This window comes from Pristiophorus japonicus, chromosome 2 (genome assembly GCF_044704955.1).
Source record: "Pristiophorus japonicus isolate sPriJap1 chromosome 2, sPriJap1.hap1, whole genome shotgun sequence".
NCBI classification, from domain to species: Eukaryota; Metazoa; Chordata; class Chondrichthyes; family Pristiophoridae; genus Pristiophorus; species Pristiophorus japonicus.
This window is the reverse complement of record NC_091978.1, coordinates 232972523-233116701: the sequence shown is the minus strand read 5'-3', so window position 1 is coordinate 233116701 and position 144179 is coordinate 232972523. Positions and strand designations below refer to the sequence as shown.

The following is a 144179-nucleotide window of genomic DNA, read 5'->3' as shown; positions in this document are numbered from 1 at the left end:
CTTGCAATCTTTACCCCAATCTGATTCGCTGCTCAGCATCACGTGTTGCTCCCTCAACGCTGCCCCTCGTGGTCTGGTCGTGGCCATCTTGATTTCAGGCACTTCGCCCCGTGGTGCGGGCACCATCTTTTCCTTCTCCTCGAGGTAGGCTGCTGTGATTCTTCTCTCCCCAAGGTCTGCCACTGAAGCTGGGGAAATACCTTCTGCATCAATCTGCTCCCTTCTGAGTCCTGCCATGGTCCAGAGGGTGTGTTCTGTCCGTTCGGGTTGGATCATCTTTTCACTCTCCTCGAGGTAGGCTGTGGTGATCCTTCTCTCCCCAGGTTTTGCCACTGAAGCCAGGGAAATACCTTCTGCGTCGATCTTCTCCCTTCGGAGTCCTGCCACAGTCCGGAAGGTGTGCTCTGTCTGTTCGGGTTGGATCATCTCGCCGTTGGTTAGTGCGGTCTGTGTCGTCGCTGCACAGTCGAGCTGGACAGTAGGATCTTCAGGTGCTGCAATGGATCCAAATTTGGGGCCACACAGGACATCAATCGCCGGGGCCTGGAGGCTTTCCCAGCTCCAACAGATTCGGATTTGCTTCATCCAACTTCTTCCTAGCAGCAACGATCCACAAAGGAAGCTTGTGCATCACACCGTTGTAGGACACCTGGATATCCACGCTGCCAACGACTGGGATGGGGTGATTTGTGTAGGTGAGCAGCTTCGCCTGGACTGGTAGCATTTTAAGTTGTTCGATAGGGTTGTCCCAGAGTTTTTTGAAGGCCGCCTGGTTCAACAGCGATTGGCTCGCCCCTGTGTTGACCTCCATCGAGACTGGAACACCGTTGATTTCAACTTCTTTCTTCAACGGTGAACTCTCGGTGGAGCAGGTAAACACTCATTTTACCTCTTCCTGGGGCTGAGCTGCTTCCTGGACTCTCTCTTCACCTTCATCAGCGCTGGAGTCCGGGTGATCGGCCAATTCTTCAGCGACTCGGTGAGTAAAATTTATTTTACACATTCGCTGTAGATGGCCTTTAGTGTTACAGCCCTTGCAAGTATAGTCTCTGTATCTGCATTGGTGGGCTCTGTGACTCCCTCCACAGTGCCAGCATGGGGCTGGCCGGTTGGCCCCCTGCGGCTGACTCAGGGTTGCGGGCCTCGGGGTTACTGTCTTGCCTCTGAAAGGCGCCATTCGGTTCACTGCACTTTCTGTGTTGGAGTCCTGGGGTTGAGTCATCATCCTTCTGGAATCGCAGGCCGAGGCCATGAGCACTTGGCTCATGTTAATTGCTTTCTGCAGGGTGACGGTGGTGTCCGCAGAGAGCAGCCTGTGGAGGAGGCCTTCGTGGCCGATTCTGCTAACAAAGATGTCCCTCAGTGCATCGGTGAGGTGGTCGCCAAAATCACATGGTGCAGCCAATCGCCTCAGGTCTGCAGCGTATTTTGTGCTTTCTTGGCCTTCGGGCCGCCGGTGTGTGTAGAACCCGTGTCTGGCTGTTAGGATGCTCTCTTTTGGCTTAAGCTGTTCCTGTATCAGGGTTACGCGCTCTGCAAAAGTTTTCATTGTCGCCTTCTCTGGGGCTGGCAAGTCCCTGACCAGGCCATGAACGGTGGGCCTACAACTGCTGAGCAGGATGGCTCGGCGCTTATCAGCCAGGTTGTTCGCAATGAAGTAGTGTTCTAGCCTTTCCACAAAGGCATCCCAATCTTCTCCATCAGCGAATTGTTGAAAGTTGCTAAGGTTAGCCATTTTTCGTGTGGAATTCGTATTCTCATCGCCAATTGTGATGTTTGCAGGCACTTTAGTAATGACTCCATGAGGTAAGGTATTGCACTTGAACTGTTGTGACCTTAGTCTATTTATTGCAGCTCCTGAATGAGGTTACAGTAAGGTGGGCTCCCTTTTATACCTGGTTACCTGTAGTGTACAGGTGACCTCTAGGTCTCCACCTGTTGCACCCTCTGGTGGTACAGGCATATTGTATACAGTGTAAAGATACATTCATTGGTCTTATGTAACTGTACATTGAGTGTTCAGGGTACATACATACACAACACCTGGTCTGCCCTCAAGGCCTCCATAATTAGCACCTGTGAAGAGACACTCAGTCACTTGGCAAGGAAACACCAAGATCGGTTCGACGAGAATGACCAAGAGATCCAGGAGCTAATAAGCCGCAAGCGCAAGGCATTCTTGGACTGGAAACAGCAACACAATTCGAGAGCAAGAAAGTAGCTCTACAGACATCTGAAGATCGAGGTCTAACAAAAAACCCGCAACCTGAAGAACAAATGGTGGGTGGAGAAAGCGCAGAAGATTCAGCAACTAGCCGACAACCAAGACATGTATGGGTTCTTCAGTGCAGTCAAGACCACATATGGCCCAAGCACCCAAGGCCCTACCCCACTGCTGGCCAAGAACAGAGAGGTACTCATCAAGGACAGACAGGCAGTCAGTGCCCACTGGAAGGAGCACTTTGAAGACCTCCTCAACCGAGACTCTGTCTTCGACGCGAGTGTCCTCGACTCCATCCCGCAGCAAGCTACTCACCACCATCTCAGCACAACCCCAGCCTGGCATGAGGTAGAAAAGGCCATCTGACAACTGAAAAACAACAAGGCTTCAGGAGCAGAAGGAATCCCCGCCGAAGCAGTTCAACATAAGAACATAAGAATATAAGAAATAGGAGCAGGAGTAAGACATTTGGCCCCTCAAGCTTGCTCCGTCATTCAATAAGATCATGGCTGATCTGCTCATGGGCTCAACTCCACTTCCCTGCCCACTCCACATAACCCTTTTCATAACATGGTGGAGAAACACTATTGGCGCAAATACACAATCTCATTTCTCTCATCTGGAAAGAGGAGAGCATGCCAGGGGATCTCAGAGGCGTGGTAATCGTGACCATCTTCAAGAAAGGCGACAAGTCCGATTGCGATAACTACAGAGGAGATTCCCTGCTGTCTGCCACAGGGAAAGTCATCACAAGAATCCTCAATCGCCTTCTCCCAGTGGCTGAAGAGCTCTTCCCAGAGTCAAAATGCAGATTCCGCCCACTAAAGGGCACGATGGACATGATCTTCGCGCGGCAAATCCCAGAGAAATGCAGGGAACAGCACCAACTTCTGTATGTGGCCTTCTTTGACCTCACAAATGTCTTTGACACTGTCAAACATGAAGGATTATGGAGCGTCCTCCTTAAATTCGGATGCCTCCAAAAGTTTGTCACCATCCTCCGCCTACTACACGATGACATGCAAGCTGTGAGTCTGACCAACGGATCCACCACAGACCCAATTCACGTTCGGACCGGGGTCAAGCAAGGCTGTGTCATTCCTTGCTGCAATGCTCCATCTCACCCTCAATAAGCTCCCCGCTGAAGTGGAGCTAATCTACAGAACAAACCGGAAACTGTTCAACCTCCACCACCTCCAGGCCAGATCAAAGGTTGTCCCATCCTCTAGCATTGAATTACAGTAAGCAGACAACGCCTGCATCTGTACACACTCAGAGGCCGAAATCCAAGCCATCGTCAATATCTTCACCGAAGGTACGAGAGCATTGGCCTTACACTAAACATCTGAAAGACAAAGGTCCTCCACCAGACTGACCCCACCACGCAGCACTGCTCCCCGATTATCAAAATCCACAATGAGGCCTTGGACAATGTGGACCATTTTCCATACCTTGGGAGCCTACTGTCAACAAGGGCAAATGTCAATGACAAAGACCAACACCGCCTTCAGTGTGCCAGTGCAGCCTTCGGTCGCCTGAGGAAGAGAGTGTTTGAAGACCAGGACCTCAAACCAGGCACCAAGCTCATGGTCTACAGAGCAGTAGTGATACCCGCCCTCCTGTAAGCCTCAGAGACATGGACTATGTTCAGCAGGCACCTCAAAGCACTGGAGAAGTACCACCAACGCTGCCTCCGCAAGATCCTGCAAATCCGTTGGCAGGATAGGCGCACCAACATCAGCGTTCTCGCTCAGGCCAACATCCCCAGCATCGAATACGCTCGATCAGCTCCATTGGTTGGGCCACATCGTCTGCATGCTCGATAAGAGACTCCCAAAACAAGTGCTCTACTCGGAGCTCCAACATGGCAAGCAGTCCCCAGGTGGGAAGAGGAAACACTTCAAGGACACCCTCAAAACCTCCTTGACAAAATGCAACATCCCCACCGACACCTGGGAATCCATGACCCAAGACCGCACAAAGTGGAGGATAAACATCCAGGAAGGCGCCGAACACCGAGTCTTTACGCCGAGAGCAACCTGAAACCAAACATAAACAGCAAAAGGAGCGCATGGCATCCCAAGCACCCCACCCACCCATTCCTTCAACCACCATCTGCCCAACCTGTGACAGAGACTGTAGGTCCCGCATAGGACTCATTAATCACGAGAACTCATTTTTAGCGTGGAAGCAAGTCATCCTCGACTCCGAGGGGCTGTCTAAGAAGAAGGACCACAAGCACAGATTTGAAAATTGTAGCATCACACCCACAATTTTCTGATATGTGCTTGAAGTGGACCAGATAATTTAGAAATATAGGAACAGCCCCTTGAGCTTGCCATTCAATTAGATCATGGCTGATCTGTACCTCCACTCCATTTATCCACCTTTGCTCCATACACCTGGACAACTTTACCTAACAAAAATCTATTGATCTCAGACTTGAATTTGCTGCAGTAAGAACTTGGAAAATCTACTTTGTTCAGTCACAGTAAATCAGTGGCCCTGGCTGTGGAGTTTTGTTCAGGTTACTTACTCCTTGATGAACATGGAAGAGAACTTCTCAGATTATTGGCATGTTATTCAGAGGCTCAAAAATGTAATGATCCAACTGAATATTTCTCTGAGAACATCAGGAACAACTATAATTGTTGTATCCATTTTTTTTGCCTTGATGTGATTAATTTGTTTCTTCGTTCATGGGATGTGGGCGTTGCTGGCAAGGCCTGCATTTATTGCCCATCCCTAATTGCCCTTGAGAAAGTGGTGGTGAGCCGCCTGCTTGAACTGCCGCAGTCCTTGTGGTGAAGATACTCCCATAGCACTCTTAGGGAGGGAGGTTGAAAATTTTGACCCAGCGACTATGAAGGAACGGCGATATACTTCCAATTCAGAATGGTGTGTGACTTGGAGGGGAAGTTGCAGGTGATGGTGTTACCATGCACCTGCTGTCCTTGTCCTTCTAGGTGGTAGAGGTCACGGGTTTAGAAACATAGAAAAACATAGAACAATAGATGCAGGAGTAGGCCATTCGGCCCTTCGAGCCTGCACCGCCATTCAATAAGATCATGGCTGATCATTCCTTCAGTACCCCTTTCCTGCTTTCTCTCCATACCCCTTGATCCCCTTAACCATAAGAGCCATATCTAACTCCCTCTTGAATATATCCAGTGAACTGACATCAACAACTCCCTGTGGCAGGAAATTCCACAGGTTAACAACTCAGTGAAGAAGTTTCTCCTCATCTCAGTCCTAAATGGCCTACCACTTATCCTAAGACTACGTCCCCTGGTTCTGGACTTCCCCAACATCGGGAACATTCTTCCCGCATCTAACCTGTCCAATCCCGTCAGAATCTTACATGTTTCTATGAGATCCCCTCTCATCCTTCTAAACTCCAGTGAATAAAGGCCCAGTTGATGCAGTCTCTCCTCATATGACAGCCCAGCCATCCCTGGAATCACTCTGGTGAACCTTCACTGCACTCCCTCAATAGCAAGAACGTCCTTCCTCAGACTAAGAGACCAAAACTGAACACAATATTCCAGGTGAGGCCTCACTAAGGCCCTGTATAACTGCAGCAAGACCTCCCTGCTTCTATATTCAAACCCCCTAGCTATGAAGGCCAACATGCCATTTTCCTTCTTTACCGCCTGCTGTACCTGCGTGCCCACTTTCAGTAATTGATGAACCATGATATCCAGGTCTCGTTGCACCTCCCCTTTTCCTAGTCTGCCGCCATTCAGATAATTTTCTGCCTTCGTGTTTTTGCCCCCAAGATGGATAACCTCACATTTATCCACATTATACTGCATCTGCCATGCATTTGCCCACTCACCTAACCTGTCCAAGTCACCCTGCAGCCTCTTCGCATCCCCCTCACATCTCACACCGCCACCCAGTTTAGTGTCATCTGCAAACTTGGAGATATTACACACTATTCCTTCATCCAAATCGTTAATGTATATTGTAAAGAGCTGGGGTCCCAGCATTGAGCCCTGCGGCACTCCACTGGTACACTGCCTGCCATTCTGAAAAGGACCCGTTTATTCCGACTCTCTGCTTCCTGTCTGCCAACCAGTTCCCTATCCACGTCAGTATATTACCCCCAATACCATGTGCTTTGATTTTGCACAACAATCTCTTGTCAAAAACCTTCTGAACGTCCAAATACACCACATCCACTGGTTCTCCCTTGTCCACTCTACTAGTTACATCCTCAAAAAATTCCAGAAGATTCGTCAAGCATGATTTCCCTTTCATAAATCCATGCTGACTTGGTCCGATCCTGTCACCGCTTTCTAAATGTGCTGCTATTTCGTCCTTCATGATCGATTCCAACATTTTCCCCACCACTGATGTCAAGCTAACCGGTCTATAATTACCCGTTTTCTCTCTCCCTCCTTTTTTAAAAAGTGGTATTACATTAGCTACCCTCCAGTCCATAGTAACTGATCCAGAGTAGATAGACTGTTGGAAAATGATTACCAATGCATCCACTATTTCTAGGGCCACTTCCTTAAGTACTCTGGGATGCAGACTATCAGGCCCTGGGGATTTATCGGCCTTCAATCCCATCAATTTCCCTAACACAATTTCCCGCCTAATAAGGATATCCTTCAGTTCCTCCTTCTCACTGGACCCACTGTCCCCTAGTACCTTTGGAATGTTATTTGTATCTTCCTTAGTGAAGACAGAACCAAAGTATTGGTTCAATTGGTCTGCCATTTCTTTGTTCCCCATTATAATTTCACCTGAATCCGACTGCAAGGGAAAAGTCAGACTAAACACTGTGAGCTCAAAGTAAAGTGTGACCTTTTATTGCAGGTCTCTAGAGTGCCTCTCCAACCTGTGAAGCCTCCTTAAATACCGATGCTCCCAAGGAATTATGGGATCGCTTGGGACTCCAGGGGATGAGCCCTCTGGTGGCTGTACAGAGTAAATACAAGTATACATATATAACAACTACCACCTAGAAGGACGAGGGCAGCAAGCACATGGGAGCACCACCGTCTCCACGTTCCCCTCCAAGTCACACACCATCCTGGTTTGGAAGCATATCGCCGTTCCTTCAATATCGCTGGGTCAAAATTCTGGAACTCCCTCTATAACAGCACTCTCGGAGTACCATCACCACACAGACTGCAGCGGTTCAGGAAGGTGGCTCACTACCATCTTCTCAAGGGCAATTAGGGATGGGCAATAAATGCTGCCTTTGCCAGCAAAGCCCTCATCCTGTGAATAAATTTTAAAAGAAGGCCCTAACAGGGGTGGGCTTCTTAGCAAGGGTACCAAGACAGGGCAAATTAATTGGGCCCAGAAATTTGTGTGCACTTATACCTCAGTGGGGGTTGTAACTACCTGGCAGGGGCATGGGAGGAGAATTGGTTGCAATATCTGTAACATGCAGATGGACCTCATCCAAGACATAACACAAAAGGCTACTTTGTTTCTTAAACAAATGTAATATATATTTGTTTGGGAGATGCTGTCGAAGAAGACTTGGTGAGATGCTGCAGTGCATCTTGTAGATGGTACGTGCCGCAGACACGGTGCGCCAGTGATGGAGGGAGTGAATGTTTAGCGTGGTGAATGGGGTGCCAATAAAGTGGGCTGCTTTGTCCTGGTGTCGAGCTTCTTGAGCGTTGTTGGAGCTCTATTTATCCAGGCAAATGGAGAGTATTCCATCACATTCTTGACTTGTGCCTTGAAGATGGTGGAAAGGCTTTGGGGTCAGGAGGTGAGACACTTGCCGCAGAATACCCAGCCTCTGACCTGCTCTTGCAGTCACAGTATTTATGTGGCTCATTCAGTTAAGTATCTGGTCAATGGTAACCGCCAGGATGTTGATGGTGGGGGATTCATCAATGGTAATGCCGTTGAATGGCAAGGGATGGTGGTTAGACTCTCTCTTGTTGGAAATAGTCATTGCTTGGCACTTGTGTGGTCATGTCTAACAAATCTAATAGATTTTTTTGAGAAAGTAACTAACGTAATAGACAGGGGAATGTCTGTGGATTAAGTTTATGTAGTCTTCCAAAAGGCATTCAATAAGGTTCCATATAAGCAGTTGTTTGTTAAGAGGAAGATCTTAACAACAACAACTTGAATTTATATAGCGCTTTTAACGTAGTAACCTGTCCAAAGGCATTTCATAGAAGTGTTATAAGACAAAAAATTTGACACCAAGTCAAATGGTGTGTGACTTGGAGAAATTAGGGCAAACGACCAAAAGCTTGGTCAAAGAGGTAGGTTTTAAGGAGTGTTTTGAAGGAGGAAAGAGAGATAGGGGGGCCAAGAGATTTAGGGAGAGAATTCCAGAGCTTAAGGCCTAGGCAGCTGAAGGACTGGCCACCAATGGTTGAGCGATTATAATCAGGGATGTTCAAGAGGGCAGAATTAGAAAAGCGTACATATATCTGGGGATTCTGGGGCTGGAGGAGACTAAAAAGATAGGGAAGGGCAAGGCCATGGAGGGATTTGAAAACAAAGATGAGAATTTTAAAATCAAAGCTTTGCTTAACTGGAAGCCAATGTGGGACTTCTGGACAAGATGAGTGTGGAGAGGTCACGAAGGGAGATCAGAGAGAAGCTGGAGAAGGATGCAAGTTCAGGGCTAGGGCAGGGGAGAACCTTAGAGGAAGTTTGGCCCGGTGGGCTAGAGGAAGGAAGGGAAGTGGCAGAGCCGGCTGATCAGAAGGTCTTAATCTTAGAGACAAAGAAGTCCATGAGCTCCTCATACTTGTTGTCAGAGGTGAGAGTGGAGGAGACAGAGCAGCGGGGTTTAAGAAGACAGTTAGCAGGAAAGAATAGAAGCCAGGGGCTATCTTTGTATTGCAGAATGATCCTGGAATAGAGCAGTTTTGGCAGACAATAGTAGGACCTGATAATGTGGTCCAGCCAAATCTGGCGGTGAATGACGAAACCAGTTGTCCGCCATATCCGTTCAAGTCTGCGTCCTTTGGACTTAAGGGAGCGAAGATGAGGGCTGTGCCGGGGAAATGGCCAGAGTGAGGGTATCAAAGGTGCTGGTGAGGGTGTGGTTGAGCTGATCGCCAGCTGCAGAAATATCGTAGTCAATGGTGGGCCAAAGACTGGACAGTTGGGATTTCGTAAGTGCAGTTGCAAAAGAATTGGGGAAGAATTTTTTATCCAGGGGTGGACACAGTAGGAAATAGGTTTGGGGCGTGCCAAATTTAAAAGTTGAAAAGTTGAGGCGCTAATGGTTTTCAACTTTAAAAAAATTTGAGGTTTGCGCTCCAGGAAGGATGGGGAGCGCTAAATCAAGCGCTCCCTTTCCTTCCTGGAGAGCAACAGGACGCAGGCGGGATGGTAGATGTGCAGCACAATGGGCCATGCAGTGCTGCCGCGTTCAGGGGCTCCTTCCCTACCTTAAAGGGAAAGGCCATTGCTGCAGGCTCTGCATTGGAACTACTTACCTGGTCCCCGACGGCAACTGCGATCCAGCCCGATCAGTCCGATGCACTACAGCAGAGTGCCAGGCTGATCAATCACAGCCAAAGAGGAATCTAAAGAAATGATAAACACCACTTTTGACATTTTTTTACTTACTTCGGCCACCTCGCCTTTAAATTTCGCCCCCGAAGTGCCCGGCTTCCCGATCAACACCTCCTGTAGCTACCGATGTTTTCATCTGGAGATGCTGCAACCGAAGTTTGGGTCCAGGGCACTACCGGGCCGGTGGGCACCAGCACGGCAATGGCCTCACGATCTCCGCCGCCGCAAACCTCCAGCCGGTTAGTGGGTGTTGTTCATCTCACCCCGCCCGGTCGGTAAGTGCTTAACGCCCCATTATCGCTCCCCAGAGGCGATAATGGGGGGGGGGGGGCGCTAAGGAGACCAATTTCTAGGCCAAAATGCCTCTGCTTACCTGTAGACACATATGTGTATGCACTGTATCATGTACATGCCTGCTCATGCCCAGTATTCCCCAAATTTCAGAGCAAATCAGAACATCCAACTGTGTGCTAACCATTATCACCTAGTTGGCACAGCTGAGGGTGAATTAAATGTGCTTCATTCCTGCTGGTAGGTTAAAGTAAGGCCCTGTACAACTGAGGTAAGACCTCCCTGCTCCTATACTCAAATCCCCTAGCTATCAAGGCCAACATACCTAATCTGAGGAAGGACGGTCTTGCTATTGAGGGAATGCAGCGAAGGTTCACCAGACTGATTCCCGGGATGGCAGGACTGACATATGAGGAGAGACTGGATCGACTGGGCCTGTATTCACTGGAGTTGAGAAGGATGAGAGGGAATCTCAGAAACATATAAAATTCTGACAGGATTGGACAAGTTAGACAGGAAGAATGTTCCCGATGTTGGGGAAGTCCAAAACCAGGGGACATAATCTAAGGATAAGGGGTAAGCCATTTAGGACTGAAATGAGGAGAAACTTCTTCACTCAGAGAGTTGTTAAACTGTGGAATTCCCTACTGGAGAGAGTTGTTGATGCCAGTTCATTGGATATATTCAAGAGGGAATTAGATACGGCCCTTACGGCTAAAGGGATCAAGGGATATGGAGAGAAAGCGGGAAAGGGGTACTGAGGTGAATGATCAGCCATGATCTTATTGAATGGTGGTGCAGGCTCGAAGGGTCAAATGGCCTACTCCTGCACCTATTTTCTATGTTTCTATCAAGGGTTGGCTCAAAGATGGCAGCCCTAGCGTGGTCCGGGCCGCCATCATGCAGCCTAGCACTCCGTCTTGGGTGCCGGATTGCAGTCCCCGTATCCAGTGTAGGCCATCAGAGTGCACAGCGGCCCTCCCCTTTAATCAGTTCCTTTGAGGGGCGTTAAGGGAAATTCCGCGGTGGAGGCGGGACTTCTGCGCTGGGCGCAGAATGTCCCGGCCCCAGAAGGTCACCACCTTCAATTGGGGTGCAGAGCAATTTCGCCCCCCAAAACTTTTTCTAAAATGCAATAAAATGTTTTTTGTACTTGCCTTTTCCATAGATTTTTTTCTGTAACTATATTCCTTAAACTTTCAAATATTTGTTACAGTAAAACATAATGGGCCGAAAATTGCGGCCCCACTGGGTGCATACGATGTGCGCTCGCACTGGGCGAAGCCTCACAAATGCCAGTTCCCAGCGCGCGTGAACCTGCTTTTCTGATCTGTCAAAATTTATTTTGACAGATCGAAAGCATCCCCGTAGGAAGAACATCCGCGGGGCAGAGATTGGGCTATTTGCCCAACTCTTGCCCAGCGAAAGTCCTTCAAACTCTTACACCTGATAAAAGCAGGCATATAGTCTACTTTTACCAGCGTAAGAGTTTTAATACATGGAAAAATTTAATTTAATCACTCATTTTTATATTAAAAACCACGTCCATTAAGGTAAGTTTATTTTTAACCCTATTAAAACACATTAAAAAAAAAATCAAAAAAATATTTTTTTTCTAAAACATTTAATTACATTCAATTTAAATTCATTTTTAATATGTGAGGTGTTTTTTTTATTTATTGTGTTGTGTTTCTTGTTTTAGGGAGGTTATTCTCATACCTGAACCTAATACAGGTTTGACATCCCGAATCCGGCAACCTCGGGACCGAGGCCAAACCAGTTTTCGTGTTTTTCCGGACTTCGGAACGTCTTTCTGACACCACGAATCCAGAAACACCCGAGCCCAGGTTTGTGTATTTCCGGATTACAGAATGTCAGAAAGGAGGGTGGGGGGGTTGGGGGTTGCTCGCCGAGGAGCTGTTCGGGTCGCCGGCCCCGTCGATGAGGTCATCGGGCAGGGCCCCGCCGCCGAGGACCTGATCGGGTGGGGTCCCGCCGCCGAGGAAATGTTCAGGTGGGGCCCCGCCGCTGAGGAGGAGTTCCTTGTCTGGCCCGAGGTAGGTGGGATCGGTAGCCGAGGGAAAGGGGAGGGAGGGGGGCCGGGGTGAAGTCGGGGCGGGCGAGGTCAGGCCGCGTGAAGTTGGGGCGGGCGAAGTCGTGGCGCAGTCGGGGCGGGCGAAGTCGGGCCTGGGCGATGTCGATTCACCAAGACGTGGGGAGTCCGGATATCGGAACATTTTCCGGTTTCCGGATGACCCCGCCATGGATCGATCCATGTCCGGATTCCAGAACATTCTGAATTCCGGAACTCTGGATTTTGGAGGTCGAACCTGTAATGGGAGCTCGTATGAGCCATATGAAAATACTAGATAGTGATTAGTTGTCCAGGCCCACGTGATTCAAGGTATACAACAGTGACTACACTTCAAACATAATTGGCTGTAAAGCAGTTTGGGACATCCTCAGGTTGTGAACGGTACTACATAAATGTAGGTTCTTTTCTCAGCCTATGATACTGGCCCTGAAATTCCAGTCGGAGGCTTCCTTTGGACGAATGCCTCCAACCGAAATTTTTTCCCGAAAGTACCTGGTGGTCCCGGAGGCGCCTTGGATTGCCGTGGGAGGCCTTCTTTTCCCGCACATTGGAGCACTCCTCCGTCCTCTAGGTTCGCACGTAGAAGCTGGAGCTGGAGAAGCTAGAGCTGGAGTCACCAGGGCCTGGACAACCAATCACGGTACAGTATTCTCATCGATAGCAATGGGAAATCCGTAACTCCAAGTTCCTATTACTATCAATTACTTACAATACAGCAATCAAAAAAAACACTTCACAATTCCAAAACCAATTGAAATTAAAGTTAATCAAATTAAAGTTAATCAAATGTTTTATAAAAAAATATTTTTTTTTTGGATTTCTTTTTCATGTCTTTTAATCGGGTCCAAAATAATGGACAGGGCCCCCACTCCAAACATGTGTGTTTAAGTGTTATTTTTATGTATTTTAAAATTCTTACGCTGGTAAAAGTAGGCTATGCGCCTGCTTTTACCAGGCATAAAAGTTTGAAGGACATTTGCTGGGCAAGAAATGGGTCAATAGTCCAATCTCGCCCACGCGAATGTCCTTTTCCCGGGGATGCGGAGGATCTGTCAAGAGAAATCTTGACCGATTGGAAAAGCCTGTTTTCGGCGCGTGCGTACTGTGCGCCGAAAACCGGCTTTTGCGAGGCCTCGCCGGGTCCGACAACACTCCGCACGGACCCAGCAAGGCCAGGATTTTACTTCCACTATCTCAAATCCTCATTATATTGAGTCTATGCAATATGCAATATGTAATGTAGGCAGTAAACCTCTCAAGATGTTGCATTCTAGATGAAGCAGTTAGTGGAGGGATAAATTGGGAATTTATGCCACTTGTCAACAAAAATCATGCCAGTTTTTGGAAATATACATAATTTTAGATCATACGTTGGGTTTGTGCTATTAGGATACCATGTACGTGAGGTACTTTTGATCAAGAAAGTGTGTACGAAGAAACCCTTTCTCCTTCATCTGCATTAAGAAAGTACTCCATAGAATTTAGTATGCGCATGTTAAGTATTCTTATGGGAAACAATGCCAGTCAGAAAATATGCCCCTATATTTAAAAGCACAAAGAAAAGGAAAATTGAGGGATTATGACTTAAACGGTCTTGATTCAGCCTATGCAATCAGCCACCACAGCAATAGTATAATTGGCCTGTAAAGCAATGTTGCTATTTCTCTACTATACCATGAATTTAAGTAATCCCCTGAAATAAGAATGTAACCAACTGGATCTAACTGCACTCAATGAACCAAATGCCAGCATCATTGCTGTTGATAAACTTTATCCACTGGTACATAAAATATATTACTATGGCAACCATTCCATAATCGTAGTGAAGCAGAGAATTACCAATTTGGCTTTAATGATCACACACTCTGTTTTGTGGATGCATGAAGCATCTCAAAGGCATTATAGTGCAATAGATAGCAGTCAAATGTGTAGGGAGTGGTGTTTTGGTCAGGTTTCTCTGATCCCTTGGCGTTTGAGGTGCCCCACACCATGGATTCTAGACTGTGGACTGATTTGGGGGTTGAGAGAAACTGAGACAGAGTCAGTTGGGTAGGATACAAAACTGGTTTTATTGTGTTCAAACAGAGTAAAAAGGCATGTTTTTAATAATCACAGTAATCAGGTACAAATAGGAAGAAATGGCAACTCAAATGCTCTATATTTGGGAAGAACACATAACACATATAACAGATTAAAAGAACACAGTCCTCCCACCTCCCAAAATACTTATGCACTAAACCTGGGAGGGGAAAACACACCAGAACATCAACAGGTAGGAACAGTAAGAAAAACCCAACCTCCCAGACCCACTATCTAGCTAGGTTAGAACTCTGGGGTTTCAGGGACCATGCTCACCAATTCCCTTTTGACAGTTCCAACTCCGGGATTCGCCTTAGTTGTCCTGGTCCTGTTCCAAACTCTGGGGTTCACCTTAGTTGTCCAGGTTCTGTAGTCTGTACCCCTTGGTAGCGTAGGACCAGCTTGTAGAGTGGAACAATCTTCGGTTTTTCTTCAGTTTTGTCGGGTTGGCTCCAGTTGACTGTTTGATTGGTCGCGATGGTCCGAAATTTTCCGATAGTCGTTTTGAAAGCCTGTTTGCTGTCATGGTGCTGTCCTTGTGGGTTTTAGAGATTCCTTTCGCCGATGTTTCAGGGTCCCACTTTTCGAGGCTGGTGTTAACCTTATGCAACGAGACTGCTACCTCAATAGTGTCTCTAGAAGCACCCCTAACTGCCAGAACAGGCCTTCAATTATACTAAAACAGGCTTCCTTATCTTCACCCCAAATCAGTTCTTGGGCTTTGTTTAAACTGTTCTGTCCATTAATTTTCAAATGTCTCATTTGTCAGTGTTTTTGGTGGGCTAGTCAGCAGTAACTCGATTAGGGTGTGATAATGTGCTGTCCCTGGTTTTGCATTGTTTTAGGATTGTCCAGTTTCCTAGCCATGTAGTTGAGCCCATGATTTCCATAGTGGTTGATTAGGTAATTGGCTTCTTACATATTTTGGATGAGTTCTGTAGTTTAGATAATGGCTGGTAAATTCAATTATCTCTTAGGGGGTGAATTGGTGCTGCATAGTTCCCCCAGACAGTCTGGGATCCTTAATATATGAATTTACTTCACAGAGGTTAGCCCCACCTCCTGTATTCGGCAACTCTTTTTCGCAGTCAAAATGTTGCAGAATCTTAAAATTGATATGCTCCTTCCCATAGATGTTTAGGGGATCTCAGGCTTCTGTAATTTAGGTCCATTTTGAATTCTCTTTTCAAAAAGTCCAAACACTGGGGGGGTTTCCATGAGGTTGGCCCCCTTTTGCCTTTTTCCTTGTAACACTCACATCTCCACTTGAAAAATCCAAGGCTCATTTTTAAGAGTCCAAAAGGAGCTTTTCTTCAATTTTCAGGGAGAGGGATTCATGCGAATTTTTGGGAACCCTTCAAATGCGGAACATTAACACACACACACCAGTGTTTAAGGGTCAAATCACAATAATTATTGGGTGAAATAGTTTCATGTTTTAAAATGAAAGAAGTTTTCCCACATATCTTTCATAATTCACTCCCCACTGTTTGCCCGCTATATGCGATGGCTGGTATAACGTTATTTCAGTAATCAAGAAGGATGTTCCTTTGTGTAACATCACTTTTACAAACTGTATTCCCACATCACTTAGCGGAGATTCAAAGGATTAAAATACACTATTAAGGCTGGATTTTCAGCTTTCGGGTTTTCTAGGCGAAAACGGTAGCGATATGTGAAACTTACCGTTTTCGCTGCGCTACCATTTTTACGCCGAACTTTTGTGTTTTACGTTGGAAAGGGGGACGTTGCACAAGGATTCGCACCGTAAAAACGCAAGTTTCACCAAATTTAGTCTGAGGCTGGGAACGCTGTGAGAGAGGCCTTGGGAGGGCGAAAATAATTTGTAAAAAACATTCACGAAACGTTTACAAGACACTTATCTATCGAATCGCTGAAAAAAATTTAAAAATAAAAACTTTAACTTGCCTTTTTTGCAGGTTTTCATACTTACCACTGCTGGCAGGGTTGCACCGACAGATTTGACCTGTCGGTTTTCTGGGCGTGGCGTACAACCGACAACTTTGAAATTAACGTTAGTGCAAATGGATAATGGTTGTCGTTTCTTGGCTGACATCCGCAACTGCCTGTTTTAAATGTGGATATTTTAAGTGGTGGGGATTGTATATATAAATGCAAGTCTCTTTTATGTTGGTAGAATAACCTGAAGAATTATGTCAGAAAAGCTTGGATCTTATTAACGTACATTTTGCGCATAACAATCAATAATATTTATTTTTCCATCTTTGGTATTTTAAATCGCAGGCTTCATGTAAATCCCACCAGCCATCTTCACACACATTCCGGGCAGGAACTCGGCAAGAAATGGTTGAAAATCGCAAGTACCAGTGGCACTTACAAGTACCAGAGGCATTTACACCAGATAGGTGTAAGGTACGGTTACTGGGGTCGTCTTGTGAAAGTTTTGAGATCGGAAAGGCAGTTGAATCTATGGCAAGTGAGGCCTAAGCTTTTCATCTGGCCCCATAAGGAAAGGTAAAAACAATTATCTCTTTGGGCTTCATCTGGCCCTCATCTTCTTCCCCGCTGTCTTCACCTGACAGGAAAGTCTTTCCGCCCAGCCCGTTAACCCTTTGAGAACTCTGCATTGCTCCACTTCTGGCCTCTTGCAACCTTGATTTCCTTTGCCCCTCCATTGGTGGCCGTGCCTTTAGCTGCCTAAGCCCTAAGCTCTGGAATCCCCTCCCTAAACCTCTCTGCCTCTCAATCTCTCTCTCCTCCATTAATATACTACTTAAAATCTACTGCTTTGACCAAGCTGTCCTAATATCGCCTCGTGTGGCTCACTATCAAATTTTGTCTGATAATGCTCCTGAGAAGCGCCTTGAGACATTTTACTACTTTAAAAGGTGCTATATAAATGCAAGTTGTTGTTGGGATCTGATGAAAAGTCATCAACCTCAAACCTGACCTACAGAGTGTTTTCCAGAATTTTCTGCTTTTATTTCAGATTTTCAGCATCCACAATATTTTGTTTTTGTTGTTGTCCAGTTCAAATTGTAGTTGGATCCCAGTGATGCCAGCTCCCGGTGACTCCAGGGGAGGTTGGAATCTGGGCGATTATAGCTGCTCACCTACCCAGTTTGCACCGAGCAGGTAGGATTAAAGCAGCACCCATAGTATCTACTTTGTTAGTATAAAATATAATCTACATTCGGACACAGCATTAGCACTTTGTTGAAAGTGGCTCTATTGCCAATATGAACATTTTTGCATGAATATTGTTTCATGGATTTAATTTGTTCTGTGTGCTATTTTTAGCCTACAGCATGAGCAATTTGTTTTCTTAGCTTATTGCTTGACTATGAAGTCGAGTGTTTTAGAATTATGGGACTAAAAATTCGATAACAGACAAGGGTATCATGATGCGCAATTAACCTGCGCCCGTTGAAAGTAATGCGGTAGCACACAAACTTTGCGCTGCCTGCTAATTTAAATGAGAGTGGCAGCAGCCCAGCACTAAGGGCTCAGGTTTCGGACCCTCGCTAGAACGGCACACATCGGAGAGGCCCGCCTAATTTGTGGAAGAGAAATTGCGCCGGATACTTACCTCGTGATTCTCGGGAGCTGGAACTGCGGGGGGCGGAGCTACAGCCCTGCGCCAAAAAGAGTGCTGGCAGCTGCGCACGTGCGCAGTGGAGGCTGTGTGCGTACGCAGTAGCTCCTGGCCCTCCCAGCATGTTCTGTCTCCAGGCAATGACCCTATCCCTGGCCGAAGGGACATCGCCCCTATCTCGGGCCGACTGGCCTGACTGCTCTTACCTCTTCCGCGGCGGGCCCACCCTGCATCTCCTGGGGGTGGGCCCCACCCGAACTCCTCATCGGCGGCGAGGCCCACCCGTCAGCGATCTCGCTGGGGGCGGGCTCCGTCCAAACTCCTCATTGGCGACGGGGCCCGCCCGACCGGCATCTCCTGGGGGCGAGCCCCGCCTGAAGTCCTCGTCGGCGCGGGGCCCGCCCAACCGGCGTTTCCTGGGGGCGGGCCTCGCCCGAGCAGCTCTTCAGCAGGTTGTTGGAGGGCGCCTGGTGCTGCAGGTGAGTAAAAACGTTAAATTTTTTATTTATTGATTGATTTTTTATTATTTTTTTTATTTTTTATTTTTTTTTGATGATTTATTGATTTATTTATCATTTATTATTGTTGATGGCTCTTTATTGATAAAAGTGAGGAGTTTAATGCTTTGTAAAATCCCCTAACTTCCCTTCCCCTCCCCCCCCCCCATCTCTAGCTATTTGCGCCTAATTTATAAAGTGTAAGCAAGGTTTTTCTGAGCGTACAAAAATCGACACTTACTCCGTTCTAAGTTAGTTTGGAGTAACTTTTCGCTGCCTAAACTTGCAAAACAGGCGTAAGTGGCTGGTAACGCCCTCTTTTGAAAAAAAAACTGTACTAAAACGAAACTATTCTAACTAACTAGAATTGGAGCAAACTAAATGCCGAGAATTGCGATTTCTAAGATACTCCATACCAAATTAGTTGCTCAAAAAAAATAGGAGCAACTCGAGCCAAAACTTGCACCTTAAATGTGCTGCTGAGTGGCTGCACGTTCAGGTGCAGTTTGACGACACCAGGTGTTGAATGTAATTGCAGAAGGGAGTTTCACCTGGGAAACATACAGGAATGGCACAACAGGCCAGAGCGATGGCTCCAAGGTTCTCAGATGCAGAACTGGAGGCCTTAGTACAGGAGGTGGAGAGGAGGAGAGAGTCCACCAGACAGAGACTGCGAAGGCAGGAGGAGCAGAGAGCCACGGAGGTCAATGCCAACAGAGTTGCCCCAAGCATCTGGATATAGTGCCGTCGGAAATTAATTACCTCACACAAAGTGGTCAAGGTCTGTGAATTTATCTTCAAAAGCCATATTCCACAAACTGCATCACTAGCCTAATAGACTGCTCTATTCACCATACCCCTATTACTCACCTACCAACAATCTCTATCAATCATTACTCATACCTCACATTCATATGCACCATCTCACACTTACCACTGCTGCAAGCCTCACACCCACATCTCACAGCTTGCACATGCTATTCAACCATGGCAGCAACATCAGCCAAACACGTTGAATGACACTCACTGACACACTTCCCTCTCTCTTGCAGGACAAGGTGGCACACAACCGTAGACAGCAGCAGCTAATCAGAAGGGACAGGCATGCCTCCATATCCTAACCATGCTTGAGGAGACGGTGCTTGGCATAACTGCAGTGGCTGTGATGAGGCCGTGGCCAGCGGCAGTGCTGAAACCATTGAACAAGATGATATGCTCATAACAAATCCTCCTTCTCATATACCACTTCGCCTTCATCCCACAATCTCTTTTGATTTACAAGCTGTAGATGGTGTAAGTAGCACCTATCACTATCATTATCACTAATGAAGTAGTACGTGGTAAAATAATGGGACTAAAGGCGGACAAGTCCCCTGGACCTGATGGCTTACATCTTAGGGTATTAAGAGATATGCCTGCAGAGATAGTGGATGCATTGGTTGTAATCTACCAAAATTCCCGGATTCTGGGGTGGTCCCACCAGATTGGAAAACCACAAATGTAACGCCCTATTTAAAAAAGGAAGCAGACAAAAATCAGGAAACTATAGACCAGTTAGCCGAACATCTGTCGTTGTGAAAATGCTGGTCCATTATTAAGGAAGCAGTAGCGGGACATTTGGAAAAGCATGATTCAATCAAGCAGAGTCAGCATGGTTTTATGAAAGGGAAATCATGTTTGACAAATTTGCTGGAGTTCTTTGAGGATGTAACGAGCAAGGTGGATAAGGGGGAAACCAGTGGATGTGATGTATTTGGATTTCTAGAAGACATTCGATAAGGTGCCACATGAGAGGTTACTGCACAAGATAAAAGCTCACGGGGTTGGGGGTAGCATATTAGCATGGATAGAGGATTGGCTAACTAATAGAAAACAGAGAGTTGGGATAAATGGGCCATTTTCCAGTTGGCAAACAGTTTTACAATCTATATTAATGACTTGGATGAAGGGACCGAGTGTAATGTAGCCAAGTTTGCTTATGATACAAAGATGGGTGGGAAAGAAAACTGCAAAGGGATATAGACAGGTTAAGTGAGTGGGCAAAAATTTGCCAGATGGAATATAATGTGGGAAAATGTGAGGTTATTTACTTTGGCAGAAATAATAGCAAAGCAAATTATAATTTAAATGGAGAAAAATTACAAAGTCCTGCAGTACAGAGAGACCTGGGGGTCCTTGTGCATGAAACACAAAATGCTTGTATGCAGGTACAGTAAGTAATCAGGAAGGCAAATAGAATGTTGGCCTTTATTGCAAGGGGGATTGAGTATAAAAGCAGAGAAGTCCTGCTACAACTGTACAGGTATTGGTGAGACCACACCTAGAGTAATACGTACAGTTTTGGTTTCCGTATTTAAGGAAGGATATACTTGCATTGGAGGCTGTTCAGAGAAGGTTCACTAGGTTGATTCTGGAGATGAGGAGGTTGACTTATGAGGATAGGTTGAGTAGGTTGGGCTTATACAGATTGGAGTTCAGAAGAATGAGAGGTGATCTTATTGAAACTTATAAGATAATGAGGAGGCTCAACAAGGTGGATGCAGAGAGGATATTTCCACTCGTAAGGGAAACTAAAACCAGGGGACATAGTCTTAGAATAAGGGACCACCCATTTAAAACTGAGAGGAGGAGAAATTTCTCCTCTGAGGGTTGTAAATTTATGGAATTCTCTGCTCCAGAGAGCTGTGGAGGCTGGTCATTGAATATATTTAAGGCGGAGATAAACAGATTTTTGAATGATAAAGGAATATAGGGTTATGGGGAGCGATCAGGGAAGTGGAGCCGAATCCATAACCAGATCAGCCATGGTCTTATTGAATGGCAGAGCAGGCTTGAGGGGCCAAATGGCCTACTCTTGCTCCTATTTCTTATGTTCTTATATTCTTATTCCTATATTCTTATTCTTGCTTTCCCTGCCCCCTTCCCTAATAACAGCCCTCACCTTGTCTTTTCTCATTTGAGAGACACAAAAAATTCAACCTGGCCAGACAGTAGTGCAAGAAGAGGAAGAGGAGAGTGATGAAGAAGAAGAAATACCGTCACTCGATCTGACAGTTGTAGCCACAAGCTCAGATTCTAACACTGCGTGGGCTTTAGAAAGTAGCTTAGAGGCGGGATCTGCACATGGTAGCCGCGATTTCACCACACACGGCGGGATCGATGCGGCCGGGGTTGGTGGCGTGTGGTAAGCTCTCTCCCGACTCGAGCTTGCTAGATCTCGAATCTTCCGATGATGGGACTTGTTAAGCCCGCACTGTTAAGCCCAGCCAATTAAGAGGAAGCCGGTCTGATGACGTCATTTGATGATGCGTCATCAGCCGGTTTCCTTAAAAGGGATCATGCTCACATTTCTTTTGACAGTTTTTTTGTCAGAGTTCTGCAGCATTGAGGTCCTATAAACACTGACAATGACTGCACAGAGGTGCACGGCTGGACCTAGGCTCTCCCATAACTCCCTCCAGATGCTTATGGAGGAAGTCACAGCACGCAGGGAGGTCCTCTTCCCTTCCAATGGATGGAAGTGACCTCCCCAGGACATCAACGCAGCCTGGTTGCATATTACACAGGGCACAAGCAGGGGTGTCGTCAGGAGGAGCAGATTGCAGTGGTGCAAACCTTTCAATAACCTCAGTAGATCATGAAACTTTACTGCAAAGCCACACTCAACCTCATCCTGTTGTGCCACTCATTACATCCCCATCACTCTGCCTTCCCTACTCTACCCCTGCACATCCTTACTCACACCAACTTACCTTGCACCTCCACCCATCCCTCTCTCTCTCTATCTTTAGTTAATGTTCATGTATAGTTAATGGTGATGTGTTGTCAAACATTGAAATCTTTATTTTCAACACTTTGTGTTCTTGAACAGATTTGTTGGCACCTTTGGAAGTGGCTTAGTGAGTTGTAGTGAATGGTGAGATATAAGTGTACCCCCCACAATGGTGATGAGTGTGAAAGGATTGGCTTGGACATTAGAGGGATGCTTTATGGACCTCGTGTGGGGTGGTGCTAACCTGCCGCATCATGTGGCAGTCAGAGTGTTAGCGTGCAGTGAAGTAAATGTGGCCATGGTGAGGCCATCACTGGCCTCCCGGGCAGCAATGTGGTCGGGTGCTGATCTCCTGTGTACTGTGCAACATCAGGAGATTGCAGAGAAGGTAGGTGTTGTTGGTAATGATGCTGGTGTGTTTAGTGATGTTGGTATTGGGGCTGATTGTGGTGGGATTCTAAGGACCAAGGTGAGATTCCTTTAACGGTGCCGATGCTGCTGGAATAGATGGCAGGTAAGGTTGAAATGACAGAAGCGCCCTGTCAATGCTGAGAGAGGTTGCTCCAAGGAGGTGACAGTGAATAGAGAGTTCACTGCAAACACTTCCAAAGTGCATACAGCTCAAAAGTCTCTTCCAAATCCTGAAGGTTTCAGCTTTTGACATTGGAAAGTGAAGAGCTGTGAAATGGTAGCTTTTATACCACTTCTGCAGCTGTCAAATATTCAAAGCAATAGAGAGTCACTGAGAACCAGACTCCACTTACCTGGCACATTCTCTGAGGCACGGCAAACCCGTCAAAAGGTTGGTAAAATTGTAAGCATCTGCTTTTAAGCCTCTTAACTAGCATTGAGTGGCTAAACTAAATGTTGGCCCTTAGAAGACGAGACTGGGGAATTAGTAATGGGGAACATGGAGATGGCAGAAACTCTGAACAAATATTTTGTATCAGTCTTTACGGCAGAGGACACTAACAATATTGCAACAGTGAATAGTCAAGGAGCTATAGGAGGGGAGGAACTTAACACAATCACAATCACTAAGGAGGTGGTACTAAGATAATGGAACTAAAGGCAGATAAATCCCCTGGACCTGTTGGCTTGCATCCTAGGGTCTTAAGAGAAGTAGCGGCGGGGATTGTGGATGCATTCGTTGTAATTTACCAAAATTCCCTGGTTTCTGGGGAGATCCCAGCAGATTGGAAAACTGCAAATGTAATGCCTCTATTTAAAAAAGGAGGCAGACAAAAAGCAGGAAACTATAGACCAGTTAGCCTAACATCTGTAGTTGGGAAAATGTTGGAGTCCATTATTAAATAAGCAGTATCAGGACATTTGGAAAAGCAAAATTCAGTCAGGCAGAGTGTCCTCTGTAGCTGGTCGCTGTATGCCTGGTGGCGAGGTTGTGAAGCATGCCACAGACCACAACAAACCTTAAGACGCGTTCTGGTGAGTATTGTAGGGCTCCTCCAAAGCGGTCCAGGTAGCGGAATCATTGTTTAAGGATGACAATGGTCTGCTCTACTGGATTCCGTGTGTCAGCATAACTTTTGTTATATGTATGCTGCCCACGTGTCCATGGGTTGTGCAGCGGCATCATGAGTGAGTGTAGGCAGAAGATGCGGGTATGATTCTTAATGAATGCTTTGCATTTGTTTTCACAAAAGAGAGGGGCGATGCAGACTTTGCAATGAAGGAGGAGGAATGTGAAATATTATACGAGATAAATATAGTGAGAGAGGAAGGGCTTAGCAGCTTTGAAAGTGGATAAATCCCCAGGCCTGGATGAAATGTATCCCAGGCTGTTAAGAGAAGTAAAAGAGGAAATAGCAGAGATTATGACCATCATTTTCCAGTCCTCTCTGGCTACAGGTGTAGTACCAGAGGACTGGAGGACGACTAATGTTGCACCTTTGTTTAAAAAGGGAGTCAGGGATAGACCGAGTAATTACAGGCCAGTCAGCCTAACCTCAGTGATGGCAAAATTATTGGAAAATATCCTGAGGGACAGAATAAGTCTTCATTTGGAAAGACATGGATTAATCAAGGACAGTTAGCACGGATTTGATAAGGGAAAGTCGTGTCTCACTAACTTGATTTAATTGTTCAAGACGGTAACCAGGCGGGTCGATGAAGGCAGTGCATATGGTGTAGTGTATATGGATTTTTGCACAGTTCTTGATAAGGTCCCACATGGCAGACTGGTCACGAATGTAACAGCCCATGGGATCCAGGGCAAAGTGGCAAGTTGGATCCAAAATTGGCTCGGAGGCAAAAAGAAAAGGGTAATGGTTGATGGGTGTTTTTGTGACTGGAAGGCTGTATCCAGTGGGGCTCCGCAGGGCTCAGTGCTAGGTCCCTTGCTTTTTGTGGTGTATATCAATGACTTGGACTTGAATTAGCATTCTCGACCAGGCCAACATCCCCAGCATTGAAGCACTGACCACACTTGATCAGCTCCGCTGGGCAGGCCACATAGTTCGTATGCCAGACACGAGACTCCCAAAGCAAGCGCTCTACTCGGAACTCCTTCATGGTAAACGAGCCAAAGGTGGGCAGAGGAAATGTTACAAGGACACCTTCAAAGTCTCCCTGATAAAGTGCAACATCACCACTGACACCTGGGAGTCCCTGACCAAAGACCGCCCTAAGTGGAGGAAGTGCATCCGGAAGGGCTCTGAGTACCTCGAGTCTCATTGCCGAGAGCATGCAGAAATCAAGCGCAGATGTGGAAAGAGCTTGCGGCAAACCAATCCCACCCATCCTTTCCCTCAACAATTATCTGTCCCACCTGTGACAGAGACTGTGGTTCTCGTACTGGACTGTTCAGTCACCTAAGAACTCATTTTTAAGAGTGGAAGCAAGTCTTCCTTGATTCCGAGGGATTGCCTATGATGATGATGGACTTGAATGTTGGGGGTATGATTAAGAAGTTTGCAGATGACACTAAAATACGCTTGTGTGGTTGATAATGAAGAAGAAAACTGCGGACTGCAGGAAGATATCAATGTACTAGTCAGGTGGGCAGAACAGTGGCTAATGTTCTTCCTTACTATTGCGTTAATCTCCTCTTTAACCAGCAATGCTACCCCACCTCCTTTTATTTCTGTCTATCCTGCCTGAATATTGAATACTCCTGGATGTTGAGTTCCCAGCCTTGGTCACCCTGGGGCCATGTCTCTGTAATCTCAATTACATCATATCCGTTAACAGCTGTCTGCACAGTTAATTCATCCACCATATTATGAATGCTCCTCGCATTGAGGCAGAGCCTTCAGGCTTAGTTTTTTTTTTAACACTCTTTGTCCTTTTAGAATTATGTTGTAACATGGCCCTTTTTGATTTTTGCCTTTGATTTCTCTGCCCTTCACTTTTACTTATTTCCTTTCTACCTTTTGCTTCTGCCCTCATTTTACTTCCCTCTGTCTCCCTGCATAGATTCCCATCTCCCTGCCATATTAGTTTAAACCCTCCCCATCAGCACTAGCAAACACTCCCCCGAGGATATCAGTTCCGGTCCTGCCTGGGTGCAGACCATCCGGTTTGTACTGGTCCCACCTCCCCAGAACTGGTTCTAATGACCCAGGAATTTGAATTCCTCCCTCTTGCACCATTCCTCAAGCCACGTATTCATCCTAACTATCCTGAGATTACTACCTTTGAGATCCTACTTTATAGACTATATAGTCACTGAAGCACCATTTGGTTGCTGAGGCATGTATATCTACGTGTGCATACTCACAATGGAGGGTCCCTTTCATGTAAGAGTTACACCTGCATGTAATGGACCCACACTTGCACTAATTGCCGAGTCCTCATGACACTGCTATTCAGCAACCCTTCTTTGCTTTGCAGGCCAAGGTCTCTCACAGCTGCTTGGAGCAACAGAGGACTGGTGCGGGGGAGCCAGATATCCAGCAGCTGACTGATCTAGAAGAGAGGGTGCAGCGGCTAGTGGGCCTACATGTTGCCTTCCCTTTGGGCCCGGTCGTGTGGATCCCTCTGGAGGCAACATGGGCAAATGAAGGCCTTCCTTTAATGCCATCTCTCCCTGAAAGTCCAAGTGCCTACTAACCATTTGCTTATGATTGTGTGCAAGTTGCTTGCTGCATGGTAAAATGCCCTACCACTCTGACGGCACCCCATGTGCCATTTATGATTGCAGATGAGACCCCGAGTGTAAGCCAGAGTGAGACCGTGACCCTTGAGACAACTGCGAGCCAGAGTCAGGACAAGACCCTTCAGGCGAGTGGGGGCCACAGTCAGGCGGACACCCTTGAGGTGAATGGGAGCAATCATCAGGACGAGACCCTTGAGCTGTGTGCAGATATTACTGGCACGTCTGATGAGGACGAGGAAGAGTGGGAACAGTGCTGCCAGCACCGGGTCACTGCTTCTTACATTCGCACGCGCCAGCTCAGGTACTGGGAGTACACGGTCGGGACAGTTAGAATTAGCAGAGGGGTACGCATTGGGTGATGCACTGGGGCCTAGCCGGCTGCAGCAAGATCAAGAGCAAAGGCAACCTCAGGTGCCATTTCTCCATGGTCAAGTTCACACGCGTGTTCTGTCTGCTGCAGATGACTCTGACGAGCCCATCGATGTTGGGACTTATGAAAGAAGGGTGGGGCGATACATTCGCAGATGTTGGGGGGGGCAATGGCAAGGGTGTTCGAGAGCCTGTCGCAAGTGGTCAGGAGCAATGAGGAGTCTGCCTCCCGCATTGTGGACAGCTCTGCGCACACCATGGAGCCCATCATTGCCAGTGTGCAGACGATGGTGGACTCCCAGAGTGACCGTGTGGATCCAGCTGTGATGCCACGTATCATGGACAGTGTGGCAGCTGCCATTTCAACATAGATGCAAGGGAACAAATGTCAGTGTTGCTTTGGAGAGGATGGCCGCTGCCCTGGAAGCTCAGAATGCTCTCATGCACTCTCAGCAACAGACCACGGAGTGTCTTACTGCTGTCGTCTCTGGTGGCATTGAGACTGTGTCTGCTCTCATGTAGTCTCAGCTGGATGCCACGCGAGATCAGACTGCTGCCATCATGGCTAGGTCCATCATGCCAGTCTACCAACCTGTGCTGCCCCAGGGGAGTGTCGCAGGCTCCTCGGACCAGGATCCTGATGTGCTATCTCAGGATTACAGCAGTCCTGAGCCGAGACCTGCCACTCTGCCATTGCTACAAATCGCCCCAGCCAATTCCGTCTGAAGGAGCCGAAGAGGATGTAGCCCAGTCTGCAGCTGGCCCTTCCAGAACTGATAATATGTAGGTTTTGCACATCCATTATTTCTGGTGTAATAAATCTTTATTTTGTGTTTCAATATCTGTACAGGTCTTTCATTTCACTGTGTGAAAGGGCTCATTGGTTTGCCCATGGAGATGCACAGATGAAGGGTAAAGTGCGCATGAACTCAGGGGAAACGAGCAGCAATGAGACGGTTTAGGACTTTCCGTGCAGGGGCGAGATGGTAACACCGCCTCCTGCGTGGCCGCTGACCCACATCCTGCTCCGCCTCCTGCGCGTCGTGCTCCTGTGCCTCCTCCTCCTGGTCCTCCTCCTCAGGTGGTACAGCTGCCTCGTCCTCCAATGGTTGTGCCCTCATGATTGCCAGGTTGTGAAGCATGCAGCAGACAACCACGAATAGGGAGATCTGCTCAGGCGAGTATTGCAACATTTCTCCTGAGCGATTCAGGCAATGGAACCTCTGTTTAAAGATTCGGATGGTCTGCTCAATGATGCATCTGGTGGCTGAATGAGAGTCATTGTAGGATTGCTGGGGTTGCGACGGGGAGTCAGCAGCCAAGTGTAGAGTGGGTACCCCTTGTCTCCAAGGATCCAGCCGCAATCTTCGTTTGGCCCAGCAAAGACGCCTGGCACACCGGTCTGCCGCAGGATGAAAACATCGTGGCTGCCGCCCGGATACCAGGCATCAACTGCCATGGTTTTGCGGTTGCGGTCGCACACCAGCTGTGTCATGTATCTTACATTATTATATATAACTGTATCCTAACATGCTATACATGACTGTAATAAGATATGACCTGTAACCACCAGCATACCTTACCACCACGGGTGCACTTGCAAGAGACAGGTATATAAGGGCTGGTCTCAGGCAAGTGCAGCATTCCAGAGCTGTGAAATAAAGGTGCAGGTCCAGAGTGACCTTGACTTCACTACATGCCTCGTGTGAATCTGTACTGAGGGGACAGAACTTTACAGTGGCGACGGGTTACGGGATTACAGAATCCACAGAATGGCGAACAACGGATCAGATGAAAAGTACAATGCGGGAGACAATTGGGAGGACTTTATAGAAAGGCTCCAGCAAAGCTTTGTAACCAAAGACTGGTTAGGCGACGATAAGGCAGACAAAAGAGCCCATCTCTTGACCAGCTGTGGCTCGAAAACATACGCTTTAATGAAGGATCTGTTGGCACCTGAGAAACCAGCAAGCAAGTCGTTTGAAGAATTGAGCACACTGGTAAGAGACCACCTGAAGCCAGCGAGCAGCCTACACATGGCCAGACACAGGTTCTACAACTGCAGACGCTGTGTGGGCCAGAGCATACCCGACTTCGTGGTGGAACTTCGGAGGTTGGCTAGTTTATTTGAGTTCTCCGATGAACTGAGGAGAGAAATGCTGAGAGACTTTTTCATTGAAGGAATAGGCCACGCAGGCATATTCCAAAAGCTCATAGACACCAAGAATCTGACCTTAGAGGCAGCAGCACTGGTTGCAGACATTCTTGGTAGGGGATGAAGAAACGAGGTTGATTTACAATGCAGGTATGACAACTAACGAAATAATGGAACAAGGAGTTCACAGCATTAGACAAGCTGCTACCCCCACACACAGACAAAACCGGGAGAACAGGCTCTCGACAGCAGGCAGTGGTGCCAGAAGCCATCAAGGGCCACAGGAACGGCTGTTCACATCTCATCAACCCACAATGTGAGCAATCAACTACAAACTGAGAGAAGCTCAAGAGAGATCAGCCAGACGCAGCTCATTCTTTGGGAACAATAAAAGCAGTCTGTGCTGGAGGTGTGGGGGTGGACACTCGTCAAGGGGATGTCGATTTCAGCAGGCGGTTTGCAGGAACTGTGAATATACAGGGCATTTGGCTCGCATGGTATACGAATCGGATGGGTCAGAAAGCGGACCAGAAGATGGTGGGGTCAGTACCTGGGCCACCGGTGTACAGCGGGTCAACACGATCAATGGCCGCTATTCCAACAACAGGACGCCTCCTATAATGATGAGGGTCCTACTCAACGGGATATCTGTCAATATGGAGCTGGATACGGGAGCGAGTCAATCTCTCATGGGCGCTCAACAATTTGAACAACTGTGGCCGCATAAAAGAGACAGACCAAAACTCACAAGGGTCGACACCACACTAAGGATCTATACCAAATAAATCGTATCAGTCCTCGGCAGGGCCATGCTCTCTGTCACACATAAAGGGACAGTGAACTGACTTCCCCTGTGGATTGTCCCCGGAGACCCCCCAGCACTACTGGGGAGAAGCTGGCTGGCAAAACTAAACTGGAAATGGGATGATGTCCATGCCATTTCATTAGAGGAACGGACCTCCTGCTCAACAGTTATAAAGCGATTTGAACATCTCTTTCAGTCAGGTGTGGGCACTTTCAAAGGGGCCAAAGTCAAAATCTACATCACACAGGATGCTAGACGGTTCCATCACAAGGCCAGAGCTGTACCCTATGTGATGAGGGAAAAGATTGAACACGAACTAGACAGGCTTCTGCGGGAAGGCATTATATCACCTGTGGAATTTAGTGACTGGGCAAGTCCCATCGTCCCAGTCATGAAGCCTGATGGATCCGTACGAATCTGTGGGGACTACAAATCTACCATAAACAGAGTCTCCCTACAGGACCAGTGCCCGCTGCCCAGAGCGGAGGATTTATTTGCCACATTGGCTGGAGGTAAACTTTTCTCAAAATTAGACCTCACATCTGCGTATATGACGCAAGAATTGACCGAGGAATCCAAGCTACTCACCACCATCAACACACATCGAGGCCTTTTCATGTACAATCAATGCCCATTCGGCATCAGGTCGGCACCTGCCATATTCCAGCGCAACATGGAGAGTCTGCTCAAGTCCACCCCAGGGACGGTTGTATTTCAAGACAACATACTTATCATGGGCAGGGACACCGACTCCCATCTCCGTAATTTGGAGGAAGTACTAAAGCGGTTGGATCGGGTAGGCCTACGAGTCACGAAATCCAAGTGCCTGTTTCTCGCACCCGAGGTTGAATTTTTGGGCAGAAGGATTGTCACTGATGGAATCCGCCAACAGAGTCCAAAACAGAAGCAATTCGCCTGGCACCCAGGCCCTGGAATGTCTCAGAACTGCGCGCCTTTCTCGGGCTACTCAATTACTTTGGGAACTTTATGCAGAACTTAAGCACGCTGCTGGAGCCTCTCCACGTGCTACTCAGAAAGGGGTGCGATTGGTTTTGGGGGGACGCCAGGGAACGTGCCTTCAATAAGGCACACAACCTTCTGTGTTCCAACAGTGTTTTGACTTTCTTTGACCCAGGTAAAAAGCTAGTTCTCACATGTGATGCGTCAGGGTATGGGGTCGGGTGCGTTTTGCAACATGTCAATAGTTCGGGCAAATTACAACCCATAGCTTATGCCTCCAGGTCACTTTCGCGGACGGAGCGCGGGTACGGAGTGGTAGAGAAGGAGGCGCTCGCATGCGTGTAAGGTGTCAAAAAGATGCACCAATACCTTTTTGGGGCCAAGTTCGTGTTAGAAACCGACCACAAGCCCCTCACGTCCCTCCCAAGCAAGAGCAAGGCAATAAACGCCAACACCTCGGCGCGAATGCAACAGTGGGCACTCATGCTGGCGTCCTACGACTATACCATAAGGCACAGACCAGGCACAGACAACTGTACCGACGCGCTCAGCAGGCTACCCCTGGCGACCACGGAAGGGTCTGACGAACAGGACTGTGAGATAGTCATAGCAATCAATGCCTTTGAGTCCACAGGTTCGCCCATGACGGCTCGCCAAATCAGAGCCTGGATGGCCAGCGACCCCATGTTATCCTTAGTAAAAAGATGTGTCCTAACCGGTGACTGGGCAGAGGATTGCGATGCCTGCCCAGAGGAATTAAAACCCTTTCACAGGCGCATGCATGAGCTATCACTTCAAGCAGACTGCCTGATGTGGGGCAGCCGAATAGTCATGCCTCTGCGAGGCAGAGATGCATTTGTCCGGGAGCTCCACCGCGAGCACCCGGGGATCGTTCTCATGAAGGCCATAGCCAAATCCCACGTCTGGTGGTCTGGTATTGACGCGGACCTGGAGCTCTGCGTCCGAAAGTGCACCATTTGTGCCCAACTCAGCAATGCCCCCAGGGAGGCTCCACTGAGCCCCTGGCCCTGATCTACCAAACCGTGGTCGCAGGTGCACGTAGACTTTGCGGGCCCATTCATGGACAAAATGTTCCTCATAGTTGTAGATGCATTTTCAAAGTGGGTTGAATGCACCATTTTAAACTCGAGCACAACCGACACCACTGTGGAGAGCCTTGCAACCATGTTTGCAACGCACGGAATCCCTGACATATTGGTCAGTGACAATGGTCCGTGCTTCACCAGCTCAGAATTCCAAGACTTTATAATTGACCACGGCATAAATCACGTCAAGACGGCACCATTCAAGCCGGCCTCCAACGGCCAGGCGGAGAGAGCAGTGCAAATCATTAAACAAGGCATGCTTAAAATCCAAGGTCCCACGCTGCAAGGTCGCCTGTCGCGACTGCTGCTGGCATACAGATCTCGTCCGCACTCATTGACTGGGATCCCCCCCGCGCAACTGTTGATGAAAAGGACTTTAAAAACAAGGCTCTCATTAATCCTCCCAGACATGCACGAAATCGTTGAGGCAAAGCGCCATAAGCTGACTGAGTACCATGACAGAAATTCGAGGGGGAGATGGAATGAGATAGGGGACAAAGTGTTTGTACTAAACAATGGCAGGGATCCCAAATGGCTTGCAGGGACAGTAATGGGCAAGGAAGGAAATAGATTACTGGTAGTACAAATGGACAATGGCAAAACCTGCCGGAGGCATGTAGACCAAGTCAAAAGCAGATTTACCAACAACACTGCGGAACCAGAGGCAAACTACAATGTGGAACTCGCATCACACTTGGTGGACAGACAGAGGGAACAACCTGAGGAAATGGCAATCCCAACAGACAGCCCAGGCGAGTCAACAACAATCACACCAATCGAAACAGACAGTCCAGGCATGATACCAGCAACCACACCCAAAGAAAAACAGACACCAAGGCAAACAACTGAACCACAACTCAGACGCTCCACGCGTGAGCATAGACCACCTGAGAGACTGAACCTATAAAGACAATAAGACCTTGGGGGAGGGTGATGTCATGTATCTTACATTATTATACATAACTGTATCCTAACATGCTATACATGACTGTAATAAGATATGACCTGTAACCACCAGCATACCTTACCACCAGGGGTGCACTTGCAAGAGACAGGTATATAAGGGCAGGTCTCAGGCAAGTGCAGCATTCCAGAGCTGTGAAATAAAGGTGCAGGTCCAGAGTGACCTTGACTTCACGACATGCCTCGTGTGAATCTGTACTGAGGGGACAGGACTTTACAAGCTGGACATTGAGGGAGTGGAATTCCTTGCGTGGAACATCTCGGGATTGTTCTGTGGTGCCATCAATACGATGTGGGTGGAGTCTATGGTGCCCTGAACTCTGGGGAAGCCTGCAATCCTCATGAATCCCGCCTGCCACTCCAATTGCTTCTTCCTGCTCAGAGGGAAGGAGATGTAGACCCTCCTCCTCTTATACAGAGCATCTGTCACCTGACGAATGGAGCTATGCACGGCAAACTGGGAGCTTTTGGAGATGTCTGCTGTTGCAGTTTGAAAAGATCCAGTTGCATAGAAATTGAGTGCGATGGTGACCTTGGATGCGATGGTCAGAGCTGTACTTGTGATATCACTAAAGCACACACACTCAAGATGGATTCAATCTGGAACTTGCTTTTATTGTAAACATCAGTGGCTGCATCACCACAGTAGTCCACTAGCAGGAACAGTAGTCCACTAGGTGGAGCTATATATTACAGTACTCAACATTGTTTGAAGCTGCAGGAGATTGCACAGCTCCGTCATGATGTCCTTGTGGTATCGCAGTCTCCGGAGACACTGGTCATCCATCAGGTCCATGTATGAGAACTGCTGTCCATTGACCCTTTGACAATAAGGCCTTTTGCCCCCACATCTATGTTCGCGTCTTCCTTTGACAGTGGCCTCATTACCTTTTCCCTCCTGCTCTTGTTGGTCCTCATCGTCTGCAGCCTGCTGCTGGCAAGCATCTGCCTCCTGTACATGCTGCCTCCTGTCCATCTCACCCACTATGTGGTGCAGGGGTCTGCGTACCTGAACCTCCTCCTGACGGCAGGCCCTACCCGAGGTCCTTCCTCATGCACCTCTCTGGGTTTAGCTCTGTTGCCATCTCCATGGCCTTCTGCATGTTCGGCAGCCATGTGATGCTGCGACCCTTGCCCGCTGCCTATCCAGCCGTTGGAGTCAGCACCGCCTTCTCTTGCATGCCTCCCTGTCGCGCACAATGTGCAGGAGGCGCTCCGCTGCCAGCACTGACCCCATTTAGTTCTCCGCCGCAAGCCCAGCCTCCTCAATCACGGCTCTCTGTTGTAGAGTATGAAAGGCCAGGACCACTATAACTCAATCCAGCTGTCAACAAGGCTACTCGCAATGATTGAAAAAGCCCGAAAAAAATCTCCCCGACAAGAATGTTGCTAGACGCAGTCTTGAACAAGCACTGTGTACCGACCCAAAAACCTGTCGTTAGCACCGACAGGCGGCCGGAATCAGATTTGAGGTGAATTTTGCATCCGGGGTAGCTCTGAAGCGGTGCACAATCTGATGTCATCGTTAACAACGCATCTGCAGGAGCAGGGCGGATATCCTCACCGCCGGGAAAACCCATGAGGGCAATGCCGCGAATGTCAGCCAGTCCGCCGCTACTCAGCCGCCATTGTGCACTGGCCTGTGGCTGCCACTTTCAGGCTGCCAGAGGCCTTATAGAAAAGGGCAATTTCGGCCCCAAACAGTATTTTGTTATAAGTATTTTTAGAGTAGATTATTATTAAGATTAAGGCAATAAAACCATCATTACCAATTTCTAATAATCTGTGCAATGACAAGCCCTAGTTCAAGGCTCCTATCTCATTTCATTTTCAATGCAGCTTTTTTTTTAATTAAGCATTTCAAAAGTGCTCCATGTAGTTATTTGTCAAAATTCTTATTCCTTGCTGTAACATTTTTTTATGATTTTAATTTCTTACTCTGTAAGTCACTCCAACGCAATAAGAAAAGCCCTGCAATGAACAAATTTCTCAGAAGAAGTATGAAAAATAATGCATATGTTTTGTGAGATTGTCAGCAATTTGAATAAGTGCCTTGAATACTGGAAATCCTGAAGATCAGGTAATCTTGATTCCCAGTGGATAACGTGTTAAATAAAAGACTTTTTTTTAGATATGAGCGCGCTGGGGTAATGTGCTTAAGTCCCAGGGATACCCAAGAGTTGTTTCTGTATAGTCCTGTCCCCTCAGTACAGATTCACACGAGGTATAGTCGTAGGACGCCAACATGAGTGCCGCTGAATTCGCGCCGAGGTGTTGGCGTTTATTGCCTTGCTCTTGGATAGGAGGGACGTGAGGGGCTTGTGGTCGGTTTCTAACACGAACTTGGCCCCAAAACGGTATTGGTGCATCTTTTTGACACCTTACACGCACGCGAGCGCCTCCTTCTCTACCATTCCGTACCCGCGCTCCGCCCGCGAAAGTGACCTGGAGGCATAAGCTATGGGTTGTCAATAGTGCGGGCAAATTACATGTTGTAAAGAGCACCCGACCCCATACGCTGACGCATCGCATGTGAGAACTAGCTTTTTACCTGGATCAAAGAAAGTCAAAACACTGTTGGAACACAGAAGGTTGCGTGCCTTATTGAAGGCACGTTCCTGGGCGTCCTCCCACAACCAATCGCACCCCTTCCTGAGTAGCACGTGGCGAGGCTCCAGCAGCGTGCTTAAGTTCTGCATAAAGTTCCCAAAGTAATTGAGTAGCCCGAGAAAGGCGCGCAGCTCCGAGACATTCCGGGGCCTGGGTGCCAGGCGAATTGCTTTTAGTTTTGGACTCTGTTGGGCGGATTCCATCAGCAGCAATCCTTCTGCCCAAAAATTCAAACTCGGGTGCGAAAACAGGCACTTGGATTTCTTGACTCGCAGGCCTACCCGATCCAACCGCTTTAGTACTTCCTCCAAATTACGGAGATGGGAGTCGGTGTTCCTGCCCCATGATAAGTATGTAGTCTTGAAATACCACCGTCCCCGGGATGGACTTGAGCAGAAAGAGATGTTCAAATCGCTTTATAACTGTTGAGTAGGAGGCCCGTTCCTCTAATGACATGACATGGCATGGACATCATCCCATTTCCAGTTTAGTTTTGCCAGCCAGCTTCTCCCCAGCAGTGCTGGGGGGTCTCCGGGGACAATCCACAGGGGAAGTCGGTTCACTGTCCCTTTGTGTGTGACAGAGAGCATGGCGCTGCCGAGGACTGGTATGATTTCTTTGGTATAGGTCCTTAGTTTGCTGTCAACCCTTGTGAGTTTTGGTCTGTCTCTTTTATGCAGCCACAGTTGTACAAATTGTTGAGCGCCCATGAGAGATTGACTCGCTCCTGTATCCAGCTCCATGTTGACAGGTATCCCGTCGCGTATGACCCTCATCATTATAGGAGGCATCCTGTTGTGGGAGCAGCGGCCATTGATCGTGTTGACCCGCTGTACATCGGTGTCCCGGGTACTGTCCCCACCGTCTTCTGGTCCGCTTTCCGACCCATCCGATTCGTATATCAGCCGATCCGAGCTGCCGTTTTTTTGCACATGCGAGCCAAATGCCCTGTATATTCACAGTTCCTGCAAACCGCCTGCTGAAATCGACATCCCCTTGACGAGTGTCCACCCCCACACCTCCAGCACAGACTGTTTTCATTGTTCCCAAAGAATGAGCTGCGTCTGGCTGATCTCTCTTGAGCTTCTCTCAGTTTGTAGTTGATTGCTCGCATTGTGGGTTGATGAGGTATGAACAGCCGTTCCTGTGGCCCTTGATGGCTTCTGGTGCCACTGTCTGCTGTCGAGAGCCTGTTCTCCCGGTTTTGTCTGTGTGTGGGGGTAGCAGCTTGTCTAATGCTGTGAACTCCTTGTTCCATTATTTCGTTAGTTGTCATACCTGCATTGTAAATCAACCTCGTTTCTTTTCCCCCTACCAAGAATGTCTGTGCAACCAGTGCTGCTGTCTCTGAGGTCAGGTTCTTGGTGTCTATGAGCTTTTGGAATATGCATCCGTGGCCTATTCCTTCAATGAAAAAGTCTCTCAGCATTTCTCTCCTCAGTTCATCGGAGAACTCACATAAACTAGCCAACCTCCGAAGTTCCACCACAAAGTCGGGTATGCTCTGGCCCACACAACGTCTGTTGTTGTAGAACCTGTGTCTGGCCATGTGTAGGCTGCTCACTGGCTTCAGGTGGTCTCTTACCAGTGTGCTCAATTCTTCAAACGACTTGCTTGCTGGTTTCTCGGGTGCCAGCAGATCCTTCATTAAAGCGTATGTTTTCGAGCCACAGCTGGTCAAGAGATGGGCTCTTCTCTTGTCTACTATGTCGTCTCCTAACCAGTCTTTGGTTACAAAGCTTTGCTGGAGCCTTTCTATAAAGTCCTCCCAATTGTTTCCAGCATTGTACTTTTCATCTGATCTGTTGTTCACCATTCTGTGGATTCTGTAATCCGGTAACTCGTCGCCACTGTATAGTCCTGTCCCCTCAGTACAGATTCACACGAGGCATGTAGTGAAGTCAAGGTCACTCTGGACCTGCACCTTTATTTCACAGCTCTGGAATGCTGCATTTGCCTGAGATCTGTCCTTATATACCTGTCTCTTGCAAGTGCACCCCTGGTGGTAAGGTATGCTGGTGGTTACAGATCATATCTTATTACAGTCATGTATAGCACGTTAGGATACAGTTATATATAATAATGTAAGATACATGACAGTTTCTACTTTTAAGTTTCAGCTTGCCATATAAAAGTAAGGTGGAAGAAAGAAGTCAGATTGCCCCTCTTAACTGACTTGAAGGAAATATATGGCACTGATTGTCACCCCTTCCAAAGGAGGCTGTATGGTGGGAAAGACAAACAGGAAAGATGAAAATAGATGAAAAGCCCCTCCCTATCTCTAATCTTCTTCAGCCCTATAACCCTCTGAGAAATGTGTGTTCCTCAAGTTCTAGCCACGTGTGCATCCCAAAATCCATTTGTTTTACAATTGGAAGCTATCAGTCATCTAGACCCTAAACTCTGGAATTCTCTCAGCTTTGGGTGTTTTCTACATTACAGGCACCATATAAATTGAAGTTGTTATTGTTGGTACTATATGTGTGTGTTTCAGAATTATCCTACATTTTAACATTGTGTTAAGTAATAAAATTAATATTCTAACAGTTACTTTAGGAACACTAAGGATACTGTTTGAATTGTTTTAATGGCATTATTTTTCTTTATCTACATTATCATTGGTACATTACTTTTTGTTGATATTTAGACCAATTTGCTTGCATTGTAAGGCTTTTATTTACCGTTCCTTTCTCTACAACAGTCTTGCTTCCAGATGTAATTTCACTTGCAGCAAGCAAAATGGCAGAATGGGATTTTCTTGGGGTTTCCAAACATGTTCCCAGATTTGGAGGAGGAAGAACAGATCATGAATTGAACAAGAGAGCTGGGGTTAGAAATTGCCCTCCACCGGAAATGGAGTGCTCCTACCGGTTTTAAAGTGTTCTGACCGCCACAATAGATGCGACGGCCTATCTGGCGAAATTCAGCTCTTCGGGGTTTTTTTTCCAGCGGTTGGGGCGGGGGGTGGTGGAGTGGATCATCATGGGGGAAAGTGGGAGCAGAGTAGACTGGGCATCAATGGCAGGGTGGAATGGAGTGTCCGCAGCTGTCAGTCATCAGCACCGCACTGATAACGTCATCCCGTTGGCGTGTCACACCGTCACAATGGAGGATTTTGGCCGGGCCAGTGGCCTGGTACCCAATAGAGGATGCAAAAACTGTCGGGGGCACCGGCCAGTGCCAGCGCCGCTCCAGTGGGGCAATTTCGGGTGAGGGGCAATTTTGTGAGGGGAGGTCCCCGCCAGACGGTAAGGGGTCGGTGCATGCACACCGCGGCGGGAAAATGGCCGGAGCGGTCCCAGACACTGCTCCGTTCCTGAGGAAAGGCAATTTCTAAAATGCTGGCCCCTCCACGGAGAGTCGGCGGCCATTCTACGACGCCCCGTGGCTGCCGCTTGCTGTCGGTCAGAGGCCTTATCGAAAGGGACAATTTCGGCCCCCTGGTGTATACACATTTGTCCTTACTCCAAAAGTTTCATTTACAAACCCAGACAGTCCGACCTGAGCCTTTGACTAAACTTGTCATTGCCTCCTCTGCTTCACAAAGGAAGTTGTCACAGATCTATGTCACCTCCTCAAGATAACCTCTTCCGCACAGACGTATTAAACTTTCACATCATTGGATCCTTCCAAGTCACTGGTGACAAATGCCAAACCAATCAATAAGCTGTCCACAGGGAAAGCAGTGAATGTGTTTGCAAGGGGAAGCACATTCATTACTTTCCCTGTGGAAAGGTGGCATCACCACAACAGGCCTGGCATTTTATCATAATTCTATTTTTTGCCAGAGGGTAGCATGTCAGAAGTGCATTTAAATGAATGAGGCATTAAAAAAAAAATCATAATTTCCATTACTCTGGCTAAAGTATTCTTGCTTACCATTTTGCTCCAAAATTATTCTTGACAAAATAGATAGGGGAAGAAATTCAGTCATGTCTCTGTTGTGAAATTGTCTCGGGCGGAGCAGTACATTTTGCACTGACAAATGGTTTGTGTCTGCCGCCACAAAATTCATCAGCTGGGCCTGGAGTTTGGGAGGCTCTTTTTGGGCGCTGGGCCGGCTGAGCCACTAAAAATCCAGAGCTAAACAGCTGGCCTGGGCATGCCCTAACAGAGGCTTCCGTGGAGAAAAAAATACACCAAAAACATTCCCAATTCATTACTGACACGACCCTAACATAAATCGCAAAAATAAAAAAATTAAAACTAATCACACTTACCTGAGGTAGACATTTCTTCAATCTCTTCGGCCGGTGTAGTTTGGAATACCAGCTTTCACCGACAGTCCCACTAGGGCGCGCTACGGAATGCTATGGAGCGGGCACGATCTAAATATCGAGCCGGTGTCACAATCAAAAGCATTGCACACCGGCTCACGTCTCCCGGGCGGTACTGCTCCGCACCTTCGCAAACCCGGCACCAAATGTGCCGGCGGGGCGCTGGAAGCTGGCCCCCCGCACGCAAATGCCTTCCGCCGCCATTGCTGCCCCTCCAGAGTGCTCAAATATTCAGCCCATTGTTCTTTACATACTATATGCTTCATCTGCTTAGCAGTACCTGAAAAGGCAACAACTCTCTCACTTTCATCCCACTGCCAAGGCTTTTTGGCAGATAGCAACAGTTCATGAGCTCTGAGATCTTGGTTTTACTTAACCATCTCAGGTAGACTTTCTGTGGGGCAGGGGTGAGGGAGGCAGATATCTTGATCCCCCACAATAATTTTGGAACTATAGAAATTCTACATCCATGTGACTTCAGCAACCATTCAGTAAAGGTTCTGATACCATCAGAGGAACACAGTGATCTAGAATGCAGAGCAATCTGTTTTACATTTCTAAATGTTATGGTGAGATTATCTGTTCATAGAGGCTGGTTTCTGATTAAATATTTTCTAAGGAACTGATCAGCATACTGGATCATGGCCTGGGATTTCCTTGGATTTTTTTCCAGGCTCACCACTGTAGCTTCGCCTGCAATGCAGCAGAAATCCTGCATAAATGGGAATTTTCAGGCCTATGTCTTTTGACTTCTGGGACCAGAGTCCAAGAGATGTGATAGGGTACTTTGTGAAATGGAGTTTGGAGAGTTTAAATTCAGTTCGAATTAGACACGGGTCTGTGGCATAAAACTGACCATGATTGAGCAATAGTTTGTACTAAATTGCCAGTGTTATTCAAAAGGGCAAAAGAGTACTTGGCACAGAAAATGAAAAAAAGTCATACTAGTGCACTGCAAGGTTCTCTTCCCAGGAATTGGATTACTGGGGCAGAGTGGAGGGAGTTTTATTCTGGATTTGGATATGCTGGCCCAGTAATGACATTTTTGGTCATGCGTGGAGTGGGGAGTGCAGGAAACAATCCCTGCGCCTGGATGGTGAGGCCCAAAGCACCCCTGATATTGGGTTTTGGGCCTCATTTACATTGAGCTGGTGAGCTGCCGAGAGCAACAGGCAGCTCATATGCAAATTGCAATTGTCGATCGGACGGCTGCTGGCGTAACAGTGGACCTCAGGTGGTGGTGGGACGGGGGGGTGGGAGGTGCGTAGCTGTTGTGACTGGTGGGAGGGGAGGAAATAGGTGGCAAAATAGGAGGGGCATAATGGCACCCGACACTGGTCCACATTCTTTGAAATAAATCTAGCCTCTTATTTGTATATGCAATGATATGGCTCCAAAATTGCCCATTTCGATAAGGCCTCTGACCGCCGTAATGCGGCGGCTACGGGGCAGCGTGGAATGGCTGCCGACTCTCCGTGGAGGGGATGCCATTTTAGAAACTGCTCTTTCTCAGGAGCGGAGTGGTGTCCAGGACCACTCCGGCCATTTTCCCGCCGTGATGTGCATGCGCTGACCCCTTACCATCTGGCGGGGACCCCCTCGCGAAATTGCCCTGCCAGAGCGGCGCCACCACAGGCTGGTGCCCTGACAGCTTTTGCTGTTGGTGCACTCTGTGTGAAATGGCAGCATGGCCACGATATTATTTTTTTTTGTCAGCCGGCTGCCAGTTGTGGCCAACAATTATGCCCCAGGTTCGGCCGGGCCACCAACAGGTAACCTGGCACCCCGTCTTGGGTGCCAATCGCTGGCCTGGCCACAACCCTCCCTGGTGGCCCAGTGAGCTAACTAAAATGAATGCAGAGTTCGCAGCAGCCCTCCCCTTTAACTGAAGGGGAGAGACGTTGTGATGCACCAGCGCGGCACTGTTGACTGACAGCTGTGGACTCTGTCCCGCTCCCACTTCCGCCCTGCTAGTGATGCCCAGCCCACTCCACTCCCACTTCCCCCCCCATGATGATCCATTTCCACGCCGCTGAAAAAACCCTGAGGAGCTGAATTTCGCCAGATCGGCCACCACATCCATTTTGCGGTGGCCAGAACACTTCAAAAATGGCAGGTGCACCCAGTTTCCGGCAGAGCGCAATTTCTGCCCCAATAACTTGTGTTTCTTGCATGGATGCAGTACGCCAATATTTTCTTCTTTACCAATATGGTGGGTGGCGCACTTCCAGCTTGTGATGAGTGTGTGCTTCCCGTCTGGTATATCGGAGATTTAGGTGGCTATTTAGCACCCAAGAAATGAGCACTGCACAGCCAAATTTCTAGGCCCTTATACGTAACCTGGGAGTGATTGATACCAGGTGCTAAAAAGGTGGGTATATTTTCCACTACCTGGGATTGATATTTCTTACTTTGGCGATTTAAATCAAAAATACGCCCATTCCTCTGCAGAAGAACAGAGAAAGGCATGCAGTACACATAGGGGAGGATTGAAATTTCATGGCATTCCTCTGGTCTACCATCGTAACTCCAGGGTGGAGACTGGCAGAATCTCCAGGAAAAAAACCATTGGAACCCCCCATGGAATTTCAACCCTCAGTTGTCTGACGCTTTGACAGAGCTGCCAGTGGGTTTCCTGCACAAAACCGCTCTGACAACTTACATTTCTGCCCACCTGTGACAGAATGAGATCATGCCAGTTTTAACAGTCAAGAGTCATTTAAATCCTGCCGGCCGACTTCCCACCTGTTTTAGGAGGGAAGTAGAGGAAAATCGCTGGAATCCGTCTTCTGACACCAGGTAGGTGGCGGGATCAGCTGCCAGGCTGTCTTGCGATTGGGTAGGGGGGCGACACTGTGGATGTTCTTGCCAGCTACTCAGTATAGCAGGTTAAAATCGGAAACAGTCAGCTCCCGCCAGCTCCAGGGCGCATCGGTAACTTGGACGAATTTAACTGCTCACCATCTTGTTTCTGCCAGGCAGGTAGGATGAAAATCGTCCCCATAAAATTAATTTTACATTCTGGTGGAATCTGTTAAAGTCTATAGTAAAGTATTAATAAGTTATAGCCATATTGCATCATGGTTTGTTGTATCATTTTGAAATACAACTTTCACACTGAGAGAAACCTCACTATTTTATGATGCCACATGGATTGCCTCAGCAGGTTGAGTTAAATAAAATACTGGGCCCAATTTTGGCCATGACTTGCATCAATTTTTTTGGAGTAAGTTTTTTTTCTGACCTAAGTTAAAAAATGCCATTTTCCCGCTAAAATTTGCTCCAGAGTCAGTCAGTTAGGTACGATTTTTTTGAGTTCAGTTTTTTTTTCAAAAGGGGGCATTCCCAGACACTTACGCCAATTTTGGCCATTCATGTCACTTTGGCCAGCTAAAACTTACTCCAAATCGACTTAGGTCAGCGTATGTGGCCAGCTCTGAAAAACATTGCGGGCAGTTAAGAATTCGTCGCAGGTTAGTACGTTTAAAGCACCAACACTTACAAAGCACTAAACAAAGCACAAAAATAAGCGTTCAATAACAAATTAAAAAATAGAAGGAAGCTGAGGACCTGCACCAAGACTTACAAAGCACTAAACATCCACAAAAAGTAATAAACAATCAATCAATAACAAATTAAAAATAGAAGTCCTACCTTTATGCCAGAATCAAGTTTTTTTTTAAGTTCCGCCCCCCGCATCAAAACACTCTTTCTCCCCCCCCCAAAACTCTCCATCTCCCCCCCCACAACACTCTTTCCCCCCTCCCCCAAAGAACATTCTTTATCTCCCCCCACCCCAAAACTCTCCTTCTCCCCTCCGCCCAATCAAAACTCTCAAGCACAACCATCAATACATAAAAAATAAAACTGAAGTCCTACCTCGACCCGGGAACTCAGCGGGCCGGCCGGCTGGTGCGTGCAGGAGGCCACTCAGTCGGGGATAGGGTGTGGCGAAGATCGGGGTGTCCCTTCGGTCGGCGATAGGGGCTACGGGCATCGGGTCCTGCTCACAGCCCGCAGGACATGCTGGGAGGGCAGGAGCATGCGCGCAGACGTCACTGTGCATGCGCGCAGCTGCCAGCAGTGCTTTCTGCGCTGGCCTGTTGCTCCGCCCCCCCCCCCCCACTTCACTAGCTGCACCACGCTGGGACACCAGAGAGTCGGCAGAGCGGGCAGGATGGGGCCCCTCTTTTTCGGCGGCGTTTCCAGCACGCAAAGTCGGTGCATTTAAGCCAAGTGCGCCGAAAAAAGGGTTTGGGGAAAATTGGGCCCATAATTCTGTCAACATTTAAAAAAATAAATAGGTGCCTATCAAACAGGTACTCAAAAGCTATACAAGTACATGCTGACAGACAAAGATGGTAACTCAGCAGTACAGAACAAACACAGCTCTTCCTACCAAATACTATACACTGGTGCATTGCATTGAATATTTAAAAATTCCATGTTAGATTACTGCAGCATTAGGAATAAAAATGTTTTTGAGAGTCTCTTGCATGCTGCTCTAATTCATAACAGAAGTGATTAATTGAAATAATTCTGCTCTGTAGAGAGTGGGTTTCTACTGGATACACACATCCATATGTTAGCTAATTTTACAACCTTACACTAAACTGACTCCAGGAATTCACTAGGACTTTGAAAAGTTAAGTCCAGTGATGGATTCCTCATTTATATCAATATCAGGTCAGAATTTGGCATCCAAAATTTGTTTTAGCTTATATGGGGCAGAGCCCTTTACAGTGAAACTCTCAGCAGGACTCCTCCTCTGCTGATACCATCACTGAAATGTTGCTTTATTATTTTTTGTTTCCCTTTCATCTCGTATTTTCTGTCTAGTTTTCGCATGTTATTGTAAGTTACATTAGAGAAATAGATTATATTTTTTTAATATAATTTTCTTCTTGCAGTCTCTTCCTCCCTTGTTATCTGTTATCTTCCACATTATTAAAGTGTGCTTCAGAATGCTGCACTTAGCAAACTACAGAGGATATTAAACAGTAAAACTGATATGCATATGGCACAAATACACTAAATGTTAAATCTCATTCAAAGTGATAATTTAACCTTTTCTGAACACATAAACCATTTCCTCAGCAAATACAACCAAGAAAATTAATAGTAAACCTTTTGTACTATGAGTAATTATAACATAGTAATCTAATTTAATTGAATCTATTAACAGCACACAGACTGCAATTTTCTTGACCTCGGTGGGTCCGTGGCAGGCGACATCGGTGGTGGGTCCCGACTCAGTTGCTGACTCCATCCCACTGTCTGAAATGAATTTCCCTTGATTGGGCTTGAATTTCTCCAATTGGAGGAAATGGGTCTGGTGACGTCATTTGATCTCGTGACATCAACTGGTTTCCTTAAAGGGACCAAGGCCAAATTAATTTTGACATTTGTGCTGGCATTGAGGTGCTGGTAAACTGAGAATCATTGAACAAAGGTGCAGGGCTGCACCCAGGCTCGCCTATTACTCCCTCCATTAGCTTATGCCTTGAAGCAGATCCAAAACTGTACAAACTTTATGGACTTAAAAATAATTAAACTCACTATATTTTTATGTACAGATCATGAAAATACATACAAAATATTTCTCACTTTGATTGGGCTTGCATCCATAACCATCAAAGGAAGTAGCTTGGAACCCAGATAGGCTACTATTTGCCTCAAGCCAATGTTTCTGAAGTTTAACATCACCTTTAAACCAGTGTTGACCAGAGCATTAGCCACTAGCCGCGTGTGGTTAATTGAGAATCCAGAAAGTAAGCTGTGGGGAGGATACAAAAAGAGCCTGCAAAGGGATATAGAGAGTATATATAATATGTATATAGCTCCACCCAGTGGACTACTGTGGTAATGCAGCCTCTGCTGTTTACAACAATAAAGAGGGAACAGGTCACCTGACAGGTTCCTGAAGTTATCAGCCATCTTAGAGCCTGTGTGTTTGTGAGGTCATACAGAAGATCTCACATTGGCGATGAAGGATAGGATTTCTGAATAACCGAGCTGAAATTTTTGTTGGTGGATGATTCAGCCAACCGACAGAGAGACTTTGAGAGCATCTTTGTTTTGATTAACAGCTAAAAATTCAAGGTAAATTACAAGCACACTTGACTGAACTGTCAGAGTCCAGATGGCCGCACTTATGGGAATAATAGGGTGCTTGGGGGAGTTTCAATGCGACTGCGAGACTTTCGGAGCGTAGTGGAGCGGCTAGAAACGTTTTTCACCGCCAATAGTATAATCGAAGTCCCCAATGATGAAAACCGTAATCGTGTGGTTTTGGAAAGAAAGCAGGCTATTTTCTTAACTGAAGCAGGGCCCGAAGTGTATGAAACCCTAAAAAATGTGCTTGTGCCTGTCAAGCCGAAGGAAACATTACTTAAGCAGATTGCACTACAGTCCTGAGCCCCTGGAAATTGCTGAAAGTTATCGTTTCGGAATAAGAGATCAATTTATTGATGAAAATATCAGTGAGTACATCGTAGTATTAAATAAGCTATCTATTCACTGTCATTTCAGACACTTTCAGGACCGAGCATTGCTTGACCGTTTTGTTTGTGGGATGAAAAATAATGTGATCAGAAGACAACTCCTAACTTGACTTTTGATTTAGCTTGTCAGACAGCTATGTCAATGGACATGGCCGACCAATATTCCCGAGAATTTCGTACCATTTCCAGTCGTCAGGCAACCGAGGTGAATTGCATGCAAGTTAAAAGTAAAAGGTAGTTTTGTCCCAAGGTCTCAGCAACTGCCAATGGTAACAGAACATTGAAGTCATGGTATCGGTGCCTGGGACAACACATTGCTCAAAGTTGTCCATATGTGAAGGCAGAGTGTTTCTTCTGCAGGAAAACTGGGCATCTTGCGAAGCCATGCCAACTGAAGAGTAAACCAACTTTCAAGACTGTAAGTAGAAATCCCAGGGACTGCATAGTGTGGAAGAAAAGCAACAGGATGAAGAGATACACATCATCAGGAGCACAAGAGTATCTAACAGCGATTCAAAAAGTATCATCCATGTCGACGTTACAGGAACTATGGAAATCGACACTGGTGAATCCGTGAGCATAGTACCAGAATCATTATATCTTGACAAATTGCATGATTTCCCATTGGAGAAATCCAAGATCGAACTGTGAGGCTACTCAGGAGAGAACATTCCTGTGGTAGGTCGTATCACTGTATCAGTGAAATACAAGGATCAATTGCAGAGCTTACCTCTCTTGGTAGTGGCAAGAGACAAGTCTGCCTTACTGGGAAGAAATTGGTTGGGATCACTGAAGCTGGATTGGAGTGAGATTTCTCGTGTTGAAACGAGATTTGCATCGAAGGATGATGTCATCGAGAAGTATCCGAAGGTGTTCTGTGAAACAGGCAGTCCGATCTAAGGCTCAAGACAAGTGTCAAGGTACAGAAGGATGCTAGACAGTTTACTACAAGCCATTCCCATACCATATGCACTCAAGGAGAAAGTTGTGCAAGAATTCAAAAGACTAGAGACTGGGAACATTATCTCTAAGATAGAGCTATGTAATTGGGCTACACTCATTGTTGTTGTACCTAAGTCCGATGGTGAGGTACAGTTGTGTGGTGATTATAAAGTAACTGTAAATCCGGTTCTAGAAGGTAATCTCCCTAATACATTGTCAAATATATAAGATTTGTTCACAAAACTGACAGGTGGTCAGATCTTCTCAAAATTAGATCTCACAAATGCCTGCTTACAACTTGAACTAGATGAGGAGTCCAAGTCATGCTTGACTATAAATACTCATCTAGGCCTATATCAATTTAATAGGCTACCATATAATGGGGAACAAGGAAATGGCAGACCAACTGAACAAATACTTTGGTTCTGTCTTCACGAAGGCAGACACGAATAACCTCCTAAAAAAACTAGGGGACAGAGAGTCTAGCGAGAAGGGGGAACTGAGGGAAAACCTTATTATTCAGGAAATGGTGTTAGGGAAATTGAAGGGACTGAAGGCCGATAAATCCCCAGGGCCTGATAATCTGCATCCCAGAGTACTAGAAATAGTGGATGCATTGGTAGTCATTTTCCAACATTCTATACACTCTGGATCAGTTCCAATGGATTGGAGGGTAGCTAATGTAACCCCACTTTTTAAAAAAGGAGGGAGAGAGAGAAAACAGGGAATTATAGACCGGTTAGCCGGACATCGGTAGTGAGGAAAATGTTGGAATCAATTATTAAAGATATAATAGCAGCGCATTTGGAAAGCAGTGACAGGATAGGTCCAAGTCAGCATGGATTTATGAAAGGGAAATCATGCTCGACAAATCTTCTAGAATTTTTTGAGGATGTAACTAGTAGAGTGGATAAGGGAGAACCAGTGGATGTGGTGTATTTGGACTTTCAAAAGGCTTTTGACAAGGTCCCACACAAGAAATTAGTGTGCAAAATTAAGGCACATGGTATTGGGGGTAATGTATTGATGTGGATAGAGAACTGGTTGGCAGACAGGAAGCAAAGAGTGGGAATAAACAGGTCCTTTTCAGAATGGCAGGCAGTGACTCGTGGGGTGCCGCAGGGTTCAGTGCTGGGACCCAGCTATTTACAATATACATTAATGATTTAGACGAAGGAATTGAATGTAATATCTCCAAGTTTGCAGATGACACTAAGCTGGGTGACAGTGCAAGCTGTGAGGAGGCTGCTAGATGGCTGCAGGGGGACTTAGACAGGTTAGGTGAATGGGCAAATGCATGGCAGATGCAGTATAATGTGGATAAATGTGAGGTTATCCACCTTGGTTGCAAAAGCAGGAAGGCAGATTATTATCTGAATGGTGACAGATTAGTAAAAGGGGAGGTGCAATGAGTCCTGGGTGTCATGGTACATCAGTCATTGAAGGTAGGCATGCAGGTACAGCAGGCAGTAAAGAAGGCAAATGGCATCCTGGACTTCATAGCGAGGGGATTTGAGTATAGGAGCAGGGAGATCTAACTGCAGTTGTACAGGGCCTTGGTGAGACCACACCTTGAGTATTGTGTGCAGTTTTGGTCTCTTAATCTGAGGAAGGACATTCTTGCTATTGAGGGAGTGCAGCGAAGATTCACCAGAGTGATTCCCGGGATGGCAGGACTGACATATGAAGAAAGACTGGATCGACTAGGCTTATATTCACTGGAATTTAGAAGAATGAGAGGGGATCTCATAGAAACATATAAAATTCTGACGGGATTGGACAGGTTAGATGCAGGAAGAATGTTCCCAATGTTGGAGAAGTCCAGAACCAGGGGTCACAGTCTCAGGATAAAAGGTAAGCCATTTAGGACCGAGATGAGGAGAAACCTCTTCACTCAGAGAATTGTGAACTTGTGGAATTCTCTACCACAGAAAGTTGTTGAGGCCAGTTCGTTAGATATATTCAAAAGGGAGTTAGATGTGGCCCTTACGGTTAAAAGGATCAAGGGATATGGAGAGAAAGCAAGAATGGGGTACTGAAGTTGCATGATCAGCCATGATCATATTGAATGCTGGTGCAGGCTCAACGGGCAGAATGGCCTACACCTGCACCTACTTTCTATGTTTGTATGTTTCTATGTTTAACATTTGGAGTGTCTTCCGCCCCCACCATATTTGGAGTATCTTCCGCCCCCGCCATATTCCAAGGGTGATGAACCAGATTTTGCTAGCTATTGAAGGGGTAGCACGTTATTTAGATGACATACTAATTTCAGCCCCAAACAAGCAAATTCATAATAATATATTGAATGAAGTGCTCAAACGGCTAGAGAAGCACAGAGTACAAGTGACTGCTCGCAAGTATGAGTTATTTCAAAATTCAGTGGAGTACTTAGGGCATAGAGTAGACAAAGATGGTTTACATCCAACCAAGGGAAAGCTGGATGCAATCAGAAATGCACCTACTCCCAAGAATGTCACTGAACTTCGATCATTTTTGGGTCTTTTGAACTATTATGGGAAGTTCCTACCAAATTTGGCTACAGTGTTGCATCCACTGAATGAGCTGTTGAAAAAAAACAGGTCCCTCGTAAGTGGTCAGAAGAATGCGACGCAGCATTCAAGGAGTGTAAAAGCCAATTGGTAGAGAGTACCATGTTAGTTCACTATGACGTATCTAAGGAGATCAAACTAGCATGTGACGCCTCTCTGTATGGAGTTGGGGCAGTAATCTCTCATGTACGACATAGTGGGGAGGAGAGACCAATTGCTTTTGCTTCATGTACTCTCAGTGCCAGTGATGCGTAATTATGCGCAAATCGAAAGGGAAGCTTTGGCATTAATTTTTGGGGTCAAGAAGTTCCACAAATACTTGTATGTTCATAAGTTTACCATTGGTGTAGACCACAAGCCCCTGACAGCAATCCTCCATCCAAAATCCCCAGTTCCAAAATTAGCTGCAGCCCGAGTTCAGAGATTGGCTTTGATTTTGTCAGCATATACATATGATATTGATTACAGATGATCAGCTGATCACAGTAATGCTGATGCTATGTCTCGATTGCCTTTCCTATCACAAGTTACACCCAATCGGGAAGAAGTGTTCTATTTTCATACATTGATGAACTGCCAGTCACAGCTGGAAAGATTGATAGAGCAACCAAGCATGACCCAGTTATGTCAAAGGTGTATGATTGCATAGCTAATGGCTGGCCAAACCAGGTATCAGAGTAAGATTTCATCCATAACTTTGTTCGTAGGAATTAATTATCAGTGGATAAAGATTGCATCATTTGGGTTGCAAGAATAGTTATTCCAAATAAGTTCAGGTCTAAATTGTTGGGAGATCTTCATGAGCAGCACTTGGGAATGTGCTTGACCAAGAGTTTTGCATGCAGTTACTTATGGTGGCCAAGTTTAGATAAAGATTAGGGGCCGAAATTGGTGAAGGCCAAGGCCCGCCCAAGTGTTGCCCAAAGGACCGCCCTTGGCCGCCATGAGACTGGGTGGTACTTTGCCTGTAAGGTTCATCGAAAAGAGGTGGCAGTACTAGAAACTGAGAACATTATCTCAAAATAGATATAAGTAATTGGGCTACACCCATTGTTGTTATACCCAAGTTAGATAGTCATGCTGATGCTATATCCAGGTTGCCATCCCCAAGTTACACCCAAGAGGGAAGAAGTGTTCTATTTTTCATACATTGATGAACTGCCAGTCACAGCTGAAGAGATTGGTAGAGCAATCAAATGTGACCCAGTTCGGACAAAGGTGTATGATTGCATCGCAAATGGCTGGCCAAACCAGGTATGAGAGAAAGATATTCATCCATTCTTCATTCGTAGGAATAAATTATCAGTCGATAAAGGTTGTATCATGTGGGGTGCAAGAATAGTTATCCCAAATAAGTTCAGGTCTAAGTTGTTTGGAGATCGTCACGACCAGCACCTGGGAACGTGCTTGACCAAGAGTTTTGCATGCAGTTACTTATGGTGGCCAGGTCTAGATAAAGATATAGAGTACATCGTTAGTCAGTGTACTACATGTCAATCGGTGAGCAAGAAACCACCATCAGTGCCATTGCAGCAATGGAAATGGCTTTCCAGGGTGTGGGAAAGGTTACATATCAATTTTGCTGAGCTAGACAGACAGCAATTGCTCATTGTGATTGATAGCCATTCAAAGTGAGTAGAGGTGTTTCCAATGCAGAAAATAAAAAGTAAAATATTACACATTTTGCGTAGATTATTTTCTCCATATGGCCTCCCAGATGGTGCAACAGAACGCACAGTACAAATTATAAAATGTGCCCTCATCAAACAGATGTTGCATCCAAATCCAAAAAAACGACTGTTGTCATTGGATCACAAATTGGCTAATTTTCTAATTACGTATCGTAATACTCCTCATACAACTACTGGTAGAACACCAGCAAATTTGTTTCTCAAATGACAGCCACGAGCCAGATTCTCGTTGTTAAATCCAAACTTGGCACAGTGTGTGGAAGAGAAACAATCAAGACAGAAAGAGAATCGTGATAGAGGTAGAGTAAAAGAGCGAAGTGTGAAATTAAATCAGAAGGTGAGAGTGAAGAACCATCACCATAAATGGTTAAAGTGGTTACTAGGAAGAGTGGTGAAGATATATGGTCCTCGCATATTTGGTCAAGATATTTGATCATGGACAGGTTAGGTTTGTTCATATCGATCATATTTTACCTACAGATGTGGAATGATTCAATTATTTCTGACTCAGATAGTTTTGATACAAGTAGAGTACCAGTAGCATATTCTACATCAAATGTACTGGAAACAAGTCCAAGAGAAAGTCAGAATTTAAGTCTGAGTCCGAGTCAGGCAGACAAACAGCCTGAAGTTATAGAGAGTTCAAATGTAGATCAAGGGCAACAAAACTTTCCTTAGGGTCAGCCTAGAATGAGTCTAAGTTCGACACCATGTTTGGAAAGTTCTGTTTGAGGGCAAAGGTATCCTCTCTGAAACAGAAAACAAGTGGTTAAGCTTGACTTGTAAATATGGCAAAATGAGTCCATATCCTTTGTTATGTATAACCATGCAAGTTATGTAAGATGATTGTTGTTATAATTGCTTCTTCATTAAGGAGGGAGAAGTATTTTATATATATAGCTCTTCCTAGTGGACTACTGTGGTAATGCAGCCATTGCTGTTTACAACAATAAAGAGGGAACAGGTCACCTGACAGGTTCCTGAAGTTATCAGCTATTCTAGAGCCTATGTGTTTGTGAGGTCGTACAGAAGATATCACAGACAGGTTAAGTGAGTGGGCAATAAGGATGAAGTATACTGTGGGGAAATGTGAGGTTGTTCACTTTGGTAGGAAAAATAGAAAAATAGAATATTTTTAAAATGGTGAAAAACAATTAAATGTTGGTATTTAGGTGTCCTCGTACAGGTAACACAGAAAGTTAGCTTGCAGGATTATTTTTATTTGTTCTGAGATGTGGGCATTGCTGGCAAGGCCAGCATTTATTGCCCATCCATAATTGGCCTTGAGAAGGCAAGCAATTAGGAAGGCAAATTACATGTTGGCCTTTTTTTTTGCAGGGGTTGGAGTACAAGAGTATGGAAATCTTACTACAATTGTGCAGTGCTTTGGTGAGACCACACCTGGAGTACTGTACACGGTTTTGCTCTCCTTATCTGAGGAAGGATATACATGCCTTAGAAGCGGTGCAACGAAGGCTCACTAGATTGATCTCTGGGATGAGTGTGTTGTTCTATGACGAGAAATTGAGTAGATTTTTGTTTATTGTTCATTCCTGGGATGTGAGCGTCACTGGAAAAATCCAGCATTTATTGCTCATCCTTAATTGCCCTTGAGACTTTGGACTTGCCTTCTTGGACCACTGCAGTCCATGTAGTGAAGCTACTCTCATAGTTTGGGAGGGAGTTCGCAGATTTTGACCCAGCAACTTTGAAGGAATGCCGATATATTTCAAAGCCAGGATGGTGTGTAACTTGGAGGAGAACTTGCAGGTGCTGGTGTTCCCATGTACCTGCTGCCCTTGTTCTTCTAGGTGGTAGAGGCCGTGGGCTTTGGAGGTGTTGTTGAAGAAGCTTTGGCGAGTTACTGCAATGCATTTCATAGATGGTACACACTGCAGCCACGGTGCATCGCTGGTGGAGGGAATGATGTTAAAGGTAGTGGATAGGGTGCCAATTAAGCCGCTTCCTTGTCTAAGACGGTATCGAACTTCGAGTGTTATTGGAGCTGCACTCATCCAGTCGAATGGAGAGTAATCCATCACACTCTTGACTTGTGCCTTGTAGATGGTGGAAAGGCTTTGGGGAGTCAGGAGGTGAGACACTCACCACAGAATACCCAGCCTCTGACTTACTCTTGTAGCCACAGTATTTATTTGGCTGGTCCGATCAATGGTGACCCCCAGGATGTTGATGGTAGGGGATTTGGCGATGGTAATGCGATTGAATGTCAAGGTGCAGTGGTTAGACTCTTGCTTGTTGGAGATAGTCATTGCCTGGCACTTGTGTGGTGCGAATGTTACTTGCCACTTATCAGCCCAAGCCTGAATGACGTCCAAGTCTTGTTGCATGTGGGCACGGACTGCTTCATTGTCTGAGGAGTTGGAAATGGCACTGAACACTGTTTAATCAATGGACATCCCCACTTCTGACCTTATGGTAGAGGGTAACTCATTGATGAAGCAGATGAAGACACTGAGGACACTGCCCTAAGGAACTCCTGCAGTGATGTCCTGGGGCTGAGATGATAGTCCTCCAACAACCACAACTATCTTCCTTTGTGCTAGGTATGACTTCTGCCAGTGGAGAGTTTATCACTGATTCTCATTGATTTAAATTTTACTACGGCTCCTTGATGCCACACTCAGTCAAATGCTGCCTTGATGTCAAGAGCAGTCACTCTCACCTCACCTCTGGAATTCAGCTCTTTTGTCCATGTTTGGACCAAGGTTGTAATGAGGTCTGCAGCCACGTGGTCCTGGTGGAACCCAAACTGAGCATCGGTGAGCAATTGCCACTTGATAGTACTGTCGACGACACCTTCCATCATTTTGCTGATGATTGAGAGTAGACTGATGACATGGTAATTGGCTGGATTGGATTTATCCTGCTTTTTGTGGCCAGGAAATATCTGGACAGTTTTTCACATTGTTGGATAGATGCCAGTGTTGTAGCTGTACTGGAACAGCTTGGCTAGAAGCACAGCTAGTTCTGGAGCACAAGTCTTCATCACGACAGCTGGGATGTTGTCGGGGCCCATAGCCTTTGCTGTATCCTGGGCGCTCAGCCATTTCTTACTATCACGTGGAATGAAACAAATTGGTTGAAGACAGGCTTCTGTAATGATGGGGACCTCAGGAGGAGGCTGAGATGGATCATCCACTCAGCACTTCTGGCTGAAGATGGTTGCAAACACTTCAGCCTTGTCTTTCCCACTCGTGCTGGGCTCCGCCATCATTGAGGATGGGAATATTTATGGAGCTACCTCCTCCCATTAGTTGTTTAATTGTCCATCACCATTCACGACTGGATGTAGCTTTGATCTGATCTGTTGATTGTGGTATCTCTTAGCCCTGTCTATAGCATGCTGCTTCTGCTGTTTAGCATGCATGTAGTCCTGTGTTGCAGCTTTCCCAGGTTGGCACCTCATTTTTAGGTACACCATTCACGACTGGACGTGGCAGTACTGCAGAGTTGTACATTGTAGCATGTTGGTTGTGGGGTCACTTAGCTCAGTCTATAGCTTACTGTTTTCACCATTTAGCATCTTTAGGTACACCTGGTGCTGCACCTGCATGCTCTTCTGCACTCCTCATTGAACCAGGGTTAGTACCCTGGTTCATGGTAATGGTAGAGTAAAGAATATACTGGGCCATGAGGTTACAGATTGTGGTGGAATACAATTCTGCTGCTGCTGATGGCCCACAGAGCCTCATGAATGCCCAGTTTTGAGCTACGAGATCTGTTCTGAATCTATCCCATTTATCACGGTGATAGTGCCACACAACACGATGGAGGGTGCCCTCAGTGTAAAGACGGGACTTCATCTTCACCGTGCGGTGGTCACGGCTACCAATATGGACAGATGCACCTGCGACAGGTATATTGGTGAGGACGAGGTCAAGTAGGTTTTCTCACCACCTGCTGCAGGCACAGTCTGGCAGCTGTGTCTTTCAGGACTCGGCCAGCTCAGTCAATAGTGGTGCTACCGAGCTACTCTTGGTGATGGATATTGCAGTCCCCAACCCAGAGTACATTCTTGGTACCCTTGCTACCCTCAGTGCTTCTTCCAAGTGCTGTTCAACATGGAGGAGTAACTGATTCATCAGCTGAGGGAGAGCAGGAGGTGATAATCAGCAGGAGGGTTCCTTGCTCATGTTTGACCTGAAGCCATGAGACTTCATGGGGTCCGGAGTCAATGTTGAGGACTCCCAGGGTCACTCCCTTCCAACTATATACCACTGTCACACCACCTCTGGTGCATCTGTCGTGCCAGTGGGACAGGACATACCAAGGGATGCTGATAGAAACATAGAAACATAGAAAATAGGTGCAGGAGTAGGCCATTCGGCCCTTCTAGCCTGCACCGCCATTCAATGAGTTCATGGCTGAACGTGCAACTTCAGTACCCCATTCCTGTTTTCTCGCCATACCCCTTGATCCCCCTAGTAGTAAGGACTTCATCTCACTCCTTTTTGAATATATTTAGTGAATTCGCCTCAACAACTTTCTGTGGTAGAGAATTCCACAGGTTCACTACTCTCTGGGTGAAGAAGTTTCTCCTCATCTCAGTCCTAAATGGCTTACCCCTTATCCTTAGACTGTGTCTCCTGGATCTGGACTTCCCCAACATTGGGAACATTCTTCCTGCATTTAGCCTGTCTAACCTTGTCAGAATTTTAAAGGTTTCTATGAGGTCCCCTCTCATTCTTCTGAACTCCAGTGAATACAAGCCCAGTTGATCCAGTCTTTCTTGATAGGTCAGTCCCGCCATCCCGGGAATCAGTCTGGTGAATCTTCGCTGCACTCCCTCAATAGCAAGAATGTCCTTCCTCAGGTTAGGAGACCAAAACTGTACACAATACTCCAGGTGTGGCCTCACCAAGGCCCTGTACAACTGTAGCAACACCTCCCTGCCCCTGTACTCAAATCCCCTTGCTATGAAGGCCAACATGCCATTTGCTTTCTTAACCGCCTGCTGTACCTGCATGCCAACCTTCAATGACTGATGTACCATGACACCCAGGTCTCGTTGCACCTCCCCTTTTCCTAATCTGTCACCATTCAGATAATAGTCTGTCTCTCTGTTTTTACCACCAAAGTGGATAACCTCACATTTATCCACATTATACTTCATCTGCCATGCATTTGCCCACTCACCTAACCTATCCAAGTCACTCTGCAGCCTCATAGCATCCTCCTCGCAGCTCACATTGCCACCCAACTTAGTGCCATCCGCAAATTTGGAGATACTACATTTAATCCCCTCGTCTAAATCATTAATGTACAGTGTAAACAGCTGGGGCCCCAGCACAGAACCTTGCGGTACCCCACTAGTCACTGCCTGCCATTCTGAAAAGTTCCCATTTACTCCTACTCTTTGCTTTCTGTCTGACAACCAGTTCTCAATCCATGTCAGCACACTACCCCCAATCCCATGTGCTTTAACTTTGCACATTAATCTCTTGTGTGGGACCTTGTCGAAAGCCTTCTGAAAGTCCAAATATACCACATCAACTGGTTCTCTCTTGTCCACTCTACTTGAAACATCCTCAAAAAATTCCAGAAGATTTGTCAAGCATGATTTCCCTTTCACAAATCCATGCTGACTTGGACCTATCATGTCACCTCTTTCCAAATGCACTGCTATGACATCCTTAATAATTGATTCCATCATTTTACCCACTACCGAGGTCAGGCTGACCGGTCTATCATTCCCTGTTATCTCTCTCCCTCCTTTTTTAAAAAGTGGGGTTACATTGGCTACCCTCCACTCTATAGGAACTGATCCAGAGTCAATGGAATGTTGGAAAATGACTGTCAATGCATCCGCTATTTCCAAGGCCACCTCCTTAAGTACTCTGGGATGCAGTCCATCAGGACCTGGGGATTTATCGGCCTTCAATCCCATCAATTTCCCCAACACAATTTCCCGACCAATAAGGATTTGCCTCAGTTCCTCCGACCCCTTTTATATCCGGAAGGTTGTTTGTGTCCTCCTTCGTGAATACCAAACCAAAGTACTTGTTCAATTGGTCCGCCATTTCTTTGTTCCCCGTTATGACTTCCCCTGATTCTGACTGCAGGGGACCTATGTTTGTCTTTACTAACCTTTTTCTCTTTACATATCTATAGAAACTTTTGCAATCCATCTTAATGTTCCCTGAAAGCTTCTTCTCGTACTCCATTTTCCCTGCCCTAATCAAACCCTTTGTCCTCCTCTGCTGAGTTCTAAATTTCTCCCAGTCCCCGGGTTCACTGCTATTTCTGGCCAATTTGTATGCCACTTCCTTGGCTTTAATACTATCCCTGATTTCCCTTGATAACCACGATTGAGCCACCTTCCCTTTTTTATTTTTACGCCAGACAGGAATGTACCATTGTTGTAGTTCATCCATGCAGTCTCTAAATGTCTGCCATTGCCCATCCACAGTCAACCCCTTAAGTATCATTCGCCAATCTATCCTAGCTAATTCACGCCTGGAACCTTCAAAGTTAGCCTTCTTTAAGTTCTGGACCATGGTCTCTTAATTAACTGTTTCATTCTCCATCCTAATGCAGAATTCCACCATATTATGGTCACTCTTCCCCAAGGGGCCTCGCACAACGAGATTGCTAATTAATCCTCTCTCATTACACAACACCCAGTCTAAGATGGCCTCCCCCCTAGTTGGTTCCTCGACATATTGGTCTAGAAAACCATCCCTTATGCACTCCAGGAAATCCTCCTCCACCGTATTGCTTCCAGTTTGGTTAGCCCAATCTATGTGCATATTAAAGTCACCCATTATAACTGCTGCACCTTTATTGCATGCACCCCTAATTTCCTGTTTGATGCCCTCCCCAACATCACTATTACTGTTTGGAGGTCTGTACACAACTCACACTAACGTTTTTTGCCCTTTGGTGTTCTGCAGCTCTACCCATATAGATTCCACATCATCCAAGCTAATGTCCTTCCTAACTATTGCATTAATCTCCTCCTTAACCAGCAATACTACCCCCCACCTCTTTTTCCTTTTATTCTATCCTTCCTGAATGTTGAATACCCATGGATGTTGAGTTCCCTGATCATCCTGGAGCCACGTCTCCGTAATCCCAATCACATCATATCCGTTAACATCTATTTGCACAGTTAATTCATCCACCTTATTACGGATACTCCTTACATTAAGACACAATGCCTTCAGGCTTGTTTTTTTAACACCCTTTGTCCTTTTAGAATTTTGGTGTCCAGTGGCCCTTTTTGTTCTTTGCCTTGTGTTTCTCTGCCCTCCACTGGAGGAGGAGTCTGGTATGATTCTGTGAATATGATTATGTCAAGCTGTTGCTTGACTAGTTTGTGGGACAGTTCTCCCAATTTTGGCACAAGTCCCCAGATGTTCGTGAGGATCGACTGGGCTGGGTGTGCTGATGTTGTGTCCGAAGCCAGTACCGAGGTCAATGTTGGGTGGCCCGTCCAGTTTTATTTTTGTTTTTCACAGCGGTTTTGTACAACTGAGAGGCATGCTAGGCCATTTTGATGATCTTTTATGTGTCTTGCTCCTTCCAGGCTGGAGATGGAGATATTTGCAACACCTCACAGTTTGGTATCCCTTGTTGCGTAATGGATGTCACTGAGGCCCTCTGTTCAAAGAGGACTGACTACATTTCATTCTTTTTTGCCAGAGACAAGCAGGCAGAGCAAGCACGCAGCTTCACTTGGATTACAGTCTTTCCCATGGTGCAGAGTGCCATTGACTCCATACACACCACTTTGTGTACACTGCATGTCAACTCTGCCATATACCAGAACCGAAAGGGATTCCACTCCCTCAACGTCCAGCTGGTGTGCAACCATAGGCAGCAAATCATGCAGGTCTATGCTCGGTATCCTGGCAGCAGTCATAATGCCTTCATTCTGTGACAATCTGCTGTGCCAGCTGCACTTCAGCCACCACAGCAAACCAAAGGGTGGATATTGGGCAACAAGGCCTTCCTGCTTACAACATAGCTCTTGACTCCGGTGCGCAACCCACACACATGTGGGCAGCATGCATAAAATGAAAGCCATGCTAGAGTAGACCATTGGCAGGCTAAAGCAACGCTTCTGCTGCCTGGACTGCTCTGGAGGAGCCCTGCTGTACTTGGTGTCAAGTGCAGTTGTCAAGATTCATGGTGGTCTGCTGCATGTTGATTAACCTCACCATTATGAGCGGACAGTGCTTGCCACCAGCTATGAGCTGAGGCTCAGGAGCATGAAGAGGTGCAGGAGGAGGAGAAGAAAGAGGAAGAGGAGGGGGAAGGGAGGAAGCAACATAGACAACCCTGTTCTACCCGGGCTGACCGTGAAAAACTCATCCAAGAGTGATACTAGTAACCGCAACCCCAATTCCCCATTCACCAACCGTCCCACAGCTTACTTTCTCTCTGTCACTGACCATCACAATGTCCGCTTGGCCATAATGCAAAAATAAAAGCCACCACAAAACAAACATTCCAGACCAAATTTATAAATGAAATCATGTCATATTGCATACAAAAGTGAACTAATCACCCTTGTGCATTCCCTTAGTGCCGGTCTTCAGTGTGCCTTTGCCTGGCCTGGTGTTCCTACACCCACTGGCTGCAACATGGCTGGTGGAAGGCTGCTGACTTTCAGTGGAGGAGAATACAGATGTCCTTGGAGGATGACTTTGAGCAGATCTGGGCCTAGTCAGCCCAGCTATGGACTGCACCATCTCAGCATGGGCAGCAGCAGTTTGAGCTGACTGGCAGGCAGGCAACAGCAAGGGCACTGGAGGAGTGGCAGTGGTAGGAGAACGAATGCTATCTTTGAGAGTATTCAGCAGGTGCATGCTCCATGGAGCCACTGCCCCTCCCCTGGGGCGACACCTCAGCAATCTTAGTAATCTATTGGAGGGAAGATTGCTGGACTGCTGTGACACCCTGTCAGCCCCTTTGCACACTAATCCACAGCCATGTTGGCAGCAGTGTGAGCTTGTATGGCAGCAAGCTGACCTGCAGCACTCAGACGTTCTGTTTATGCTGCAATGGAAGCTACGACATTGGCAATAAGATGCTGCATCATGGTTGGGTCCACAAGTGTGCAAATGGAGTTGGCCACCATTTCCATGCTGGAAAGGAAGAACTCCAAGTTCTGCGCAAAGCCCTGTGCCAAGATGGTGCTGGATTCCTCCATGTGCGTTGACATTGCACGCAGGCTTTCTGGCAGGCCTACCAATGCACCAAGCATTTGTTATGTGTACCCTTCTTTGCCTTCTTCTGTAGCCTTCCTCATCGAAGTCCTCATCCGAGTCCTCTGGAGCAGAACCCGTGTGCTGTCCTTGCCCCCTACCTAGCTGCAGTCCACTCGTGCCCGGTGTCTCACCAAATGCAGATCCTGCCTCAATGCTATCCTCTAAATTATGCACAGTATTTGAGCTGGTGGCTGCGAGTGTGAAATCGAGTGATGGTGCATCTTCATCTTCATCGCCTTCTTGCTGTTCCTTCACTGCCTGGCCGGGTTGTGCTTCTTGGATATCTGAAAAGAGAAAAGCACAAGGATAGGTTGTGATGAAGGGTGGGGGCGGGGATGGTGGGGGCGGAGGGCAAGTAAAAGATGCATGCTTACAGCATCTACAGCTTTTAAGTCTGATTGTGGGATGAGGAGGAAGTGGGATGCGACGAGGATTAGGTATGAGGATACCATCATCTTCAATTGATTCAGTTCCGCCGCTGGCCACGGACTCAGCAATTGCCGTTCCAATAAGGTCCAGCACCAGCTCCTCGATAGGGGTTAGAACATGTAGGCACACCTGCCCCCCAACGGGTAGCCCCTGATGCCCCCGGTTGTGCGCCACTTTGTCCTGCAAGAGAGCGGGAAATGTGTCAGTGAGTGTTGTGCAATCTGTTTGGGTGATGTGGCTGTTATGGTTGAATAGCTGGCAGTGTGTACAAGCTGTGAGATGTGAATGTGAGGCTTGCAGCAGTGCTAAATGTGTGAGGGTGAGGTGAAGCAAATGACTGTTAGGTTTCAGTTGTGATTGATCGAGAGTGATAGGGGTGTATTGAATTGAGTAGTGTCTGAAGCTAGTGGTGCAGTTGGTAGGATATGGCATTGAAGATGCATTTACTGAACTTGACCACTCGTGTGAGGTCATTGAACTTCTTGCAGCACTGCATCCAGGTCCCAGGGCTTGACTCCTAGCATTGACCTCCACTGCTATCTACTCCCACTATCTTTTCAGCGTGTGTTTGGATGGCCTCCTGCGGATACAGGACATCTCTCCAACTTGCCTGAAGGCTCTGTGCCTCAATGCGATGAGTATTCATAATAAGGTGGACGAATTAACTGCGCAGGCAGCTATTAACGAATATGATATAATTGGGATTACAGAGACATGGCTCCAGGGTGACCAAGACTGGGAACTCAACATCCAGGGGTATTCAACATTTAGGAAGGAGAGACAGAAAGGAAAAGGAGGTGGGGTAACGTTGCTGGTTAAAGAGGAAATTAACGCAATAGTAAGGAAGGACATTAGCTTGGATGATGTGGAATCTGTATGGGTAGAGCTGGAATACCAAAGGGCAGAAAACGATAGTGGGAGTTGTGTACACACCACCAAATAGTAGTAGTGAGGTTGGGGACAACATCAAACAAGAAATTAGGGATGCGTGCAATAAAGGTAAAGCAGTTATCATGGGCGACTTTAATCTACATGTAGATTGAGCTAACCAAACTGGTAGCAATGCAGTAGAGGAGGATTTCCTGGAGTGTATCAGGGATGGTTTTCCAGACCATTATGTTGAGGAACCAACTAGATGGCTGGCCATCCTAGACTGGGTGATGTGTAATGAGAAAGGACTAATTAGCAATCTTGTTGTACGAGGCCCCTTGGGGAAGAGTGACCATAATATGGTAGAATTCTTCATTAAGATGGAGAGTGACACAGTTAATTCAGAGACTAGGGTCCTGAACTTAAGGAAAGGTAACTTCAATGGTATGAGACGTGAATTGGCCAGAATAGACTGGCGAATGATACTTAAAGGGTTGACGGTGGATAGGCAATGGCAAACATTTAAAGATCACATGGATGAACTTCAACAATTGTATATCCCTGTCTGGAGTAAAAATAAAACGGAGAAGCTGGCTCAACTGTGGCTAACAAGGGAAATTAGGGATAGTATTAAATCCAAGGAAGAGGCATATAAATTGGCCAGAAAAAAGAGCAAACCAGAGGACTGGGAGAAATTTAGAATTCAGCAGAGGAGGACAAAGGGTTTAATTAGGAGGGGGAAAATAGATTATGAGAGGAAGCTTGCTGGGAACATAAAAATTGACTGCAAAAGCTTCTATAGATATGTGAAGAGAAAAAGATTAGTGAAGACAAACATAGGTTCCTTACAGTCAGAATCAGGTGAATTTATAATGGGGAACAAAGAAATGGCAGACAAGGTCCCGCAGAAGAGATTGGTGTGCAAAATCAAAGCACATGGTATTGAGGTTAATGTACTGACATGGATAGAGAACTGATTGGCAGACAGGAAGCAAAGAGTCAGGATAAACGGGTCCTTCTCAGAATGGCAGGCAGTGACTAGTGGGGTGCCGCAGGGCTCAGTGCTGGGACCCCAGCTATTTACAATATACATCAATGATTTAGATGAAGGAATTGAGTGTAAGATCTCCAAGTTTGCAGATGACACTAAGCTGGGTGGCAGTGTGAGCTGTGAGGAGGATGCTAAGAGGCTGCAGGGTGACTTGGACAGGTTAGGTGAGTGGGCAAATGCATGGCAGATGCAGTATAATGTGGATAAATGTGAGGTCATTCACTTTGGTAACAAAAACATGAAGGCAGAATATTATCTGAATGGCGGCAGATTAGGAAAAGGGGAGGTGCATCGAAACCTGGGTGTCATGGTACATCAGTCATTGAAAGCTGGCATGCAGGTATAACAGGCAGTGAAGAAGGCAAATGGCATGTTGGCCTTCATAGCTGGGGGATTTGAGTATGGGAGCAGGGAGGTCTTAATGCAGTTGCACAGAGCCTTGGTGAGGCCTCACCCAGAATATTGTGAACAGTTTTGATCTCCTAATCTGAGGAAGGACATTCTTGCTATTGAGGGAGTGCAGCGAAGGTTCACCAGACTGATTCCCGGGCTGGCAGGACTGGCATATGAGGAGAGACTGGATCGACTGGGCCTGTATTCACTGGAGTTTAGAAGAATGAGAGGGGATCTCATAGAAACATAAAATTCTGACGGGACTGGACAGATTAGATGCAGGAAGAATGTTCCCGATGTTGGGGAAGTCGAGAACCAGGGGTCACAGTCTAAGGATAAGGGGTAAGCCCTTTAGGACAGAGATGAGGGGAACTTCTTCACTCAGAGTTGTTAACCTGTGGAATTCTCTACCGCAGAGAGTTGTTGAGGCCAGTTCGTTAGATATATTCAAGAGGGAGTTAGATGTGGCCCTGACGGCTAAAGGGATCAAGCGTATGGAGAGAAAGCAGGAAAGGGGTACTGAGGTGAATGATCAGCCATGATCTTATTGAATGGTGGTCCAGGCTCGAAGTGCCGTACGGCCTGCTCCTGCACTTATTTTGTATGTTTCTATGTTTCCTCCTGCTCCACCAAGGCCTCCAGTGCAGTGTCTGAAAGCCTTCGAGCCCACACTCTCCCATATTGTGCCATTGCTCACTATTTCCCAGGTCAGATTCACTTCCCACATGACTCCCAACACCTGCTCCGGCCACAATGCACCTTCCCTTTAACAGGTGCAGGCTAGCATTAAGCAGTGCAAGCTAGCTTTAACTGGTGCTGCTAGCAAGTTATGATATTGGCCCCCTGCTGATGCGCCCAGCCAATGAAAAGTGTGGTTAGCACTGGCTGGATGCTGAAATCATGTTAATGAGCAGGCAGCACGAATTTGGCAAGCTGCCTGCATTACCCAGGAACGGGTAGAACGCATATCATGAGTCGCATGCCCATTTTTGGAGGCTATCTAATTTAGCCCCCTGTATTTGACATCACAGCCAAGGGGGTAAGTGATTTGCTGTTGATTGGTAAGTAGCTTTTCTTTTTTCTCTTCTATAACAGTGAGTAAACTTTAGCATTGTTGTTGCCAATTTAAGTTAATTTAAGTCATGACAGGAGAGCTTGGTCACGTATTATGCTCCTCCTGTACCATGTGGGAACTCAGGGACACTTCCGGTGTCCCTGATGACTACGTGTGCGGGAAGTGGATCCGCCTCCAGCTCCTGACAGACCGCATTGCGGAGTTGGAGCTGAGGGTGGATTCACTCTGGAGTATCCACGATGCTGAGAATGACGTGAGTAGCACGTGTAGCGAGTTGGTCTTACCGCAGGTGAAGGGTCCACAGCCAGCTAGGGAGTGGAAGACCAGCAGGAAGAGCAGTGCAAGGAAGGTAGTGCAGGGTCCCCTGCGGTCATCCCCCTGCAAAACAGATACACCGCTTTGGGTACTGTTGAGGAGGATGACTCATCAGGGGAGGGCAGCAGCAGCCACGTTCATGGCACCATGGCTGGCTCTGCAGCACAGAAGGGTGGGAAAAAGAGTGGGAGAGCTATAGTGATAGGGGACTCTATTGTAAGGGGAATAGATAGGAGTTTCTGCGGCCGCAACCAAGACTCCAGGATGGTATGTTGCCTCCCTGGTGCAAGGGTCAAGGATGTCTCAGAGCAGCTGCAGAGCATTCTGGAGAGGGAGGGTGAACAGCCAGTTGTCGTGGTACATTTGGTACCAACGATATAGGTAAGAAGCAGGAAGAGGTCCTACAAGCTGAATTTAGGGAGCTAGGAGTTAAATTAAAAAGTAGGACCTCAAAGGTAGTAATGTCTGGATTGCGACCAGTGCCACGTGCTAATCAGAGTAGAGGGAGCAGGATAGTTAGAATAAATACGTGGCTTGAGCAGTGGTGCAAGAGGGAGGGATTCAAATTTCTGGGACATTGGAACCAGTTCTGGGGGAAGTGGGACCTGTACAAAAGGGACGGTCTACACTTGGGCAGGACTGGAACTGATGTCCTAGGGGTAACATTTGCTAATGCAGTTTGGGAGTGTTTAAACTAATATGGCAGGGGGATGGGAACCTATGCAGCGAGATAGGGCGAAGTAATATGGAGTCAGAAACAGATGGTAGAAAGGTAAAAAGCAATAGTGGAAGGCCGAGTAAACAAAGGCAAGAAACAAAAAGGGCCACACTACATCATCATTCTAAAAGGACAAAGGGTGTTAAAAAAACAAGCCTGAAGGCTTTGTGTCTTAATGCAAGGAGTATCCGTAATAAGGTGGATGAATTAACTGTGCAAATAGATGTTAACGGATATGATGTGATTCGGATTACGGAGACGTGGCTCCAGGATGATCAGGGCTGGGAACTCAACATCCATGGGTATTCAACATTCAGGAAGGATAGAATAAAAGGAAAAGGAGGTGGGGTAGCATTGCTGGTTAAAGAGGAGATTAATGCAATAGTTAGGAAGGACATTAGCTTGGATGATGTGGAATCTATATGGGTAGAGCTGCAGAACACCAAAGGGCAAAAAAGGTTAGTGGGAGTTGTGTACAGACCTCCAAACAGTAGTAGTGATGTTGGGGAAGGCATCAAACAGGAAATTAGGGGTGCATGCAATAAAGGTGCAGCAGTTATAATGGGTGACTTTAATATGCATATAGATTGGGCTAACCAAACTGGAAGCAATACGGTGGAGGAGGATTTCCTGGAGTGCATAAGGGATGGTTTTCTAGACCAATATGTTGAGGAACCAACTATGGGGGAGGCCATCTTAGACTGGGTGCTGTGTAATGAGAGAGGATTAATTAGTAATCTCGTTGTGCGAGGCCCCTTGGGGCAGAGTGACAATAATATGGTGGAATTCTGCATTAGGATGGAGAATGAAACAGTTAATTCAGAGACCATGGTCCAGAACTTAAAGAAGGGTAACTTTGAAGGTATGAGGCGTGAATTGGCTAGGATAGATTGGCGAATGATACTTAAGGCGTTGACAGTGGATGGGCAATGGCAGACATTTAGAGACCGCATGGATGAACTACAACAATTATACATCCCTGTCTGGCGTAAAAATAAAAAAGGGAAGATGGCTCAACCGTGGCTATCAAGGGAAATCAGGGATAGTATTAAAGCCAAGGAAGTGGCATACAAATTGGTCAGAAATAGCAGTGAACCTGGGGACTGGGAGAAACTTAGAACTCAGCAGAGGAGGACAAAGGTTTTAATTAGGGCAGGGAAAATAGAGTACGAGAGGAAGCTTGCAGGGAACATTAAGACGGATTGCAAAAGTTTCTATAGATATGTAAAGAGAAAAAGTTTAGTAAAGACAAACGTAGGTCCCCTGCAGTCAGAATCAGGGGAAGTCATAAAGGGGAACAAAAAAATGGCAGACCAATTGAACAAGTACTTTGGTTCGGTATTCACTAAGGAGGACACAAACAACCTTCCGGATATAAAAGGGGTCAGAGGGTCTCGTAAGAGGGAGGAACGGAGGGAAATCCTTATTAGTCAGGAAATTGTGTTGGGGAAATTGATGGGATTGAAGGCCGATAATTCCCCAGGGCCTGATGGACTGCATCCCAGAGTACTTGAGGTGGCCTTGGAAATAGCGGATGCATTGACAGTCATTTTCCAACATTCCATAGACTCTGGATCAGTTCCTATAGAGTGGAGGGTAGCCAATGTAACCCCACTTTTAAAAAAAGGAGGGAGAGAGAAAACAGGGAATTATTGACCGGTCAGCCTGACATCAGTAGTGGGTAAAATGATGGAATCAATTATTAAGGATGTCATAGCAGCGCATTTGGAAAGAGGTGACATGATAGGTCCAAGTCAGCATGGATTTGTGAAAGGGAAATCATGCTTGACAAATCTTCTGGAATTTTTTGAGGATGTTTCCAGTAGAGTGGACAAGGGAGAACCAGTTGATGTGGTATATTTGGACTTTCAGAAGGCTTTTGACAAGGTCCCACACAAGAGATTAATGTGCAAAGTTAAAGCACATGGGATTGGGGGTAGTGTACTGACATGGATTGAGAACTGGTTGGCAGACAGAAAGCAAAGAGTAGGAGTAAATGGGTACTTTTCAGAATGGCAGGCAGTGACTAGTGGGGTACCGCAAGGTTCTGTGCTGGGGCCCCAGCTGTTTACATTGTACATTAATGATTTGGACGAGGGGATTAAATGTAGTATCTCCAAATTTGCGGATAACACTAAGTTGAGTGGCAGTGTGAGCTGCGAGGAGGATGCTATGAGGCTACAGAGTGACTTGGATCGGTTAGGTGAGTGGGCAAATGCATGGCAGATGAAGTATAATGTGGATAAATGTGAGGTTATCCACTTTGGTGGTAAAAACAGAGAGACAGACTATTATCTGAATGGTGACAGATTAGGAAAAGGGGAGATGCAACGAGACCTGGGTGTCATGGTACATCAGTCATTGAAGGTTGGCATGCAGGTACAACAAGCAGTTAAGAAAGCAAATATCATGTTGGCCTTCATAGCGAGGGGATTTGAGTACAGGGGCAGGGAGGTATTGCTACAGTTGTACAGGGCCTTGGTGTGGCCACACCTGGAGTATTGTGTACAGTTTTGGTCTCCTAACTTGAGGAAGGACATTCTTGCTATTGAGGGAGTGCAGCAAACGTTCACCAGACTGATTCCCGGGATGGCGGGACTGACATATCAAGAAAGACTGGATTAACTGGGCTTGTATTCACTGGAGTTCAAAGGATGAGAGGGGATCTCATAGAAACGTTTAAAATTCTGACGGGTTTAGACAGGTTAGATGCAGGAAGAATGTTCTCAATGTTGGGGAAATCCAGAACCAGGGGTCACAGTCTAAGGATAAGGGGTAAGCCATTTAGGACTGAGATGAGGAGAAACTTCTTCACCCAGAGAGTGGTGAACCTGTGGAATTCTCTACCACAGAAAGTTGTTGAGGCCAATTCACTAAATATATTCAAAAAGGAGTTCGATATAGTCCTTACTACTAGGGGGATCAAGGGGTATGGCGAGAAAGCAGGAATGGGGTACTGAGGTTGCATGTTCAGCCATGAACTCATTGAATGGCGGTGCAGGCTCGAAGGGCCGAATGGCCTACTCCTGCACCTATTTTCTATGTTTCTATGTTTCTATTTCTGTATAATCAGTGCTATTCTTTACAATATAAAATGCAGTCTCATGACATAAATACAATAGTGCTGGACTCAACATTAATGGATGCTCCATCACTCATTCATATTGGTTTTAACAAAAACAAAGTGCAAATTCATTTCACCTATTAGCACTGGATTGTTGTAATTCAGCAGAACAATTTTATATCGATTTCTTTACTTTCTTGAGAAAACATGGTTAAAGAAAGGTGTTTAGATTTCTCAACGGTATATCTACTGAAGGTAGCTATTGTGCACTTACTGCAAACTGAGTTGATTTTTCTCCAATTCTTTCCCCTGTAAAACACCAAAATAGACAAGTCTCAGTAAAGTAGGGTTAACGTACATCGTCACCTGCAGTAATATAAGTGTCATATCATGTAGTATTGTATTTAATAAAACAGCCACTCAATAATTCTAAGCACATTGCTTTCATGATCTGCATTCTAAAGCCTACTCAATTTAATGAATTGTAAAAATGAGAGTGTTTTAATTATTTGTGTTTTTCAAACCATTAAATATGTTTGCAGTTCAAAATAATTCAAGTGGAACACTCTTATTAACATTCATCTGGTGCTGCCCAATATGGCTAAGGCCTACAGGAAAGTTTAATAGTCTTGTTGGGATTCACAAGAATTTTCAGTTTGAAAGGTCCTTGAGGAATGAAAGAGTTTGCTGATGCATAAACACTGTAATTAGTTCTAATTTTGAGATATTGAATTTATTCACACACAAAGCAGCAGTAAGTGTCTGCCTTAAAACTCAATGCACACCAATAATATTCAAAGACAACTCTTTCTATACTTTTTACAACTACACAATAAAGGCATCTCCTTATTTGGGGAAAGGAAGAGAGAATGATCCTCAGATTTTTATTGTATATCTCTTGAAAGTCAGTTTACTGCACCGTTGGCAGTGGCCTAGGATTAGTTGATCTGCCCACACTCAGCCACAGTTGTTAAATGGTGTGAGGAATTAAGCATGATTCCTCTATGTACTCAGTGCAACACAAAGGGAGCACTGCATTATCAGAGGCACCATCTATCTGCCAAGACATTAAACTAAGGCCGCATCTGCCACTTCAAGTGGACAGAAAAGACACCATGGCACTATTCAGAGGAGTGCAGGGAGTTCTTACGGCATTCTGGCCAATATTTATACCTAAATCAACACCACCAAACATAGATTAACTCATCATTCATCTCATTGCTGTTTGTGGGATCTTGTTGTGCACAAATTAGCTGCCATGTTTGCCTACAAAACAACAGTGACTACACTTCAAAAATAATTCATTGGTTGTGAAGCACTTTGGGATGCCTTACGAATGTGAATGGTGCTATATAAATGCAAGTTCCTTCTTTCTTTACTCAATGACTTTAATTCCAGTTATTTAATTTGGATTCAAACTCAAATCCCACAGGTGAAAGTACACTGCTGAAATCAAAACTATAATCATCACCTTTTATTCATAAATCAAAAAGGATAATGGGCCGAACTGAAATGGTAATGGCCGGAGTTCGAAGAAGGTTAATCTAGATATGTGATTTACTTGTACTTCTTTCAATTTAGTATACTGTATTCGCTGCTCACGATGTGGTCTCCTCTACATTGGGAAGACCAAGCGCAGAATGGGTGACCGTTTTACAGAACACGTCCATTCAGTCTGTAAGTGTGACCCTGAGCTTCCGGTCACCTGTCACTTTAATTCTTCATTTCACTCCCACTCTAATATCTCCATCCTCGGACTCCTGCACTGTTCCAATGAAGCTCAAGGCAAGCTCGAGAAACAGCACCTCATCTTTCGTTTAGGCACTTTACAGCCTTCTGGACTCTACATCGAGTTCAACAATTTCAGAGCATAAGCTCGGGGGCGGGGCAGGGAAGGAAGCCAAAGATAGGCAGAGATTATGTTTTTTTTCTTTGTCTCCAAAGGAAACTGGTCATTATTCCGCCATTCACACCTTAACTAGACTAACCTTGTTCTAACTCCGGCCATTACCATTTCAATGCGACCCATCATCACTTTTGTCTCTAATCTCTCCTGCCTTCCACCTTATCACAGACCCTCCCTTTTGCTCTTTCTTCCCCTCCTCCTTTCAGTCCTTCTTAAGAATCTGTTCTTTTTGAACATTCGCCAGTTAACTCTGTTTTTCTCTCTACAGCTGCTGCCTGACCCACTGAGATTTCCAGCATTTTCTGTTTTTATTTCAGATTCCAGCATCCACAGTATTTTGCTTTTGTATTAGGATAATTGAAGTCCCCCATTGGCACTATACTAAAGTTCTTACATCTTTCTGCAATTTGCCTGCAAATTTGCTTCCCTAATTTGATGGCCTATAGTATACACCCAGTAGCATAATAGCTTCTCTATTTTTCCTTAATTCTAACCAAATATATTCTATCTTTGAACCCTCAAGTACAGAATTCCTTTCTACTGCTGGAACAATATATTTGATCAGTATATCAATACTGCCACCCTCCTCCTCATTTTCCTTTCCCATCTTTCCCGAATACATTGTAGCCAGGAATAGATAGGCGTTTCTGCGGCCGCAATCAAGACTCCAGGACGGTATGTTGTCTCCCTGGTGCAAGGGTCAAAGATGTATCGGAGCGGTTGCAGGGCATTCTGGAGGGGGAGGGTGAACAGCCAGTTGTCGTGGTGCATATAGGTAAAAAACGGGATGAGGTCCTACATGCGGAATTTAGGGAGCGAGGAGTTAAATTAAAAAGTAGGACCTCAAAAGGTAGTAATCTCAGGATTGCTACCAGTGCAACGTGCTAGTCAGAGTAGGAATTGCAGGATAGCGAAGATGAATACGTGGCTTGAGGAATGGTGCAAGAGGGAGATTCAAATTCCTGGGACATTGGAACTAGTTCTGGAGGAGGTGGGACCAGTACAAACTGGACGGTCTGCACCTGGGCAGGACTGAAACCAATGTCCTAGGGGATGTGTTGTTGGTGCTGTTGGGGAGGGGTTAAACTAATATGGCAGGGGGATGGGAACCTATGCAGGGAGACAGAGGGAAGTAGAATGGGGGCAGAAGCAAAAGATAGAAAGGAGAAAAGTAAAAGTGGAGGGCAGAGAAACCCAAGGCAAAAATCAAAAAGGGCCACATAACAGCAAAATTCTAAAGGGCAAAGTATGTTAAAAAGACAAGCCTGAAGGCTCTGTGTCTCAATGCAAGAAGTATTCGTAATAAGGTGGACAAATTAACTGCGCAGACAGCTATTAACGAATATGATATAATTGTCATTACGGAAACATGGCTCCAGGGTGACCAAGGCTGGGAACTCAAGATCCAGGGGTATTCAACATTCAGGAAGAATAGACAGAAAGGAAAAGGAGATGGGGTAGCGTTGCTGGTTAAAGAGGAAATTAATGCAATAGTAAGGAAGGACATTAGCTTGGATGATGTTGAATCTGTATGGGTAGGGCTGAGGAACACCAAAGGGCAGAAAACGCTAGTGGGAGTTGTGTACAGACCACCAAACAGTACTAGTGACTTTGGGGACAACATCAAACAAGAAATTAGGGATGCATGCAATAAGGGTACTGAAGTTATCATGGTTGACTTTAATCTACATTTGGATTGGGCTAACCAAACTGGTAGCAATATGGTGAAAGAGGATTTCCTTGAGTGTATTAGGGATGGTTTTCCAGACCAATATGTTGAGGAACCAACAAGAGGGCTGGCTATCCTAGATTGGGTGATGTGTCATGAGAAAAGACTAATTAGCAGTCTTGTTGTGCGAGGATCCTTGGGGAAGAGTGACCATAACATGGTAGAATTCTTTATTAAGCTGAAGAGTGACACAGTTAATTCAGAGACTCGGGTCCTGAACTTAGGGAAAGGTAACTTCGATGGTATGAGACATGAATTGGCTAGAATAGACTGGCGAATGATACTTAAAGGGTTGATGGTGGATAAGCAATGGCAAACATTTAAAGATCACATGGATGAACATCAACGATTGTGCATCCCGGTCTGGAGTAAAAATAAAACAGGGAAGGTGGCTCAATCGTGGCTAACAAGGGAAATTAAGGATAGTGTTAAATCCAAGGAAGAGACATATAAATTGGTCAGAAAAAGCAGCAAACCTGAGGACTGGGAGAAATTTAGAATTCAGTAGAGCAGGACAAAGGGTTTAATTAAGAGGGGGAAAATAGAGTTCGAGAGGAAGCTTGCGGGGAACATAAAAACTGACTGCAAAAGCTTCTATAGATATGTGAAGAGAAAAAATTAGTGAAGACAAACGTAGGTCCCTAGCAGTCAGAATCAGGTGAATTTATAATGGGGAACAAAGAAATGGTAGACCAATTGAACAAATACTTTGGCTCTGTCTTCACGCGGAAAGACACAAATAATCTTCCGGAAATAATAGGGGACCCAGGGTCTAGTCAGAAGGAGGAACTGAAGGAAATCCTTATTTGTTAGGAAATTGTGTTAGGGAAATTGATGGGATTGAAGGCCGATAAATCCCCATGGCCTGATAGTCTGCATCCCAAAGTACTTAAGGAAGTGGCCCTAGAAATAGTGGATGCATTGGTGATCATTTTCCAACAGTCTATCGACTCTGGATCAGTTCCTATGGACTGGAGGCTAGCTAATGTAACACCACTTTTTAAAAAAGGAAGGAGAGAGAAAACGGGTAATTATAGACTGGTTAGCCTGACATCAGTAGTGGGGAAAATGTTGGAATCAATTATTAAAGATGAAATAGCAGCACATGTGGAAAGCAGTGACGGGATCGGTCCAAGTCAGCATTTATGAAAGGGAAATCATGCTTGGGAAATCTTCTAGAATTTTTTGAGGATGTAACTAGTAGATTGGACAGGGGAGAACCATTGGATGTGGTGTATTTGGACTTTCAAAAGGCTTTTGACAAGGTCCCACACAAAAGAGATAGGTGTGCAAAATTAAAGCACATGGTATTGGGAGTAGTGTATTGACATGGATAGAGAACTGGTTGGCAGACAGGAAGCAGAGAATCGGGATAAACGGGTCCTTTTCAGAATGGCAGGCAGTGACTAGTGGGGTGCCGCAGGGCTCAGTGCTGGGACCCCAGCTATTTACAATATACATCAATGATTTAGATGAAGGAATTGAGTGTAATATCTCCAAGTTTGCAGATGATATTAAGCTGGGTGGCAGTGTGAGCTTTGAGGAGGATGCTAAGAGGCTGCAGGGTGACTTGGACAGGTTAGGTGAGTGGGCAAATGCATGGCAGATGCAGTATAATGTGGATAAATGTGAGATTATCTACTTTGGTGGCAAAAACACAAAGGCAGATTATTATCTGAATGGCGGCAGATTAGGAAAAGGGGAGGTGCAACGAGATCTGGGTGTCATGGTACATCAGTCATTGAAAGTTGGCATGCAGGTACAGCAGGTGGTGAAGAAGGCAAATGGCATGATGGCCTTCATAGCTAGGGGATTTGAGTATAGGAGCAGGGAAGTCTTACTGCAGTTGTACAGGGCCTTGGTGAGGCCTCACCTGGAGTATTGTGTTCAGTTTTGGTCTCCTAATCTGAGGAAGGACATTCTTGCTATTGAGGGAGTGCAGCGAAGGTTCACCAGACTGATTCCCGGGATGGCAGGACTGATATATGAGGAGAGACTGGATCGACTAGGCGTATATTTACTGGAGTTTGGAAGGATGAGAGGGGATTTCATAGAAACATATAAAATTCTGACGGGACTGGACAAGTTAGATGCAGGAAGAATGCTCCCAATGTTGGGGGAGTCCAGAACCAGGGAACACAGTCTAAGGATAAGGGATAAGCCATTTAGGACTGAGAGGAGGAGAAACTTCTTCACTCAGAGAGTTGTTAACCTGTGGAATTCTCTACCGCAGAGTTGTTGATGCCAGTTCGTTGGATATATTCAAGAGGGAGTTAGATATGGCCCTTAAAGGGATCAAGGGGTATGGAGAGAAAGCAGGAAAGGGGTACTGAGGTGATGATCAGCCATGATCTTATTGAACGATGGTGCAGGCTCGAAGGGCCAAATGGCCTACTCCTGCACTATTTTCTATGTTTCTATGAAGTGGTCTGACTCCCCTTGTTCAAGCCAGGTCTCCATTATTACCATTATATCATAATCTCATCTGGGTACTTGTGGCTTCAGCTCACCATCATTATTGACTACACTTGGGGCATTCACACACATGCACTCTAAACCCATCTTAGTCTGCCTCACATTTGCCCCCTTTCTGATCCTTCCTATTTCTGAATGATTTTATATTCTAATACTGTTTGTTTTCCCTACTCCTCTTTTCACTTTGTATCTATTTCTTCATCCTGGTGCCTCTCCCCAGCCAAGTTGGCCATATGTGTGCCATCTATGCTGCCCTCCACTTTAGGAAAACCTGCTACTCAGTAAAAGTGCTGTATCCTCATGTGTTGCTGCTGCAGTATGGACCATCTATAAGATGCACTGCAGCAGCTCACCACGGCTTTTTCGGCAGCTCCTCCTAAACCCGTGGCCTCTCCCACCCGAAAGGATAAGGGCAGCAGGCGCATGGGAGCACCATCACCTGCAAGTTCCCCTCCAAGTTACGCACCATCCTGACGGAAATATATCGTCGTTCCTTCATTGTCGCTGAGTCAAAATCCTAGAAATCCCTCCCTAACAGCACTGTGGGAATTCCTTCACAACAAGGATTGCAGAGGTTCAAGGCGGCGGCTCACCATCTCTTTCTCAAGGGCAATTAGGGATGTGCAATAAATGCTGGCCTTGCTAGTGATGCACACATCCCAGAACGAATAAAAAAAAACTTCCTTCTTGGACCGCTAAACGGGAAGTTTGTGTCGGATCCAATTGTGTAGCGCCCAGCGATACTTTTGTGCTCCCACATAAGTTCTCTCAAAATGTGACGCTGTATAATTTCTACCCCAGGTTCCCAGAATCAGGGAGGGTGCTGTCAGAATGCTTCCAGGTGTAATTATATCTGCTTAGATCTCGCTACAGAAACTGGTGTCTCCTCCAAATGTCTGCGTGTAAGGCCAATACCAAGGGTCCAAAATTGCCCCGTTCTGAAAGCGGCAGCCATGGGGTGGTGCGGAATGGCCACCGAGTCGCGGTGGACTGGGCGACATTCGTGGCATTGCCCTCATGGGTTTTCCCAGCGGTGTGGATATCCGCCCAGCTCCCCCCCACTTCCGCCCCGCTCCTGCAGATGCGTCGTTAACGACACCATCAGATCGCGCACCAGCTCAGAGCCGCCCCGGAAGCTAAATTCAGCTCAAATCATCTTCCGGCCGCCTGTCGGAACCAACAACAGGTTTTTAGGTTGGTGCATCGTGCTTGCTCAAGACCGCATTCTTGTCGGGGAGATTTTTCCGGGCTTTTTCAACCATTGCGAATAGCCTTGTTGACAGCGGGATTGAGTTATAGTGGCCCTGGCCCATCATACTTGCAACAGACAGCTGCGATTGAGGAGGCTGGGCTTGCGGAGGAGAACTAAATGGGGTCAGTGCTGGCAGCGGAGCGCCTCCTGTACATTGTGCGCGACAGGGAGGCATGCAGGAGAAGGCTGTGCTAGCTCCAATGGCTCCAGAGACAGCGGGCAAGAGGTGCAGCATCACATGGCTGAGGAACATGCAGAAGGTCACAGAGATGGCAACAGAGCTGAACCCTGATAGGTGCACGAGGAAGGACCTCAGGTAGGGCCTGCTGTCAGGAGGGGGGGGATCAGGTATGCAGACCCCCCACACCACACAGTGGCCGAGATGGACAGGAGGCAGCATGTACAGGAGGCAGATGCTTGCCAGCAGCAGGCTGCAGATGGTGAGGACAACAAGAGCAGGTGGGAAAAGGCAATGAGGCAGCTGTCAGAGAAAGACGCGAACATAGACGTGGGGGCAGACCCTATCGTCAAAGGGTCTACAGACAGCAGACCTGACGGATCACCAGTGTCTCCAGAGACTGCGATTCCACAAGGACATCGTCACGGAGCTGTGCAATCTCCTGCAGCCTCAAACAAGGTTGAGTACAGCTCTGAACGTCGCATCCAAGGTAACCATCGCATTCAATTTCTATGCGACTGAGAATAACCCCCTAAAACACCGAAACACAGCATTATAAATAAATAAAACACCTCACATATTTAAAATTAATTGAAATTAAATGTAATTAAATGTTTTAGAAAAAAAATATATATTTTTTTAATGTGTTTTGATAGGGTTAAAAATAATCTTACCTTAATGGACAGGGATTTTAATATAAAAATTATTGTTTAAATTAAATTTTTATATGTTTTAAAGTTATGCTGGTAAAAGCAAGCTGTGCACGTGCTTTTACCAGATGTAAAAGTTTGAAGAACATTCACTGGGCACGAGTTGGGCAAATAGCCCAATCTCGCCCGCGCGGATGTCCTTCTCCTGGAGATGCGGGGCATATGTCTAGAGAAATCTCGACAATTTGGAAAAGCTGGTTTTCAGCGCATGCGCATCACGCCCCGAAAACTGTCTTTTGCGAGGCCTGGACCCGGCGAGACAGGAATTTTCAGCCCAATAATGTCCACCACTTCCCCATCTGCCTAGTCTTATGTGCCGAGTGGCAGCTCACCTTTTCAGGTGCTTGGTGATGAATGCGAAGGTTTGATTTGATGGGACCAATTGGGGATTGTGTAACAGGAGTGTCGTAGGTTACAGGACTGCTTTATGTTCGTGGGGCGGTGATTGATAGTTACTTTGGTCCAGTGTGACTGACTAACTGAACTTTTGAGCTATTAGGGCATCCTTTGCTTCCAGAGCAGCAATTTGAGTGGCTGGTGTGGGCTTGGAGACACCACCTTCATCTATCCCTCCTCTTCCTCATTAGAATCATCATCAAATGATCAGTGATGAGCACCTTGCTCCTCTTCCAGCTCTAATCCTCACTGCTGCGCTGTGTTGTGTAGAACGCAGCACACTGCAATCATTCTAGAGGCCGGATTTTTGAGAGGTTTGTGACTGGGTTTTTGCCGAGATTTGGCCCTCCGTGGCGAAAACCCGGTCACAAAGCTAGGGCGGGATCCTCGGCTCCTTGTTTGTGGCGGCGATGGGACGTACCACCAGGGAGAAGAGCGCCAACGTGCAACGCCGCGGATTGTCTCCCGATCTGTATGCCACACCCAGAATACCAACAGGTCAAATCGGTCGGTGCAGCCCTGCCAGCAGCGGTAAGTAAAGGTAAAAAAAGTAAGTCATTTTTTTTCAGCAATTCGATAGGTAAGTGTCTTGTAAATGTTTTTTGAATGTTTTTTAGAATTTTTTTCTCCCCCTCCCAAGGCCTCTCTCGCAGCGCTTCCGGCCCCAGACTAAATTTGGCAAAACTTATGTTTTTGCACCGTAAATCCTCGTGCGACACCCCGCTTACCGCAAACGTAAAAACCGAAAGTTCAGCCTAAAAATGATAGCGCAGCGAAAACGGTAAGTTTCATGTATCGCTACCGTTTTCGCCAAAAAAAACACGAAAGCCGAAAATCCGGCCCTAGAGACCTTTGCTGGTGAATGCTGAAGGGCATCTCCAGATATGACCAGGCCCCTGAAGCGCATCTTGAGCATGCCGATCACTTGCTCGATGACACATCTGATGGTCTTATGGCTGTCATTGTACCACTCTTGGGGTCCATTGGTGGGGTTTCTCTCAGTTGTCATCAACCAAGTTTGAAGGTATCCTTTGTTTCCTAACAACCACTCCTCAGGTCCGCTTGCAGGTACGAAGAGGTTGGGGATGTTGGACTGCCGCAGTATAGAAGCAGCCTGGCAGCTCCCTGGGTATCTGGCGCATACCTTTTCTTGTGATTGCACACCAGCTGCACATTGATGGAATGAAATCCCTGTGGTTGACGACCAGTCCCATTTGATCTGGGGGTCCTCGGATTGCCACGTTTGTGCAATCAATGGCAGTCTGTACCTGTGGGAAGCCAGCCAGAGATGTAAATCCGAGTCCGCTTATTCTGATTATTGTCGTGGCAGGGGCAGTTGACATACCCCTGGCAAACAACCCATCCATCACCTGCCATATACATTAATGTGCAACCAACTGGGAGACCCTCGATTTGTCTCCGGTAGCACCCTGAAAGGAGCCAGAGGCAAAGAAATTAAGGACTGTGTTGACTCTCACAGTGACTGGTAATACGTGGCCACCAGATCCAGCAGGGAGCAGGTCTTCTTCCAGTAGGCTGCAGATGTCTGCGACCACCAGACATATCAATCTTAACCTTTGGAAGCACTGCTCTTCAGAGAGGTCAAGGAAGCTGAGCCTCTGCCTGTCCACCCTATTAGGTGGGTAGTACCTCCTGCAGACTCACCCTTGCCTGTTGCTTCCTCTACCTGTTGCTCCCCTGCAGCTCCCTCCATAGCAGGCCTTTGCTGCTGTGGATGGCGATTGTTTTCTTCGTCCAAGGTCCAATCTAAAGCAGCCATGGCGCCACCCATCCTGATGTTCTCTGTGTGAGCACCTCCAAATTTTATCCAATACATCTGTTGCTACAAGAACTCTCAATAAACTGTTACCAGAAGGAACTGAGAAAGCAGCTGGGATCAATGAACATTTATTCATATTGGGACACTTGCTCTTTAACCATCCCCATGAAGTGCCGCTCAATCTCACCTCTGTTTTACTGTTGAGTTTTCTAAGTCCCGGGAAACCCGTGCTGGAGGCATTAAATTTAAATCGTAGTCTAAATTGGAGGGAGGTGCCCTGATTAACATATTGGCCCTGAAATTGCAGTCTCCCTGATGTCGTACTCTCAGAGTACGCCGTCGTAATCCAGTTGAAAAGTCCTGCAACTTCCAGGTTTCCTCATGCGCATGCGTGAAATCCGGAACTAGCGATCTGTCAAAGTACGCCTTGACAGATTATCCGAACTGACTGTAAAATGAGTACCGCTGGCATAGAATTGGGCTATTTGCCCAACAACTGCCCAGCAATTGCCCATGAAAAGGCCTGCTTTCATCAGTGTAAGGGTATATATAAGCCTTAAATTAAACATTTAAAAATCAAAAATGTACATACACTTTAAATTAGTATATGCAAATATTGGCCCAGATTAAGATATTTTAAATTGTTCATTTAAGAATTGCATTTTTATTGAGGTTGGTGCAATGAAGGGACTTATAAATAAAATTGAAATTCAGTGCATTTATATTTATTAGAATTGTGTAAATTGTATAATTGTTTGGGGATTTAATTGCATATCATGAGGGAATTTCTATCGTAAATGATTGCAATGGAATCCTCCTTTGCGATTGGAGGACTCGGCACACATAATCCTGGGACATTTCCGAATGCCTGCATTCCTGGGATCCGTGGGCCTTTATGCTGATATCTGCCTGGAGGCCCGAAATCGCAACTCCACGCAGCCTGGGCACCTGAAGGTAGATTTGGATCTGTTTTGCGGGTTGGAGGCGTACTCCGGAGGCATGCTCCGCTCTGTTAAAACCAGAAGTGAGTATTTTTGACATTTTAACCTACCTACCCGTCATTAACCCGTCCGTCCTTAGGAGTTAAAATTCCCCCTGATGTCACTAATGTCTCTGCATCTGATTGGAATATCTACTCTTAATATAAGAAAATATATATTCAACAGTGACATCCACTGGTAAAAGTATAGGGCTACAGTATTAATCTGAAAGCTGAATTTGTATCTTATCAACAGAAAGAAAGGGTTCCTCAGTACTTTATGGAATATCTGTTTGTGTAACATTACATTATATACTGAAACTAAATATGTTACTCCCTATAAACATTCATAAAGTGTTTCACAAGGATAAGTACAAACGAGGGAAATCATTCAGCCCATCAAGATCAACCTTGCGTTGAAACCTAGGATCGATGAAACAAATGGCTTCCCTCAGCTGAACTCACCTTTATTTCTTGATATATCATTAATTCTTCACTGTGGTTCTTGACCCCTAATTGTAGCAAAGAGTACATTTCCTATCCTCAAAGCTTTTAATTTTCATACAAAAATGCAGAATACAATCACCAAAACATCACTAAAAGTCCTACAATCCCAGGTCACCAAAACAAAATGTATTTATTCAGTGACCGTAAAACAGTGGTCTTGGCCATCACTGTCCACTGAAATATTATATATTATTAGAAGTGGTATGTCTTATCATCTATCCATTCAAAAGTTCTGTCATCAATGGCTATGGGTTATCATGTCCACATCTGATGACATTTGTTCTGTCATGCTTTTAATATGATCTTCCATTATTGTGACCAGGCTGTTGTTATGCTAAATGATGGCTGCCTACTTCCACCTCTGTAACATCGCCCATCTCCATCCTTGCCTCAGCCCATCTGCTGCTGAAACCCTCATCCATGCTTTTGTTACCTCCAGACTCGACTATTCCAATGCTCTCCTGGCCGGCCTCCCACCTTGTACCCTCCATAAATTTCAGCTGATTCAAATCTCTGTTACCGGACTCCTAAATAGTACCAAGTTCCGTTCACCCATCACTCTTGTGCTCGCTGATCTACATTGGCTCCTGGTCTGGCAACACCTTGAGTTTAAAATTTTCATCCTAGTGTTTAAGTCCCTCCCTATCTCTGTAACCTCCTCTAGACCTACAATCCTCTGAGATTTCAGAGTTCTTCCAATTTTGGCCTCTTGTGCATCCCCGATTTCTATCGCTCCACCATTGGTGGCCTTGCTTTCAGCTGCATAGGCTCTATAATTCACTCGCTAAACCTGTCTGCCATTCTCTCCTCCTTTAAGACACTCCTTAATACCTACCTCTTTGACCGAGCTTTATCCTAATATCATTTTGTGTGTCTCGGTGTCAAATTTTGTTTGGTAACATTCCTGTGAAGCGCCTTCGGACATTGTTTTATGATGTTTAAAGGCTCAAAAGAAATAAAAGTTGTTGTTGTTTTTGGTCTGCTTGCAGTTCCACACTCTAGCCACAAGATGGCACTCTGTGAATCTTCTTCTTAGCCCCAATTTTCTCTGCCATGATATGCAGCTTGAGTAACCAGGTAGTTTACTTAAATTGTAATATTTTGGATTTCAACGACATAAAGGATAGTTACACTCCCAGGTAACATTTTACCTTAAAATGTATTTACCTTTGTCCATGGGACCCGCTTCACACATTTCCACCCCAGCTCTTAAGAATGTTCAAGTTAATTTAATCTTTCCTCTCTCGCCTCCCCCTCCCCCATCATCCTTTACTGCCCTTCCCCTCTCCCTGTATTCCTCCTCTCCACCCCCCAGAAAGTCTGCCGGCATCTCCCTGCTGAGGTAGTTTCCGAGCCTTTGTTCCTCCAGCCCCAGGCCCCTCACCCCATTCCCCACTTTCCTCCCTCTCCCCTCCTTGTCCATCTCCTTCCATCCCTCATTCTCCTCCTCTTCCATCTCCTCCATTTCCCTTTCCCTCCCACCCGCCATTACTGGGTCCAATTATTCTCTCTGCCCTCAAACCTTGCTTGATTTGAACACTGCACTAGGTCTTGACTCTCCATGTACAAGGCCACAGGCAATCAACTAGTATATTATTAAAACTGGCAAGTCCCATCAACATGCTTTATGGAGATTTCATTGTATATTGTCTGCACTCCTCATTATATTTGTAATAGCCTGTGTCGCCTTCAGGTGTCGCTGTAATAGGATTTCCCCATTCAGAGCACTCGGCCCATGATCGATTTTTCAGTTAGAAAAGCATATGACTTGCAATTCCATATTGAAAAGCTTGAGTTGAATTATCCTGCAGATTCATGTTCTAGCCTGCACCAATTTGGATTCTCAAACTCTTTCTCAAGAGATTTTCCAGTTGTATATAGTGACACCACTATTACTGTCAATCACACATGTCGCACTGCTGCAGGTAACTCAGATTAATTTTACGCATTTTATAATTTTATAATTTGTATGTAACTATCTTCCGCTCACTGTTTTGATGGTAAAATAAGCTTGCTTTTTTAAAAGAAAATCTGGAGTTGTTGCTTTAGTTTCCGTCATGAGTTTTGATTGCTGCAGTTCATAGAGACTTTTAAATAGACTCTGTAGACTGTTCACTGTTATGCTCTGTTTAAATAGATTATGTTTGCTGCATAAATAAACTTTGTAAGTCCTATCCCGCCTCCAGCTCATTGGCTGACACAGTGGTGTCAATAGACACTTAGGGTAAGAATTTGTGGGGGGGGGGGGGGGGAGTTGGCGGGCACGATTGGTGGCGGGTCGGATGGGAAAGTACTTTTTCCCCAGTGGGTCGGGACCCTGCTGTGTACCCACTGGCACGTGCCTTTACCAAATGTTGGGTCTGTCAGCGCTGAGCAGACCTGACAGGCAGCGGCAGTGGAGGCAATTAAAATCATTGGTGGCTTGTTTACAGCTACTTATCAATGGTTTTTTCACAGCTTTATGGATTTGACAGGCCAGCCATCGGTTTCCCGTTGTGCCTCGACCTCGTCTGTGAAGCTGAACTGAGAGGTCAGTGGCCATTGAATCAGCTGATGAGTTGACAGCTTCAAATGTCAAGTCAAAACTCCCAGCTGATTGAGAAATGTTCACTTAACTACTAGCTTCTCTAAACTGCATTTCCACTAAAGATTCAGGACGCTGCAAGTCTTTTCACAAGTCTCCGTCCAGTCTGACCTCATTACCTCTCCCACCATTGTCAGATCGCTTCTCTCATCTCTACTTCATCTGCCATCTATTCCATCAATATGGGTGCCTTTGAAACTCTCTCACCTTGGTCCTCAGAATCCCACCACGATCGGCCCCAACACCAGCAGCATCGGGCACACCAGCAGCACCCACAATACCACCAACCTTCTCTGCAATTAACTGATGCTACACAGGGTATCAGCACCCGAGCACATTGCTGCCCGGGAGGCCAGGGATGGCCTCACCGTGGCCCTGGCTGCCACATGATGCGCCAAGTTGGCACCACCCCATACCAACATCAAAAGGCATCCCTACAATGCCCAAGCCATCCCTTTCATTACCATTGCAGGGGGTACTGTTATGTCTCACCATTCACTGCCACTCACTAAGCCACTTCCGAAGATGCAGACAAATCTGTCCAAGAATGCAAAGAGTTGAAAATAAAGGTTTCAATGTTTGACAACACATTAACTGAAACTTTACATGAACATTGTATAAAACACCCAAGTGCGTACCCTTGTGTGTTGTTAGTTGATATGATTGCACTAAGATGAGGGTGAGGGGTGGCTAGTGAGATGGGGATGTGATAATATAGAGATGGATGCATGGAGGTACAAGGTAAGTTGCTGTGAGTAAGGGATGTGCAGGAGTCAGGTAGGGAAGGCAGAGTGATGGGGATGTGATGAGAGGCACAGCAGGATGACGTTGAGTGTGGCTTTGTACTAACGCTTTGTGATCTACTGAGATCATTGAAAACATTTCTGACCACATCTCTGCTTGTGCCCACCTCTGCAATGTGCAACCAGGTTGTGTTGATCTCATGGAGATGTCTCTTCTGCCCATGGGAAGGGAAGAGGACCTCCCTATGTGTTGTGACTCCCTCCATGGGAGAGCCTGGGTGCAGCCCTGCACCTTTGTGCAGTACCTGTCAGTGTTTGCAGCACTTCAGTAGAACACTGACAGCACAAACGTCAAAGTAAAATTGGCCATGGTCCCTTTAAGGAAACCGGCTGATGATACGTTATCAAACGACTCCACCAGACCCACTTCCCCTAATTGGCTGGGAAACGCACTGAGTTTGCTTAACAAACCCCATCAAAGGAAATTCATTTCAGAGGCCAAGATGGAGACAACAACGGGCCCGGAACCCGCCACCGACATCGCTCGTCACGGACCCGCCAAGGTTCTGTAAAATCCAGCCCTGAAGGTATCGCTTTAACCAATGAGATTTAAGGATTGAGAAATAAACAAAGCAGCTGAGTTTTGGGGTTTTCAGGGGAGCCGCTGCCCAGTCGTTAAAATGCTGCCAGAATTCCGGTCAGGGTGGCAGAGGTGAGGATCCTGTAGCAGGGGAGGCCCAAGGGTTCTTTGTGGGGCTTGGAGGAGCGTTTCTGTTCTTATAATTACATGGTAAATAGAAGCTGCTTGAGCCCCAATTTAATGTGACAGAAGTAAAAAAAAATTATAAGTCTTCTTTAGGTTTGTTTTTTATTTTTCAGTAAGTTTTGAAATACAATTTTATTTAATTTTCCACTGTCAATTTTTAAATCTTCAGCTAATAGTTAATATATTTTCCTGTGCTTTCTTAATTTAACCATGAAGGAAATATTTCTGTAATAACAGTAGCAGATGAACACTTGTTACCAATATCTCTTTCATATGAAACTTTAGATTGGCCAATATATTGTGTATTTAAAATGGAACTCTTGTTAGCTGTTTTATCAAAGGACTTTCATTTCTCTTTGTTCGAGAGAAGTGAATTAAAGCAATACACAAATATTGTTTACAGATATGTACTTACAGCAGGGACTATTGAACCACCCAGTCTCCTGGAAGGGATGTCATTATATGTTAATTGGCTCAGAAATTCTCTCTTGGCTGTGAAATCCTAGTTGCCTGCAAAGCTCCCATATGTATAACAGTCACTGACAGTTAGTCTCAAGCCCATGATATTTGACACTCTATCTGCCTGAGAACTAAAATTGACCAAGATCAAGTGTGGAAGACCTCCTATGATATGAAAAGTTAAAAGCCTGTATAAAGAAGAATAAGTGTAGCTGGTTTTCACCATTCCAGTTATTTTATTACACTTCTCTTAGTACGCAGGCATTGTGTGCGCTCTCTCTATTTCTCAATTAGGTGTGGGAGTTAGCCATGTGCAGTTAAAAAAGCTACTTTTATTTAGCCACAGAGTTTCATTATGGCCAGCCCAAAACTGTCAACTACGACATTGAATAAAACTGTTTACAAAAATGAAAATTTTCTCAGGAAAAAACCTCACCTATTAAAATATAAAAACTTACATTACTTGACCTGTGCTACATAAGCAGCTTTCTGTTTTAACTTGCATCCAACTCTAGAAAAAATTTAAACATTAAATTTTGCCTGACCATTCCTTCTATGTTTTCTTCATTGTTAGAAGTGTAAAACACATTATTTTACACAAATTCAACTCGTTTCAAAGTTTAATAGAGATTTAATAAAGCAACTTCTCCGTGCAATATCAATTAATAAGGGTAAGGATTTAGGGGTGGGCTTTTATAATGAGAATGAAAAATATAAAATTAAGAATTATTGTTATTTTTAAAAATTAGTTAAATAATATGTTTAAATTCAGGCTATTCGTTCATTCAGAACACCCCTTTTAAATGTGAATAATGGTAGCTGGTCCAGAAGTTCCCTCCTTGATGTTAACCGTTATTCGATTTTCTTTGCGTTTTCTCTCAGATGCATATAAAAGAAATACAGCTGCACTAATTATTTTAAACGCATTACTAAATAAGCATTAAACAATGGCAATATATGAAATTGCAAAGTTTCACTTGTCACAGTTGGAGTAAAAAGACAGGCAAATAAAAAAAGATACTACATAGCATGATTTCAAAGTTCAGACTTGTACATGTTGGATTTAGCTAGTTAATAAACACACAAATTATTGAACTATGGTTTCAAGACCTGCTTAACTATGCCAAATATAGATAATACCTGTACCCCCCTGCCCCCCCCCACCCCCGTTTGATCAATGCTTCCCCAAGACATTTTTCTGCTTACCACCCTGATCCCCAAGGCTTTCAGGGACATGTCAGCTCAATAAGCTTTCATGTAAAGCTTTTTGTTTAGCTTTATTACATCAAATTTAATCAGGTTCTATGGCAACAGTGAAAATTCAAAAGTGAATTATCATAACTCGTGGAATTTATTTTCTTAGCAGTTGTATAATAATCCTCTGAAATCTGAAACAAAATAAGGTGCTTTCAGTAATTTTCTGCAAGTAAGTTTAAATACTACTTACAAAACTCTTGTTTGATAAACCTAATCAAAAGTTTTTTGTTCCACCAGGCTTCTCAGGCAACAGCTAATCTTGTCACAACATAAAGCATTTAGCAGCTGAGAATAACAGTGGGAACAAGCTATAGTCTTTAATAAGTTCAGCTAATCTTTCCGTTTGAAACATTGCCACTGGATCAGAAAGGTTTATCAAAAATAGCTTGAAATAAAAGTTCATAATAAATAAAATAAACTTAGAATTCCGTGCGGTTCAGTTTGTGACATTATAGACTACAGGGTGTGGGTACCGAGAATGGCTTTATTTCTTTGCTTGTATAGATCCAATTAAATTTACTAAGGTCCCAGGGTTACATTCTTTTTATCCATGTATGTTATTAAAATCAGTTAGCAATTTCATTGCAAAATCAAGTGACTGATGTGAAACTGAAAGAACATACTGATGAACAATGTTCAATCTATTATACTGGTGCAGCTCGAGGTGCAGCCTGTATTGTGTCACATGACAGGCAACAACAACTTGCATGGTTGCACAGATGGGGAGGGACGAGGCCATGGATATAGACATGAATGAGGGTTTCAGCAACAGATGAGCTGAGGCAGGGGCGGAGACAGATGATGTTACGGAGGTGGAAGTAGGCGGTCTTGGTGTTGGAGAGGGTATGGGGTCAGAAGCTCAGATCAGGGTCAAATAGGAAGCCAATGTTGCCAACAGTCAAGTTCACCTTCAGACAGAGGCCAGGGAGAGGGGTGGAATGGCGAGGACCAAAGACAATGGATTTGGTCTTCCAAGTATTTAGTTAGAGGAAATTTCTGCTCATCCAGGATTGGATGTCGGGCAAGCAGAGTGGCAAATCAGAGACGGTGGAGGGGTCGAGAGAGGTGGTGGTGAAATAGAGCAGGGTGTCATCAGCGTACATGTGGAAACTGACATTGTGTTTTTGGATGATGTCGCCGAGATGCAGCAGTTGATTTGGGGAAAGGGAGAAGAGGAGGCAGATAAGGGGGGGGGGGGCGGTAAAAGGATAGATCCTTGGGGGACTCCAGAGGCAATGGTACGGAGTGGGAAGAGAAGCCATTGCAGGTGATTCTCTGGCTATGAATGGATAGAAAAGAATGGAACCAGGCAAGGGCAATCCCACCCAGCTAGATAACAGAGGAGAGACGTTGGAGGAGAATTGTGTGTGGTCAACTGTGTCAAAGGCTGGAGAAGGATGAGGACAGATAGTTCGCAATGGTCACGGTCACATAAGATATAATTTGTGACTTTGATAAGGCTTGTTTCAGTGCTGTGACAGGGGCAGAAAACTGATTGGAGGGATTCAAACATGGAGTTGTAGGAAAGAGGGGCACAAATTTGGGAGGTGATAACACGTTCAAAGACTGGAGAGGAAAGGGAGGTTGGAGATGGGGCAGTAGTTTTCAAGGGCGGAGAGGTCAAGGGTAGGTTTTTTGAGGAAGGGGGCAATGACGGCAAAGTTGAAGTGGAGGGGAACAGTACCTGAAGAGAGGGAATGGTTAACAAATCAGTTAACACGGGGACCAGGAAGGGAAGTTGAGTGGGCAGCAGTTTGGTGGAAATAGGGTCGAAGGTGCAGGAGTTAGGTCTCACGGACAAGATGAGCTCTGAGAGAGCATGAGGGAGATAGGAGAGAAACTGGAGAAATATGCAAATTCAGGGCTAGGGCAGGGGGGAACCTTGGGAGAAATTTGGCCCAGTGGGCTAGGTGAAGGGAGGGAAGTGGCAGAGACAGCTGAATGGATGGTCTCAATCTTAGTGACAAAGAAGTCCATGAGTTCCTTGCACTTGTTGTTGGTGGTGAGGGTAGAGGGGGTGGGGAATAGGGATTTAAGATGATGGTTTGCAGTGGAGAAGAGAAGCCCGGGATCATCTTTGCATTTCAGGCTGACCCGATAGTGCTTTATGTGGTCCAGCCAGATCAGATAGCTAAAATAAACCAGTTATCCACCATAAACATTCAAATCTGTGTCCCTTAGACTTAAAGAAAAAAAAGGAAAAACTTGCATTTATATAGCGCCTTCATGACCACCGGAGATCCCAAAGCACTTTACAGCCAATGAAATATGTTTTGAACTGTAGTCACTGTTGTAATTTAGGAAACACATAGAAACATAGAAAATAGGTGCAGGAGTAGGCCATTCAGCCCTTCAGGCCTGCACCGCCATTCAATAAGATCATGGCTGATCACGGCAGCCAATTGGCGCACAGCAAGCTCCCACAAACAGCAATGTTATAATGACCAGATAATCAGTTTTTAGGTGTTGATTGAGGGATAAATATTGGCCAGTGCACCAGGGATAACTCCCCTGCTCTTCTTCAAAATAGTGCCAAGGGATCTTTTATGTCCACCTGAGAGGGCAGACGGGGCCTTGGTTTAACATCTCATCCGAAAGATGGCACCTCTGACAGTGCAGCACTCTCTCAGTACTGTATTGGAGTGTCAACCTAGACGTGAACCCACAACCTTCTGACTCAGAGGCAAGAGTGCTACTAACTGAACTACGGCTGACACCTGGAGCGAAGATGAGGGTAGTGCCAAGGGGAACGCCCAGGGTGAGAGAGAGTAATAGTGTTAATAGGGATCAAAGGTGGAGGTGAGGGTGATTGAAAATAAATGTTGTGGTGACTAGAGGGCCAGCGGCTAGACAGTTGGGAACTTAAAAGTGCCATTGTAGTGACTAGGGGGAGAATTGTTTCCAGGAGTTGGGAGGGGAAAAGGGGATGTGAGTGGGGAGGGATACAAGGAAGTGATCAGAGATGGCCTTATCTGTGATTTACATGATGGGAGTAGAGAGGCCACATGAGATGGCAAGGTCGAGAGTATGGTCCTGAATATGGTTAGGGGAGTTTATATGGAGGGAGAGATTGAGTGAGGATTAGATGGCAGTGAACTCAGAGGAGAGGGGGCATGATGAGTTTAGATGGAGGTTAAAATCATCAAGGATGAGAAGAAGCTGAGGGAGGAAAGCAGTGAAGATATCGCAGAGAAACTTGGCATAGTACTTGGGTGAGCAGTAGAGAACAAGTATTTTAAAGGAGAGGTGAGAGGGATCGAATAAGGTGAGATGCTCAAAGGAGGAGAAGGCACCAGAGGAGTAGGGAACAGACCAAGGTGATTTGGTGATCAGAACCACATTACCACTATGGTAGTCTGGGTGGGGCAAGTGCTGGAAGGTATAGCCAGGCGGAGAGGCTAGATTCAGGGGCAAGGTGTCATCATCCATCGGCCAAGTTTCCATTAAGGTCATGATGTCGATGCAATCATCCACAATAAGCTCATGGATGGCAATGGCTTTGTTCACAAGTGAACGGATATTCCGGAGGGAGATGCAGAGAGGGGCAGTAATAGCTCTTTGCTTGGGAGATCAGTGGAGCCGGAAGTTGGCAATAACCAGGAAATTCTGCCAGCAAGAAGGGAGGGATGTGCTGGGGAAGGCAATTCAGATCAGTGAGAATTCAGGCATGTGACAGTCAGAGAATAACAGCAAATCCTGGAAGACATTGTACATGAGCTGACAGTGGCCCGTAGTATTTGTGTGGAGCCAGGAAGTGCACAAAAATCCTTCCAATTACATTTCTGGATCTTTTCTTGAGCAGCCACTAGTGGTCCTGTTAATGACCATTGGTTAGGCTGCTCAACGCATGGTATAAATAGCTGGAGCATGTGTGGCGCATGCTGTGCCCATTTGTACCTGAAACTTGTAAATGGGGTCCTACAACTGGTGTAGGACACGATTTGCATATTTATCCAGCCTCCTGCTGGAAACAGATAAGTGTGCGGCTCATTCATTTATGGACGAGTCTGGAAGTTGCATCAGTCAGGCCTTGGGTCAGTGGGGTAGCTGAGGCACCCTCCCCCTGCTTTTCAAATGCTGGTTGCCCGTTTTCAGGTGAAGCAGTTGAAAATCGCCCCCTATAAATCTCAGATACATTGATAACTTAAGTAACATCACAAAACAGTATACAGGACAGCATGATGCCAACATGAAGCACCATAGCGCACTATGTTAGATATCAAGGACCCGAAATTGATGAAGGCCCCCGCCCACCCAAATGCCACCCAAAGGACCGCTGATGGCCGCTGTGGTATCTGACGGTACTTTGGACGGGACATTCATCGCGAAGGTCCTTCAAAGGGTGGTGGGCGGCAAATGAGGGACTTATGCTCCCAATCTTGGCAGCAGCCAGCGGGAGCTCTCATTCTCGGTGGCAAAGGCGCTTGCCACCCAAGTGCCGCTGAGGATGGAGACGGGCCCACGGAGAGTCGAACACCTGCAAAGAAAAATCATCAAGAAAAAACACCCATCGGAAGACCTTCAGGGGACCCCATTGAGATAAGTCGCTGTGGAGGAAAAAAAATGTTTACCTACCTTTTTTTCAGGATCTTCATACTTATCGTTGGGGACAGACCAGCATCCAGCCAGCAGTCCACCCCCATTCTGATGCTGACTCCCGCCTGCACCAATCTAGCATCTCAGCAGGCAGGAGGTCAGTTGTGCCACTCGGCCATCTGCTGACATCAGCGGGTGCTTCCCGGCGGTTCTCCCCTCCCGCCCACATCGAAATTAGCACTGGGCGGATCTTCCAGAGGAATGTCAGCGGCAGTGGGCGGCGAATTCATCAATTTTGCGCCCCAGATTTTCTAAGTTCCTAACCACAGCAGCACTGCACAGGTAAGTTCCAAGCAAAAGCAGAAGCCTTCCCTAGGGAAATCAGACAGCACATGATCACCAAGCCACTCTTACACAACACCTAGGAACCAGCAACAGAAAAGATCTGGAGCAGGTTACTTTAATCTGCTAGACAACACAGCAAACCTAGAGCAAGAAAAGGGTGAAATAAGCTATATAAAAAGAGGAACTTACAGACTCGTCTGAAAAAAAATCAAACATAAAACAGCAACACATACCTCCATGTATAGACCAAGAAGATTGTAGGTAATTCCTTCTGTGACACTTGTTGACATTCTTCGCATCACATGAAATGTGTGCTCGACCTACACAAGAGCAGAAAATGTTTCTAAGTTTAAATTTAATACAAAACAATAATCAGATTATGTTAGACTTTTTCTCCTAAATCCCCCGGTATGTAATTACCGGAAGACAATGTGAATCTTTCACAGCCAACTGGCTTTGCTACACCCGTGTATTGTTCTGTCATTACTCTGAAGAAATAATTACCCTCCTTTGTAACACCTGTGCCATAGCAGAAACAATTCTACAAGCAGCCACTCTCATACAATTAGAACTCTTATACAATGCTGATGGTTATTTAAATACAAATTTACACAAGACATTTAGGTGCTGAAATTGCCCCTTTCGTTAAGGCCTCTGGCCACCGGAAAGCGACGGCCTGGGCTCGTTGCGGAATGGCCACCGATTTTTTGGGGGAATGGCTGCCGTTCGCGCAATTGCCCTCAAGCGTTTTTCCGGCGGTGACCATATCCGCCCTGCTACCCCCCCGTCCCCCCTCCCTCCCCCTTCCGCCTTGTTGCTGCCGAAGCCTCTTAAGTGCATCATCAGAGCGCGCATCGCTGATGTCCTGTCCCGGAAGCGAAATTCAGCTGAGAAAGTCTTCCGGCCAACGGCCGGTACCCCCTACAGCTTTTTCTGTCGGTGCACTGTGTTTTAAATGGCGCTGCGGCCGCCATTAAAGGGGAGGGCTTACTGCCATGGCCGCCATCTTATTTTTTTGTATCGGCCGACTGCCAGGTCAGCCCAACAAATATGCCCCGGGTTCGGCTGGGCCGCCAACAGGCAGTCTGACACCCCCTCTTGGGTGCCAGGCTGTTGGCCTGGCCGAAACCCTCCCTGGGGGCCCAGTGGACCTAACTAAAATAAACGCAGAGTTCGCAATGGCTCTCCCCTTTAAGTGAAGGGGAGAGACGTGGTGACGCGCCAGTGTGATGATGTCACCAGCCTGGCGCTGATGACTGACCGCAGTAGAGACTCCATCCCGCCCCCACTTTCGCCCCACTTATTGCTGACTTCTCCGCTCTGCCCCCACTTCCGCCCCTATTATGACCGACTTCTCAAAGAAAAATGACAAAGCGCTGAATTTCGCAAGATAGGCCGCCACGATGAACAATAGGTGCGCCCTGTTTCCGGTGGAGATGAATTTCAGCCCCTTAAAATCATAGCATACGTTCTGAAGGTATATTTCCAATATTTTAGAAAATAGTGTGAAAAGTATGGACAACAATCAAGAGATTGAAAAACCGAACAATTTTATTTCTTAATTTCAACAAATTCTCCAAGCTCCCTCTTGTTGCATTTCTTTTGAAAGATGTTGAACTTCTTTTCTTCTCAATTTCTTCTCTTTCGTGCATCTTCTGCTGTTGTTGACTCCTTGGTAGGATACAGTTCCAATGACCCTGGATGTTTTCAAATACCTCACTCAAGTACCTATTATGCACTTGTAACCTTTGGCAAGGAGTCTCAGCAGGATATCAGACTCTGGGGGAATCTCTCAGCCAAGCCAAAACCTGTCCTCACCTCACATCCATGCCTTCACACTTCCAACAGGAGTTGCTGGATAGCATTCAGAAGCAAGAACAATAGCCGATTTTCCTTTTCTTAATTCAGTGTTCCAAGGTCAATCGTTGTACTGCTACCACTGCCATAGCTGAGATCAGCTATCTCACAACAGACCGAACTCAAACCTGCCAACCCTCCTGGTCTATACAACTCAGCTTCTTACTGGAATCACTCACTGAGCCAATGTGGGAAATATTACATTAGTAAAACTATGGTCCAGAATTTCCTCGGAGCTGCTCCCATTCCGCAGCCGTAACTTTGTTGGAAGTGCAGTGGAAGTTTTGTTTACATGCATAAACAGGGTTTCCGTCAGAATTGCGGTGGCAGAATGGGTGTAGCTGGGAAGAAATTCTGGGCTGATAAGTTCCAAATTGCACAAAATATTTGAGTGTGGAAAAACTCCAAATTTTATGAGTTTTGAGAATTATAAAATATCCTCCATCACCATAATTTATTTGAAATTTCATATGTATAAATATGTTGATAGGTATTCACTGCTGCACCGTACTTCCACTTTCAAAATAAATTACTTTTCTAATGATTTAAAACAGAAGAATTATGTTGGTATGGAAGTAATGACTAGTCAGACAACCCTATATTTGTCATGTTCCTGAAAACTACTAAAAAAATACTGTCAAAGCTGAATAAAGTGAGTTGATCAAGCAGGAACTTTTGAAGATTTTAAAATAAAATGGTTAAAAGGGGTATTTCATGTAGTTTAAAAAAGAAACAATGCTTGACAATAATAGACTTATTCCCAATAACCTGACCAAACTAGTAAAGATGTTTTGTGAACTTTTCCAGATGATTGTCTTCTAATGTAGTACTTGAATTGTACAATTTCAGAAAAATATAAAGCAGCAAGCCAAACCTGAAATCTGCAGTTGAGAAGTGATTTGTGACAACACTTCACTTTTAGAGAGAAAAGATATTATTGTTTATGCACGCGGTCAGTAGAGTAAATTTTGCTGGTGTTTACTAGCTGTCAAATATTGTAGAATGATTTTTGAAAAGCTGCCAAGAAATATTTTAAACTGTATCAAAGACAAGCTGGTAATGTAGCAGTGCCTTCCCTGCCCAAATCTTGGTAATCAACCTGAGGAAAAAAACTGTAACAAGTCAAACTATAGCAGCAAACAATTATTTATTTTTTAGACATCATATTACCACCATGATGCAACATTTTAAAATCCTTTCCAGACTGCTCCATCTGTCAACAGAAATTTACACGCTAACTCTTTCCTCCCCTTGGACCCTCCAGATGGAGACTGGATTTCTAAGCATATATTTAATGGTGTTTTTCTTTTGTTTTTAAGTGGGAACTCAGGATCTAATGGAAAGGCTCTGTGATTGGCAGTGCGATTAATCCCTGGAGAGTGTACCATTAATTCCAGCTAAACTGTTACTGAAACACAGATAATAAGTAATGCTCTTAAAGGGGTAACGTCTTCAGGAACAAACGTTTGGCAATCCTTTTTTGTTCGTAAATTCTGTCATTGTGTCACTTGAAAATGATGTGACTGAGATGAATGTGATGCACATTTTATCTTCACCTTATGGTCCATTAACTGATGCAATTCATATAAGCCCTTGTGCTACGTTCAATAATCACTTGACACTGGATAATCCACAAAAAGCAAAATGAAATTGAAGAACCCACTAAAACAAAGAATACATCAATAAGAACAGTAACAAAGTGAAATGCTGTGGTGATACAGGTAACTTAGATACGAGAGTAAATTCAGCGAGGCTATGATCCTGATGCAGAGCACATATCTGAGAAATAAGCACAGTCAGCTAACCCATTTCACGGCACACCCAATTTTCCGGTGACAGATTTAAATCACCAGATAATTAGGTGTGCCAGTCAGATGGGTTGATCTCTGCATCCAATGCTTCAATCTGCACTCCTGTCAAGCAAACCTTGTGGTTAGAAGTGCAGCCTCAATGAATTTACCTATGGGCTCAGAGAATAGAGTCATGTGGTTTACAGGCTGAGCAGTTGCCTGTACTTGTACATAAACATATATACAGCATCAGCAAGTTCATTTCAAAGCTACAATGCATTTCCAATAACGCCATGGGCTGTACTTTCCACTTAGATCGCTAGGGCCCAAAAAATAGGCAATGTTCCAGTCTGAGCAATGTTTCAGCCTTCAGGATCGCTGGAAGATGGGCCATTTTTAGGATCGCTACTATTGGCTTTTTTGCGGGGGGCGATAGCCCAGCGAGGTGAAATGGGCCTTAGTGATATGAGATGGGCCTCAGCGATGTGGAAGGCAAGGGTTCCCTAGCAACAGCCTTCTGCACATGCATTTTTTTTTGCAAGCAAGTTTTCCCGTGATTCCGGAGGTCAGGAGTCATCCACACATGCGCAGAAGGCAAAGGGAGAGGGAGAGAGAAAGAGGATAGAGAGAGGGAGGAAGGCAGAGACAGAAAGGAGAGATAGAAAGCAATAGAGAGATAAGCAATAAACATCAGCAACATGTCAGATGATTCAGAGATGTAAGCATCGGCGTAAACATCGACAGCATTGGCGTGAACATTTTAGACTTTTTGGACATTGCTTTTTCAAATTTCAGAAGAGCTGACATTGGGACAGGCCCAGGAAGGTTCCACAGGAATACACATCAGGTGGGTGAGGATAGTCTAGGATAGCTGAAAGCAGATAGAGGACCCTTTCGTCATGTAATGGGAGATCAGGTAAACTAGTCAATGCTCAAGCCATCAAAATGACGGAGAGCCCCAGAGCACAGGAACCTCAGGACAAAGGAAGCTATTTGGCCACCCAGACTTGTTGGAGCCTTTATCTCCAGGAAGAGCCCAGTAACAAAGGCACAGGCCGAAGATGTGATTCATTGCTCTTTAGTTGGACTGCCTCAGACAAAGGACTGGTTTTTGGCACGAGGATTCAGCAAGCATTTTTTTGGTACAAGAGAATGGCAGTTGGCTGCCATTTCTCTCTCTCTCTCTCTCTCTCTCGCTCCTCTTCTTGGCTTGCTTGCTTCGTTCAATGCATTCAAGGACCGAGCACTCCATCTGGGATGGAGAGAAAAAACCTTCATCTACGAGCAAAGAGAGCCTTACTATTTCGACTGGGAAGCTGACCTTGAGACTGGGACATGGAAACCACAGATTGGTACGAAACCAGAAGATACGCCTCATCGGGAGAAGCAGCGAGTAAGCCAGAGGGGTAACTGGTGAGCATTATCCCAGCCCACACATCCTTTAGACCACCGCATAGTGTGAAAGGGTGTCGTGTGTCCCAACCAAGCCTTAGGGATAGTTACAACTATCGAGACAACTGCTCCGTAAGACGCAATTCCTGATCCATTTAATCGTTTATATTATACTTCGCAACACAGGTTAGAATTGCAACTCCCGAAATTTCCAATTGTTCAAAAGAATCATCAAAAAGCTGTCTCGCCAGATGCCTGCATTATCCACCAATTTGTAAGATTTCTAAATCTCTGGCATTAAATTGACAGCGAGATGATTCTTTTAAAACAATTCGGAACAGTTTATTAAAAATACACACACATGCACATCTATCAACAGTCGTAGATACCCTACGGATCTACCTTAATTACATCAGATATAATGAGGTTATAATAAAAAGCGATATACTTTACTTCCCTCTGGCTGGCTAGATGAACACATAGCCTGCTGTTTCTGCTGGTCTTTGAGTGGGAGATTTTGCCGTGTGTCCAGGAGAGAAGAGAGAGACCAGTTCCTGGCTTGTGTTTTTATATTCCTTAAGTTCATTGTTCCTCAGAAAGCCCCTGGATTGGATCTTGGTTCCAGGGCAATTCCTTATTGGTTCTCCTCACACATGTGGCTGTCTGGACTTGCCCAGCCATCTCTTAAATTAATGGCTTTCCAATTAAGACAATACACAACAGGCCATGCTGGAAGCCTGTGGGCAGCATGGCCTGTTGTGTATTGTCTTAATTAGAAAGCCATTTTGTTTCAACACTCAGCCTTTCCGTATAATCTACACTTTTAACATTTATACATACACAGGATCAATGTTATAGAAACATAGAAAATAGGTGCAGGAGTAGGCCATTCGGCCCTTCGAGCCTGCACCGCCATTCAATAAGATCATGGCTGATCATTCCCTCAGTACCCCTTTCCTGCTTTCTCTCCATACCCCTTGATCCCCTTAACCGTAAGGGTCATATCTAACTCCCTCTTGAATATATCCAATGAACTGGCATCAACAACTCTCTGCGGCAGGGAATTCCACAGGTCAACAACTCTCTGTGAAGAAGTTTCTCCTCATCTCAGTCCTAAATGGCCTACCCCTTATCCTAAGACTATGTCCCCTGGTTCTGGACTTCCCCAACATCGAGAACATTCTTCCGGCATCTAACCTGTCCAGTCCAGTCAGAATCTTATATGTTTCTATGAGATCGCCTCTCATCCTTCTAAACGCCAGTGAATAAAGGCCCAGTTGATCCAGTCTCTCCTCATATGACAGCCCAGCCATCCCTGGAATCAGTCTGGTGAACCTTTGCTGCAGTCCCTCAATAGCAAGAACGTCCTTCCTCAGACTAGGAGACCAAAACGAAACACAATATTCCAGGTGAGGCCTCATTTAGGCCCTGTACAATTGCAGTAAGACCTCCCTGCTCCTATACTCAAATCCCCTAGCTATGAAGGCCAACATATCATTTGCCTTCTTCACCGCCTGCTGTACCTGCGTGCCCACTTTGTGACTGATGAACCATGACACCCAGGTCTCATTGCACCTCCCCTTTTTCTAGTCTGCCGCCATTCAGATAATATTCTGCCTTCGTGTTTTTGTCCCCAAAATGGATAACCTCACATTTATCCACATTATACTGCATCTGCCATGTATTTGCCCACTCACCTAATCTGTCCAAGTCACCCTGCAGCCTCTTAGCATCCTCCTCACAGCTCACACCGCCACCCAGTTTAGTGTCATCCGCAAACTTGGAGATATTACACTCTATTCCTTTATCCAAATCATTAATGTATATTGTAAAGAGCTGGGGTCCCAGCACTGAGCCCTGCGGCACCCCACTAGTAACTGCCTGCCATTCTGAAAAGGACCCGTTTATCCCGACTCTCTACTTCCTGTCTGCAAACCAGTTCTCTATCCACATCAATACATTACCCCCAATACCATGCGCTTTGATTTTGCACAGCAATCTCTTGTGCGGAACCTTGTCAAAAACCTTTTGAAAGTCCAAATACACCACATCCACTGGTTCTCCCTTGTCCACTCTACTAGTTACATCCTCAAAAAATTCCAGAAGATTCGTCAAGCATGATTTCCCTTTCATAAATCCATGCTGACTCGGTCCGATCCTGTCACTGCTTTCCAAATGGGCTGCTATTTCATCCTTAATGATTGATTCCAACATTTTCCCCACTACTGATGTCAGGCTAACCGGTCTATAATTACCCTCTTTCTCTCTCTCTCTCTCTCCTTTTTTAAAAAGTGGCGTTACATTAGCTACCCTCTAGTCCATAGGAACTGATCCAGAGTCGATAGATTGTTGGAAAATGATCACCAATGCATCCACTATTTCTAGGGCCACTTCCTTAAGTACTCTGGGATGCAGACTATCAGGACCCGGGGAATTATCGGCCTTTAATCCCATCAATTTCCCTAACACAATTTCCCGCCTAATAAGGATATCTTTCAGTTCCTCATTCTCACCAGACCCACTGTCCCCTAGTACATTCGGAAGGTTATTTGTATCTTCCTTTGTGAAGACAGAACCGAAGTATTGGTTCAATTGGTCTGCCATTTCTTTGTTCCCCATTATAAATTCACCTGAATCCGACTGCAAGGGACCTACGTTTGTCTTTACTAATCTTTTTCTCTTCACATATTTATAGAAGTTTTTGCAGTCAGTTTTTATGTTCCCTGCAAGCTTCCTCTCGTACTCTATTTTCCTCTTCTTAATTAAACCCTTAGTCCTCCCTCTGTTGAATTCTAAATTTCTCCCAGTCCTCAGGTTTGTTGCTTTTTCTAGCCAATTTATATGCCTCTTACTTGGTTTTAACACTATCCTTAATTTCCCTTGTTAGCCATGGTTGAGCCACCTTCCCAGTTTTATTTTTACTCCAGACAGAGATGTACAATGACTGAAGTTCATCCATGTGATCTTTAAGTGTTTGCCATTGCTTATCCACCGTCAACCCTTTAAGTATCCTTTGCCAGTCTATTCTAGCCAATTCACACCTCATACCGTTGAAATTACTTTTCCTTAAGTTCAGGACCCTAGTTTCCGAATTAACTTTGTCACTCTCCATCTTAATAAGGAATTCGACCATATTATGGTCACTTTTCCCCAAAGCGCCTCGCACAACAAATTGCTAATTAGTCCCTTCTCATTACACATCACCCAGTCTAGGATGGCCAGCTCCCTGGTTGGTTCCTCGATATATTGGTCTCGAAAACCATCCCTAATACACTTCAGGAAGTCCTCCTCCACCGCATTGCTACCAGTTCGGTTAGCCCAATCTGTATGTAGAATAAAGTCGCCCATGATTACTGCTGTACCTTTATTGCACACATCCCTTATTTCTTGTTTGATGCTGTCCCCAACCTCACTACTACTGTTTGGTGGTCTATACACAACTCCCACTAGCATGTTCTGCCCTTTGGAATTCCGCAGCTCCACCCATACCGATTCCACATCATCCAAGCTAATGTCCTTCTTTACAATTGCATTGATTTCCTCTTTAACCAGCAAAGCTACCCCGCCTCCTTTTCCTTTCTGTCTGTCCTTCCTAAATGCTGAATACCCTTGGATGTGAGTTCCCAGCCTTGGTCACCCTGGAGCCATGTCGCCGTGATGCCAATCACATCGCATCTGTTAACTGCTATCTGCGCAGTTAATTCATCCACCCTATTCTGAATACTCCTCGCATTGAGGCACAGAGCCTTCAGGCTTGTCTTTTTAACACACTTTGCCCCTTTTGAATCTTGCTGTAATGTAGCCCTTTTTGCTTTTTGCCTTGGGTTTCTCTGCCCTCCACTTTTACTATTCTCCTTTCTATCTTTTGCTTCTGCCCTCCCTTCTATTTCCCTCTGTCTCCCTGCATAGGTTCCCAACCCCCTGCCATATTAGTTTAACTCCTCCCCAACAGCACTAGCAAACACTCCCCCGAGGACATTGGTTCCGATTCTGCCCAGGTGCAGACCGTCCAGTTTGTACTGGTCCCACTTCCCCCAGAACCGGTTCCAATGTCCCAGGAATTTGAATCACTCCCTGCTGCACCATTTCTCAAGCCACGTATTCATCTGAGCTATCCTGCGATTCCTACTCTGACTAGCATGTGGCACTGGCAACAATCCTGAGATTACTATTTATCATTAATAAACACTTTTATTCTTACAGTAGGTGGTTGGTAACCTTTTTGAGAAAAAAAAACTAACCTAAAAAACACGTAACTAAATGAGTTACGCTGGTGCAAATTGATTGGGGAAACTGGGGATTTTTAAGTTAGGCCAGAAAAAGCAACCTACTCCAAAAAAAAACGCAGCAACTCATGGGGAAAATCGAGCTCTTTAAGTGCACATCCAAGTATTTTTTTTAATGTGGTGAGGGTTTCTCATGACCTGGCATATCCCTCACTCTACCATTACTATCAAGCCAGAGGACGAACCCTGGTTCAACGAAGAGTGTAGAAGAGGATGCCAGGAGCAGTACCAGGCATACCTAAAAATGAAGTGCCAACCTGGTGAAGCTACATCACAGGACTACATACATGCTCAACAGCAGAAAAAGCATGCTATTGACAGAGCTAACTGATCCCACAACAAACGGATCAGATCAAAGCTCTCCAGTACTGTCAAATCCCATCGTGAATGGTGGTGGACAATTAAACAATTAACAAGAGGAGGAGGCTCCATGAACATCCCCATTCTCAACGATGGCGGAGCTCCGCACACAAGTGCAGAAGACAAGGCTGACGCATTCGCAACCATCATCAGCAGAAGGCGATGATCCATCTTGGCCTCTTCCAGAGGTTCGCATCATCGCAGAAGCCAGTCATCAATCAGTTCGATTCACGCCACGTGATATCAAGAAACAACTGAGTGCACTGGATACAGCAATATTACATAGATTATATAGCACAGAAACAGACCATTTGGCCTTACTAGTCTGTCTTGGTGTTTATATTCCACACAAGTCAATATCCTGATGTTGTCCTCAAGAATCACTGTTTAAAATGTTTCAAACAATAAGATTGTCATGTATTCAACCAGCATTGTAACCCATGTATAAATTGACCTAAGTTGTACACCGTGAGAACACTGACCACTAGGTGGTGAACTTGTGGGAGACACTCCTAACCTAGACCTTCAGATATAAAAGGGGAAGCTCCACCCACTTCCTACACTTGAGTGCTAAGGAATAAAGGACAGGTCACAGACTGACCTCCTTTCAAGCATGGGCCTCGTGTGCATTTATACTGTATAGTAAGGACGTATCAATGGCGACAAGAAACTGGGATTTAAACCACGCGAACATGGCCACTAGCAGAACAGACGAGAGGTACTGTGTTAAGGAGTGATTGGGACAGAGATTCAACATTGTTAAAGCAGCACACAGTTCTCCAGGCAGACAAGGGCAGTCGGGCATGCCCCAACATGTAGTCGAACCCAGAGGGGGAGTTCGACAGAGTCAATGGCAAGCTGAACGGCGATTCACGCCATTGCAAGGGACAATGCGGCCAGTAATGGGGCCATCAACACCTGTTAATGGCGCACTCAAGGGCAATAACAGGGGCAGTCAGGGTCGATCGACTGGCAAGAGACCTTTTGTTTCAAACCGCAGCTCATGCTGGAGGCGTGGAGGCATACACTCTGCCGGAGTTTGCAGAAGTGAGCAAAATACCTGCAGAAATTGCAGAAATGAACGCTGGGGAAATCGCTGGAAGCTGAAGTTCAGCGAGTTCATGTGGAGCACGTATACAGTTCATACACCAGGACACCACCGATAATGATGAAAGTGCTCCTCAATGGCATCCCAGTATCAATGGAGTTAGACACGGGGGTCAGCCAGTCCCTGATGGGTATCAAACAGTTCGAAAAGTTGTGGGCGTCCAAGGCCAGGAGGCCAAAATTATCGTCGATTGACGTACAGCTACGGACTTAGCAGATCATTCCGGTGCTAGGCAGCGCCACGGTAGTCGTGACCCACAAAGATTCGGAGAACAGACTGCCACTCTGGATTGTCCCAGGGGACAGTCCCGCACTACTGGGGAGGAGTTGGCTTGCTGTCAAGAACTGGAAATGGAGCGATGTCAATGCAATTTCCTCTGTGGAGCGAGTAGCATGCTCACAGATCCCGGACAAATTTGACTCATTATTTCAACCCGGCATTGGCACTTTCATGGGGGCCAAGATAGTGATTCACATAAACCCAGACGCCAGGCCAGTACACCACAAGGCCAGAACGGTGCCGTACGTGATGCGGGAAAAGATAGAAGGCGAATTGGACCGCCTGCTGAGGGAAGGCATCATCTCGCCAGTCGAATTCAGTGACTGGGCGAGCCCGATTGTGCCGGTGCTCAAGGCGGATGGGTTGGTCAGGATATGTGGCGATTACAAGGCCACCATCAATCGGGTGTCACTCCAAGACCAGTACCCGCTACCGAGAGCGGAGGGCCTCTTTGCGACGCTATCCGGTGGCAAACTTTTTTCAAAATTGGACCTGACCTCAGCTTACATGACCCAGGAGCTGGCGAGTGAGTCGAAGAAGCTGACCACCATCACGACACGCAACGGGTTGTTTGAGTACAACAGATGTCCGTTCGGGATTCGCTCGGCCGCCGCGATCTTCCAACGAAATATGGAAAGCCTCCTCAAGTCGATTCCAGGGACGGTGGTTTTTCAGGATGACATCCTCATTACGGGTTACGATACTGAAGAACACCTCCACAACCTGGAGGAGGTGCTACGCAGACTGGGCCGGGTAGGGCTGCGACTGAAAAAGGCGAAGTGCGTCTTCCTAGCTCCAGAGGTAGAATGACTGGGGATGAGGGTAGCAGCAGACGGGATCGGCCCTACTGCGTCCAAGACGGAAGCGATCCAGAGCACCCAGACCCCGTAACGGAGCTGCGTTCATTCCTGGGGCTCCTGAACTATTTTGGAAACTTTCTTCCCAAATTGAGCACGCTGCTAGAGCCGCTACACGTGCTCCTACGCAAAGGTCGCGAATGGGTCTGGGGGGACAGCCAGGAAAGGGCTTTTAATAGAGCACGCAATTTGTTATGTTCCAACAATCTGTTAACGCTATATGACCCATGTAAGAAACTTGTGTTAACGTGCGATGCGTCGTCCTATGGTGTCGGGTGTGTGTTGCAGCATGTCAATGCCAAGGGTCAGTTACAGCCGGTAGCTTATGCCTCCAGAAGTCTGTCCCAGGCAGAAAGGGGCTACGGGATGGTAGAAAAGGAGGTGCTCGCATGTGTATATGCGGTAAAGAAAATGCACCAGTACCTGTTTGGCAGGAAATTTGAGCTGGAGACAGATCACAAACCCCTAACGTCCCTTTTGGCCGACAACAAGGCCATAAATGCAAACGCATCGGCCCGCATACAGAGATGGGCACTCACGTTAGCCGCCTATGACTACACAATTCGGCACAGACCGGGCACCGAAAACTGCGCCAATGCACTCAGCAGGCTCCCACCAGCCACCACTGAGGGGGCTACCGAGCATGCTGCTGAGATGGTCATGGCTGTTGAAGCTTTCGGAAGCGAAGGCTCACCCGTGACAGCCAGTCAGATTAAAGTCTGGACAAATAGAGACCCGCTATTGTCTCTAGTCAAGAAATGTGTCCTGAATGGGGACTGGGCAGCCACGTACAGGGCATGCCCTGAGAAATTTAAACCATTTCACAGGCGCAAGGATGAACTCTCGATTCAGGCCGATTGCCTACTGTGGGGAAATCGCGTAGTCATGCCCCAGATGGGCAGAGAGGTGTTTATCAGAGAACTCCACAATGGGCACCCAGGCATTGTCACGATGAAGGCAATTGCCAGGTCACACGTTTGGTGGCCAGGGATAGACGCAGATCTGGAACTTTGTGTTCGCAGGTGCAACACGTGTGCCCAGCTGGGCAATGCACCCAGGGAAGCCCCCCTTAGCCCCTGGCCATGGCCCGCCAAGCCTTGGTCATGCATCCATGTGGACTACGCAGGTCCTTTCATGGGGAAAATGTTTTTGGTTGTAGTAGACGCCTACTCCAAATGGATCGAATATGACATTATAAATTCAAGCACATCCTCTGCCACGGTAGAAACTCTACGGGCAATGTTCACCGCCCACGGTCTACTGGACATCTTGGTCAGTGACAATGGCCCGTGCTTCACAAGCACTGAATTCCAGAACTTCATGGCAGGCAATGGAATTAACCATGTTAGAACGGCACCGTTCAAGCCGGCCTCAAACGACCAGGCAGAACGAGCAGTGCAGATAATCAAACAGGGGATGCTCAGAATCCAAGGGGGTTCCCTACAAACCCACTTATCACGCCTCCTGTTGGCCTATAGATCCCGACCACACTCGCTCACAGGGGTTCCACCCGCAGAGCTGCTTATGAAAAGGATGTTCGAAACCCGGTTATCCCTTATACACCCCACCATGAAAGAAATTGTCGAGAGCAGGCGCCAGTCACAATATGACTACCATGACAGGAATGCGAGGGCGCGATGTATTGATTTAAATGATCCTGTTTTTGTCCTCAACTATGCTGCAGGGCCCAAATGGCTCGCAGCCACTGTGGTTGCCAAAGAGGGAAATAGGATTCTGGTAGTTAAACTTACCAATGGACAAATCTGCCGCAAACATGTGGATCAAACAAAAAGGAGGTTCAGCAATCCCATAGAAGAGGCAGAGGAAGAACACGATGTAGCGTTCACTCCACCACAGGTGACCGAACATCGGAACCAAGTGGAGGAGAGCCCAATCACTGTGGGCAGTCCGGACAGGCCTGAGGCACCGCAAACAGCAGACACTCAGGCCAGCGCCCAACAACCAGAGGCCCAACTCAGGCGCTCTACAAGGGAGCGTAAACCACCAGAGACTCAACCTGTGATCCCAATAAGACTTTGGGGGAGGAGGTGATGTCATGTATTCAACCAGCATTGTAACCCATGTATAAACTGAACTAAGTTGTACACCGTGAGAACACTGACCACTAGGTGGTGAACTTGTGGGAGACACTCCTAACCTAGACCTTCAGATATAAAAGGGGAAGCTCCACCCACTTCCTGCACTTGAGTGCTAAGGAATAAAGGACAGGTCACAGACTGACCTTCTCTCAAGCATGGGCCTCGTGTGCATTTATACTGTATAGTAAGGACGTATCACAGATATTGACAGAAAAACATAAGATTTGCTTATAAATCTTTGTAAAAGATTGATTTTTAAAAAGGTTTTCCTGACAAGACACTTTTTCCTTAATGCAACCTTTTTTTTTCCTTATGGTTATATATTTATTGTAAATCTTTAGTTTCACCCTGCATGTTACAAATATCACTTTAATTGCTAAGTTGAACCTCAATTTGTTCTTTTTCTGCATTTTTCTCTACTCCAGCCCCTGTAGAAACAGGGCTCTGATGACATAATACTTGCACTGGTTGTTAGCTGCTGAACAAGTGCAACCAGAGAAGACTTTCCTCTGTCCCGGTACATGAGAAAATGCCTCTAAACTACACCTTCCCAAAGGGCAAGGCCAAGATTGAGATCTTTCTGTAATCGGAATTGAAAGCACAAAACTGCAGTTTACCATTCTATAGCACACCAGAGTCCACATTGGTTTCTAATACATGCCAACCTTGGTGAAAACCCTGGGTCAGTGGTACCACTTTCGCCTGAGTCAGAATGACGTAGGTTCAAGCCCCACTCCAGTGATTAGAGCATAAATCTAGACTGGCACTGAGGGAGTGCTGCGCTGTCAGAGATGCCGTCTTTTGGATGAGATGTTAAACAGAGGCCCGTATCTGCCCTCTCAGGTGGACGTAAAGATCCTATGGTACTATATTGAAGAAAAGCAGGGGAGTTCTCCCCGGTATCCTGGCCAATATTTATCCCTCAACCAACATCACTAAAATAGATTATCTGATCATTATCATGTTGCTATTTGTGGGATCTTGCTATGCCCAAAATTGGCTGCCGCATTTCATACATTACAATAGCGACTACACTTCCAAGTATTTAATTGGCAGTAAAGTGCTTTGGGACATCCTAATTCTGTGAAAAGCATTATAAAATCTAAGTTTTTCTTTCCTTATCATCCCTTGTTTGACATGTACATCAGCATTTTGAGCGTTCAGTCCATGTATTCATATTTCCAGATGAAACTCAACATGGATCAGACTCCTCACTTTTCAGCACTGCTCTGATGAGGCCCCTGACTGGTGCTGAAAGCGGAGCGAGGACAAAAGGGCGAGCCAGGAGCCGCACTTTGGGAGAAAAGGTGCAGAAGTCTGGAGCAACACTTTGGGACAGAGGAAGCAGGGTTTTGAGATAAAGAAGGAGGATAGTAACAACATTAACTAGGGGAGGCAGGGGAGGGAGAAGCGGTCTATCTTGCACTGGAGGAGGGGAGAAGACTGTCAAGTTGAATTCAGAGCGGACAGGGATTTCTTTGAATGGGCGTGGGTTAATCCCGCATCGTGATCCCCGCGCCCGTTTTTGGTTGCTAACAAATTTTTATCCAAAAATTGAGATTTGGCTTTTTAATTCTCCAAGAACTATCTCAGCACTCACTTTCCTACCTCTAGCCCTGCTTTCCCCTGATGAATCCAGTTCACAGAGACATTTACCTCTTCCAAATCCCCATGCACAAAGAAACCTCCTCCAACCCTCCCACTTCATGATGGCACTCTTCTCCTTCCCCTCATAATTCAGCCTCGTATTCTGTCCTAATTCAAGATATCACTTCCATCCCACTCACCCCCCCCATTCAAGCCAAGCTCTTCTCTTCCAACCTCCTCCCCATTCAATGTCCCCACACGAGTCCAGCTCCAACTTTACACACAGCTTTGCTCAGGGCTTGGAGCCCTTCCTTTCCACCGTGGAAGGGATGGGCAGATCCACTAGTGCATTTGTAGATTCAGCCATCATGCAGTGTCTGATGGCCAATGTCTCAGCTTTATTTGAAGCACAAGTAGAAGCCACGTAATGTCTGAGTGCTGCAATGGAAGTTCAGAGTAAAGTCTTGCAAGCTCAGCTTGCTGCCATGCAAGCTCAGACTTCTGCCTGGGTTTACCAGTGTTGAAAGGGGATTGCACAGTGTCACAGCAGTCCAGCAATCTGTCCTGGAACAGATTTACGGATTGTTGAGGCGCCATCCTGGGGAAGTGGTAGTGACTCAGTGGAGCACAAAACCTGCTGTCCTCTCTCAGGATGACAGCATTCGACCTCCCATCACTGCCACTCCGCCAGTGCCCTTGCTGTTGCCTGTCAGCCAGCCAGCCCAGACTGCTGCCGCTTATGCCGACGTGGTGCAGTTTGAAGCCAGGCCTACTCGGTCCAGAGCTGCTCGAGGTCATCCTGCAAGACAATCTACAGTCTCCCCCACTGAAAGTCAGCAGCCTTTCACCAGCCATGCTGCAGCCACTTGGGTAGCAATTCGTAGGAGCACTAGGACAGGCAGAGGCACACTGAAGACAGGCACTAAGGGAATGCACAAGAATGATTAGTTGACTTTTGAATGAAATATTATAATGTTTCGATTCATAAAATTGGTTTGCAATGTCTGTTTCGTGGTGGTTTTTATTTTAGCATTGTGGCCAAGAGGATGCTATGATGGTCAGTAACAGAGGGAAGGTAAGATGTGGGACTATTAGCATTAGAGGAGTTAGGGTTGTGTTCACTGGTATCACACAAAGATGAGTTACTCACCAACAGCCCGGGAAGAAAGGTGCTGAATGGATTGCCGCCTCCCTTCCACTTTTTTCTTCCTCCTCTTCTGCTTTCTCCTTCTCTTCCTCCTCCTCAGCTGGTCACCATATGCCTGGTGGCAAGGGATATGTTCCCATGATGGTGAGGTTGTGGAGCATGCCGCAGACCACGAAGAATCTTGAGCCACGCTATGGTAACTACAGCAGGGCTCCTCCAGAGTGGTCCAGGTAGCGGAAGCATTGTTGAAGGATGCCACTGGTCTGCTCTATCAGAATCCGTATTGCAGCATGGCTTTTATTGAATGCATGTTGCCCACATGTGCGTGGGTTGCGCAGTGGAGTCATGAGCCAGGTGGTCAGCGGATAGTCCATGTTGCCCAGTTGCCATGCTGTGGTTTGTCGTGGTGGTTCAAATGCTGATGGTTTAGCGGACTGCCGCAGATTGAAGGTAACATGGCTTCTGCCAGGATACCGAGCATTGACCTGCATGATCATAGAATCATAGAATGGTTACAGCACGGAAGGCGGCCATTCAGCCCATCAAGACCACTTGCCTGCCCTGTAAATGTATTCCTTCAGAAACTTATCCAACTCCTTTTTGAAAGATAAGATTGAGTGATTAAGATTGATTGATAAGATTAAGGGTCTCCACCACCCTTTCAGGCACTGCATTCTAGAACCCAATCACTCGCTGAGTAAAAAAAAAAAATTCTTGCATCGCCTTTGGTTCTTTTGCCAATCACCTTAAATCGGTGTCCTCTGATTTTCGACCCTTCTGCCAATGGGAACAGTTTCCCTTTATCTAATCTGTCCAGACCCTTCATGATTTTGAACGCCTCTATCAAATCTCCTCTCAATCTTCTCTGCTCCAAAAACAACCACCCCAGCTTCTCCAGTCTATCAATGTAACTGAAGTCCCTCATCCCTGTAATATTTCTCGTAAATCTTTTCTGCACTTTCTCTAAGGCCTTCACATCCTTCCTAAAGTGTGGTGCCCAGAATTGGACACATTACACCAGTTGAGGCCGAACCAGTGTTTTCTACAGGTTGATCATAATTTCCACACTTTTGTAATCTAATGCTCTATTTATGAAGCCCAGGATCCCATAAGCCTTTTTAACTACTTTCTCAACCTGCTCTGCCACTTTCACGATTTGTGCACACATACCCCCAGGTCTCTTTGTTCATGCACCCACTTTAGGATTGTACCATTTAGTTTATATTTCCTCTCATCATTCATACTACCAAAATGTATCACTTCACACTTTTCTGCGTTAAATTTCATCTGCCACGTGTCCACCCATTTCACCAGTCTGTCCATGTCTTTCGGAAATCCATCACTCTCTTCCTCACTGTTCACTACACTGCCAAATTTTGTGTCATCTGCATATTTTGAAATTGTGCCCTGTACACCCACATCCAAGTCCCCTGGTCCTGATGAAATGCATCCTAGGGTATTAAAAGAGATGGCGGAAGTTATAGCAGATGCATTCGTTATAATCTACCAAAATTCTCTGGACTCCGGGGAGGTACCAACGGATTGGAAAGCAGCTCATGTAACTCCTCTGTTTAAAAAAAGGGGCAGACAAAAGGCAGGTAACTATAGGCCGGTTAGTTTAACATCTGTAGTGGGGAAAATGCTTGAAGCTATCATTAAGGAAGAAATAGCGGGACATCTAGATAGGAATAGTGCAATCAAGCAGACGCAACATGGATTCATGAAAGGGAAATCATATTTAACTAATTTACTGGAATTCTTTGAGGATATAACGAGCATGGTGGATAGAGGTGTACCGATGGATGTGGTGTATTTAGATTTCCAAAAGGCATTCGATAAGGTGCCACACAAAAGGTTACTGCAGAAGATAAAGATACACGGAGTCAGAGGAAATGTATTAGCATGGATAGAGAATTGGCTAGCTAACAGAAAGCAGAGAGTCGGGATAAATGGGTCCTTTTCGGGTTAGAAATCGGTGGTTAGTGGTGTGCCACAGGGATCGGTGCTGGGACCACAACTGTTTACAATATACATAGATGATCTGGAAGACAGGACAGAGTGTAGTGTAACAAAATTTGCAGATGACACAAAGATTAGTGGGAAAGCGGGTTGTGTAGAGGACACAGAAAGGCCGCAAAGAGATTTAGATAGGTTAAGCGAATGGGCTAAGGTTTGGCAGATGGAATACAATGTCGGAAAATGTGAGGTCATCCACCTTGGAAAAAAAAACAGTAAAAGGGAATATTATTTGAATGGGGAGAAATGACAACATGCTGCAGTGCAGAGGGACCTGGGGGTCCTTGTCCATGAATCCCAAAAAGTTAGTTTGCAGGTGCAGCAGGTAATCAGGAAGGCGAATGGAATGTTGGCCTTCATTGCGAGAGGGATGGAGTACAAAAGCAGGGAGGTCCTGCTGCAATTGTATAGGGTATTGGTGAGGCCGCACCTGGAGTACTGCATGCAGTTTTGGTCACCTTTCTTAAGGAAGGATATACTAGCTTTGGAGGGGGTACAAAGACGATTCACTAGGCTGATTCCGGAGATGAGGGGGTTACCTTATGATGATAGATTGAGTAGATTGGGTCTTTACTCGTTGGAGTTCAGAAGGATGAGGGGTGATCTTATAGAAACATTTAAAATAATGAAAGGGATAGACAAGGTAGAGGCAGAGAGGTTGTTTCCACTGGTAGGGGAGACTAAAACTAGGGGGCACAGCCTCAAAATACAGGGGAGCCAATTTAAAACCGAGTTGAGAAGGAATTTCTTCTCCCAGAGGGTTGTGAATCTCTGGAATTCTCTGCCCAAGGAAGCAGTTGAGGCTAGCTCATTGAATGTATTCAAATCACAGATAGATAGATTTTTAACCAGTAAGGTAATTAAGGGTTACGGGGAGCGGACGGGTAAGTGGAGCTGAGTCCACGGCCAGATCAGCCATGATGTTGTTGAATGGCGGAGCAGGCTCGAGGGGCTAGATGGCCTACTCCTGTTCCTAATTCTTATGTTCTTATGAATATATATCAAGAAAAGCAGTAGTCCTAAAACCAACACCCCAGGGAATATCTTCCTCCAGTCTGAAAAACAACCGTTCACCACTACCGTCTGTTTCCTGTCACTTAGCCACTTTTGTATACATACTGCCACTGTCTCTTTAATTCCATGGGCTTCAACATTGCAGGCAAGCCCATTATGTGGCAGTCTGTCGAACGCCTTTTGGAAATCCATATACACTACATCAACCGCATTACCCTCATCAACCCTCTGTTACCTCATCAAAAAACTCGATTAAGTTGCTTAAACATGATTTGCCTTAAACAGATCTGTGTTGGCTTTCCTTAATTAATCCACACCTATCCAAGTGACTGTTAATTTTGTCCCTGATCACGGTTTCTAAAAGCTTCCCCACTACCGAGGTGAAACTGACTGGCCTGTAGTTGCTGCATTTATCTTTACACCCTTTTTTGAACAATGGTGTAACATTTGCATTCTCCAGTCCTCTGACACCACCCCCGTATCTATGGAGGATTGGAATATTATGGCCAGTATCTCTGCGATTTCCACCCTCAATTTCCTCAGCATCCTAGGATACATCCCATCCGCTCCAAATGTTTTATCTACTTTAAAAAGAAAGATTTGGATTTACATAGCGTCTTTCATGACCACTGAACATCTCAAAGCGCTTTACAACCAATGAAGTACTTTTTGAAGTGTAGTCACTGTTGTAATGCAGGAAACGCAGCAACCAATTTTAAATACAGTCAGCCTTTCTAATACCTCTTCTTTATCCATTTTTATCCTATCAAGTGTCTCCACTACCTCCGCCTTCACTATGTCTATGGTAGCATCCTCTTCCTTGGTGAAGATAGATGAAAAGTACACGTTTAGTACCTCAGCCATACTCTCAGCCTCCATGCATAGGTCTCCTTTTTGGCCCTAATCAGTCCCACCCCTCCTTTTACTACCCTTTTACTATTTATATGCCTATAGAAGACTTTTGGATTACCTTTTTATTGGCTGCCATTCTATTCTCATATCCTCTCTCTGCCCCTCTTATTTTCTTTTTCAATTCTCCTCTGACCTTTCTATTTATAGCCTGATTCTCAGATGTATTAGCAACCTGACATCTGTCATATGTGCTCTTTTTCTGCTTCATCATATTCTCTATCTGTTTCGTCGTCCAGGGAGCCCGGATTTTAGTTGCGCTGCAATTCCCCCTAGTCTGAATATGCCTCATCTGTTTCCTCTTTAAAGGCAGTCCATTGTTCCATTAGAGTTTTGCCTGCTAATCTTTGATTCTAGTTTACCTAGGCCAGATCTGTTCTCATCCCACTGAAATTGGCCTTCCCCCAGTTAAACATTTTTATTCTAGATTGCTCACCCCTGTCTTTTTCCATAATCTAAATCTTATGATACTATGATCACTACTCCCTAAATGTTCACCTACTGACACTTGCTCCACTTGACCTACCTCATTTCCCAGAACCCGATCCAGCAATGCCTCCTCCTTCGTCAGACCAGAAACATACTGATCAAGAAAGTTCTCCTAAGCACACTTCAGAAATTTTTCCCCTTCTCTGCCCTTAACATTATTACAATCCCGGTCTCTTTTAGGATAGTTTAAGTCCCCCTATTACTCTATAGGTCTTGCACCTCCCTGTAATTTCGCTGAAAATTTGCTCCTCCATATATCTTTCCCACTATTTGGTGGTCTGTAGAATACACCGAGTATTGTAATGGCAACACCATGAAGCGCTGAGTATGGTCGCAAACCAGCTGGACATTGAGGAAGTATAATTCCTTCCAGTTGCGGAACATCTCCAAATTCACATGCAGCGCCTGCAAATTACATGTGAGCAATTAATGGCACCCTACACCAGGGGGAAGCCTGCTATCCTGGCGAAACTGGTAGGAATCCGACTTGAAGAAGTTCAAGGCCACAGTCAGCTTTACAACCACTGGCAATCGTGCCTTCGCCCTGGATTGAGACTGCAGCTGGTGGCAGATTTCAGTGAGCACCTCCTTAGTAAAACGCAGACGTTGCATGCACTGTTCCTGACTGACTTTGAGGTAGGAGAATTGCTCCCTGAAGACCCTGGGTGGATATGAGCTCCTGCTGAGAGCCCTTCTCCCAATTCTCCTGTCTTTTCCAGCAGCTTGTTGCCTCTGATCATTCTCCCTGTATTACTGCAGACCAAGGGAGATACAAACTACTGCACCGATGACTGCGAGAAACTGGTCTGAGCATACCCCTTGCAATTCAGTACAAAGTCCTTGAGCGGGTGCCACACCACTCCTTGTAGACTTTAGGCAACTTTAAAGAATTCTAGAAACCAGCAAACACTTGTACAAACTCAGCAACAGCTAACAGAAACCAATCAGCTCCTAACCTGTAAGTAGGTGATGATCCCTTTAAATAGCTCTGGTGGGGGGATTCTTCCTGCTGCTAAACGCATGTTCAGCTGTGTGAGGTAAAGAGACAGCATTATCTCCATTGTTGAGGTCAAAAATGGCAGCACTGATGTCAAATTCTGCATACTTTGCATACTTACGGCACACGCTCCCAGCATGGATGCATATACCTTCATCAAAATAGCGTCCGGAGCGGCCCGCACGAGAAGTGTCCATCATCATCATCATCATAGGCAGTCCCTCGGAATCGAGGAAGACTTGCTTCCACTCTTAGAATGAGTCCTTAGGTGGCTGAACAGTCCAATACGAGAGCCACTGTCCCTGCCACAGGTGGGACAGACAGTCATTGAGGGTAAGGGAGGGTGGGACAGGTTTGCCGTACGTTTCTTTCACTGCCTGCACTTGTTTTCTGCATGCACTCGGCGATGATACACTTCCTCCACTTAGGGCGGTCTTCGGCCAGGGATTCCCAGGTGTCAGTGGGGATGCCGCACTTTATCAGGGAGGCTTTGAGGGTGTCCTTGTAATGTTACCTCTGTCCACCCTTGGCTCATTTGCCATGAAGGAGGGCCGAGTAGAGCGCTTGCTTTGGGAATCGCGTGTCTGGCATGCGGATAACGTGGCCTGCCCAGCGGAGCTGATCAAGTGTGGTCAGTGCTTCAATGCTGGGGATGTTGGCCTAGTCGAGGAAGCTAATGTTGGTGCATCTGTCCTCCCAGGGGATTTGTAGGATCTTGCGGAGGCATCATTGATGGTATTTCTCTAGTGACTTGAGGTGTCTACTGTACATGGTCCATGCCTCTGAGCCATACAGGAGGGCGGGTATAAACTCTGTAGACCATGAGTTTGGTGGTAGATTTGAGGGTCTGGTCTTCAAACACTCTTTTCCTCAGGCGGCCGAAGGCTGCACTGGCACACTGGAGGCGGTGTTGAATCTCCTCATCAATGTCTGCTTTTGTTGATAAGAGGCTCCCAAGGTATGGGAAATGGTCCACGTGGTCCAAGGCCACGCCGTGGATCTTGATGACTGGGGGGCAGTGCTGTGGGGTGAGGACAGTGTGGTGGAGGACCTTTGCCTTACGGATGTTTAGTGTAAGGCCCATGCTTTCATATGCTTCAGTAAATACGTCGACTATATCCTGGAGTTCAGCCTCTGAATGTGCGAAGGCGCAGGCGTCATCCGCGTACTGTAGCTCGACTGTCATGTATGTACTTTTGGGGATCACTAGCCACTAGATGGCATCATTGTTGGAGGCCATTGTACGTGTGTGCAGCCCAAGTATAAAAGGCCAGCCATTTTGTATATGAGTCACTTTGGGCCTTAATAAAGCAGAGCCAAGGTCATACCTCTTGGAGTTAAACAGTACTCAGTCTAACAGTTATTGCATACACAACATTTGGCGACGAGGCAACAAGAACCTTTGCATGCAAAAGTGAGCATAATTGGATTGTTGGAGCGATTTGTGGAAGGAGATGATTGGGCAGACTTTGTGAGCCGTTTGAGCCAGTTCTTCGTGGCCAAAACAATGGAGGAGGTCAGCAATACAGATCGGCACCGAGCAGTGTTCCTCACGGTTTGCAGTCCAAAAATTTATGGTCTGATAAAGAATCTACTCCTGCATATGAGTCCAACAGAGAAGACGTATGAAGAATTGTGTACACTGGTACAGAACCACCTTAAGCCAGACGAAGGCATCATCATCTCGAGATACAAATTTTACACGCACGTTCGCTCAGAGGGCCAGAATGTGGCGGAATTCGTTGCCGACCTGAGACGTCTAGCGGGACCGTGTAAGTTCGGGGCTGTGTTGGCAGACATGCTGCGGGACTTCTTTGTAATCAGCATCAACCACGAGGTGATCCTGCGTAAACTACTGGCGGTTGGACTTGAACAGGGCCATCACGATCGCTCAGTCATGCATGATGACAGATGGAAGTCTAAAGCAGATATCAGTGAAAAATTGAATCTCAGCAAGTACTGTAAATATGATTGAATCGGTGTTCGGCAGAGCAGCACATGGCAGGGCCTACCCGACTGCGTACACGAAACCTGTGGCTGCCCAAAGTCCGCCACCGGGAATGCATCCGATTTCTCCGCGTTGGCATTGTGGGGGAAATCACCGGCACCAGCAGTGCTGATTTAAGCAATATAGTTGCAAAGGCTGTCTGAGAGTGGGGCATCTCCAGCGCAAGTGTCCGCAGATGAGCAAGCGTGTTGCGACACATCACATGGAGGATGATGGTCAGACTAGCGCAGATCCGGATATGCAATCCAAGATACCAGAGGAGGAAGTGTATGGACTGTACTCATTCCTAACTAAGAGCAAACTGATAATGATCAACGTGAAATTTAATGGGTTGCCGGTATCGATGGAACTGGACATGGGGGTGAGTCAATCGATAATGAGCCAGAGGGCATTCGACAAGCTGTGGGATACTAAGGCTGTGTGGCCCAGTCTGAGTCCAGTCAATGCCAAGTTGCGCACGTACACCAAAGAACTCAGAACGGTGATTGGCAGTGCCACAATTAAAGTGTTGTATGATGGTGCGGTTCATGAGTTACCGCTATGGATTGTCCCAGGCAATGGCCCAATGCTGTTCGGCAGGAACTGGTTTGAAAAAAATCAGATGCGATTGGAACGACATCAAGGCGTTGTTGTCGGAGAAAGATACATGTGCCCAAGTACTGAGCAAGTTCCCCTCGCTGTTCGAACCAGGCATCGGCAACTTCACGGGAGCCAAGGTGCAGATCCATGTGGAATCAGATGCAAGACCCATCCAGACTCAGATGCAAGACCCATCCATCATAAAGCTCGGGCAGTTCCGTATATGATGAGGGAGAAGGTCGAAATCAAACTGAACAGACTCCAACGTGAAGGTATCATATCACCGGTTGAATTTAATGAATGGGCCAGCCCCATTGTACCTGTGCTGAAAAGTGATGGCACAATCAGACTTTGTGAAGACTACAAGGATACGATCAACAGGGTTTCGAAACAGGTTCAGTACCCGTTACCGAAGGCTGATGACTTGTTTGCAACGCTAGCCAGGGGGGAAGTCGTTCACCAAATTGGACTTGACGTCGGCCTACATGACCTGGTAGCTGGTCAAGACGTCAAAGAGACTTGCATGCATTAACACGCATAAAAGGACTGTTTATTTATCACAGGTGCCCTTTTGGAATTCGCTCTGCTGCAGCAGTATTTCAGAGGAACATGGAGAGTCTACTGAAGTCCATTCCTAGAACCGTCGTGTTCCAAGATGACATCCTGATCACAGGTCGTGACTCTGAGGAACATCTGAACAACTTGGAAGAGCTTCTACATCATCTGGACGAAGTGGGACTCAGACTGAAACGCTCGAAGTGCGTCTTTCACAGCACCAGAGGTCGAATTCCCGGGGAGGAAAGTTGCCGCTAACGGCATCAGACCGATGGACGTGAAAACCAAGGCCATCAAGAATATACCCAAGCCGCAGAATGTGGCGGAGCTGCGTTCATTCCTGGGTCTACTCAACTACTTCAGTAACTTACTACCTAAATTGAGCAGCTTATTAGAATCACTGCACATGCTGCTAAGAAAAGGCAACAGCTGGGTTAGGGGTGCGTTTCAAGACAGAGCTTTTGAAAAAGCCACTAATCTGCTTTGCTCCAACAAGCTGCTAGTACATTATGACCCATGTAAACATTTAGTATTGGCCTGTGATGGTTTGTCATATGGAATTAGTTGCGTACTCCAACAAGCTAATGAGTCAGGTGAACTTCAATCAGTTGCGTATGCTTCAAAAAGTTTGTCTAAAGTGGAAAGAGTCTACAGCATGGTAGAGAAAGAAGCACTAGCCTGTATATATGGGGTTAAAAAGATGCATCAGTGCCTGTTTGGTCTTCGGTTTGAACTGGAGACAGATCACAAGCCGCTCATTTCACTGTTTTCGGAAAACAGTGATCAATACCAATGTTTCATCCTGCATCCAGAGGTGGGCGCTGACATTATCCGCTTATGATTATGTCATTCACCATAGACCTGACACTGAGAATTGTGCTGATGATTTGAGCCATCTGCCGTTGCCCACACCGGAGGTGGAAACGCCACAACCGGCAGACCTATTGTTAGTTATGGATGCTTTTGAGAGTGAAGGAACCCTGGTCACGGCTCAACAAGTTAAGACCTGGACCAGCCAGGACCTGATTTTATCAGTGGTGAAGAGTTGCATCCTCAGTGGTGATTGGTCTGCCATACCCAAGCAAATGTGCGAGGAGACCAAACCTTACATTCATCGCAAAGACGAACTGTCTATTCAGTCGGATTGTATACTGTGGGGCAATCGTGTTGTTATGCCCAAGAAAGGGAGAGAGAAATTTGTACGTGAGCTACATAGCACACAGCCTGGCATTGTAATGATGAAAGCCATCGCCAGGTCTCATGTATGATGGCCGGGAATTGACTCTGAGCTAGAATCATGTGTGCAGCAGTGCAACACTTGCATGCAGCTCAGCAAAGCACCAGCGGAATCACCGCTGAGTCTGTGGTCGTGGCCGTCCAAACCATGGTCCAGGATCCACATAGACTTTACAGGTCCCTTCCTGGGGAAGATGTTTTTAGTTGTGGTGGATGCATATTCAAAGTGAATAGAGTGTATAATCATGTCATCCAGCACATCCACAGCTACCATTGAGAATCTGTGTGTCATGATCGCGGCACATGGTCTGCCTGACAACGGATCGTGCTTCACCAGTCAGTAGTTTCAAGAGTTCATGAAACTCAATGGTATCAAACATGCAAGGTCAGCACCGTTCAAACCTGCATCCAATGGGCAAGCAGAACATGCTATCCAAATCATAAAAGCAAAGTATGAAGCAAGTAACTCAAGGGTCACTGCAGACCCGCCCGTCATGCATACTGTTGAGTTACAGGACAAGACCACACTTGCTTACCAGGCTCTCACCTGCTGAACTAATGATGGAGAGGTCTTAAGACCAAGCTATCTCTTGTACACCCTGACTTGAATAATCATGTTGAATATAGAAGACACAGCAAGGGTATCACTATCGCGCAGCTGTGTCACGCGATATTTCTGTAAATGATCGTGTGTATGTTCTGAATTATGGTCAGGATCCCAAGTGGATCGCTGGTACTATCATGGCCAAGGGTAACAGAGTATTTATTGTCAAGCTGAAAAATGGGCAAACACGCAGGAAACATATGGATCAGACAAAGCTGCGGCATACAGACGAACCGGAACTGTCGGAGGAAGAGGCAATCGGCGACCAACCAACCTACCCCCAGTCATTGGAGGACTCAGTGGTCATCAGTGAATCGGGACTTTCAATCACTGACATGTTCAATGAAAATGGACTTTCAATCCCTGAGATGGCCATTGCCACTCCCACCAGGTCAACCACCCAGCCACCAGTCACAACAGACTCTGAACACTCACCCAAGGCTGGAGTTGAACTGAGACGGTCAACGCGGGAGCGTAAAACACCGGACTGTCTCAATATGTAAAAGGCTGTGTTAATATCTCAGAGGGGTTATTGTCACGTATGTACTTTTGGGATCACTATCCACTAGATCCACGTGTGTGCAGCCCAAGTATAAAAGGCCAGCCATTTTGTATATTAGGCACTTTGGGCCTTAATAAAGCAGAGCCAAGGTCATACCTCTTGAAGTTAAACAGTATTCAATCTAATAGTTATTGCATATACATCGACAAAAGAGGTTGGGGTGGTCTTGGTCCTGGCCTGGAGGCGGCGAAGGTTAAACAGCTTCCCACTGGTTCTGTAGTTTAGTTCCACTCCAGCGGGGAGCTTGTTGACTGTGAGGTGAAGCATGGCAGTGAGGAAGATTGAGAAGAGGGTTGGAGCGATGACGCAGCCCTGTTTGACCCCGGTCCGGACGTGGATTGGGTCTGTAATGGATCCATTGGTAAGGATCACGGCCTGCATGTCATCGTGGAGCAGGCGAAGGATGTTGACGAACTTTTGGGGGCATCCGAAACGGAGGAGGATGCTCCATAGACCCTCGCAGTTGACAGTGTCAAAGGCCTTTGTAAGGTCGAAGGCGGCCATGTATAAGGGCTGGCGCTGCTCCCTGCAGTTTTCCTGCAGCTGTCGCGCTGCAAAGATCACGTCCGTTGTGCCACGTAGGGGACGAAATCCACACTGTGACTCCAGGAGGAGCTCCTCGGTCACAGGGAGAAGACGGTTGAGGAGGATTCTGTTATGTATGTATGTAAACCATACCAAAATGTAAGACTTGCCACTAGGGGGCACACTTGTGGGAGACCTAAGGGTCACCTGTGCACCTTGGGGCAAGCAGGTATAAAAGGGGATTCAGCATGCTGCTTCCTCACTCTGGAGTCTGAATAAAGAGACCAAAGGTCACAACAGTTTCAGCTTGCAATATAGTCCTGTGGACTTATTCTGAACATAACAAATTGCCGACGAGTAACGGATCACGAACTTTCATGCACGGATGACTGCCATTGGTACTCTTGAGAGATTTGTTGAAGGTGATGATTGGGAAGCCTTCGTTGAGCGCCTCGACCAGTACTTTGCAGCCAATGAATTGGACATGGCTGAAACAGAGATCAGAAACAGGGCGAATCTCCTCACCGTATGTGGGTCATCGGTATATGGCCTCCTTAAAAATGTGCTGGCACCAGTCAAACTAACGGACAAATATTATGCAGAGCTGTGTACGCTGGCTAAGGAACACCTCAAGCCAAAGGAGAGCATCCTGATGGCCAGGTACCGCTTTTACAAGCACCGTCGCTCCGAGGGCCAGAACGTGGCCAACCTAAGACGCCTTGCAGGGCAGTGCGAATTTGCAGGATTCTTGGGGGAAACGTTGCAGGGCTTTTTCATGCTTGGAATTGGCCACGAGGTCATCCTTCGCAAACTGCTGCCTGCCGAATCCCTAGATCTGAGCAAGGCCATCACGATAGCCCAAGCCTTCATATCCACAAGCGATAACACGAAACAGATATCTTCACAGAATCGAAGCTCACCGGCAATCACCGTGCACAAAATGTTTTCAGCAGGCAGAACGGCACAGAGCAGGGCCCACACGATTGCCAGACCTAGGCCTAGTGCGTATCCATTAGCACCATGTTGGCGCTGCCGGGCAGCCATAGAGCTCATCAATGTCGATTCAATCCCTATGTGTGCAAGGGCTGTGGAACAATGAGGCACCTCCAGCGAATGTGCAAATGATCTCTGACTCACCACGTGGCAGAGACAGGAGAGGACGACCGATCCAGCGAGGATCACGATGAATGAGCAGGAGAGGCAACTGAACCTGAGGATGAAGAGGAAGTATATGGGATACACACCTTCACCACCAAAAGCCCTCCAATAAAGTTAAAAGTTGAACTTAACGGCACTCCAGTCTCCATGGAACTAGACACGGGGGCGAGTCAATCAGTTATGAGCCAGAAGGCATTCGAGAGGCTGTGGGGCGACAAAGCACAGTGACCCAAGCTGATCCCGATTCGGGCAAAGCTGCGCACCTACACCAAGGAACTGATACCAGTTATTGGTAGTGCGGGCATAAGAGTATTCCATGAAGGAGCAGTGCACGATTTACCACTGTGGATTGTTTCAGGTGATGGGCCAATGCTGCTTGGCAGGAGGTGATTGGGGAAGATTCGATGGAACTGGGAAGACCTCTGCGTACCTTCTCCGGCAAACGAGGTCTCCCCCTCTCAAAGATGAAGCAAACCCCCACCTTCAGCTGAACCAGGCATCGAAGTGCAGATCCCCGAGGCACAGGCTGCTCATCACAACAGGTGGTAAAGTTCAACCAAGCAGCGGTACAGGCACGGTACCCACCACCCGAAGCCGATGACCTCTTCGCGACGATGGAAGAGGCTCCAGGTCGACCATGTGGAGTGGGACTCTGGCCAAAACGATCCGAATGAGTCTTCCCGACGCTAGTGGTAAAATTACCTGGGGAGGAAGATCGTGGCATCATGGACACGGACGAGAAGGCGTCCAGACCACGGGACAAGAAGGCATCCAGACCACGGGACAAGAAGGCGCCCAGACCACGGGACGAGAGAGCGTCCAGACCACGGGAGGTCGCCGCAACGGAACGGAGGAATGCGTCGCCCAGCAAGAAAGACGACTGGGTTTGGGGCAAAGGTAAAGGGACAGCCGCTGTGAAGGCCAGGAACCCACTACGCTCCAATAAATTGTGTGCACTATGTAACCCTTGTGAGCGGTCTTTCGCGGCAAATGATGTACCATTATATGGGGTTGGGGGTACCTTACGACAAGCCAAAGTAGCGGGCGAACACAAATCGGTCGTATATGTATCTGACAAAGCACTTGTAACAAGTGAGATGTTACCGCATGGGGTCGGGAGTGTTGTGCAGCAAGTAAAAGTAGCGGGCGAGCCCCAAATGATTAAACATGTATCCAATAAGTTAAACAAAGCAGCAGTCTGTGTTCACGGGACCAAAGTGACGTACCAATGAGTGTCCCAATATGTGCTCGAGTCAGACAAGCTGCTCATCCCACAAGCTGGGGAGAGCAGAGGCACCATTATCGATGTGTTGTTTCAAGAATGTCTAACACTGTCTGTGCACTGTAACATGATCCGCCACGGGCCAGGCAATGAGAACGGCACTAATGCCCTCAGTTGGCTACCATTGCCCACCACCGGGGTGGAAACGGCACGGCCTGCAGACCCACTTGCAGTCGGGAAATGCTAGAAAGCGATGGGTCAACCGTAACGACCCCCCAGCTTAGGACCTGAACCAGCCAGGATCCCACGTTACCGCCTGTCAAAGGTGAACTGCTAGACAGGATGTGGCAACCTATCCGTCGCAGAGACAAAAGATCCATCCCAACATTGCAAAGTAAGGCAGGGCGGCTACACCCTGTCCGGGGCCCCCATACCACGGCCCAAGGTCCACGGGGACCACTAGGTCCACTACCGAAAGTCTCAAGGCCACTGCGGCCATCTTGGGCTTGTCAGACCTCAGGCTCAGCGACAATAGCCCGGAGCAGACAGCCCAATCACTAAACCTAGCACCGCGCGTGTCACGGTAGACTCCCTACAGACGCAGTCACCAGACAGAATCACTCAGAATCAAGCCTTCCATATGTCATCAGTAGAGAATGCACCATAATTGCACGGCCCCTCCACGCGACATCAGAATAAGTGATGTAGACTATGTTCAGGGCCCCAGTTGGACCGTTAGCACCGCATTAGCCAAGGGGGAAATACATAGAAACATAGAAAGTAGGTGCAGGAGTAGGCCATTCGGCCCTTCGAGCCTGCACCATCATTCAATAAGATCATGGCTGATCATTCCCTCAGTAACCCTTTCCTGCTTTCTCTCCATACCCCTTGATCCCTTTAGCCGTAAGGAGTATATGTGATGAAAACGGAGCATTTGATTGTGAAACCATGTGCCGGGCTAACGAGTAAAACATTTGGACAAGACCAAACTGCAAACTACAGATAACCAGGAACCACTGTGAAAGGACCAGGCCCCCAGCGACCCACTAACACAATCGACCTTGCCATCAACCACGAGGATGAACCCACCACGTCAGGACTTCAACCCAGTCGATCGACCCGCCAGATCGCCTCAACTTGCAAATAACTTGCACATAAGACTTTTGGGGGGCGGGGGAGGGGGGCGGGTGGAGTGATGTTATGTATGTATATAAACCTTACCAAAATGTAAGACTTGCCACTAGGGGGCACACCTGTGGGAGACCCAAGGGTCACCTGTGCACCCTGGGGCAAGCAGGTATAATAGGGGATTCACCATGCTGCTTCCTCACTCCAGAGTCTGAATAAAGAGACCAAGGTCACAACAGTTTGAGCTTGCGAGATAGTCCTGTGGATTTATTCTGAACATAACAGACTCTAGCGACAACTTTCCCAGTGGCTGATAGCAGGGAGATTCCTCTGTAGTTGCCGCAGTCGGACTTGTCCCCTTTTTTAAAGATGGTCATGATCACTGCATCTCTGAGATCTCTCGGCATGCTCTCCTCCCTCCAGATGAGAGAGATGAGATCATGTATCCACGCCAATAGCGCCTCTCCACCATACTTTAGCGCCTCAGCAGGGATTCCTTCGCTCTCGTAGCCTTGTTGTTCTTGAGCTGTTTTATGGCTTTGCCTACCTCGTGCAACATTGGGGTTTCACTGAGGTGGTGGCGGGTCGCATGCTGCGGGATGGAGTCGAGAATACTCGAGTCAAAGGCAGAGTCTCGATTGAGGAGATCTTCGCAGTGCTCCTTCCAGCGGGCCCTGACTGCCTTGGTGTCCTTGATGAATGTTTCCCTATTCTTGGCCAGCAGTGGGGTGGGACCTTGGGAGTTTGGACCATAGGTGACCTTTACTGCGATGAAGAATCCTCGCACATCATGGCTGTTGGCCAGTTGTTGTATCTCCTGTGCTTTCTCCATCCACCACCTGTTCTTTAGGTCCCGGGTTTTTTGCTGGACCTCAGCCTTGAGCCGCCTGTAATGTTGCTTTACAACTCCCGAGTAGGGTTGTTGCTTGAGGCTCAGAAATGCTGTGCTTGCGATCTATTAGTTCTTAGATCTCCTGATCATTCTCATCAAACCAGTCCTGGTGTTTTCTGGTTGAGTGACCAAGTGTCTCTTCGCAGGCACTGGTTATGGAGGCCTGGGGGGCAGACCAAGCGCTGTGGGCATTCTGCATTTCAGGGTCATCAAGGCACACCAGGTTAGCTGTGAGGCACTGGCTGTATAGGGCTCTCTTAGCTGGGTCTTTAAGTGCCGCGGCATTGACTTTTTTGCGGCACTGCTTCTGCTGTCTCCTCCGCTATGGGGCTATATTAATGTCAATGATGGATCGGATTAGGCGGTGGTCCGTCCAGCAGTCGTCAGCTCCTGTCATGGCGCGGGTGATGCGCACATCCTTGCGATCCCTAGCTCGGACGATGACATAGTCGAGCAGGTGCCAGTGTTTGGAGCGAGGGTGTTGCCACGATGCCTTGTATTTGTCCCTCTGGTAGAACAGTGTGTTGGTGATGAGAAGTTCATGTTCTAGACATTTTGTCAGGAGTAGGGTACCGCTGGAGTTGGCTTTCCCTATCCCCTCTCTGCCAATCACGCCTCTCCAGACCCTGGCATTGAAGTCACCGAGGAGGATCAGTTTGTCGGACGCGGGACAGGGATGTTTCGAGGTTGGAATAAAAACCCTCTTTGGTCTCATCCGTTGCATCGAGTGTTGGGGTGTCGCAGTGATGACTGTGGTGCATTGGTTCCGGGATAGGGAGTCGAAGAGTCATGAGGTGTTCGTTAACCCTGCAGGGGGAGTCCTTGAGGCGGTCGACCAGCTCATTTTTGATGGTGAAGCTGACTCCGTGAAGGCGGCGTTCTTCCTCTGGTTTCCCTTTCCAGAAGGAGTAACCTCCACCTCGTTCCTTGAGCTGGCCTTCCCCTACCCGCCGGGTCTTGCTTAGGGTGGCGATGTCGATGTCAAAGCATCTAAGTTCCCAGGTAACTATGGTGGATAGTCGCTGTTGGAGTTGTCCATGAGGGTCCTGACCTTCCAGGTCCCAAACTTCATGTTAACAGATGCCTGTGCATGAGTTTTTTTAACGTGGGGTGGTCGTTGCATACCGGCCACCACACGGGTTTAGCTGAGCAAAGTCTTAGTCCAGTAGCAAGTGGGTCCAAAACAATTGGAGACCAGGCACAGCTGTATGAGCCTAACTGCCTACTGCGAGATGTTGGCCGCAAACTCGGCGCCGAGTAGCGCCCTTGATGGTAGGTGGCAGGCATTAGGAAGTGTCCACGCACTGCTTGGATGCCATTTTTTGAGCCAATTCGGCGCCCAACAACTGGCACTACACACCCGAATTTTTAGCTTTTTCCAATTAAAAATCTAACAATTGCTAAGTATAAAAGTATTTTAAATTAACTAGAATCCACAAATTTTAAATCCAAACTTTTCTGGGAGAAAGTGCAGCACCACCACCAATTTGGAAGGAGTGTGAATAATTCTAAATTTACTGCTCATTACCTTGAAGGTTCAAATTCCCTATTTGCTATTGGCCAATTAAAAAAAAATTTCCCCCAATTTCTACTGCGAGAACGAAGTTTTAAAATATTTTTAAAAACAACGTGAAGAGAGTAACTCTCAATAAAATTGAACAAATGGTTCTTTCTTCTTGGGTAAAGAAAATCCTGAAAATACACCAAATAAAAAATGACAAAAATCAATTATTTTCCAGGGGGCATTTTCCCAGGCACCCTCCCCAAAACAAGAATAGCCTTGAGTCCTTGCTGCATCACAATTTTTTGAAAGTCTTTTTGCTCATAATGGACTGGCTCGCACCCATGTCCAGCTCCATTGACACTGGGAGACCATTTAATTCAACCTTCAGCATTATCGAAGGACACTTTGTGGTAAATGTGTGCACCCCATATACCTCTGCCTCCTCGGTCTGAGGCTCTGGTTCGTCGTGATCTGCCATGGATCTGTCCTCCTCTGCAACATGGTGGTTTGCAGGATTAACAGGGTTTGCAGCTCACCTGCACATACGTTGGAGGTGTCCCATTGTTTCACAGCCCTTGCAAATGTACCCTTTGAAGCGGCATGAATGGAAACGATTATCACCCCCGCAGCACCAAGAAGGTGTTAATGGCCTTACATTCATCACACTTGATGGTAGACTCAGACATCTGCGGACGTGCAGCTGCAGGCATGTGGGTCCTGCCCTGTATGTTGCGATTTGAAAACATCATCAATTTGTTCACAGTACTTGTAGCAGCACTTGTGTGCTGAGAGATTTGCTTAATATTGTCACTGGTGGCAATGAATGTCTGGGCTATTGCTATGGCCTTACTCAAGGTTGGGGTCTCTACAGTCAAAAGTTTGCGAAGTATCACTTCATGGCCAATGCCAAGTACGAAAAAGTCTCTTGAGCATGTGCTCCAAATGTCCTTCAAGGCGCCTTAGCTCGGCGACATAACTCGCCACTTACAGGCCTTCAAATCTTTTGTAGGTGTAGAACCGGTACCTCGTAATCAGAACGCTTTCCTTCGGGTTCAGATGCTCCCGGACCAGTGTGCACAAATCATCGTACAATTTCTGTGGGTTTCGCTGGAGTACGCAGATTTTTCATGAGGCCATATGTTGGTGCCCCGCAGACGGTGAAGAGAATTGCCCTTTGTTTGGCAGTGTTCGCTTCTCCTTCCAGCTCGTTGGCCACGAAGTATTGGTCGCGTCGCTCCACGAAGGTTTCCCAATCATCTCCCTCCAAGAATTTCTCCAGGATGCCCACTGTTCTCTGAATCGTTGGGTTCATCATCTGTATCTCGTCGCCAGTTGTTATATATGAATAAAGAGTCTGACTGGATACTGCGAGCTCAAAGTAAAGTGTGACTGTAGTCTTTTATTGCAGGTCTCCAGAGTGCCTCTCCATCCTGTGAGGCCTCCTTAAGTACCTGTGCTCCCAAGGGATTGTGGGATCCCTTGGGACTAAAGGGGATGAGCCCTCTGGTGGCTGTACAAGGTATATACAAGTTTACATACATAACAGAGACTATCCAGCCTAATCCCACTTTCCAGCTCTAGGTCCGTAACCCTGCAGGTTACAGCACTTCAAGTGCACATCCAAGTACTTTTTAAATAAGGTGAGGGTTTCTGCCTCTACCATCCTTTCAGGCAGTGAGTTCCAGACCCCCACAACCCATTGGGTGAAGATATTCCCCCTGAAATCCCCCCTAAACCTTGTTTTTTTTTGGTTTTCACCTTGTTATTTTTCCGATGTTGCTGTTGAAAAATGGTTGCCACATTGCCTACATAACAGCAGTCACTGCATTCTAAAAAAGTAGTGTTAGCTGGGACTGAGCCATTGACTTACAACTGATGGTATTGCTGATCTTGCCAACTACTATTGGTGCCAGCCCTATGTTTATGTTTGCTGCTGATGTCCTTCCTCCAGATGACAAAGCTCTTTCTTGCTAACTGGAAGCAAACTAAAGCAGTTGCCCTGGGTAACTGCGAAGTAGGTGTGCCAAAAACTGCAGAATGGTCTGGGGTCTGTTAATCTCCCTAGCATGCCTTCTTTCATCTTGTTCTATCTTGATCTTGAAATGGAGGTGCTTTTACAAACAAATGTACCTTAAGTGAGCAGAAATGGCCATCAATATTTTTCCCCCCAAAATACATCCATAAAAAAAAAATCAGCAATATGGAAAATTGTCCCAGCAAGACCACTGCACTAAAAAGATGCTATAAACATTACAACAAAACCATCCAAAGGCATTTTAAGAGGTTTTGATTCCTTAGGTTAGAGGGGGAGCTAATGTTATAAAGCTTGAAAAATTAGCACCAAATCAAGAGCTAATGCATCAGTAGGCTGCTAAAGGGGCTCTACCAGCAAAGCGATAATGAATTTCAGGTACAAATCAATCAGGAATAATCTTTCACACTGGCTCCTTCCAGCTCTTAAAGAGGTTCCATCATTGTGAAGATCCTCATTATCAGCATTGCTGGCTGTGAAGGCGGCCTGCAACCAACCAAATCCGCAGATTATCATGGCTGATCCCACTCCAAGGAAGAGAGCTCATCATTTCAGCGACAAGGCATTGGAGGCATTGGTCGTTGGAGTGGAATGAAGGAGGGCAGTGCTATTCCCAGCTACTGGAAGGACGCCATTGCCCCTGGTCTTCAGGGCAATGTGGAGAGAAGTGGCCCAGGAGGTCTTGGCCAGCAATGTAGTCTTCCGGAGCCTGACACAGTGCCAGAAGAAATTCAATGACCTCACTTGGATGGTCAGGGTGAGTTCATGCTTTTACAGATTCTACATACCAGCATTTGAACCTCAGTCTGTACACACTGCACAAACCACCACACCCCCACCACTCACCCACCAAACATCTCCACTTATTAAAATTCACATCAACATCTCATGCCTTGCCTACAATTACAGCCATTAAACTATGGCACGCACATCTCCCAAACACATAGCTCAACGCTCATATTTGTTTCACTTGCAGGCTAAGATGGCCCACAATAGGAACGAGCAACAGACGATGGGGGGAGGGGGCGGGGTGATGCACAGCTCCAGTAGCTTACAGACCTGGAGGAGCAAGTGCTGCGACGAATTGGGCAGCAGCTGGTGGGTGCTGTGGCCATCGGCAACAACAGTATCTTCATCCCCTCATCCCACTTGCCCTTTATACCACAAGCCTATCTCACTTTCCAGCTCCTGATGTCTGCATTCCTTGCTCCATTCCTGCCCTCCAGCGAGTCACCTTAATGCGAGTCCTGTACCTTTATGCCTTCAGATAATTAGTAAGCAGATGACCAGCCTGTCCATCAGCCTCACACTGAGAGTGAGGAAGGAGAAGAGGAGAAGGTGCAAAGCACCGCGTCACTGCATCTCTCACCCACAGGCACCACCTCAGATACTGGCATTACGCGATCTTTAAAGGCAAGTTTAGCAGAGGGGTCTGCACTGGGTGATGCACCGGGGACAAGCGGGCTGCAGAGGGAAAGGATAGCTCGGGAGCAAGCTCTCCGGAGGGCGAGTTCACATGTGGGTTCTGCTGCACAGGACTCAGATGAGGAACTCGGTAGGGAGGTTTTCACAAGAAGGGTGATGGCCATGCACTCGGAGACGATAGGTGGCGCAGCCCCAGAGCTGGTCAAGGGTGTCCTCCAAGGCCATCTATAGTCTCTGGCACCGACACTCAGCAGCCATCCACCAGCCCTGCTGCAGCCATTGAGGAGACACTACGTAGGAGAAGTAGATTAAGAAAAGGCACTGTAAAGAGGGGGAGTAAGGGTTTGCACAAGGGTGATTAATTATTATTGTTATATATATGTGGTTACTGAATTTGGATACATTTATGAATGCAATGTGGCTGATTTGGTGCTCTGTCTCATTTCAACTTTGGGTGTGATACGAAATGAGAAATTGATGGAATGATGGTTACATGCTGAGCAACTGGGAAGAGGCCTCAAATTCATTGGAACCAAAGTCTGAGACGATCACGGACCGTCCTACCACAAGACCGATTAGGTGGCTGCCTCCTCCCTCACTGCTGTTCGTCCTCCAGTTTCTCCTCGTCTCCTACTTCTGAAATGCTAATGGCTGCGCCCTCATGATGGCCAAGTTGTGCAGCATGCAGCAGATGACAATGAAAAGGGACACCCACTCAGTCGAGTACTGGAGGGCTCCTTCCAAGCATTCAAGGTAGCGGAACCGTTGCTTGAGCACTCCAATGGTCTGCTCAATAATGTCCCTGGTCGCAGCATGGCTGTCATTATCTGAGTACTGGGCAGGAGTGTTGGGGTTGCGGAAGGGAGTCATGAGCCAGGTGGAGAGCTGATAGCCCTTGTCTCTGAGCAGCCAGCCAGAGAGCTGATAGTCCTCGTCTCTGAGCAGCCAGCCGTGAACTTGATGTGGTGGCTGGAACAGAGCTGGTGCACTGGTCTCGTGCAGGATGAAGGCATCGTGGCTGCTACCAGGATAGCGGGCATTGAGGGTGAGGATTTGCTGTGTGTGATCGCAGAGCAACTGCACATTAAGTGAGTGCTAGCCTTTGTGTTTATGAAATACCTCAGGATTGTTATGCGGTGCCTGCAAAGCGACGTGGGTGTAGTCAATGCTGCCCTGCACCATAGGGCAGTCCGCTCTCCTGACAAAGCCACATGCACGCTCGTGCTGTTTCCCTCTGGTGATGGGAAAGGAAATGTAGTCTCTTCTCCTTCTATAGAGACCTCACAGATGCAGCAATGTTAGATATGTCTCCTGTTGCAGACTGGAAGGATCTGCTGGTCTGGAAATTGAGGGTGATGGTGACCTTGACTGCCACTGAGAGAGCTGTGCTCACCCTGATCTGAAGCTGGAGGTCTGACTGCAGGAGGTGGCAGAGCACTGCGACCACATCCTTGGTGAAGCGGAGCCTTCTAAGACACTGTTCCTCAGTGAAATTGATGTAGCAGAATTGTTGCCGGAAGACCCTGGGAGGGTAAGATTTCCTGTTGAGAGCCCTGTTGCCCCTCGTCCCTCTGGCCACATTTGCAATCTTTCTCTCTGCCTCCGATGTTAATGTTGGAGGGCGATGTCCAGTAACATATGGAAATGCTGCATTTTTAAATTTCACCTAAAATGATACTGAATAATTTTTCAGAGGCAGAAGACTCCTGAAAGTAAAAATCGCTGAAATTGCTCAAAATGGCTGTTTGCCTATGTCAAACTGAGAAAGCAGCATTCTTTGCCAACTATAAATAAACCGGATGTTGACACCTTTAAATACCACTCCTCCAGCGGCCATCCGACTGCATACCACCTCCTCTTTCTGCCGTTGTTGACAGCAGGCGCTCAGGCAGGGAGAAAGAGAGAATTTCTGATCCGGGGTAGTAGCGGGGCGTTGCGCACTGGATGATGCCGTGATCAACGGGACGCTAGGGGGACCGAGGTGGTAAGCATCAGCGCCAGCGCAAACCCGGCAGGGAAGTTCGCAGGCATCGTTGAATCACCGCGCCCGGTCGCAAACCCATTATTGCCCCCCCCGTCGGAGGCACTAACGGGAGGCACAAAGGAGGCCAATTTCTCCCCCCTTATTTTCTATTTATTCTTAGGATGCGGGTGTCACTGGCAAATTTATTGCCCATCCCTTTCCTTGCTCTCATTCCAAGAAGGCATAGGAAAAAAAGATAATCCAGCACCAATACCATAGAATTGTGACTGACATTCATTTAAATATTTTTGCATTCAATCCGAGACTAAATGAAGGTGGTACATGAAATGGGTGCAATCAGCTCACTATTAATAGATCATGTTTACAGCCTTGAAAGAAATTAATACTGGTCCTCCACTCTCAACTCCCCCTGCTTCAATTGCATTCTCCTGGTGCACTCGACCTACTCGTACTCGGGTTTGACCCCCCAACCCCCCTCAAAGAGCTCCTCACAGCAAATTACTTTTTTAGAATGCAGTGACCGCTATTATGTCGGCAAACGTGGCAACCATTTTCCAACAGCAACACCAGTCACTGGAATAGCTCCCTGCTGTGTCACTGGATCTCTAATATCTATCTAAACAATAACAACAACTTGTATTTATATAGCGCCTTTAACATAGTGAAACATCCTAAGGCGTATTATGAGATTTTAAAAATTGACACTGAGCTGCATTAGTAGAAATTAGCGCAGGTGACCAAAAGCTTGGTCAAAGAGGTACATTTTAAGGAGCGTCTTGAAGGAGGAAAGAAAGATAGAGAGGTGGAGAGGTTTAGGCAGGGAGTTCCAGAGCTTGGGGCTTCGGCAACAGAACGCACAGCCACCAATGGTTGACCGATTATAATCAGGGATGCTCAAAAGGGCAGAATTAGAGGAGCACAGATATCTCGGGGGGGGGGGGGGGGGGGGTTTGTGGGGCAGGAGGAGATTATAGAGATAGGGAGGGGCGAGGCCATGGAGGGATTTGAAAATAAGGATGAGAATTTTGAAATCGAGACGTTGCTTAACTGGAAGCCAATGTAGGTCAGCGAGCACAGGGGTGATGGGTGAGCGTGACTTGGTGCGAATTAGGGCATGGGCAGCTGAGTTTTGGATCACCTCTAGTTTACGTAGGGTAGAATACGGGAGGCCTGCCAGGAGTGCGGTGGAATAGTCAAGTCTCGAGGTAACAGAGGCATGGATGAGGGCTTCAGCAGCGGATGAACTGAGGCTAAACAACTGGAACAAGCAGACAGGGCCTCAGGTTGAGATCTACCCCAAAGATTGGCATCTCTAATAAAGTCCCTCAGTACTGTGCTTGGGTGTCAGTCTAAATTATGAGCTCAAACCCTCATATTGGATCAGGGCTGCAACTTTCTGACTTTTTGTGTATATTTTTTCTATATAAACTTAACTATTTTTTCTTCTATTCATATCTTTATAATAGGTGATTGGAAAATAAATGGATGAAGAAAGGAGAATCAATTTTATTGACTTTCCCTCAGATCCTGACATTGACTATGCGCGCTGGTGTGAAATCAATATTGCGCTATTAATATTGTCATTCAATCGGGTCTCACTAATGCAAATACTGTAGTGTTTTTTTCCCACATTAATAGCATAATAGGATTTCAGACCAGAATGCGAGTTAGGAGTTTTCCACTGAAGAATTATCTAAAGTGCTGAGACCACAATATTACACTCAACAACCAGAGACTTCTTGTACAGCTTGCTATTTGTCTCTTATTGAAAGGAGAGCCTTATTCTCACCACAAAAAACACTCAATGATTAAAAACATAACCTTTTCATTCATTGGGCTAGATCTTGCTGAAGCGAGGCAACATGCAAGCAACATCTCACAACGTGCAACATCTCAACGTGCCCCATTAATTGGAATTTTTTCTGCAACCTTCAGATCAAAATGTTTTGTGCCATAACATGCTGGAAGTGCAAGCTGATAACAACGTGGAAAGAGCAGAGTCATCTGAGAGCTCAGTGAAACATGGGACCAACAGATTTAAGGATTGAGAAAGAAACAGAAGAATGACTGAGAAGGAGAGTGAATTAGAGTTAAATCGGGTACTTAAGAAAAATAGACAGGAAAAGAAAGATGGGATTAAGTGAGAGCGAAAAATACAGAAAGGAAAAGTAAGAACAATTTACTACTTGAAGGAATGAGACTCCACAGTTTAAATGGTTCAATTTCTGGGCCAGAGAGATTGATTGGCACTGCACTGCATTAACAATTACCAGACCTACCTTTCTATGGCAAGTTTAATGAGTAATTAATGTGCAAGTTCTTAAAAACAGCATAGAAACATAGAACATAGAAAATAGGTGCAGGAGTAGGCCATTCGGCCCTTCGAGCCTGCACCGCCATTCAATGAGTTCATGGCTGAACATGCAACTTCAGTACCCCATTCCTGCTTTCTCGCCATACCCCTTGATCCCCCCAATAGTAAGGACTACATCTAACTCCTTTTTGAATATATTTAGTGAATTGGCCTCAACTACTTTCTGTGGTAGAGAATTCCACAGGTTCACCACTCTCTGGGTGAAGAAGTTTCTCCTCATCTCGGTCCTAAATGGCTTACCCCTTATCCTTAGACTGTGACCCCTGGTTTTGGACTTCCCCAACATTTGGAACATTCTTCCTGCATCTAACCTGTCTAAACCTGTCAGAATTTTAAACGTTTCTATGAGATCCCCTCTCATTTTTCTGAACTCCAGTGAATACAAGTACCAGTTGATCCAGTCTTTCTTGATATGTCAGTCCCGCCATCCCGGGAATCAGTCTGGTGAACCTTTCACTGCACTCCCTCAATAGCAAGAAACTCCTTCCTCAAGTTAGGAGACCAAAACTGTACATAATACTCTAGGTGTGGCCTCACCAAGGCTCTGTACAACTGTAGTAACACCTCCTGCCCCTGTACTCAAATCCTCTCGCTATGAAGGCCAACATGCCATTTGCTTTCTTAACCGCCTGCTGTACCTGCATGCCAACCTTCAATGACTGATGTACCATGACACCCAGGTCTTGTTGCACCTCCCCTTTTCCTAATCTGTCACCATTCAGATAATAGTCTGTCTTTCTGTTTTTACCACCAAAGTGGATAACCTCACATTTATCCACATTATACTTCATCTGCCATGCATTTGCCCACTCACCTAATCTATCCAAGTCACTCTGCAGCCTCATAGCATCCTCCTCGCAGCTCACACTGCCACCCAACTTATTGTCATCCACAAATTTGAAGATACTACATTTAATCCTCTCGTCCAAATCATTAATGTACAATGTAAACAGCTGGGGCCCCAGCAAAGAACTTTGCGGTACCCCACTAGTCACTACCTGCCATTCTGAAAAGTACCCATTTACTCCTACTCTTTGCTTCCTGTCTGCCAACCAGTTTTCAATTCACGTCAGCACACTACCCCCAATCCCATGTGCGTTAAGGCTGAGATGCCATTTGTGGGAAGCAAACGGCAAAGCGGCACAAATCGACCAACAAGTTCTGGAGATTTGCAACTCACGCTGTATCTCTTAATCCCCTGAATTTGCTAACCGGTTTGCACATTAACAGCAGTGTGCACCATTAACACGTCGTTATAGTTCCAGCAATATATGAGATATCGCGCACCACTGGTGAACAGTTCCCCAGTTTATAGGAAACGTGATAGTACTTGCGACACTTCAGAAAATGGAAAACATCAGCAATGCCAGACACTTTTCACAACGATCCCATCACTGATAGAGTAATTTATAAAGCAAGTTTTGAACAGAACAAATACAACAATTCAGAGTGAGTTCAGAAATGGTTAATTAAACAAACAAGTCCTGTGGGATACTTTGAAAATGTCCTTGCAAAACTTGAGATAACATATTTCTCAGAAGAAAATGAAGAGTCTTATTCAAAAAAAGCATAAATATAGTCTTTGCAGGAATCACATCCCATCCCCATGCTCCACAACAAGGCGAAACCAAACTGACAGTTCTGTAAAATTTATGTTTCAGTTTCCCCTTTGATCTAAAAGTAGTTTCCTTTCAGATAATTCTCAGAGTCCATTCTGTTTAGATTAATAGGATGGATTTATTATTTACAGAACAATCCAACAACTTTAGAAGCTACTGCTTGGCAAAATCAATTAATCTGAGATTTATGCAAAAAGTTAAAGAAACATAGAAAATAGGTACAGGAGTAGGCCATTCGGCCCTTCGAGCTTGCACAACCATTCAATATGATCATGGCTGATCATGCAATTTCAGTACCCCATTCCTGTTTTCTCTCCATACCGCTTGATCCCTTTAGCCGTAAGGGCCACATCTAACCCTTTTGAATATATCTAACGAACTGGCCACAACAACTTTCTGTGGTAGAGATTTCCACAGGTTCACAATTCTCTGAGTGAAGAAGTTTCTCCTCATCTCGGTCCTAAATGGCTTACCCCTTATCCTTAGACTGTAACCCCTGGTTCTGGACTTCCCCAACATCGGAAACATTCTTCCTGCATCTAACCTGTCCAATCCCGTCAGAATGTTATATGTTTCTATGAGATCCCCTCTCATTCTTCTAAATTCCAGTGAATATAAGCCTAGTCGATCCAGTCTTTCTTCATTGGTCAGTCCTGCCATTCCGGGAATCAGTCTGGTGAACCTTCACTTTTAGGTGGAACATCAGCTCTAACCATCATAGAATCATAGAAATTTACAGCACGGAAGGAGGCCATTTCGGTCCATCGTGTCTGGCCAACAAGACGCTATCCAGCTTAATCCCACTTTCCAGCTCTTGGTCCATAGCCCTGTAGTTTACGGCACTTCAAGTGCACATCCAAGTACTTTTTAAATGTGGTGAGGGTTTCTGCCTCTACCACCCTTTCAGGCAGTGAGTTTCAGACCCCCACAACCCTCTGGGTGAAGGAATTTCCCCTCAAATCCCATCTAAACCTTCTACAAATTACTTTAACTTTATGCCCCCTCGTCAGAGCCTCTGCTATTTCCTCTATTGCTTCACTTAACAGTCTGGGATACATTTCATCCAGGCCTGAAGACTTATCCACTTTCAAAGCTGCTAAACCCCTCAATACCTCCTCACTCACTATGTTTATTTCATCTAATATTTCACACTCCTCCACCCCGATAGCAGTGTCTGCATCACCCCTCTCTTTTGTGAAAATAGAAGCGAAGTATTCATTATGAACCATACCTACATCTCCCACTGTTGTGTATGCATAATATAAGTATATACCCTGAAACTCAATGTACAGTTACATAAGACCACTGAATGTATCTTCACACTGTATACACTATGCCTGTACTACCAGAGGGTGCAACTGGTGGAGACCTAGGGGTCACCTGTACACTACAGGTAACCAAGTATAAAAGGGAGCTCACTATACTGTACCCTCATTCAGGAGCTGCAATAAATGGACTAAGGTCAGAACAGTTCAAGTACAACACCTTACCTCGTGGAGTCATTACTAAAGTGCTTACAGACACAACACCCACCTCCACACACAGATTACCCTCATGGTCTCTAATAGGCCCTACCTTTTCTTTAGTTATCCTCTTGCTCTTAATATATTTATAGAACATCTTTGGGTTTTCCTTGATTTTACTTGCCAAGAAATTTTCATGCTCTCTCTTTGCTTTCCTAATGTCCTTTTTAATTTCACCCCTGCACTTTCTACACTCCTCTAGAAATGTTGCAGTATTTAGCCTTGGTATCTGTCATAAGCTTCCATTTTTTCTTTATCCTAACCTGTATGTCCCTAGACATCCACTGCAATCAAAATATTAGTATGTCAACATACTTCGTCATTTTCAAAGGGTGTTGGTAGACATCTCAAGAGTAAATTTTATAAGGATCCACTGACACCGTGGAAGGCATAGAGCATAACACTGAGTACACCTTGGATACCAGAATTGCTGCATGATACATTTTGCTGTGGATTTTTTTTAAGAGCAGAACGAGTCTGATATACACTTGCATAGTCAGTAAACTTAGCCAAATTTCATGGCTTTAGAGGAGGCTTTTTGTGGATATAAGATGGCTGCTTCTTGGATTTTGGGTCCTCACATGCTCAAAAAGGACTTCCTAAAAAGAGAGATTATTGATTCAGCTGTAATTTTTTTTTGTATTTCCTATTACATTATTCTGCATTTGGTCCCTGTATTAATTTGCTTTTACTGAACAGTCTGCCATTTAAATATGAGTTTTTCCTGTCAGTGCTGTCCTTCAATATTCTTGATTGCTGCTAACATTAAAACATAACACAAAGTGCTGAGGATGGAAATACCTTTGAGAGATCCCATAGCATTAGATAAGTTCATGAGGAGACAACGAACAACAGATGAGGCATTTTGTCCACACATATTATTTTTCAACCCTCATCATGTTTCAGGATTTCTTTCTATTTTCCATGGAGGTATTTTGGTACGATTGATATTGAAGAGTTGCTCTTCTGTTAAATTTAGCTCACAAGGGTTTACATAAGAACATAAGAAATAGGAGCAGGAGTAGGCAATTTGGCCCCTCAAGCCTGCTCCACCATTCAATATCATGGCTGATTTGATCTCAGCCTCGACTCCACTTCCCTGCCTGCTCCCCATAACCCTTGACTCCCTTATCGTTCAAAAATCAGTCTATCGCCACCTTAAATATATTCAATGATTCAGCCCCCACAGCTCTCTGGGATACAGATTTCTACAAATTCACGACCCTCAGAAGAAATTCCTCACCTCCACTTCCCTGCCCACTCCCTATAACTCTTGACTCCTTTATTGTTCAAAAATCTTACTCCGAACCTTCTCTGACCTGCCTCCAATGCAAGTATATCCCTCCAGGAGACCAAAATTGCATGCAGTACTCCAGGTGAGGTCTCACTAACACCCTGTACTATTGTAGAGTATAATAGTAGACTTCCCTACTATTATACTCTACGCCCTTTACAATAAAGGCCAACATTCTATTTGCCTTCCTGATTACTTGCTGTACCTGCATACTAACTTTTTCTGTTTCATGTGCAAGGACCCCCAGATCCCTCTGTACTGCAGCATTTTGTAATCTCTCTCCATTTAAATAATAATTTGCTTTTTTATTTTTCCTACTAAAAAGATAACCTCACATTTTCCCGCATTATACTCCACCTGCCAACTTTTTACCCACTCACTTAGCCGATCTATATCCCTTTGCAGATTCTTTGCATCCTCCTCACAACTTGCTTTCCCACCTTTGTATCATCAGCAAACTTGGCTACATTACACTCGGTCCCTTCATCCAAGTCATTAATATAGATTGTAAATAGTTGAGGCCAAGCACTCATCCCTGTAGTGTCCCACTAGTTACAGTTTGCCAACCTGAAAATTACCCATTTATTCCGACTTTCTGTTTTGTGTTAGTTAGCCAATCCTCTATCGAAGCTAATATATTGCCCCCAACCCTGTGAGCTTTTATCTTGTGCAGTGACCTTTTATGTGGCATCTTATCGAATGCCTTCTAGAAATCCAAAGACACAATATCTACTGGTTCCCCTTTATCCACTCTGCTCATTACATCCTCAAAGAACTCAAGCAAATTTGTCAAATATTATTTCCTTTTCATAAAACCATGTTGACTCTGCTTGACTGTATTATGATTTTACAAATGTCCTGCTACTACTTCCTTAATAATGGACTCCAGCATTTTCCCAATGACAGATGTTAGTCTATAGTTTCCTGCTTTCTGTCTCGCTCCTTTCTTAAATAGGGGTGTTACATTTGCAGTTTTCCAATCCGCTGGGACCTCTCCAGAATCCAGAGAATTTTGGTAGATTATAACCACTGCATCCACTATCTCTGCAGCCACTTCTTTTAAGACCCTAGGATGCAGGCCATCAGGTCCAGGGGACTTGTCCTCCTTTAGTCCCATTATTTAACCTAGTACTTTTTCTCTAGTGATAGTGATTGTTTAAAATTCCCACAGCGGACAAAGGCTGGGGAGAAAGGTCAGATGAGTGTTTGAGCCAGACAGGCCCTTATGTTGGTTCATGCAAACTGCCCCAGCTTGAAACAATGTGTTATGTATTTAACCCTTTGTAACTTGCATTACACCTGACCACCAGAAGGCCCACCTGTTGGAGTCCCAAGGGATCCCAGCATCCCTTGGGAGCACAGTAATATAAGCAGGCCACCCACGAGGTACCTGCACGCTGGAGTCTTAATAAAAGGAGCTAAGGTCACATTTGCTCATTACACACAGTACTCAGTCTCACCATTTATTATGAGTATAACACAATGAAGACAGTTTTGTCTTTCCTATGAGCCATTAAGGTTCATTGTGTAGGGATGGTCCTATTAATTTTGAGAAGGAGGAGGTGGGGAGGGGGGGGCAGTGGTGGCTACTTTGATTGACAGCCCTACTAGCTAATGCATGGACAGGGAGAGTCAAAAGCTAAACGTTCCAGCTGCCTGTCCAGCTAGGAATCGAAAAGGTCTACAGAAAGGGTAGTAGAGGTAGAAACTCTCATCACATTTAAAAAGTACTTGGATGTGCACTTCAAGAGCTGTGACCTACAGGACTACAGACCTAGTGCTGGAAGGTGGGATTAAGCTGGGTAGCTCTTTTTCAACCGACACAGACACGATGGGCCGAATGGGCTCCTTCTGTATTGTAATTTTCTATAATTCTATGATTCATACCTAAAAATGAGATGCTGACCTGGTGAAGCTACAACTACATGCATGTTAAACAGCAGATGTGGCATGCTATAGACAGAGCGAAGCAATCCCACAATGAATCAGATCAAAGCTCTGCAGTCCTGCCATCTCCAGTTGTGAATGGTGGCAGATAATGAAACAACTAACAGGAGGAGGCAGCTTCATCAACATTCCCACCCTCACTGATGGTGGAACACAGCACGTGAGTGCAAAAGACAAGGCTGAAGAGTTTGCAACCATCTTCAGCCAGAAGTGCCGAGTGGACGATCCATCTCGGCTTCCTTCTGAGGTTCCCACCATCAGTCTTCAGCCAATTCTATTCACTCCATGTGATATCAAGAAACGGCTGACGCACTGTATATAGCAAAGGCTGTGGGCCACAACAACATCCTGGTTGTAGTGCTGAAGACTTGTGCTGCAGTTTGAACCAAGTCTCCTTGCCCTACTGTTCTAATTTACCTCGAAGTAATGTTACAGATTTAACTTTTCTATAGCACTTAATATCTTATATACTTCTAAAAAAACTCCCCTCAGTTTCCTTCATAGAACATTACCTCAAGTCGTTCTTCATAGTGCAGTCCACTGACACTGTAACCCAGCCTTATGGATGTTCTTGAGCTTGAATGTTTCCTGTGTATCTTATGACCAAAACTGAACTCTGTGTAATCACACTATTCAGTTTCAGTATAATTTCCTCTGACTCATACTTTACTGATTCAGCAATACTATTCAGCATTCTGTTCCTTTTTTTGATTGCTCCTCCACAGTGACTTAACATGTTAAGTCCAAATCTATTGGTCTCCTAAGAGCTCTTTCAAATTCACTCTTTCTACACCATTCATAGAAGATGCATGTTGCTCAGTTTACCCCAATTTGTAGTATCTTACACTTACGTCTGCAATATATTACATTTGTCATGTATGCTGCACACTCCCTTATTTGGCTGCCACCAACTGGAACACCCAGTCACACCTGCAGAATTACATGGTGTTTTAGAAGCTACAGAAGTTGCAGATCTTCATAACTAACCCTACAGTAACACTATTCAGATAGCCTCACAGCTCCAGGAAGCTGCCAACATTCCAAATCATCTTCCTGGGATGACAGTAAGTTTGGAACACCTACTCACCATTTTCTTCTTCCTCTGGTTAATTCCCCTTCAATGGGACCCATTTTCCACCATCAAGGGATTCATGCTTCCCACAAATGTCTTTTAAAATGCATTTCCTGCAATGATTACCAGTTGTTAAGATTTCCTGCCTGCTGATGGCAGCTTGAAAGGTTCTCTTTAAAGACTAATTTTAACTTTTGCCAATAGTGTAAAATGGGCTATATTGGATCAGCTGCCAGTTATACACCTCGCCCGATTTTCCTTTCCATTGATTTCTGCCACCAGCCTCATTAGGGAACATACAGCACATGCACTGAATGCAAATTGTGTCCTGATGCGGGCATGATCCAATTTTGAGGTCAATATGCTGTATGCATTTTCTGTTGTGTTCGATCAGGATGAGCAGATATTGAAAGTTAAGGTCAAAATGCAGTATGGACCTTCAGGCATTGGCTAAGCTCCAAATTCAATTTTTAGTATAACGGACAATACAGCATTCTGTCAGTGAAGTAATAGGATTACCAGAATTCGAATTACATTGAATATTTTCAGATGATTAAAATGATAAACATTTAATTAACATTTTCAAATAATCTATTCTGTGGTATATTAAGTTTGAGACACAGACCTGATTATGTAAACCGTTTAGTCAACTCTACTAAGTATATAACAGTAAGATGTTTTCATATTGAATAGTTAAATTTTTATATTATTTAAATGCCAATATTCTACCGATACATTGCCCTGGCTTAGATGCTATAATGATAAATAGAAAATATATTCTATGGTTTATGTCACATTTAATGATCACTATTAAATCTTCACTCCAGAGACTTGAGCACAAAAATCTCAGCTGACACTCCAATGCAGTACTGAGGGAGTGCTGCATTGTCGGAGGTGCCGTCTTTCAGATGAGCAATTAAACTATCTGCTCTCTCTTAGGTGGACGTAAACAATTCCATGGCACTATTTCGAAGGCGATCAGGGGAGTTATACCCAGTGTCCTAGCCAATATTTATCCCTTAATCAACATAACAAAAACAGATTATCTGGTCATTATCACATTGCTGTTTGTGGAAGTTTGCTGTGCGCAAGTTGGCTGCCTCGTTTTCTACAGTGACTACACTTCAAAATTACTTCATTGGCTACAAAGCATTTTGGGACGTCCGGTAGTCGTAAAGTCACTATATAAATGCAAGTCTTTCTTTTTTCTTTTATTTTCTTCCATGCCATTGCCAGAGGTAATTGAAAAATTTGCTGGGAGCAACCTGGGGGATGGGGGAATAAAGAGTGGGCTGAAAATTAACAAAAAGAAAAAGAGCTCCAATTGGGAGATAAAGGCCTGAATTCTCTGCGGTCCATGTGGGCGTGATTGGAGGTGGGTTAGGAGGGAAATTTGATAAATCTTAGAGTGGATCGTGAACTCGCCATCATCCCGTCATTTGGGGGCGTTTCCCTCAGGCACATTTGCCAGACCATCAGTGACCCGAACGACAGAGGCGACCCTTAAGCGTCTTTTTAACCCAACTTTCAAATTTCCCTGGATGAGCACGGGAATCACGCAGCTTGGGAACCACGTCTGTGAACCTGAGGTGGAAGTTGAGTGATCATTGATCCAGCTCATTAGTGCACGGCACGAAAAGTACAGTAAAAATTCCCAACTAACAGCTGGTCACGTTCCTAAAGCAAATGTTGTTGCTGAGTGCATTGTCAGCAAAGATTTAGCTTTAGCAAGGTTACAAGTCTTTTCAGCAAAGTCAGGATCCACTGTCACCTCATTGGTAGAACTTATCACACCATTGACAAATTGCTTCTGTCATCTCTACTTTACCTGCCATCTATTACATCAGCATGGGTGTCACCTTGATCCTCAGAAGCGGACCACGTTGAGCCCCAACACCTGCAGCACCAACACCACCACCAACCTTCTCCTCGAACCACCTGATGCTGCACAGCACAGAGAGCATCAGTGCAGGGCTACACTGCACTAGAGGTGATACCCCCAATACAGGGTATAGAAGCAGAGGATGAGCTTCCTCAACATGACGGAGCAGCAGTGCCAAAGGAGGTCCAGGCTATCGTATCAGGTCGTCACAGACATTTGCAGATTGCTGGTGCAAGACCTGCAGACCAGAGGAGCAGGTGGGCATGCCTTACAAGTTGCTGTCAAAGTCATCAGCACCATCAACTTCTTTGTCTCAGACTCCTTCCAGGGATATGCAACAGACATTTGCAGCATCTCGCAGTCGGCCGCCCACAGATGCATCGCACAGGTCACCGATGCCCTTTTTAATAAGTCAGCCAATCATCTCAACTTTGCCACTGATGAAGTCAGTGTTACTGAGCAGGTGCTGGCCTTTGCTGCTTTGGCTGGCTTCCCACAGGTGCAGGGCATTAGTAACTGCACTCGTGTGGCCATCAGGGCACCCCACCATCACCCAAGAGTCATTGTCAAGTGCATGACTCTTTCGTCCTGCACCAGTCCACGCTCCCTCAGCTCTTTTCTCCTTGAAACATACTTTCCAGCTAGCTGCTTGGAGACAAGGGCTATCTACTGAAGACATAGAAACATAGAAAATAGGTGCAGGAGCAGGCCATTCAGCCCTTCTAGCCTGCACCGCCATTCAATGAATTCATGGCTGAACATGAAACTTCAGTACCCACTTCCTGCTTTCACGCCATACCCCTTGATCCCCCGAGTAGTAAGGACTTCATCTAACTCCCTTTTGAATATATTTAGTGAATTGGCCTCAACTACTTCCTGTGGTAGAGAATTCCACAAGTTCACCACTCTCTGGGTGAAGAAGTTTCTCCTTATCTCGGTCCTAAATGGCTTACCCCTTATCCTTAGACTGTGACCCCTGGTTCTGGACTTCCCCAACATTGGGAACATTCTTCCTGCATCCAACCTGTCCAAACCCGTCAGAATTTTAAACGTTTCTATGAGGTCCCCTCTCACTCTTCTGAACTCCAGTGAATACAAGCCCAGTTGATCCAGTCTTTCTTGATAGGTCAGTCCCACCATCCCAGGAATCAGTCTGGTGAATCTTTGCTGCACTCCCTCAATAGCAAGAATGTCCTTCCTCAAGTTAGGAGACCAAAACTGTACACAATACTCCAGGTGTGGCCTCATCAAGGCCCTGTACAACTGTAGCAACACCTCCCTGCCCCTGTACTCAAATCCCCTCGCTATGAAGGCCAACATGCCATTTGCTTTCTTAACCGCCTGCTGTACCTGCATGCCAACCTTCAATGACTGATGTACCATGACACCCAGGTCTCGTTGCACCTTCCCTTTTCCTAATCTGTCACCATTCAGATAATAGTCTGTCTCTCTGTTTTTACCACCAAAGTGGATAACCTCACATTTATCCACATTATACTTCATCTGCCACGCATTTGCCCACTCACCTAACCTATCCAAGTCACTCTGTAGCCTCATAGCATCCTCCTCGCAGCTCACACTGCCACCCAACTTAGTGTCATCCGCAAATTTGGAGATACTACATTTAATCCCCTCGTCTAAATCATTAATGTACAATGTAAACAGCTGGGGCCCCAGCACAGAACCCTGCGGTACCCCACTAGTCACTGCCTGCCATTCCGAAAAGTACCCATTCACTCCCACTCTTTGCTTCCTGTCTGACAACCAGTTCTCAATCCACGTCAGCACACTACCCCCAATCCCATGTGCTTTAACTTTGCACATTAATCTCCTGTGTGGGACCTTGTCGAAAGCCTTCTGAAAGTCCAAATATACCACATCAACTGGTACTCCTTTGTCCACTTTATTGGAAACATCCTCAAAAAATTCCAGAAGATTTGTCAAGCATGATCTCCCTTTCACAAATCCATGCTGACTTGGACCTATCATGTCACCATTTTCCAAATGCGCTGCT

At 46.0% G+C, this 144179-nt stretch overlaps 1 long non-coding RNA gene across 1 annotated transcript; it reads right to left on the bottom strand.

Annotated features, from left to right (window-relative positions):
* Positions 1–44631: 44631 nt before the first annotated feature.
* Positions 44632–107689, bottom strand: LOC139233327 (uncharacterized). The gene is made up of 5 exons (XR_011588182.1): positions 107619–107689; positions 91087–91173; positions 90548–90880; positions 68526–68560; positions 44632–44783 (listed from the first exon to the last, which is right to left on the bottom strand). It is a non-coding gene; the product is annotated as an uncharacterized lncRNA (long non-coding RNA).
* Positions 107690–144179: the final 36490 nt, after the last annotated feature.